Source organism: Carassius auratus, unplaced genomic scaffold, assembly GCF_003368295.1.
Source record: "Carassius auratus strain Wakin unplaced genomic scaffold, ASM336829v1 scaf_tig00215385, whole genome shotgun sequence".
NCBI classification, from domain to species: Eukaryota; Metazoa; Chordata; class Actinopteri; order Cypriniformes; family Cyprinidae; genus Carassius; species Carassius auratus.
Window position 1 is genome coordinate 41,689 of NW_020528058.1, and position 135,388 is coordinate 177,076.

A 135,388-nucleotide genomic window follows, 5' to 3' on the forward strand; every position below is an offset into this window, starting at 1 on the left:
TTCGGTCACTGGTAAATTTCCTGAGAACTTTCCAGTACACAGGAAGGATTTGCAATTGAGAAAACCTTAAAATGGCCTACTCCCTGATCAGTGCCCTGACTATTGAACTAGGAAGCTGATTGAGATGAACCCTAAGAGTTCATTACAGTGTAAAAATAAAAAAATAAAAATAAAAAACTTTACGAGTAGCGATTGGCTCTTTTACTTAGAAGGAGGGGCTTTGTTCATAAAGCGGCCATATTGAACGTTGCATTTTTCCCCATTTAAAACTATACGAGTGAGGAGTGTCTTGATTATTCTATAATCTTTAGTAATTCATACTGGCACATGAATTTAATTATTATATGTATACACTTCATTATACACTTAATTTGTTTGATTTATATTCCGCTTGAACTCATTTTTGGTAGATAGCAAATTAGAATTTTGGATCTTGTTAACCACCTCGATTCAAATTAAATTCAATGTAGAGAATTTTTAGGATGAACTGATTCTCTAGAATGATTCAGACTTTCCAACACCACTTGGACTGATGACTTACGATTAAATGGGTAACCAAACCAAAACTGAACTAATCAGCTGCATGTGAGCAAACTCAGCAACTTCAAAAGTGAATCAAACTGACACTCTTTGTCATCTCTAAACCTACAAGGAAATTTTGAGTTTGTTCAGACTCATGTAACAGGCCTGCTTTTACCATATATGGCTCTGATATAGCAGTAGGACACCTCATGTAATGAACTGAACTTCCTGGTCACATACATTAACACTGACATCATACAGTATATGCTATCTTCACAATACTACATGATTCATTGCCATCAGTCTCCTAAGAAATGCAGTTTTGCTTTGTCTTTTTGAACTTTTAAATAAATATTATTGAATTCATCTTTCTGCATTGGATTTCATTAAGTGGCGCCAGTATGAGCATCAAAGTTGTATACATGATTAAACCAACAGAAGGACAGAACATTTGGTAAATTAAGTAAACATTTCTCTGAATGTTTTGTACAGCATCCTTTTCTCAATCATGTTCCTGCTTAAATGGAGCAATTTGTTTGTCTGTGTGCAATCCGCTGATGCTGGAAAATAGAAAGTACATCAAGAACTCCCCCCCCCCCCCCGTCTCTTGCCATTTTTCTCTCAATGTTTAGAAATGACAAGCAAAGTGTGTCTTTAAGTGGCAAGCCATTATGAAACATTAGCATTATAATTAGCATAATGAATCTTGTTAGAGACACTTGGTGACTGGCATTTATCAGTTTTCAAATTGTGTCCACCTTTTTCAGTATGTATAAGACTGTGCACAGTAGAACAGAGGAAGCAAGATGGTCTGTCTCTGTCAGGACAATAGTTTGCCCTAAACTAAAAATGTAATCATTCACTCACACATACTCATTTACTCTTTATATTTTAACTCCAAACCTAAATGGCTTCACTTTTCTAAACACCTGTTTGCCACTATCACTGCATAGGAAAGGAATGGATTTGATGTGAAGTCATGAATATTTTGCTCCATAAATTGAAATCTTCCAAAAAAAATCTCAACTAAAGTACATTAAAATGACTGTGAGAGTGAGTTTGGGGAAGGACTATCTGTTTGTTCAACCAGTGGCAAAAGAGCTGAGTGTTCGGGATACCTGTTCGAAAACAGGGATTTTTACCTGTCATCTGTTTGCTGAGACTACTGACAGAAACTGCACACCGCAGCTTTAAAGAATGGCTGTGGATTTGATAGATGGTGTAACACCATTTTGTGCAGATGTGACTGCTACTCCATGGTTTATCTATAAAGGAGATCTGCATTTATATTAATTGTCGGTTTTGTCTAATCTGGCAGCATGTGCATTTCTTGTTTGAAGGGGCAGGTAACTCATAAACTATAGCAGTGAACATCCATCCATTGCCAGTAGGAATTACAGAGCACAATGATTTCTGTAAGAAATATGAGACTTTGTATTTGTTTTCCCTAAGGACATCATTGAGTTCCTATTACTGGTCATTGTAGCCAGTCTGGTAAAGATTGAATCTTTAATTTTTTTCTTCCAAAGAATTACACACAAACACTCCCACCCTAGTGCTGCTGTGTAATCAAAAGAGAACATTAAGCCGAGCAATCAACATTATTGCACAGTTAGGAGTATTCATAATTCTAAATAAATATACAAACAACTGCACTGCAGTTGGATTAAATTGTTAGCGTTACTGCAAGAACAGCATCAGTGAACAGAAGACATGAGATGTAATCTGCTACAATTACTGGTGTGTGTGGGCTGCTGCAGATGTCTGGTCAATGAATGTTGAGCATGAGGTGAAAGGAAGTACTGTAGCAAAAAGACAGGCAGATTTACATGCCAAGATAACTGTGAGGAAGAACATTAAAGTGAACTACCTTGATGCTAATGCCGTGTATAGCACCTGCAGCTCTTTTTTTAATAATCCCAACATTAGACACGAGTTAATTTTTAACCAGATCCTTTATCATTACATAATCATTTTAACAGATAGGCCAACACAGTGCAGCACTGATTGAGTTGCAAGTACATAATATAGGTTTGCTAAGAAGCTATCATCGAAGGATGAAGCAGCACACTAGACCAAGTCAACAACCTACGTGTGAGCACGGTAAAGTGCGTCTCATTTCAAAATCAAACATGGTTTATACTGTAGAAGGCAAAGTTTGGTAAAAAAAAAACAAAAAAAAAAACACTGCAGTCTGATTAAATACTTTTTTTATATTAATACTATAAATTAATATTAACTTTATATTTACTTACATATTTTCATTGGATATGTATAAATATGTTGTCCACACACTGTTGGTTCATTTTTCTAAATAAAGAATGATAAGACACTACATATTTTAAATGGGGGGGACTACATCTGAAGTGACATTAGATTTGGTTATAGACTGTTTAATGTGGATCAGGGGTGATTTTAATGTATTAACATTTGCTTAAATGAAGTGAGATTAATGTATCAAATATACAATAAAATAAAATAAAAATAAATATAAAGTGACAGGCGAAGAATATCGTTTTTTTTTTTTTTTTTTTTTTTAGTTTGAAATGAAAAAAAAAAAAAAAAAACAGTATGTTTTTAAGCTGAATCATTGAATCATTTAATTCCTTCAAAATGACTAAATCATTCATCAGTGAAGCAAGTGACTGATGACTAAACCCTGTGTGGAACTGTTTTCTTATTCCCACTCCCTCTGAATTTCTGGCCATTGCTAACTGCTCCTATGTGTGTTTCTCTCCTGCAGTTTCCATTCCAGTGTTGGGCAGTAACACATTACTTAGTAACGCGCTACTGTCATTTTTATTACTTTTTTAGTAACGGAGTAATCTAACGTGTTATAATTTTGAAAAAAAGTAATTAAAGTATAGTTTCAAGCCGAGGTCTCTATACGTTAGTGCCGCACTACATTTCTGACAGAATGCAGTGTTTTATAATCTAGAGATTGAAAAAAGGATGTAGCACATGCACTGTCAAGTCAAGTGCCAGTGCCTAACCTTCTCCAGTTAGACCCGACGCAAAAGTGCAGCGCGTGAGACAAGACTTGATAGGTGAGTGCGGAGATTCGTGTGTGTGCGGGATTCAGGAGAGTAAAATGATTCACGGGACTCCAGTAAAATAGAAATACATAAAATATCTAAAACAAATACATTTTTATTCATCTATTGCACAAAAGCAACATAAACTAATATAAAATATAAACGATTAGCAGGCACAAGTGTATGAAGTTCCTATTTAGGCTATAACATGTCTTTGCAGCGTTGAGCAATGCAGTGCGGAAATTTTCATGCTTATGTTTCCTCTTATTATAACACACGGATTGTAGACATTAAGAAATATTATTTATACATATATTTATTATGTTATAAAAGAGATCTGTGAGTTTGGGATGAACTGAGATGTCTTTTAGAGATTATAAATGCAGCACTCTTTGCTTGCATTTTGCCAAACCATGCACTTGCTTTAGATAAAAATAACAGTTTTCTGTGAATGTTGTTGCTTTAATAACAAATATTTTTGCTTTATGACTTCATGAATTTCATAGAAAAAAAAGGAATGTAACTAGTAATGCAACTAATTACTTTTGAAATAAAGTAATAAAGAACAGTATCGTGATTACTTTTAAAATGAGTAATCAGTAATTTGATTACTTTTTCAGAGTAACTTGCCCAACATATATATATATATATATATATATATATATATATATATATATATATATATATATATATATATATATATATATAGTTATATTTGGGATATGAATAGAATCATCACTACCTGCATCATTGAACTCGTGACACAAGACCCCCTAGATTAAATCAGCACAGCCAGCGAGGATCGAAAACAACTTTCTTTGAATTAATGCAACCATTTTGAAACTAGCGCAACTTTTTTGAAACCTTCGTTTGTTTGTGTCATATTTATGAGGATGTCATTGCAGTATGGGTGGCTCAACTGTAACGACATGTCTATAATCCTGTACAATCTAAAGTGGTACTAAACTACAGTGGAAATGCAAAACGTACCATGCCTAACCAAATCAAGCCTTTCCATGCAGTTGGAAATTGCCATTTTGGAAGACCTGCCAAGAGAGCATTGCAATAGTCCAGCCTGGACAGAACAAGAGCTTGAACAAGGAGTTATGCAGCATGTTCTGAAAGAAAGGGCCAGATCTTCTTGATGTTGAGTAAAGCAAATCTGCAGGATCAGACAGTTTTAGCAATGAGGTCTGATAAATTCAGCTGATCATCAATCATATCTCCAAGGCTTCTGGCTGTTTTTGAAGGAATTATGGTTGATGTGCCTTGATGGTGAAATTGTGATGAAACGGTGGGTTTGCTGGAATCACGAGCAGTTAGGTCTTGGCAAGGTTGAGTTGAAGGTGAGGGTCCATCAGCCAGCAAGAAATGTCGGTTAGACAGGCTGAGATGCGAGTAGCTACCGTTGAATCATCAGGATGGAATGAGAGGTAGAGTTGAATGTCATCAACATAGCAGTGGTATGAAAAGCCATGGAAACATGCTTGTTCTTAAAGCTATCTTGTTGTTATTGGAGCGTGCCTTTTGTTAAAGCTACAGTATGGTACATGTTTGGGAACATGTTTGTGGTTAAAGCTACAGTGTATTCGGATCATGATTGTTTCAAAGCTATCTGGTTGTTATTGGGAACATGCTTGCTCTTAAGGCTTTCTGGTTTCTGTTGGAAACATGCTTGTTCTAAAGGCTATCTGGTTCTTACTTGGAACATATTGTTGTTAAGGCTTAAGCAGGTTTTGGCAACATACTCATTTGGGTCAATGAATAAGGGCAACATACTTGTTGCTCAAGTTATTGAGGTTTTAGCTGTCAGTTTTATTTGGGGGTTATTGTCAAAAGTACCCCTCTACACACTCACAGAATCCCAGGAACTAGAGCCAAACAGATATTTTAGAAGCCTTAAAATCCAATTTATTCCTTATAATAATTCACACATTAAAAACTAAGGCAGATCTTGCCACAATGAATAAATACACAATTTTCTACAAATGAAATAAAATCTGTTCCCAAACAACAGCTATCCAGATTGCTCTTCAAGCTGGCCATTTAAATCAACCCACGCCGGGGGAGGAAAAGGGGGGGGCGTGGCGATCGCGAGACACAGGGGTTCCCTGGAGGCGTGGCCGAATGCAGGCACATTAGAGTGGGGAATCCCGGAAATGTCTTCACCACCGGCAACGTATCTTCTCCGACCCAAACAAGGAGTAATATGGCAAATCAATAAAAGACAGAACCGCAACAGAGCTCAAACTCTCATTCCTGGAAGAGTGCAGAAAAACTACTTTCCTGTCCAGGATGGGGATGATGCCTTCCACTCCTTTGAGCTGTCTAGCAGGCGGCCTGACTCCAGTGTGGCTTGGCAGCTTTCTGTCCTATTGAGAATGAGAAGTTGTCGTCATAGCACAAAGCCCCTCCCTTGATATCACGGTCTCCGCCATGTTGGAAGGATACTGGTGGCGAAACAGGATTGTTTACATGTGTTGTTAAGAGGAGGTTCTCGCAATTCTGCACTGTTTTACCATGCCTGGAAGTTACTGCTGCGTTAAAAACTGCTGCAGTACCTCACGCGATACATATGGAAAACATAGGAACAATGGAATACAGTTTTTTTTAGGTTACACCAAGCGCAAAACAGCGGTATTTGGAGCTTGGAACTCTCAAGTGGCACAGAGACCTGGACCATTTACCTCGATGCACACATATGGACATTGGGAATTATATATATTTTTGGTTTAAGTTACTACACAATACAGTAGTTTAAAAGCCACAAGTCTTTGGAAAGTTTCAAGGCTTTCTGCTGCGGCTGGGTCCATCTACAGCAGTTGAAGAAAACAGTGTTGTACTGGCCAAAGTAAGTTTATTCAAATGCGTTTTAGTGTATTGTAATTACATTGCATTTAGAATGCACTTTTTGACCAAAATGAAAAGTTATTAACTGTGACTGAACACTAGATTGTAACGAGATGTTCAATGTAAACGAACGTTTCCAACATGTTTTGATGTAGACTAAAGCTGTGTATGTTTAGTTATAATTTGATTTTAACCCAATGACACATACTGTACCAGGTTTTTTTTTTTTTTTTGTTGGGGGCTGCAAAGTGGACAAACCAGTTCTGGGTTAGCTAGGGTAGTTAAATGTGTGATTGCGAGATGTAAATGTCCGGGTTATATTAAAGCCATTAACAGGGTGAATGCAAAGTGACTTACATCCTAAACAATATAATTCCCAATGTCCATGTGTGCACTGAGGTAAACTGTTCAGGTCTCTGTGCCACTGCAGGGAGCTGCCTGAGAGCTTCTCCAAACACCGCTGTTTTGCACTTGGTGTGAGCTTGTTCCTGTAAGGTCCCCTTTCTTTCGCCTTATGTTTTTGCATTGCTTTACTTTCTTCCTTTTCTTTCGCGTATTCGTAGATCCGTATCGATCTGTTCCGCCAACAAAATAAACGCGCAAAAATGAAAGCGCTCTGAAATGTTTAGTCGCCTCTGTGAAGTTCTGAAGGCATTGCCCCTGGCAGCCGATAGCGTATCCTGCCATCAGGGCCGACCAGCTCAGACCCCTCCCAAATCAACCCAAATCGGCACGTGACTCCTCAATCTCAATAAAGAATCAGCAAAAAAAGTCCTCAGCAAAGCAACTATAGCGAGCGCTAGACCATCGGCATCAAGCAATGGATTACGAGAGGGAAAAAAATAACGTTTATGGGTCATTATACGAAAACGTGCCATTTTGTGTCCCTCAGGAAAAAAAAGCTCTGTAAATCTTAATAAAACATAAAAGAAATAGAATATTTTATATTTTAGTTTCCATAATGTCTCATAATATAAGAATAAATTATTTTCTGTTTCTTTGGTTTTTAAAGGATTTTAATCACATTTTTGTACAAAGCATCTTGAAGAAATGTTGAAAATGGCCTGTCCCTCAGTAAGATTTTTCTACTTCTACTTGCTATCGAGGCCAAAAAAGTCAAACTATCATAAAAAAACATATACTTGTATAAAGCCTTAAGTGTCAGTTCATTAGTCATAAATGGATTTTATTCTTAACGTGTCAAATAAAATAAAAAAACACACAATTTAGTCGGGTCCCTAGGTTCTCGTCAACCCTGTTACTTTTTATAAAAACACCTCTTTAAAGATAATGGACTGTTCCAAAAGTTGCATCAGTTCCAGGAAGTGACATTATCTGACTTTCATGAAGTTGATGGTAGAAGACAAGTAAGTGTTCTCTTCTTTTTAATGAATTTTCTTTGAGGTTATGTAATGTCTGAAAGACAGGGACACGCTCATTGTGTCAGCCCTGTTACCAGAAAAGCATATGTTAAAAAGTTTTTTGTACATATTTAAAAATGTACATATATGATAATATTTAAGCCTCTCATTAAGGCACGTAATGTAGTGTCATTACCTATACCTCATGGCTAGTAATGGCCGGCAATAACCTTTTTCGTCAACCCTGTTACCGTCAACCCTGTAACCATTCCAGGGTAAGAGGGTTGACCCAAGTACGCTTTTGTGTGTCTTACCCATGTTGTATACACAAGAAGGGTTAAATCAAGGGCAACTGGACTAGGTACGTCCATATTTGAAGCTATTGCCTCTCATCCAAGGGGTTTCTTCATTTCTAAATGACTGATGGGGAGTGCCAGGCATTTAACCTCTGTGGGGTTGTCACCCCTGAGCCAACCCTTCTTGGATAACTATGACCTGGATGACTGAGAATTTTAACAGACATACTTTTCTTACAAATAGTATACATAATATACATGTTTTTACAGTTTTTATCCCTAAAAATCATGTTTTTTTATTTATTCTACTGATAGATAGGCTAAAATATGTTGAGGTTACTGATCTATACTGATACACACAAGTGCATTGGGTTTTATAAATGTGCTTTATAAATCAAAAGTCATTATTTTTTTTATTATGAGAAGTCAATAAATTAACAAGCTTTTCAGTTTGCATTTGGGATACTCTCCATACATGCACTCCATCCAAATAGTTTGAAAAAGTTTTCTTGTCAAAAAATAAATCAAGCTTGTGTGACTTGTATGATTATTTGATGGCATGTGAACTACTTACATTTACAGTATGCTACACAATCATAAATAATCAGGGCTGGGGTGTAACGAAATACATGTAACAGCGTTACGTATGTAAAATACAAAATATGAGTAACTGTATTTCGTTAAAATTACATTTTAAATAAGGGGTAATCAGATTACAGTAACATCTGAAAACTATTTTAGATTACCAGTGATTACTTTTATTTTGATGTAATTTATTAATTTAATATTTAAGTTTGGGGATTTCAAACAATACCGCGACTGATTTTTTCCCGTTACAAGCACATAACGACACAAACATTCTCCTAGAAATCACACTATGCATTCAGTCAACAGATCCATACGAAGCATGCATAAAATAAAGGTTTATGAAGTCAAACAATAGCTTTATGTGGTTTACAGATGAACTTCTTTATTCATTCGAAATGTTCAGTATCATCTTTGGCTCGGTAATGCAAGTTCACGATCCAATTCGTGAACAGATGATTCTTATTCGTGAATCTTTTAAAATAATAATTTCCTTTATTTATTTATTTAATGAAACCAGTGTGGAAACCAATGCTTCACTAACGGGATAGATCTGGGTCAGGGTATATTCTGGCAAACCGTTTACCAATCAAGTTTCTCAATTGGCAAAGCAAACTGTGGTACACGCCACTACCAACACAGAATGGGTAAATCTGTGTTTTCTCAGTACAATATCATAGAAAGTATGAGGTTTGAGAATTAGAAGGCGGGGCAACAGTTAAAAAATTTTAAAGTTAAAGTTCATGCAAACAGATAAGTTTCGGTTTTTCATCATTTTTATGCTAAAATATCTCAATAGAGCTGTCTACATAATATGCTGATTAGTCATGTTGAATTAAAGGTTTATGAATGTCCAATTAAGACTCCATTACAACCATAATTGTAACTCAAACAAGCAGTATAATCAATACGGTAGCTGTTGTCAACCCTGTAACTGATGTGTCAACCCTGTTACTTGTATAATATTCTAATATAACTTAAAAAATGTAAATAAAAATGTAATCAATTAATTGTAAATGTTTAGTAAGAGAGGCTAATAATCCACTCAAAATTGAATTGAGGTGTTTAATTTTTGTTTCCATACACTTTTCTTAAAACAGAAGATGCTGGGAGAGTGTAATTTGGAAATGAACGTATTCATCCCCTTAAAAAAATAAAACTTTCAATATTCTCAATTCACAAACACTCTTAATGTAACAAGGGGGCGTATATCTTCCACAGTATATCAGATTTGTTCTATACATGTATTTAAAACCTTTTCAAAAAGTAATTAATATGTTGGTAACAGGGTTGACCAAAAACACACATTTAAATTAGTTAAATGAAAAAAATGAAAAAAATAAGATAGCCTGAGATGGCACGGCACATTTTCCTGAGAGGTAAGGATCTACTTAATCCAAAAAGGGGCTTAAAGATTTTCAAAACAGAAATTTGAAAATCAAACATTAAAAGTGGGAAATGGCACGTTTTCGTATAATGACCCTTATAGGAATACTTGCGTGCGTTGTTTACTCGTATATTCGATCGATCGTGCTGTTTGCCAGCCGAGGAGCACCCGCATAGGAAAGATAGATCAGCATCCGGACTCTTTCCTGCATCGTAAGTTTCCGTCACTTTTATAGAGCTATAAGTTTATGATTATAATGATCAGGAGGTGTGGCAGCTATTTAGTCAATGGGGATCACCTGTAGTAGTCCATTACACACCCACAGTAGGCTTCCAACAAAACAACGTTAACACAGGTGCTCATTATAAACACACATCACACGTGCTCAATATCTTTACACACTGACACTGCACACTACACTGCAATCAAATTAAAACACACCCATTACAAGGGAGCCATACTATCCCTCAACCCACTTTACATTTTCCCCATCTGACATTATCAGCATATGATATTATCCATGCTAGGCTGCATGGATGTGCAGGGAGTTCTTGCCCAGAACAGAACCATAATGCCAATCCAGACTTCATGTTAATTGTCCATAGCCTTTGGTCCTGACAGAAATCAAGTTTAGTGTAAGTTCTGGCAGGTCATGTTGTGTTTTCTGTGTATATAATTTAAGCTGCACATTTTCAATTTCATTTCATTTTTATGTTAATAAATTGTTCTAAACAGACAAATTTAACCATAATATAATTCAGTCATAATTCTGTGAGAGAGTCCAATAGGGATATGACAACCAGCACAACAGGGGCTTTGTAGTGTTTAAGAGTACATCAGTGCACTAAGGTATACAAATTAAGCATGACGTCTGCTCCAGCTGGTTCACATGTCAATAAGTCAGAGGCAGATTTTATTATGTTTTGCAGGATAATAAACAAGCAATGCTTAGTGCTATGAGCTTAAAAACAAACCCACAAAAAGAAAAAAAAAATGACCAAATCATTAGCTTAATTGATTTTTTTATTTTGTCATAGGGTCTCTCTGTGTTGCCTTGGGTACTAATCAATCCCGGGTCTCTGTTGCTGTTTATGGTCTAAAAATCTCCCGAGATCCATAAGAGGTTAAGATGAGTTTACCCTGCAGCCCACCTTTAAATATTTGATTTGAAGTCAGCTGGTCAACTTTCAAAGCTCAGCCCAGCCTTATTGAAATTCCACCTTTATGCACAGGTTTGAGAGAACAAAATAAGCCCTCAGTCAGCAACACCAAGAAAAGCTTTAAATGCTGTAAAAAATAATGAAAGTTGCTGTTTTCTTTAAAGTCTACTGTAACATTATTAACATTACATTTAGCTGACGCTTTTATTCAAAGCAACTTACAATTGCTATATATGTCAGAGGTCACACGCCTCTGGAGCAACTAGGGGTTAAGTGTTTTAACTGAAAAAACTGTGTCTCACAGTGGATTCGAACCTGGGTCTCTCACACCAAAGGCATGTGTCTTATCCACCCCACCCCACATCACATTATTATCTTCTATCTTTCTTAAGAAACAGTAACACACTGACATGGTGAGTAATGTATTAGTACAAAGTGTAAACTGCCTATCTATATAGATATCTATCTATGACCTCATAATGTTTAATCTAAATATCAACTCGATTTTCTCTCTGGTGAAGTATGCCTGACTTCTCTAATCATTTGGTCCACTTAAACCCCATCCCTCCATAATCAATTGCAAGCTCACATTCATTTTTGAGTGATACACCATTCCAGTCTGATGATGATGATTATTAGTATTATTCAATAATATGTTACACTCAGATGTTAATAACAATACAGTAAATATCAGTTACTACTCTGTTGTTTCATTGGGACTTTAAGTGCTTATTTGATATGTAAAGATGTCAAGTACTAAATAAACATCAGTGAAAAATATCCAGTCAAGGTTTAGTGACAAAACAGGAAAACCAAGAATATAAATGGGAAATGTTAACAAAGAAATAACTGACTCCTTTAATTTTCCAAAGAAACAAAATGAAAGACTATTAGTTGCTGGAAACATAAACTCATCTGCAAAATGGTTTAAATTTCATGAGAATATATGGCTTTAATATTATTGCGCAATATTTTGTATTTACTGGAAAATGGTGTGTGCTTGACAACTGCATTCATTCTGTAGCGACTGGGGCTGTTCCAGAGACAGCAGACCATACTGCGTGTCTTTAATCATCACATAGTTTCCTGCAGACTGAACACATGTTGGCTTTGATTCATGCATGAGGATTGCTCTAGTAAACATATGCATGGCATATACCACCAATTGTCTATTGTGGACAAAGTATGATATTATTATGCATTCTGAAATTTCGGCTGTATATATTCGGGGAAGTCGTGGCCTAATGGTTAGAGGGTTGGACTCCCAATCGAAGGGTTGTGGGTTCTAGTCTCGGGCCGGATGGAATTGTGGGTGGGGGGAGTGCATGAACAGCTCTCTCTCCACCTTCAATACCTCGACTTAGGTGCCCTTGAGCAAGGCATCTAACCCCCAACTGCTCCCCGGGCGCCGCAGCATAAATGGCTGCCCACTGCTCCGGGTGTGTGCTCACAGTGTGTGTGTGTGTTCACTGCTCTGTGTGTGTGCATTTCGGATGGGTTAAATACAGAGCACAAATTCTGAGTATGGGTCACCATACTTGGCTGAATGTCACTTCACTTTCACTTTCACTTTCACTTTTCACTAATGTTGTCCAAGACATACTTGTATAATTCCACTGTGACTAAGAAAGCCTGTTTGAAACAAGTAAGGCAAGGCAAGGCAAGTTTATTTATATAGCACATTTCATATACAATAGTAAGTCAAAGTGCTTTTCATAAAATAAAGTAAAATAATTATGAAGAAAAATAATAACAAAAATAAAAACAAGCAATTTTAAAACTTTGGAAATGATTTAAAAACTGATTTATTTAAAACTGACTTTAAAACAGTTAAAAATAGAAAATGATTTTATGTTAAATAAAATGAATACGTAAAATACATTGCAATCAGTTCGGACATCGCACAGTGCTCATTCAATAAAGGCACAGCTAAACAGATATGTTTTGAGTCTAGATTTAAATGTGACTAGTGTTTTGGCACATCTGATCTCTTCTGGAAGCTGATTGCAACTGCGGGCGGCCTTGTTTTGTGTGAACCCTTGGTATTTCTAACTATCTCAATCCTAATGATCTGAGCGGTCTGTTAGGCTTATATTCAGTGAGCATATCTGCAATATATTTTGGTCCTAGGTCATTGAGTGATTTATAAACGAGTAAAAGTACTTTAAAATCAATCCTAAATGTAACTGGAAGCCAGTGTAGGGACCTGAGGACTGGTGTGATATGCTCAGATTTTCTGGTTCTAGTCAGAATCCTGGCAGCAGTGTTCTGGATGAGCTGCAGCTCTCTAATGGTCTTCTTTGGAAGACCGGTGAGGAGCCCATTACAATAGTCCACCCTGCTGGTGATAAAGGCATGAACAAGTTTCTCCAAGTCTTGACTGGAAACAAAACATCTAATTCTTGCAATGTTTTTTAGATGATAGTATGCTGATTTAGTTACTGATTTGACATGACTACTGAAACTAAGGTCTGTCTCCAGAATCACACCAAGATTCCTGTTTTGATTTTTAGTTGTTTGACCCCTAGAGGTAAGGTATGCATTCACCTTGAAAACTTCTTTGTTTCCAAATGCAATAACTTCATTTTTTTCTTCCCTTGTTTAACTGAAGAAAGTTCTGGCACATCCAACTATTAATTTAATCAATGCATTTGCAGAGGGAGTCAATGGGGCTGTAATCATTTGGAGATAAGGCTAGGTAAATCTGGGTATCATCAGCATAGCTGTGATAGGCAATTTGGTTCTTTCTCATAATTTGACTTAGTGGGAGCATATACAGGCTAAACAAGAGTGGTGCAAGAATTGACCCTTGTGGGACTCCACATGTCATGGACGTCCACTTAGACTTATGCTCTCCTAGACTCACATAATAGCCTCTCCCTTCTAAGTATGACCTGAACCATTTGAGTACCATCCCAGAAAGCCCGACCCAGTTTTCCAGTCTCTCTAGTAGTATGTTATGATCGACAGTGTCAAACGCAGCACTGAGATCTAGCGATACCAGCACTGATATTTTGCCAGAGTCAGAATTTAAGCGAATATCATTTATTATCTTAATGAGTGCTGTCTCTGTGCTGTGATGCGGTCGGAAACCAGACTAAAAATTGTCCAGGTATACATTTGAGTTTAAGTTTTGTTCAGCCGATTAAAAACTAAATTTTCTATAATTTTGCCTATAAAAGGAAGATTAGATATTGGTCTATAATTGCTCGAAATGGTGTTATCAAGATTGATTTTTTTCAGGAGGGGCTTAACAACTGCAGTTTTCAGGGAGTTTAGAAATGTCCCAGAAAGAAGTGAGGCATTCACTTCTAAGAGATTGCATTTATGCATTTAGTTTACAGAAGCTTTTATCCAAAACAACTTACAGTACATTCAGGTTATCAATTTATACCTATCACATGTTCCCGGGGAATCAAACCCCCAGCCTTGCACTTGATAGCACAATACTCTACCAATTGAGCTACAGGAACACAAGAGATCTGCTTCTAAACAGTTAAGCACACTTTTGATAAAAGATGAGGGAAGTGTGTCAAGATAGCAAGTTGACGATTTTAGGTGCTGCACTATTTCTTCCAAAATGTTGCTATCAATTGCTTCAAAAGTAAACATAGTATCTTTTTGTTATTGTGGCCAAATCTGTCTGACCTCTGCATTGCTTGAGGATGTGCCAAAGGAAGCTAACTCCTTGCATTTGATGTCTGAGGGCATTACACTGGGAATCTGACTTGGGGGGTCTGTCAGTCTCTCAACAGTGGCAAAAAGAGTATGAGTGTTTAAGGTTTGTATAAGGTTTGAGAATAAATTATGTCTATCTGTGGCTAGTTTCACATTAAAAGCATGAAGGCTGTCTTAATAGATGCTATAGTGCAGTGATCCTCAAATCTGGCTCGCGAGATCCAGTTTCCTGCAGAGTTTGGCTCCGACTCTAATTAAACACACCTGCCTGTGATTTTCTAATGATCCTGAAGACACTGATTAGCAAACTCATGCGTGTTTGATTAGGGTTAGAGCTAAACTTTGCAGGAAAGTGGATCTCGCGAGCCAGATTTGAGGATCACTGCTATAGTGGATTTCAAGTTTCGTCTTCCACCACATCCGCCTCAGCTTTTCATAGTCTGAACTGCTGTTGATCATCCTCAAACTGATTTCTGTCTGTTTGTTTTCTTACTGACTATTATTGGAGCAAAATCACCAATAACATTCTTAACTTTTGAGTTAAAGGAATCAAGGAGAAAATCAACAGAGTCTGCAGAAATGCTTGGTGTTAAAGATATAGCCTCCATAAACAGCACACTAGTGTTCTCGTTGATGCATCTCCTTCTGACAGAGACAGATCTAGATTCAGTGGCAGCAGAGATCAATATATCAAAGAAAATACAGAAGTGATCAGATAGTGCTACGTCCATAATTAAAATAGATGAAATGTTTAGACCCCTACTGATGATTAAATCTTGAGTGTGTCCAACTTAGTGTGTGGGTCAATGCACATGCTGAATCAGGTCAAAAATGTTAAGAACCATTATCATTTATTTTGTGGTTTTGTTTTCTGCATTATCTATGTGAATATTAAAATCCCCTGCAATAGCAAAACAGTCAAACTCTGAGGAAAATCATTTATAACATTTCTGTGACCTCTTCAACAAAGGTTTTTGGAGGCCTATAAATAATGATAAACAGAATGAGTGGAGCACCTTTTAGCACAATCCCTAGATATTAAAAAGACAAGTACTGACCAAATTGCTTGCATTGATAGACATCTTTAAATAGAGCAGCTACACCTCCACCTCTCCTAACAGTCCTGCAGACACTCATGAAAGTAAAGTTAGGAAAGGTTTTGGTTCACCTACAGCAGATAGAGGGTTTGGGCCCTGCTGTTGTGGCAGCACAGGCCCTGCTCATTTTTTTTTTATATCTGCGGACTTGCAGAGAATGAATGGGAGAGTTTAGTCCCAGCATACACCAATTCCTCAATTTTCTGTGAGAGGCACAGAAGTGGAGATGCTGGAGAAAGGGATAATGTGTCCGGTGAGCAGGGCTGTTTCTCTGGTATTTCCGGTGACTGTGATATGTTGTCCTGGTTTCCCTTGCTGTTTTCCAGAAATTTGTACTTGGGTGCTGAGTCTTGTAGCTGCTTTGATACATCACACTCTGTCTGTGAGGAGCTCTGTGGGCAGGGCTCCATTGGGATATTGTCCATCAGCAGTGCTTGTTGTGGTTTCATGGTGTTATCGGTGTCCTTGTGGGATATGTCAACCACATGATGACTCGGACCAGGTGTGTTTGGGCTGAATGAATTGACTCACTCTGCTGAAGGATGTCGGAGGGAAAAGTAGATATTTTCCTTAAGCACTCTAGCACCAAGTTTGTTTGGGTGGAGGCCATCCGGTTTAAACAGTTGTCTATGGCCCCAGAAAAGATTAAAGTTGTTGATGAAATTCACTAATTTTATATTGCAAGATCTTTGTAGCCATGTGTTCCGCCCAAGCAAACGTGAAACATATTTGTTCCCCTTGCTAGGAGTGGTCCACCGATGAACGACTGAACTTTGAGTCTTCTAAGTGTTTCAAAGAGTTCACTGAAGTCCTTCTTTAGGAGTTCTGACTGCTCTTTCTGAATATCATTTTTCCCCACATGGATGATGATTCCATTTGCAGTCTTGTGCTTCATCAGAATATTCTGAAGTTCACATCAGAGACCGTTGCTTGAGGAAGGCAGCATGTTTTTGTAGTCCTGTAATAGAGTAAACCACTATCAGAGGACTAGGCTCTGAATGCCACTGTCTGCTCAACCTTGAGCGCCTGTTAGTAGCGGTGTTAGCTGCTGGCTGATCTGATCCATTTTTAATCACATTTGGGGATTCCTCACCTGCATTCATTAATGCTTCAAATCTGTTCTCAAGATGTATAGGGGGGTGGTAGAAAAACAGTATTCACAAGCCTTGTCATAGTCGAATCTGGGGTAGAGGATGCTACGGCAGCAATATGAGAAACTCGTGACAAACTGATGTCTCGTGTTCCTTTGGGTCCCTCTCCCTGTTTGTGCCATCAATTAGTGTGCCGATCAGTTTCGGCTTGTTCCTCTACACTTGGTATAAACTGTTGAGATTCAGAAGATTCATAGGAGTCACCGGCTGTATGCTGAGGGTCCATGATGACGGTCTGCTGAGTGTTCCGCCTGTTTTGGAAGTTTCAAGAATCACAATCCTTTGTAGAAGTTTGGAGCAGTTCATGCAACAAGTATATTCAACAGGAGGCATTTTCTCTCTCTTCTGTTTGAATGTAGGCAGTTGTTTTCCCGTCTCTGTAATGTAAGCTGCTGGCAGTGGGAGGCAAAGTGTTCTTTTTATAGTATTATTCCAGTCCCCAAAGAGTTTTTGGTTTTAGTTTTTGTGCCAAAAATCTGTTATTTGATCAATGTGCTGATCTGCTGAATTAAAAATCCTAGAAAAATCAGTGAAAAGTACAGAAATTAGAAGCAAAGCACAGAGCAGAGCAGTAAGCTAGAACGTCCGAACGGTAGCGAAGCCAGAAGCAAAGCAGTAGACTGTATAAATAAGTTTATGTCATTTATATACTGATTCACCTCTTGATTCTCTTCCCTTATGAAAAATTTGTATACTTAAAACTAGTATACTTAAAAACTAGTATACTTAATTCATTAATTCCATTCAAAAAGTGAAACTTGTATATTTATTCATTACACACAGACTGATATATTTCAAAGGTTTATTGACAGTTGACAGATGATATTCTAATTATATGACCAGCACCTGTATATATTTTGTTAAATGAATATCTGGACAAAACATCCAAAGAAAGAACAGGGCAGATGCAACAAAAACAAAAACATTTATTCTAGCTTCATGCATTCTTTTTATAAACACTTTAATGTGTTTCATAAAAAAATAAAGAAGTAAAATTTTTTAACAAAAAGCTGAAAAAAGACTATGAATAGGATTCAGAATGAAAATCAAAATGTAGATGGAGTCGATCAACACCCCAAAGATTGACTGTAATTATTACCTCTTCATTGGTCAACCTTTTACTCCACAACGTTACAGTTTTGAAGCTGTTTCATGTCAAACGATCATGTTACATGTGTTAGTATCTGATGTTTCTTTTTTCTTCTTCACTTGTTTTTTTTTTTGGGGGGGGGGGGGGGGGGATTCTGTGCAGAGGGTGTGTACTAGCGCCCTCTACCATATAATAATGAAAACAGATTCTAGGAGTATAGCTCAAATACATTGTTGGGCAATAGCAATCACTACAAGCAGCAAAGCTACTATTTTAGCTACATTTCTCAGTAGCGGGGTCGTAGCTTCGCTGCTTTCTGAATCAAATAGCTTTTCAGTAGCGGTGCTCTTTTTTTTTTTACCAAGTAGTGCAGTAGCTTCCACACAAGCTACATTTTCGCAAGCATTTTTTGAAGCTCAAACTCAAATCGGGAAATACAACTGCTAAGATTGCTGATCCTGGATCAGTAGTGACGCTACGGCGCCACTTAATCTTGTTCGTGTTTACGGTGGATAGCAACAATCATCTTTATGATGCATTACAGCTACCTTCTGCTCCGGATGGTACCACTCCTTGGCCAGTCACGCAAAAAAATTATTTGATAAAATGATGGCATAGGATGAGGTCGGAGAACAGTTAATCCCGAGGAGTGAGTCGACGTGGCTGTACCTCGACAAGTACATGACACTGACCGAGATAACAGAGAGAAAATATGTTTTCAGATGCTGCTTGTAAAAATTATCAGGGTCCAGCCTGGCCATTTTTTTTTTTTGTACTGTTTGGGGGTCTTGCATTTTGTTCTGCAAAGGCCTACAGTACATTAATCATGCCCATGCAACAGGTGCACACACTTACTTGTGCGCACATTGTTAATTACATGTATTTTGATTGTTTTTGTTGCCAAATTGATAAGGAACGCAAAAAAGTTTTGACTTAACTGAGATAGCATTGACTTGTAATAAAACGTGTTCAACATAAAAATTTAATTTTAAAAGTAGCTTAGATGTAGCAAGCTACTGTTGATGTAGCTTAGCTTGCTACATTTCCCGGGGGGTAGCTTCAGTGTAAGTCTGTTTTTCATGTCTCCCTTTGTTATATCTAATGTGACCACGCCCCTGCGCTGAACGCGCTATTCAGATTCAAACTGAAGCGCGCGGCTTGAATACACCCACACAGAAGAAAAAGCAGCGAGACTGTTCAAGTTTTTTTTTTTTTTACTGTTTGCTTCGCGGTGAGAGGAATAAGACATAATTCACCCCAAAAAGATGCTAACGCACAGTTTACCGTGGAGGTCTGTGCGGAACAACCAATCAAAACTGACTATGTTAGTTGACCAATCAGAACACAGTATGCTACCGAAAGGTGGGGTTTAAGGAAACTGAATCTTTTGAACAGCTTCGCGCGAACAGTTTGGGGATCTCTGAGAATTGAGGTAATTTTAAAATGATATTTTGACAAAATGCTATGTTTTTTAACCTTGGATGGATTTAAACCTAATGTACAGGACTTATTAACAGTGATAGGAAGCTTAGAATTTTCATCTTACTGGCTCTTTAACAAATCTGATAGTGAACCTATTCAAATAATTCAGACTCTTCAGACCCCACCGCAAGGCTGGATGAAATGTTAAGAAAAACAATTCTCATATAGAAAATAGTTATTTTGAATTACATTTATATTTCACAATACTCCTATTTGTCTCTATATTTTCAATCAAATAAATGCAGTCTTGGTAAACGTAAAAGTCAAAATATGAAGAAAACATTCCTGATGAATGGTAGCATATTATATAATTATTTAATGTTTTATTGGGTTAATAATCATATTAATTCCCACAGTATATCTAATATAAAGTATTATCATTTTATCTGTCAAGTACTGCCCTACATTGCCATGTTAATGCAAGCATTAACATTTTAGACACCCAATATCAGCTGTATAATCCACCTAAAATGTCACTCTTTGTTTGATAGTTCATAGTTTATTTAGTAGTTAGTTAGTTCGATAGTTTATTTGCAAAGATCCAGCGGTATGCTGCTGTACATATGTATATAGACAAGTGAGCTATAGATCGGTTGACTGGAATTAAATGGGAACTTAGTGAATCAGGGCCAAACTGATCATTTTCCAATCATGGCCTAGCATTAACCGTTAGGCATTCTGCTCACACACAAAAGTAACTGGAACAATTTGTGTCATCCATTTCAAATTACAGATGATGGTTTAATCAAAGGCAAAATTGGGCCCAGTGCTAATGCTCAGTTTCTATAGAGGGTTCTTCACGGCACAGTAATTCTCAATTTTTACTCAATAAGCTTGACAGGGGCACAATCAAACATTTCGTGTTATTCTGCCCTTGGAATGCCTGTGTTAATGATGAAAGAATAGTTGTAATTGAGGGCCAGCGATATACTAGACCATTTTGGTAATCTGACCTGATATGTTATGTGTAAACATGATAGCTAATCTTTATTTAGCTAAATCAGTATTTACCTGCTCTTACTAGCAGCACAAGGTCAGGTGGGAAGCTGTGAAACCTATAAGTCTGACCAAAACACACACAAAACAGAGCTCAAATGCCTTCAGATACTAATAATTACAAAAGGAAATCCAAAAGAACATTTAATGTTTGAAGAGTCTGCCAGTAAAGGTTGATTGTGAATTTAGCATATATTTTATTATTTATTAATTTATTTGTTTTTGTTTGTTTGTTTTTACTAGTGCAGTATGACCTTGTATGGGAGATAAAGTCACTTTCCAACACTTCCATACTAGAAAGGAAAAATAAGTAAATAATACTTGCTTACTAGAATGACTTATAACATTTTAACTTTATTGCTTTGGCAATTATCAGTAAAAAAAACATAGGTAAAAAAGATAACAGGGATGGACCTAAAATGGACCGGAACTAAACTGTTTTGTCTCATACAATTTAATGTTGCTACTGAAAAGAGATTCATTGATATCCATTAAATGTCTCTGTGATACAGCAAGATTCATCAATGGCACATCTTTGAATTATTCAAAATAGTGCACAAACAATTCCATCTCTTATAGCAACAGTAGAGCAATAGAGAACAGTAGAGAATTCTACTGGTTGAGCCAAAATAAATTATATTATTTTTATTGTTATTGATTATCAGATGTTAATACAAAATATAAAATAAAATAAATAAAATTACAATGCATAGCCATAATTGTTATTTGACCTATAGGGCAACAGACCTGTTGCATGAAGCTAGCTGACAAACTATTGCAATAACAAGCAAGCCTTATTCAAGTACTGAGGGAAACGTAGTTGATATTTTATACAATGATGTGGAGCAACAGGCCAATATTGCTGAATGCTCTATAAAGCATTACAAACTGCCCATGCTTCCTTCAACAGACATACCCATTTTCAAAGGAGATCCTCTCAAATGTAAACTGTTCATTCAGGCCTTCGAACATAGAGTTGAAGACCGTATGGTTAACTATAAGAGCCATTTGTACTTCATGGAACATTACATGACTGGAAAGCCGAGATGGTCTTTACTGCTGAACACAAGATGCAGGGGGTGTGATTGGATCCAGATCCAAGTCCTCCCACCTGACATATACCTAAACCCAGTTCACTCCACGCCCCTGATCACTAAACCCACACATCTCCACCCCTAAGAGGACATGTTTTAATATAAAAAATGATTGGATTCATCTCAAAGAAGAAAGTCATATACACCTTGGATGCCTTGAGGGTGAGTAAATTATGGGGTAATTTTCCTTCTAAAACATGTAATACAGCAAATCTTAATACATCATGTTGCATGATTTGTTTAAAGTGTCCTCACGTTGCATCTGAAAAGGTCAGCAGAAATAACTTTTCATCGCTAATGTTGCTGCATGTCTTTAGTAAATCCTGGCAGTAATTTTTTTATGGAAAAAGTGTGTCAAATCAGAGGGGAAAAAAAGCTAAATAAGACATCATGTAATCAATTAACCATAACCTATTGAAGACACCACAGTTAAGTAAAAGATATGATTCATCAATAATAATCAAGTCATAATAATGAAAAATGTTCTCATATTTATGACTTAGCATCTGATTAAATTAAGAAACCTTCTCTTCATAATGACTTGGCATGTCATAATAGTGAAAAACCTTGAAGAGATGCATAAGATGAAACTGATCCAATCTTTGGGCTGTAGCAGATGTTTGATGATGCTCTCCTGCTCATGTCTCTTTAGACGCTCCGCTCATATCTGCATTCAGAACAAAGCTTGGATTGGCAGGCACATCAAAAGCCATGCTGTAAAATCTTGAGAGTAGGGTTCAATGCTCCAGGGATTTTTCTTTAGCAGGTAATTTTGTTGCCTTTCAAAGAAACAGTACTCAGTGCTGACTTTTGTTGGATCTCATTCCAAACCAGCATTTGCTGTTTGGGGTAAGTCTGTCTTAAGGCACAGGGTGCTGATCCTATATCAGCCCACTAGTTTTCTACATCACCGCTCCTTTCCATAGCATATTTCCCTTTTGTGTTGGAGGACTAACAGCTTGATGAGAATTAATTCATGTGACAAATCTCCAAGCTTTCCCTAATGAAGGCAGCCCATCTTCCTGGAAGCGTTTCAATGTTTACGACAAGTTATATAATTCATCACATTCTCATTAGTTTATAATGGCATGCATGTGACCACTGTAGCGCAGCTGAATGATTTATGTGATCATAAGGGAAATTTAGCATTTGTCTGCAAATTTAACTCAGCAAAATAAACTTGTTTTCTTCTTGGAACATGGTATGCTCAACAAAGAGCCCGTCTCAGCTGACACATCAGTGACTTCAGAACAACACGCATCTTTTTTAGCATTTAATCATTGTTAAAAGCGCTATATAAATAAATAAAAGTTGAATAATTACTCTTGTTATAACCCCGGAGTGCACTGTACACCAGGTCAGGGCTTCTCAAAAGGCAGGCTAAACCTCAACAGTTGCTACTTTCAAGAAGGAAAACACTTCAGAGACTCAACCATGAAAACAATTCTGTAAATTTCCCTCTTAGTATTTGTTGCGTTCTAATACTTGAGAGTAGATCAGAATCACTGCACTGGATGACCTTTTCACATCTAAAAGAATATTATAAGAGTTCAAGTCAACATACCTTCAAAGCTGACCCAATTTTCTAAATACACATTCCTAATCATATAGTGCTCAATTCAGTTGAGGAATGAAAAAGAAACCGACTTTCATAATCCCTGTATTTTCATTGCAAAAAGTCGCATATATCTTATCAGAAAGTTGAAAAATGTTGCGTTTACTTCACTCAAGTAAAGCGCCATTATTTTCCTCCATGGGTACCTTTTGAAGTGACGTAATTATGCGATGTTAACATCATCTGCAAACACCGCTGTGAAACGCGCGAAGCAGTTTCCCGATTTGTTACATGACAGTGGGGGCAAATTATATTGCGGGAACTTGTGAAAACTGCAGTTTGATGAAAAAGAGGAAAAAAGTTGATTCCCCCAACACCCTTTTCTCACTAGGCTACTAACAGTGTAAGAGGCTACGCAGTTATAATTTCCAATTTCACAGTGGACTGTTCTAGTTTCATTCAGAAGTTAATGCAACTTTACAGTTGTAAGATTGCACTTTTTTGTTATAGAACAGTCCCAAAATCTTACAGTTGTAAGTATACTAGTAGTATGTAACATAATTTAAGTTGCAGTAAGAGATTGCACTTTCTGCATTGGAAGCACTTAATTTACCAGCGGTGGTGGACGAAGTACACAAATCACGTACTTTAGTAAAAGTACAGATACATATAATAAAATATTACTCCAGTAAGAGTAAAAGTACTCCTTTTTCAATTTTACTCAAGTGAAAGTACAAAGTATTCGATTTTTTATGTACTTAAGTAAAAAAGTACTGAAATTGTATATAGGCTACTTAATTTAATTTTATATTAGCACAGATTTTTATTAATCCTACTGCTCAAAATACCTGGGATTTTTTCCATAATAAACACTATATGGAGTCAAGATATATTTTTGTTGTTGTTATGGACTACGTTGATAATTACTGTAGTTACCATGTTCTGAACATCACATCCTTTCTTTTTCTCCCCAGATGTAATCTATATATATATATATATATATATATATATATATATATATATATATATATATATATATATATATATATATATATATAGGTGTTTGAATAAAAATATTTGGACATTATTTATAAAAAAATTATCTCAGGTTAGCACCAGCAAGATTGTTAGCTAGACAGTTAGCATCAGATAACAATATTTACTTATTTTCAGTACGGTTATGAATAAACATTCATGTCTGTCTACTCGTCTAGTTAATCCAAACAATATGTATAATGTTACTGTTAGTAAACAATATAAAAACAGACGTCACATAGGATATGGATGGTAGCATTTTAATAAAACTGTTAACATTACGGCATTTGACGTGCATGAGTTATTGAATTTAATCTGTGTTATTTAAAAGGTTTTTTATTTATTTTTTTACCTAAAATTGATGTGTCTGCATCGTCTGCACTCGAGCATTTCAGTGGGCTTAAATAGATCACTCTTTACAACGGATTTAGTTCCCAAACAACTGACAATTTTGACCTAAATATGATTTTCAGTTACAATAATTAATCCAAAATTTCGACATTAATAACTTACTTTTAGTAACATCAGACGCACGCGCACTCACAAGATCTGCCGGTTCTTACTTCTGGAGACTCGCACTAAACGGTTCATTTGAATCAGTGAGTGGTCGACTCCAGAACAGCTGCAATCGGATCATCCTAATTCGTAAACAAATCGTTTGTTGTGATTCGCGATCCGATTAAAGTCAGGCGGCAAGGAAGGCGACCGGAAGTTGAAGTCGGCTGCATGCTGCCATCTTGTAGCAGAACTTCACTTGCGTTAGCATTCCCATTGACTCCTATTCATTTTGGCGTCACTTTGAGAGCGAATAACTTTACATCTGAGGTGTTTAAAGACTCCGTTTGTCCATTATTTATTTCTAAAGATACACAACAATGTATAAAGGGCTCCATTGCCTTCTTTGTTACATTATGTCCCGTAGAAACAGTTTTTGTAAAAAATAGGCTAACGATTGTGTCATAACCACGTGACTCTCTGTCGCATAACCGTACAGACAGGAGGAGAAGCTCGCAGGCAATTAACTTAATATGGCGTACTGGTGTTACATTTTAAAATACTATACAAAATAATTAATCAGAATACTTACTCCTGCTCACTCACGCCAAAGAATTCCCCGCTCAAGCTCGCCGTCTCTGCAAGATTAACGATGGCAGTTTGCACGCACAGCTACTACAACATTTACATCTGTCAGACAGGTTGCTGACGTCGTCAAGCTTCGTTTGAGTCTGCGCGTCAGAAACGGTAGTGCTAAAAAACGCAAAAAATGGGCTTCAATTGTCTCAGTTGAGTTCCAATGGGGTCGCTGTGTCCATTTCTTTTACTGTCTATGATTCAAGTTTATTTTGAAAAGACTCATTCGTTCATGATATATCAGACACCGCTTTTGCGTGTCGGAGCACGTGATATATTATAGGGAGTAACGATATGTTTTCTGAAATGTAATGAAGTTAAAAGTACGATCTTATGCTTTGGAATGTAGTGAAGTAAAAGTAAAAGTTACTCAAAATAAATCTACTCCAGTAAAGTACAGATACTTAAAAAATTTACTTAAGTACAGTAACGAAGTAAAACAACTCTGTTACTGTCCACCACTGTTTACCAGAAGATGTCTGTTTTGTATAGCTACATCTGTAAAACAGGAAGCACAAATTTATATATTTTTTATATTTTATCTATTCATTTTTACAGAAGTTGTTGAATATTCTTTTTGTAAAGCTACAGAGTTTGAGCCAATTAAGGTCTGAAATAAAACAGAACAAGGACTTAACTATTCTGTGATTTAGTATGCTTGGTTATCATAGGAAGTTATCAAAAATTACTCTTTACATTAAAGGGGGGGGGGGGTGAAATGCTATTTCATGCATACTGAGTTTTTTACACTGTTAAAGAGTTGGATTCCCATGCTAAACATGGCCAAAGTTTCAAAAATTAAGTACGTTTGAAGGAGTATTTCTGTTCCAAAAATACTCCTTCCTGTTTGTCACAAGTTTCGGAAAGTTTTTTTTGAGTATGGCTCTGTGTGACGTTAGATGGAGCGGAATTTCCTTATATGGGTCCTACGGGCACGTCTGCCGGAAGAGTTCGCGCTCCCGTATAGCATAGCAGAGATGAGACATCCACTGACCAGAGCGAGAGCGTCGCGGAATGTCACAAAAGAAGTGTGTTTTTGGTTGCCAGGGCAAGACAACCCTGCACAGATTACCAAAAGAGAAACAGCATTAAGGGACCAGTGGATGGAGTTTATTTTTACAGAGCATCAACGGAGTTGTGCAAGTGTTTGTGTTTGTTCCCCTGCATTTCGAAGATGCTTGTTTTACAAACAAGGCCCAGTTTGACGCCGGATTTGCACATCGTTTATTTCTTAAGGATAATGCAGTCCCAACGAAAAAGGGTCACGATCGTGTGTTGGAACCGCAGGCGGTGAGTAAAACTGCTTCAAATATCTCTGTGTTGTTAACTTAGCTATCGTTGTGTAAGCACATCAAGTAAACAACATGCGATGTTGTCATCAAACTGCACTTTCCACATGTACAGCTTAAAAAAAAAAACAAAAAAAAAACCGCTAAGCAAATATATACAGTTTAAGTACATACCACATAGAGACGTCGTTGCTGAGGCTGCTCTTGTTAAATTTCCGCCTCTGGGTCTGATTCTGGATCATAAATATACGCTGAATCTGACTGTTAGCCAAGGTTTGTTTTGGTTGTTTTTTTTCCTCAGCTTCCAAACGCTCTCAACGCAAAAGCCTACTGGCACTCGTGATTCTTTAGCTCCACCCACACGTCACGCCTCCAGCCGGTCGTGTTTTTCCGGGAAAAATCGGTACAGACTATCTTTCTCTTATGAATATAATAAAACCAAAGACTTTTTGGAGTTAGGAAGGATGCAGTACTACTCTATAGGTACTCAAGATTAACAGGATAATCCCCCCCCCCCCTTTAAGGTAGTAGCCTATTGAGAAACAGGGTGTTGGGGGAATCACCTTTTTTTCTCTTTTTCATCAAACCACATTTTTTGCAGGTCCACGCAATTTCATCGCATAAAATTGCAAAAATATCATGCATATTGAATCGCATTTTTAAAGAAAACGTGCCGCAAAATCAAAGATTATTGTCCGCAACAATCACACAAAAATTCCGCGTTTTTCTGGAGGGACTGTCAAAATATAATAAATATAATATGAAACTGGTTTCCATACTGTACACTATAAAAATAAAGGTTCCGACTGGGGTTTTCACAGTGATGCCATAGAAGAATGGTTCCAATGGTACCTCTATCCATTGACGGTTAATCAGCATCCCTCCTCCACCCCATCTCCTCACTTCGAGTTCACTTTATAATTAGATGGGGAAGGGGGGGTACTCTAGGTTCGGGCCATTCCCGAGCTCGGAGCCCTTCCCCAGACAGCATGCCAAATACACATACCATACCTCAGCTAATTATATGTAAGCATGAACTTGTGAAAAAGTGTATGGCACTTAAATGGTTAGTTCACCAAAAAGGAAAATTATGTCATTAATGACCCTCATGTCGTTCCAAACCCGTGAGACCTCCTCATCTTCGGAACACAGTGTATTTTAGATTTAGTCCGAGAGTTTTCTTTCCCTCCATTGAAAACGTATGTACGGTATACTGCCCATCAGTGGCGTAGCCAGGGGAGGGGCCATGGGGGCACTGGCCCCTCCTGAAAACTGATTGGCCCCCCAGTGTGCCCCACATTTTTACACGTCTGTCACTCACAAATTCAAATTATAATCTTTCAGTTTAGTAAATAACTCATGATTGAGTCGCAATGCTTCTCAACAAGGACCAAGAATAGCGAGCTGCTGTTTTCCAACGAAAAAAGCACCTATTTTAAATAGCTTATGTTTTTCGATTAGCGAGTTGTTGCAGTGCAAGAAGTGTTTGGTACTAACGTTAACGTCTTTCGGTGTTAGACAGACCAGGTTCGATGACGATGTTATCTCCTAGAGCAAACCAAGATGCTAATCATTATATTTACTATGCTCCTCTGATGCTGAATGTAAAAGGGGTTTACTGCGTTACGATTTACTTATTTTTCGGCCGAACGCGCCGATATAGGCAACAACGCAATTTAAAGCAATGGTTTAAAAAAAACTATAATAGCAATTCTAATAAAGTCATTATTGAATCATGCAGTCGATTAGCGACTTTTTTCACTCAAGTGAGGTGACGAAACAAATCGTGTAATGTTTATCTAACGCTCCACACTTGAGACTTTTTTTTAAAAGTCTGTATGGGTGAGACACATGCAAAAACATCGTTTTTTTTTACTGGTCAATTTTGAGATTTGGGGCTGTTTGTCTTCAGTAACATGTCTTCTTTCAGACTTGTGGTGAAAAAAAGTCCAAAATACACATATAGGTCTTTATTTTTCTACACCTTTAGTCTATTTGCGTCTGTAGATTCCTAATAAAATCAGTTGGCGTTCTAAAATCACCATGGTGCTCCGCGATTGCTGTCTGCACCCTGGAAAGCTCTCTCTCTAGCTCTCTCTCCCTCCCTTCACAGAAGTTATTGACAAAACGTCATTTGATGACACCCAGAAACATTCTCAAAAAAAAATAATACATAATTATTTAATGCATGATTAAATAGCAAAATAAATAACTAATACTAAAATAACATTGGACTAATTAAGCTATTCTAAACTGTTTTATAGGATCCATATATTTTACATTTTACCTTTTTGAACAAGGAGCTTTCTAACAAAGTATGGATATATGATATTTTTAAATCAATATGCTCAAGATTAATTAGCCTTGACATAAGTAGATTTTGTTTATTCATCAATGCAAATTTACTGCATCTGCTGCTATGCCAATTGAATGGTATGTGGATAATAAACAAAAACATATTATGAAATTATATTAAATTTATATTAGTTATATTAATTAATTGTGTATTTATTTCTATGAATTATTAATGTTATTCTGCATTTATATAAATAAGGCTATTATATATATATATATATATATATATATATATATATATATATATATATATATATATATATATATATATATATATATATATATTATATAAGGCTATTATAAATAAATTATATTATTATTATTTGTGAGTTGTACACTATTCATACATTGGATTATTTTATTTATTACAGTTTTCTTTCACTTTTGTAAAGTAAAAAGTTAATACAAATTGTATTAGATTTTTATTTTATTTTATTTAGAGCAGTGAATAACTGCTATTAAAATATAATAGGGTATCACTGTTTACTGATTTTAAAGGTTACTGAACTCTTGAAATGATTTGGATATACATTTCAAACAACACAAGATTGGCCCCTCTGTATTAATCGTGGCCCCTCTTGTGCCCCCAAGTTGAAAAACTCCTAGAATCGCCCCTGCTGCCCATGTCCAGAAAGGTAATAAAAACATCATCAAAGTAGTCCATGTGACATCAGACAGTCAGTTAGAATTTGTTGAAACATCGAAAATACATTTTAGTCCAAAAATAGCAAAAACTAAAACTTTATTCAGCATTACCTTCTCTTCCGGGTCTGTTGTGAGCGCGTTCACTGCAGTTTAGGGATGTCCGGTTCGTGAATGAATCACTCAATGTAACCGGATCTTCTTGAATCAGTTGAACAAATCGAACTGAATAATTTGAAACTGTTCTCGTCTCCAATACGCATTAATCCACAAATGTCTTAAGCTGTTAACTTTTTTAATGTGGCTGACACTCCCTCTGAGTTCAAACAAACCAATATCCCGTAGTAATTAATTTACTCAAACAGTACACTGACTGAACTGCTGTGAAGAGAGAACTTCTTCACATCTATCTTAAACTGTGTTCCGAAGATGAACGGAGGTCTTACGGGTTTGGAAAGACATGAGGGTGAGCCATTAATGACATAATTTAGATTTTTGGGTGAACTATCCCTTTAAGGATTGCAGGGAAACTGGCATGTCAAAATAAAGTTCTGTTTTACATTGTTGTTGTTTTCCCCCTCCATCAATGCATCACATTACAGATATAACTGTGTTGCGAAAACAGTTTCATGTTGACTCCACCAACAAAGTCTGGTTTCTAATAAGTTCCCATCACCTTGTCCCAGTGCTAACATCTCTATTACAGAAACTGCTGAAATCAAAGGAAAGCATCTAAGAAGATGATTGGATTTCATCAGTCAAATGTTAGATTCATATTGCGCATCTCAGTTTTCCACAGCTTGAATGTCAATGAGCTCCTGTTTTGGTGAAAAGGTCATTTGTATGGCATGTATGAGGTGTCGGTTTCATCAGGGTTTGATGTTATTGTAAGCATTTGTCACATATAACTACTCCAGAATAGGCTGATAAGAGAATTTATGCATTATCAAGTCTTTCCCCATCCTCATTATGCAGCGCATGGCTTAATGTTTTTTTTTTTCTCTCTCTCTTCCCCAGAAGGGCTCTCTCAATAGAATTCATTATAACTTTAAAGAGTTTTCTTATTGCTTTAATGAAATTTCTCTTTGACTGACTGTTAATGTACTTTCTGTTTGGTCCTATGGGCAGAGGTAGTAGTTAATCTGTCCATTTTCTGCAGCAGAAGATGTCCCGCTGGCCCTGGTGTTCATGTATATTTTAAAGGTTAGAATTAATAAAGCTAGAATTAATAGGTTATCTTATTAAAACAACCTACTTTCAATTCTACAGTGGATTTTATACTAATCCTTCCTGAATTTAAGTTGAGCAGCAGTTATTTATTTATTTTGCAAATGCTTGAGAACTTTTAAGCACCAGCTATAAAATAGCAAAATGTGCATCTGGCCAGGTGTCCGATGTATTAAGATTGTTGAACAAACTACTTAAATTGTGTTACATATGTGTTCTGCACGGTATAACCAATAACCTGAAGGTCAAATGAAGAAATAAAATGTTTGTGAAGCTCCATTTTGTTCTATAAATGTCTGAAACTGGCTACTGGTTATATGAAAGCTGTTGGGTGTTAAATCATGCTGTCAAATATATGGAATCAAGGTTCGGAAGTGACATTAACAAATAGGATCAAAGACTCATTAGGATTATTGCCATGGCAACAGAGCTGGACATAATAGCTCGATTAATGACGTTGTTCATGAGCTAATTAATCAGATAAGTAGTAGAGCCCTTAGATAACTTACAAAGAATATGAAATTATGAGTGAAGACGTGTAAGCCTCTTCAGCATATGCTGTTTTTTTGGCAGAATCTTCATGTACTTATTGCACAAAGGCTTACAAAATATACATCTGTATGTTCTTAATAGTGGTGTTCTCTATGGCAAGCATCACTGCAAGTCTACTGTTGCTCAGAGGTTTAAAGATTTCATCAAACCCTTAACCCATATTATTTTTGAATGCATTATAGGCATTCATACATATACGCATTATATACTTCATATTGTGTTCATATAGGCTTCATATTGTGAAGAAACTCATCAGCGATGTCAGTTTCATCAGCATTCATGATAAAATATTGTGAACTCTCCCGAAGGTGACGGCAAAGATTTGAAGCTTTTCTGTTACAAAAGATCCACAGGAAACATTCGCAATCTTGCCCTGGCAAGGTAAGAATAGCTGTAGTTTAATAAGTATACAGCAATAAATTTCAATCCTGGTAATTTGATGAAGTTAATCTGTGTAATGCAGATAAATCAAATTAGGGGATTTTAACCTGAAATCTCTGGCTCCTTTGAGTAAATAACTGAAGTGCAAAATAAAAGCTGTAAAAGAGTACTTTCATGCAACAGAATTCAGTGGTTTTTGGTGATGTGTGTAATTAGGAAAATGTCATTCCATACGATTTTCTGAAGCATATAAACAAAAGCAGGGTCATTCTCTAGGATGAGTCTCTTTACTGGTACATTTCTAAGCATTCAGTCAAGAATAATAATATAATATTGATGCTAAATTAGTACTAAATTAGTATATATATATATATATATATATATATATATATATATATATATATATATATATATATATATATATATATATATATATCGTGACGGGAGGAGCACAGGACAGACACAGTGGGCGTGGCGTCAGGCCTCGGAGAGGCTTTTATTAAAGAGCCAGTAAGATGAAAATTCTAAGCTTCCTATCACTGTTTATAAGTCCTGTACATATTAGGTTTAAATCCATCCACGGTTAAAAAACATTGTCATTTTGTCAAAATATAATTTTAAAATTACCTCAATTCTCAGAGATCCCCAAACGGTTCGCGTGAAGCTGTTCAAAAGATTCTGTTTCCTTAAACCCCACCTTTCGGTAGTATACTGTGTTCTGATTGGTCAACTGACATAGTCAGGTTTGATTGCACAACTTCATGGTAAACAATGCGTTAGCATCTTTTTGGGGTGAATTATGTCTTATTCCTCTCATCGCGAAGCAAACAGTAAAATAAAAAACTTGAACAGTCTCGCTGCTTTTTCTTCTGTGTGTGCGTATTCAAGCCGCACGCTTCAGTTTGAATCTGAATAGAGCGTTCAGCGCGGGGGCGTGGTCACATTAGATATAATGAAGGTAGACGTGAGACATCGCGTTGTTTTCATACGGATTACTTAATCACAGAATATCTGTTTTCGGCAGCACTTGTTTAGTCTTAAAGTAGACATGTCAAGCTTTCTATAGATATCTCTCTCATGTATCTTCGTTGAGTATTCACGGAGTTGCACTTCATTTTAATGACGTGTTTGTAAATGAAGATCAGCGCAGACAGGCTGCAGACAGCACACATACTGATAAGACGCTCGGGAGAAAACAGACACATAACTTCATAATCATACTTCGCGTTGTGATTCGGAGATGCTCGTTGTTCTAAATAAAGTAGGAAATGAACCCTCTTTTATGGCCAAATGCTTTGAAAATCCCGCCTTGTACTCACTGAGATAAGAAAAGCAGTCATCAGTGAAATGTTGTGGACACAACAAAAGTGATTTGTTGTACTGCTCTGGTATTGTGGTAAAAATGAATTTTAGCCATTGGTTCTTCTGATCTTCATTCTTTGGCAGTGAAAATAAAACAAACTTGCCTTTACAATTAAAAACACACTGTCTCCTCGACATGATGCTATCACACCAACCACAGCGTCTGTGTGTGTGAGTGTGGCGGGGCAGGTCAGAGTTCCGTTTCTCCCAAGACGGTAGGCGGAGATTATTATGCAAAGTGTTCCTAGTGACGTACATAGAGATGGGCAAAAGATTTGAAATCTATAATGACTCGTTTCAGCGATTCAGAGTTGACTCCTTACTTTAGAAGCCAATAACTTTATAAATCGTGTACTTTTTGGTTTAATTACTTTGCACATTGTTTACAATGATGGACAGCTACATCATACACTGTAATACAGGTAATTTTTGATTTCCCATCTGTGTGGCTCTTTAACAGAAAATCAAATAACAAGGGATAAAGGTGGCCAAAGGGGAAAAGTGTCCAAAACAACAGGGAATCTGGTGTCCTCGTCGTGCTGCTCTCATTTGCCGCGGAGCTGGTAGGGGATGGACGGCCCGGCATCCTGGCCCGTCGGCTGTGTAAACGGGTGCGGTTCCCATTCGGATCTTGGGTCCGGCAGCTCACCTCTCTAGTGGCACGGGAGTCTCTCAACGCACCCTTCCTGGACCCACGAGGACACCAGTGTGCATGCACGGGGAAGAGACCTGTCTCCCAAGGAGAGACACACCCACCCTCTCACACACCCACTCCAGTCAGGAGCCAGTCATTATATATATATATATATATATATATATATATATATATATATATATATATATATATATATATATATATATATATATATATATATATATATATATAATCTGAAAGAGGAATGTCAGAAACGCATAAGATGCCCTCAGGCTGAGTGAATCATTGGCTAATTATACATTTTGGGTGAACTATCCCTTTAAAATATCAACCAAAATCTAAATATATAAAATCTACATTTATAATATATAAAAATCTAAATATATGAAATCTAAATATACACTAAAATGTTCTGTCCAAACTTTGCTATCTTTGGCAGCTTAGTTTCTATAATGTTCTGGGCCCTCACAATCGGATTGGATGGCAGATCCATGGAAGGTGTCTGCAAGGCTAATGGCTTTGTGAGTTGATGGTGAGTGTCAAAGTTGTCACCAGCACAGCTTTATTTCACCACATGTTCTTCATATCCTCCTCTATCTACCTGATGGAGCATACTAGTAAGCAGCAGGGCCGTACAGCTGTTTTCCTCCTTTGTAATCATATCGGCTCAGGAGATCTGCCAATGGGCCCTGGACAGCCATGTGAAGCAGTTGGATCCCATTAACCAAACCTGTTTCTCCTACATGTTTATGAGGATCTGTGGCCTTCTAAACCTTCGCCTCCGCTCATGCTTACTCAACATCTTCAGGAGTGGCAAGCAGATGCACTGAAACCAACAAATTGCTATTTCATTACACAATAACTGCACATTTTCCAGGTGAGTGCATCATCAAGACAGTTAATTACAGCTTATTGAAGATGTTTTAGTTTAATTTCCCCCACATCAACTCATCTGTACTGCGCTCTTCACTGGAATGACATAAATGATAATGTATTCAAAAATGATTTGACAAGTGCCTGATAGTTAAAATGAAATAAAAACCAAATATTTGAACTGTGCACAGAAACAAAAATAGAGTACATAAATAACATCAAAGTGATGACCTACACACATATATACACAAAAAAAAATTGTTATTTGATATATCTCAAGTACTAAATAACTAATACTATTTTAGTACTAAATAACGATCAAATCTAACTGATGTTAGTGCCATGATGTACGATGTATGTAACAATAAAAACATTGAAATTCTGCATCATTTACTCACCCTTATGTAAATCCAGTCCTGCATTGACTTATTATTTAGTCTAAACTGAAGCAACCAAACAAACAAGTATCACATCTACAAAACTGTATGAAGAAACACAAAAGTTTACTGTATGTCATATTTTATTCCATCACTACTATTATTCAAAATGATTACATTTGATATAAACGTTCTAATGTCAATGAACACCAGCCTCAGTTTGTGCCATATCACTCTTCTGGAATTGAGGTCAAGGCTCTTGAGTGTTTGATCACTTCCGGCTGGGTGATTCAGCTTCATTTGAGGTTCCTATCACAAGACGGTCATCCTGAAATTCTGCTGTAGACAGTCCCTGCTGTAGCTCTGGAATTCATTGGTCTGTCAGTGTCTGCAAGCTGTCCAGACCCTCAGGCAGGAAAACACCATTTACTCCCCTCACTATGCCTCACAGTTAGCCTGAGGTTTCAATGTCACAGCAGTGTTTTGGTTCTCCTAACATAACCTGAAAACTTGTTTTACCTAAAAGTAATTTCAGTAAGGATGTAGAATATTTACTTAATAATAACCAGGTACGTCATGTAGTTCTGTTGGAAAACTGAAAACTGCAAGCACTTCATTTGTATGGCTGCTATGTTGTTGTGCCTATAGTTTATTTATTTGTTCTGAGAGATTATTTTAATGTAGCCATGCTACGTTACATGTTTTGACTATAGCAAAAATTTCCAAACATCTTATAAGACAATTTTTTTTTTTTTTTTTTTACTAAACTATTTGCGATACCCTATTTAATGAAATTAACAACACATTTGAATGTTTGAAAGTTCTCTGGTGCCCGGTAATGGTCACATGCAGGTAAACTCTCTCTCTCTCTCTCTCTCTTGCTCTCATACACACACTGTACAGTAATATGTATATACACTGTACAGTATACAGTGTCACTTGAAAGTTTGGGAACCGCTTGCAGAATCTGTGAAAATGTGAGTAATTTGAACAAATTAAGAGAAATCATACTAAATGCATGCTATTTTTTATTTATTACTGTCCTGAGTAAGATATTTTACATAAAATATGTTTTACATTTAGTCCACAAGATATTTTGATATCCATCTTTTCACACTGAGGACAATTGAGGGACTCAAGCACAACTATTAAATAAGGTTAAAACATTCACTGATGCTCCAGAAGGAAACACGATGCATTAAGAGCCGAGGGATGAAGATTGTTTACAATTTCTGGCTCACGTGCAAAAAGGGCAATGTGAAAGTGAACCACACCAGACAAACACATCAACATTGTATTTGGTCCGGACCAAAGCAAGTGAATTAGCAGACTTTCTTGGTGTGAATACACCCTTAAATTGTGACATTCAGTGGAACTAAACAAACAGGGCTTACAGGCTTCTCTTTTGTCTCTGATATTGATGAATGTGAAGTGGCTGCAGGTTTGTGATGTCTCTCTGTCTCTCTGTTTGTCTGCCACATGCAGTTGTTTGGATGCTGTCCAGGGTGCTGAATCCATAAAGCTGAATGTCAGATAGAGGTCTCAGCTGCACAGTCCCAGCACCACTGGTGCAAAAAGAGAGACAGGGATGGAGGTTGGAGGACTCTCCATGAGCACTATAATGACATCCTGAGGTGCGAGGTACATCCTGCATGACATTTCAGTTTCTGATTTTGTGCCTGTTTATTTTTATACTTTCTACTTTTTAGCTGCTTCTTATGCTTTAGCATTTTCCCGCCTCTGGTTGAAACTTGTCATTCATTCATTCATTCATTCATTCATTCATTCTCTTTGATTTATTTATATTTTTATTAATTCCCGGTTTTATGTTTTTAAATGGAATGCATAAATGTATCAAATTAAAGATGATTGCTTTTAAAATACAGTCCTATTTTCCAGTGCACAAGACTATATTAATGTAATATAATGTTCATAATATACATTTTCTCAAAGAGTAATATATATATATATATATATATATATATATATATATATATATATATATATATATATATATATATATATATACATATATATATATATATATTCTATGTATGTATAATTAAATTACTAGATCATTAAATGATTTATTCGTTTGTAAATCATATTTCTGATATCATGAATGACATTATTCCGGTCTTAGAGTCTGATAGGGAAAGTGAAAACTGACTCATAGAATCATAATTTGGTTGTTATCTGACCTCTAGTGTATGTAAGCGGAGTTACAGTAGGATTAAAAAGAGCCTATAAAAAGGCAGGAAAGTACAGCTATTTAGTGCTGTTGCATTTGTGTTTTGGTTTTCTTTTTCTCTCTCAATTTTCTCATGATGTTAGAATCATCATTTGAACACAATTATTTTTTACAAAATATAACAAAAGGATTAAGGGGGTGTGGGGTGGAGTACTGCTTAAATTAATGTTTGATTTAATAAAGGCCTATACAGCTCTTCTCCCTGCTGCTTTTACAAAGATGATCAGTTTTGTTTTGTTTTGTTGTTGTTGTTTTAGAAATGGCAAAAACGTGAAGCAGTTTTTACATAAAATTAGCTAATATGTTGAAGCTTAAATGAATGTTTGTGTTAAATATGCTTTACAGTCATTTCTAAATCTTTTCCATTCTGTGACCATACCAAAAACAATAATTTGTTTCGCTTCCCAGCATCGGATCCCATTAGTCTCTTCCTGGGCATAGTGTTCCACTAGCATCAATCATACATGCACAGTGATGTAAGATGCCTACGTATTATATAATATACTGTATATTTCTATATTACATTTAAAAACCTGATTCCAAAAAAGTTGTCACACTGTACAAACTGTGAGTGAAAAAGGAATGGAATCGTTTACAAATCTCATAAACTCTATAGGTCAAAAAAGAATCATATCTAAACATGATCCAGAGGCGCAGGTGTTTTCTCTGGGCCAAGGCTCATTTAAAATGGACTGTGGAAAAGTGGAAAGCTGTTCTGTGGTCAGATGAATCAAAATTTGAAGTTATTTTTGGAAAACTGGGACGACCTGTCATCCGGACTAAAGAGGACAAGGACAACCCAAGTTGTTATCAGCGCTCAGTTCAGAAGCCTGCATCTCTGATGGTATGGGGTTGCATGAGTGTGTGTGGCATGGGCAGCTTACACATCTGGAGAGGCACCATCAATGCTGAGAGGTATATCCAGACGTCGTCTCTTTCAGGGAAGACCTTGCATTTTCCAACAAGACAATGCGAGACCACATACTGCATCCATTACAACACCATGGCTGTGTAGAAGAAGGATCCAGGTACTGAAATGGCCGGCCTGCAGTCCAGATCTTTCACCCATAGAAAACATTTGGTGCATCATAAAGAGGAAGATGCGACAAAGAAGAGCTAATACAGTTGAGCAACTAGAAGCCTGCATTAGACATGAATGGGACAACATTCCTATTCCTAAACTTGAGCAACTTGTCTCCTCAGTCCCCAGAGGTTTGCAGATTGTTATAAAAAGAAGAGGTGGTGCCACACATTGGTAAACATGGCATTGTCCCAACTTTTTTGAGATGTTTTGATGCCATGAAATTTAAAATCAGCTAATTTTTCCTTTAAAATGATACATTTTCTCAGTTTAAACATTTGATATGTATTCTATGTTGTATTCTTCCACATCATCATATGATTTCCACATCATTGTAATCTGTTTTTATTCACAATTAGTACAGTGTGCCAACTTTTTTGGAATTGGGTTTGTACAATATTCAAATTAGAAATGACCATTTTGCTTATAATTGAGATGGTGTCCCCATTTAGAATTGGTGCACCATGCAAACTTATGCAGATCTTCTGGACATCCTTTCTTACCATAGATTGCACAGCAAAGACCTCAACTTTAGATGAAAACCCTTCAGATCATCAAGATTAAAGGCCTCTTACCTATTTAAAGGCTGGAGCTGGACTGTTCTTACCAGAGGTTGAAGAGGTAAAAGACCTCCAGGTCATAAAAAGGGTCTAACATTAAAGTGTTGGAAAGTAGAATCAGAGACCCTTCATGCCTTTTTTGCACAGGAATCAGATACAGTGCACAGCATTAATGAGTACACCCACTCTAAAACTTCTAAAACACTTAAATTCAGCAATTACTCTTTACTTAGAAGACATGGTAGGGTTTTTGGAGATATAATGTTATAAGCTGTGAAAAGAGTGACAGATTAAGATGAAGCCTGCAGAAGTGACATCATGGTTGTTGTCACCACTGGAACTATCAAAGCACAATAAACTCATTTAACCTTTTCCATGGCCCATATTTACAAAATATAGACTTGGTAATGGTAATCCATACTCTGGTCTCCAGAGACCAAGTCAATCATTTTGATCCAAAATGCTAGAGAAGGGGTACAGTGAGAAGTGCTTGTTACACACAGTGACGTTCAGTGGTAGTAAAGCTTATATAAAGGGAAGAATGAGTACTGAAGGTGTGAGGAAGTTATGCTTCATCAATGCTTCCATGAATTCATATATCACCGTGTGATGTAATACAAAAACTTGAAGCAGAAGATGCTACCTTCTCCTCATTCCCTGAGTTGTTGGCCATTTTTTCAACATGCCGGTGATGATATGCATTCTTCCGATGTGAAAATCTTTCAGTGGACATTCTTGAGCACCTGTGGGGGATTCTGTAGAGACGAGCTGAGCACCACTCCCCATTAAAGACCAGGGCCTTTAAGGAGGTCATCCTTTAGGAGTTAAACAGGACAGATGTGAAAAATGTGTCATAAACTCGTACATTTTACAGGGTAAGAGCAATATACTTGAATACTAGAATATTATACATTTGCTGAATTAAATCTAGGGTGTACTCAGTTCTGCAATCCTTCATTTAAACAAAATTGGCAAATTTATTTTACATAAAATATTGGCATATATTTCTTTGTTTTTATTAAGTTTATGTTCAATAAATTTCAACTGTTCAAAGCTCACACACAAATACACACTGTTTGTCTGCTGTTGTTCACTTGGATTACAGTACCTGGAAACGGGGCATAACTAACCTTTGCTCTGTTGTTGTCGGCTCCTCCCATGTGTATTTGTCAGTATTTATCTTCATGGTTCTCGTCATTGTTCCCTGTGTCTTGACTGCATTCCTATGATAAGGTAAGGACAACAATCATTCACAATCATCTGTGAAACAATGGCACATTGGAAGAGTATGTGGATGCTTTTTTGGAACTCTATCACAAGTTATGCTGCATTGATGAGGCCCTGAAATACGTCTTCTGGAGTGGTATGGATGGAACTGTCTCAGCCAGATGCTGCTGATGAATTAGGGTCATCGGTCCCTGGTGGAATTTATTGTTTACACGCTGTTGATTTGTGGATTATTATACACCTTGGGTGTAAAATTATCCACACCTTCCAAAAAGATAGTCCAGACCTTCCTACTCCTTCAGATGCTCCTTTCTATTGTAATGCCCCTACAAGGGTCCAACAAGGCTGTAAAGACTGTAGCCTCTAACATCAGTTGCTAGTGTGCCTCTTGGAATCAGGGGAATGAGGTTTAGCTGCGATGCACTTACTAGCTAGCCTCTGTTACTCAACCGAAGTGCTGAATGTTCAAGAACAAATGCACATGAAAAAATAAAATCAAGCTGATAAGATCAAATTGATGCACTATCCATAAATGTGCATCCCCCTCAGTAGAAATCGCAGACCGGGGTCACCTGGATCGGATCAAACTGGCACTTTAGCTTCTGCGATTAAAGGAGCAGAGCCCCTCCCTCCATGTGCTTGCCACACACACACATTGTTTTTTTTTTTGTTCATTATGCTATGTGTTTTTAAAACATGCAATCAGCTGCTTATTTTTCACAAAATTAACCCTGACAGAGCATGTCAGGTTCAGGAGATTTGAAAATGTACAGCCCACGTAAAAGAGCTCATAGTAGCAATTCAATTTAAGTTTTTGCTAAATAACAGTGTAGTGACAAACATTATAAACTTATCTACCCAGCCCCCACCCCCCAAAAAAGAACATTGACACTAAATCTAAACTAAACTCTTTTTTTGTTGACAAGAGTCTGGTGTAGGGTTGTGACATAGGCTGTTCATTTTTCATATCACGTTAAGTGCTAAATCTTTTCAAACGGTAAACATATAATTGGACTTTATTGTTGTTCTTGATATTGCTTTAAGAAACTAAATTCAGATATTTAAATCAATCCAAAAATTAATTATGATTAATTATAATTTATGTTTTGTAGTGGACAGCAGATTACAATGCCCAGTTTATGGCGGGGTCCTTCTCTGACCACAATAGTGGACAAAAGCTTGCTACATTTTGATTGTATCTTGGTGGACTAACATCTCATTGGTCAAAATGCAGTTTCTGCCCTTCACCCACCTAGAGACTGATTCCTATGTTTTGGACTGTGACCACCATAAAAATTCCTTAGGACCTCCAAAGCAGCAGTTGGTGAAACAAAGAGATGACAGAGATCCATCCAAATCCATACATAACTGTGTTTCCAAACCTTAAAACTGATGCAAACTACAACACACTCTGTTTTATACTTATTCAGAGAAATGCTTATCATCCAAACATGTGTGTCGGTCTATATTAAGACATTTAATTTCAAGTTGTGATCATTTATGCTTAAGAGCATTGTTAAATGAAAAGCTGCATAGTCAAGCACAGATAGCTATGCACTGTATTTTACAGTTATAACAGCTTACATTAACTCTTCTTTGTCACAAGATGGAGCCATTGACTTACTTTAATTCAGTTCAGTGTCCCCTTTTTTTAGGATGGAAATGAAAACTGTGAAATGCTGTTTTGTCAGATACTGTCAACAGTTCTAGTAAAATACCTGGAAGCTTAAGGCCTTGATACATTACTTGGAACAGGTCAAAAACAGTCTGAAGTGGAAAAAAATATTGGTTTTTATCTTAGTTTTAGTGTAATTATTATTATTGATAACAGAAAATATGATGCATATTTTAAAAAGACATTGCAATAAAATATTCAAGGTCTTTTGAATGTCTTTTTTATTCATAGTAAGTAAACTTAAAGTTAACACTGACTGACAAAATGTTTTAGTTTATTCTTACGTGAAAATTTTGCTTTAATATTATAGTGTGGTCTTTATGATAAATAATCTTTTTACTTTGTAGAAATGTTTTTTGTCTTGGGGAAAATAATGTTTTTGATCAATATTAAGTCTATAAGGTTTGAAACAATCAATCAGTCAATCAATCAATCAATCAATCAATCAATTTGTCTTTAACAAATTTGAATATATTATTTTAATTGGTTCCTTATTATTATTATTATTATTATTATTATTATTATTATTATTATTGGTACTTAATAGGAAACATGATGCATATTTTAAAAAGACATTACAATAAACTATTCGACAAAATGATTGACAAAATGCTTCAGTTTAATCTTGTGTTAAAATCTTGCTTTCAGATTATATGTACGTCTTATGTCTAAAGAAAATACATTATATTGATTAAGTATGGTACGGTCTTTATAATAAATATTTTTTTTCTCAGGAGACAATTTTTGAGAAGCAGGAGAAGAAATCTCATTGTTGTCTAGGAGAAACAAATGAGATATTAAAAATATCTCCTTTGTGAGTTTTTTATATGTGCACTGCTTCTGTTTGCTAATGAGCATATCAATCATACTTTCCTCAACTAAGAATGCAGTTTTAGCTCTGCGTAATGAGTCTTTATTCCCTCGAATCTTAATTTGTTACTGTGTAAATGTGCTGCTGAGAGTGTGTTCAGTTCCGTTTTCCAAGAAATCCAGGAAGAGGTCCATATAAAAATCATTTAAAAGCACAGAATGTTCTGTCACCAAAATGAATTCTTTGTGATTTTGAGTTTTAGACATTCATTTAGGTTTTGTACAACATTAAATAGAGTCTTCCCTTGCACCAAAGAATTTCAGAGCATCCAGAGCCAGTGTCTTCAGTTGCCTAGCAACAACATCCCCAGTGAGGACCGGCCGTGTGATGCTGTCTGGGTTTGTGAAGGTAATTCAGGGGGCAATCAGATTTTAAAATAAGTCCATCGTGGGCGGGACCTGAACTTTACATAATTATTGCTGTGAGCTAAAACTGCCGATTCTGGTTGGATGCATGTCAAAGCCAATATTAATACGATGGCATTGGCCCTAGAAGAGAAGTTTAACCACTGACCTGATCTCTGCTCATGTAACTTAAGCATTTTCACAGAGGTTATCCTGACCTCACACAGTCAGCCCGTCAAGCTCTCTTTGCTTTCATTATATTCGTCGTTTTGGCCCTATGTTGCAGAAGTGCATCACGTGGATTTCATTTCCTCTAGAGGTTTCAGAAATTCTCTGAAGCCAATCATTTGTTTGCTCTTGGTGTTTTGCCATCTGTTTAAGCAAAGAGAATTGGGATGCACATACAAAGCAAAGCATGCCTTTAAACCAGAGGCATGATTTTTCATTAAAATGGTTTACCTTTATTAAAGGGCATATAATATAATAATTTTTCCCCCTTGTTTTTCCAGGTTTTCCTGCCTTTCTCCATGCTCTTTTAAAACAATTCCACACTGCCTTCAGCAAATCACCTACTCTTTCAAGCCTCTCCCCATCCCTGTGCTTATTAAACTTTCATGGCTGATTTTTTACTTTGATAGCATATGCATATTGTATGGGAGGTGGGTGGAAGCAGGTTACACCATGCGACTTGACCGGCCGCGCTGCTTTATTGCTCGGTTGACTTGAAGCTTTGCATTTTGTCACTATTGCTTCATGTCAGTATTATAACATGACGTGCACGTTTGGTTGTTGTGCTTTTCAGGGTTTCACATTGATTTCTAAAAGTCCTAGTGCTAACGTTATGATTAACCAAAGATATAGAGCAAACATTTTTAAGCCACTCGACAGTGGTGAGTTAATATTATTTAAAAAAATATATATTCTCCATATTTCATTCTATTTTCAATAACTGTCATCTTTCCTTGATTAAATAAATCCATAAATGCATATGGTACACAAGTTATTGAAGCAGATTGGGGGAATTTATGACTGCAAATGTTCAGTGCTATTATAAGCTCAATCAATTTCTTGCTGTAAAACTTGAGGTTGTGGTAGATATTACATCACTATGAGGTGGCAGAAAGATTTTGCTAAGTGGAACATGATCCTGATACTATCCTATCAGTAAAAATGTGTTGCCATCCTTGTATTTGGATGCATATGAAGAGATTTAGCTGGCAAGTCTGCTGCAAAGACTGAAAAGAGATGTGGGAAGAGTGTGATGTCGCGTCCAGGCGCCATCAAGCCAATCACAAGCAGGCAGCAGCCACTATGTGCAGGCACTCCTGCAGATGTTCCCTGATGCATTTGCACCATTCTCCCTTTCCCTTCTAAAATCACTTTGTCACATAGTAATGCATCATTTCACATACTGAATTTTTTAAATCTAGGCTGAGAAATTCTTTCTGAGCAAGCAATATCCATTAGGGGGAAAATTATTCATGTGATTCCTATGCATTATTGATCAGTTGATGAAGAAAAAGATGTCCTCCTCATTTTGTCATTATTGTTGTCATCTAAAGCCGCACCACAAAGGACTGGATCTTCAATTGTCAGAAAGTTTTCCAGCAGCTCTGAGAGATAGGTGAGAAACGGCTGCAGATTAGATAGCGATTGGTCTTCAGGTGGGCTTGAAGCAGAAAGGATGTGATATTGCAGGTCTTCTTGTCCATTATTCTGTGCTACATGTGCAAGATTGCCTTCTCATGCAGACTATGATTTCTGCATTTACATAGCATCATGTCATTATCACAGTATCATGTGAGAGCAAAGAGCAAGTAGTTACATGAGAGCTTCTAGAATGAATGTGATAAACATCAAAACAGAGCAGGTGTTTCATGGGTTAAAAAAAATGATTATAAAACATATCCTGTATGATTGGTCAGTGTATCTTTCCAGCAATGCTATTCAATATAGAGACAGATTTTATGCAAAACATGTTCATATACTTGCACTGTAAGAAAAAAAAAAGGGAAATGTTACTAGTAATTTTCCACCACAACATTATCTGTTAAGTTTATGGATTTTCTTTATCGCTAAAGCACAACACAATGTAAAGTGTAATTCAAAATAAGGCTAAAATAACTGTGAAAAAAAAAATCTAAATGGAAACTGAATATTAACAAAGAACACTGTGCCCTATTTTTACACACTTTTCTTAAGAGTATTATATCAACACACAACATTTAAGGTTCAGTCACATTAGCAACATATTGCAGGGAAAAAGGTCAGTTTTCTTTTGTTAGAGATGTCTGAAGCACAGCTCACAAAGATGTCATTTTCTACTGGTCAACAGGGCAAATCCATGTGAGCATCTTGAAAATGTGCTAAATCTGCATGGGGAACTTTTCAACTACACCCAAAACTCTCAATTGCACAGATTCCTTTGGATTTCCAGCACACACAGAATTTTGCAAACAATAGTGAATGTGAACACAACTTTATGTGGGGTCTACAGTATATCTTCAAGTGAAAGGATGACATTTAAAGACCTTTTGAATGGCCTGATGAGTGCCGTTTTCTGTCCTGTCCGGGAAATTAGGATGAGAAATATCAAAGGACTATGTAACTGCAATTCTATGCTATTGCTGGCTGGCAGTATGTGGTATTAGAAGGAGGCTTTTATATATCATTTTTGAGAGCATTATAATAAATAAAGTATAGTACAAAATAATAATAATTATAATAATAACAATAATAATTGGCATATTTTACTGTATGAGGAATATACACTTTAATGTGTATAACTGTACTGTATGTGTGTGCCTTGTAGGAGTAGCATAGCATATAGATCAAAGCTAATAAACAAGGATTGAAACCCACCAAACTCTCATGAGTGTCTTGTTGGGAATTGCTATTTGTACTCACTTCACCCTCCAGCCCGTCTGTTAACAGGAGCAGAAAAGTAAGAATACTCTACATAACTTTTGACTTATTCACCATTTCCCACTTTCTCCCTATTCCCATCACAAATCAGTTTGAAGAGTCATTTGAAGGCAGGGAAAGTGATCTGATTCAAAACCATGTTTTGTCATGCTAGTTGAAAGTCTCTTCAAATCCCGACAGCAATCACTAAGTTAGGTCATCTAAATGTATTTATTTTTATATTGTCTGTGGAAGGTGTTGGACCATAAAATGTCCAATCATATCCCTTGGTCCGAGGGCTACAACAGAATGTCCTACCTAGTAGAGATTTTCTCCCATTTAGAAACAAAAGCATCAGTGAGGTCAGGTGCTAACACCGGGCGATGGGACTCAGAATTATCAATCCAAATGTGTTCAGTGGGATTCTGGTTTGGGTTTTGTGCAGATCACTCAGGTTGTTCCACACCAGACCAGCATCTAACACTTTACGTACCTACATTCTTAAAAATAAAGGTTTGCATATGGTTTGACCCTATGACCCTTTAACATCCATGGATCAGTGTAAAAATAATAATAATAATAATAATAAAGGATGTTTGTGATGATAGTGTATATAATTATCAAAATAAAAAGCTTAAAAAGTGCATCATGTTGGGTTGAATATGAGATCAAAAATACTGCTAAGCACAATAATAAGCTTCTACAACAGTCAGACTGCTCAAATTGAAATGCAACCTACTGAAGCAGCGCTAGTTGTGTCCGCAAAAATGGCAGTGTTGTGTTAACGGTTCCTGCCTCTCTCGTTTCGTTGCTCTGTGACAAAAGGAGCAGATGGAGGCTTTGCAGGTGGGAGAGTCTGGAACTTCTGTTCCTCTGGACGCTGGAGAAATAAAGCTGTGAGTCTATCTGAATATCGCCCTTGCTGTGAGCTCTGGTACGGATGCTGATAAATGTATACACGCAGACTCTTGCACTACTGAGTTTGGACTCACTGGAATCATGTTCTGGAAATCTTGTCTTCTCATTATAAAGGTCAAAATAAGATTAGCATTGAATAATGGCTTAAATTTCAGTCTGGTTTTCTTTGGAACAGCAACTCAAAAACAAAAAAAACAAAAAACAAATACTAAACGGTACAAAGGTTATCACTGGGTTTGTGCCCTTTCAAAGGGTACTAATATGAACAGCTCAGGTACCAATATGTACCTTTAAGGTAGCGAGGTTGTTTTTTGCTTTAATTATATAATAAATAAAAAGAAAACAGATAGAATTGAAAAAGAATAGAGCAATCTTTTTTAAGAAGACAAGCGGTTGCACTTTATTTTACAGTACGTGTACTAACATGTAATTATAGTGTACTTACAGTGTATTTATCTAAGAAGGTTCTGGTAACACAAGGTAACTACAATGGGTTAGGGTTAGATTTAGGGGTAGATTCAGGGTTAGTACCTATTTATTACATAGTTATTGTAATTACTATAATAAGTACATAGTATGTACATGAGGAACAGGACTGTAAAATAAAGTGCTACCAGACAAGCAGTTAGTAAATTAATAGAATGCAAGTTTTTTAAGAATAGAATTAGAATAGAGCACATAAGTCTGAAGTAATGAATTTAGGAAAATGGGTGCAGAGCCAGTAGTGGTTTTGTAGGCAAATATTAATGATTTGAATTTTATGCGAGCAGCTATTGGTGGACAGTGCAAATTGATAAACAGGTGTGACGTGCATTCTTTTTGGCTGCTGCGTTCTTGATTAATTGTATAGGATTGATAGAACTGGCTGGAAGACCTGCCAAGAGAGCATTGCAATAGTCCATGATGAAACCATGGGTTCGATGGAACAACAAGCAGTTCTGGCTTGGCAAGGTGAGTTGAAAGTGATGGTGCTTCATCCAGCAAGAAATATATTTCAGACAAGCTGAGATGTGAGCAGCTATTGTCGGATCATCAGGATGGAATGAGAGGTAGAGTTGAGTGTCATGAACATAGCAGTGATATGAGAAGCCATGTTACTGAATGACAGAACCTATTGATGCCATGTAGACAGAGAAGTGGTCCAAGAACTGAGCCCTGAGGCACACCAGTAGTTAGATGTCACGACTTGGACACCTCACCACTTCAAGTTTACTTGAAGGACCTATCTGATAGGTTAGACTCAAACCACTGAAGTGCGGTTCATGAGATGCCCTTTGCCAATAGAGTTGAACTGAGGATCTGGTGGTTAACCGTGTCAAAAGGAGTGGACAGACCAGCAAGATATGTACTGAAGATTTGGATTCCGCTCTTGCCAGTTTTAGGGATTCAACAACTGAGAGCAAGGCAGTCTCACTGAATGTCCACTTTTGAAGTCAGACTGGTTTCTGCCAAGGAGGTTGTTCTGTGTGAGAAAGGCAGAGACTTGGTTGAACACAGCTCATTCAAGTGTTTTTGCAATAAAAGGAAGAAGGGAAAACGGTCTGTAGTTCTCTATAAGAGATGGGTTAAGGGTGAATTTCTTAACTAGAAGGATTATATGAGCTTGTCTAAATGTTGTGGAAAACTTTGCACTTATGGTTTTAATTTTAAAGTCGGCAGCTGTTAGAGTTGATGAAAGAGGGGAAGGAGGAGGACAAAGGAGGGAGGGAAATGTTTTAAAGAGCATGCGAGAATTCAAGCAATTGTTAATTTTTTTATGATAGCATGTCCTTTTAGCAGTGGAGGCATAAGTGAATATGAATTATATAATATGAAACCTTCAGGGTTCAATAAGGTACAAAGATATACCTTTTGAAAGGTCACCATACCATTGACAGCTTTTGTACCATTTTTCTTTTCTTCAAGGGCAGAATGAGTACAGATGATGAATTATTTATTTATTTACTTATTTATTTATGTGTTTTTCTTTTGGTGATTGCATCATTATGATAATTGTCTGTTTTGTGTGTTTACCCATTTCCTGTGTATTTTTATCTCACCTTCGTCTGTTACTTTCTGACTGTCAAAATGTCTCTCCCAATATAATTAATAATTCATTCAGTGGCTTCTTTGATGTGCTTCTAGAAGCTGTGTTTTCTCCTAACCCCTCGATAGCTCCTGACAGTCCATGGTTCACCTTGCACAAACCTCTATGCTCTCTATAACAATGACCTCCTCAAAACACATTTATGATGGGTTATTTATATCAGTGTCCTGATATAGCAGAAAAGACAAAATCTCAATGGAATCATACATTTAATGTACAATACGTCTGATTCACAGTTATATTAAGTAACAACTAACCTAAAGGAATAGTACGCTTAACTTTATAATAACTTTCATTTATAAATCATAAACAAACATTAGTTAATATGTTTTCACAAAGCTAGAAATTTTAGATAATGTTCTTGTTAATGTTTACTAATGAACTTGCTAAACATTACTTATTGATTAACATTTGATCATTAAGTGTCAGTTGAAATGCTTACAAATGTCAGTAAACTTTCAGTTCATATGATCTTCATTTGTTGGTCTTTGTTTGTTGTGTAGACCTCAATGTACACATCTTAACAAATAGACTATTAATTAATTGTTCATATTTTTGCAGTAACCAGTATCTAAAGTGGAACTATTCATCATTTGCAAATGTTTATAAATTATTACTAACCATTTGGTATCTTTATGGGCATTGGAACGATGTTTGTGTAAAGCGTGGCTGGTTAAACATATTAATTAATAAAGCTAAATGCTTGCCAAATATATAAAATAGCATAATATATTGTAATTTTGGTGCATTTTTTTTTTATTATTATTGACTCAGCACTCTAGTGTACTACTCTTCTGTATATCATTGGACAGGATATTCCTTGAATCATAAATAAACAGGGGAAAACATAATTTTTAAAAGAAAATATTTGTTAATTTATAAAACAATATAATATAAACAGAACCGTGTTCCCTTATCATAATCAATTAGACCCTTTAACCAACATAACCACACAACCAAACCTGTCCCTAACCTTAACCTATCACAACCTCAGTAGCAGCAAATGTGTTGTGCATTAAAAAAAAAAAAAACTTTTACTCATTTTATAACATCTGTTAAAATCAATTGTAGATTTTTAAAAATCTAGCATAGAATTGACAGTTTAATGACATTTGCAAGCATTTTAACTTACGTGAAATAATGATTTGTTTGAACATTATCTAATGTTTAATAAGTTTATTAGCAAACATTGACAAGCACATTATCTCACATTTCTAACTCTTTGAATATATATTAATTAATGATCCATCAAGAATTATATAATGTTTGTTAATTAACTCAAGTTACTATAAATTGTTACCAATGAAATATATTGCACCCTATTCAGTGACATTGGCAAGTTGCGTTCTGGGAATCCATCTGTTGGCACCACAGGACATTCAAACTTCCACATATCTAAATGTGACCTTGTTTGTATACAAGACCTTCACACCAAGGGGGTCGCAAATGCCTGCGGTTCATCTCAATTCATATTCATCTTAACGGTGGATGCTCAGCTGGTTCAGGACCCCCCAGAAGTGTGCAGCGTCTTCACATCTTTTCTTAATTTTTGAGCCAATCATCTGAGTCATAAATGCTACAGTATGTGACTCTGTGAATCACTCTGGAGCTGCAGGTTACACATGATAAGACTAACATGGCATCACAAAAACAAATACGGTCTCAACACTCCACTAGTATTTTGATATAATAAATGCAGCCTTGGTGAGCAACAGAGACTTTTTTTCAAAATCATTTAAAAAAATCTTTCCAACTCCAAATGTCTGAATGGTGGTCTATGCTGAAATATTAGTAAAACATATTTATGGGAGCATTATTCCTATAATGAAAGCAGTTTTCATGTTTCTAAGTTTCAGAGCTAATCAAACCCTATATCTTATTTTGTTTTCCCTCCCGGGCGATTGGAAGTTATTATACTGCCTATAATATTCTTGTTTCAGCAAAAGGAAGTTTTGCTTTCCTTTTTATGCTGCGTAGGGAAAAATATTTCCCATAAGCATAGCTGTTCTTAATAGTTTGTGTGAACCCTCAACCAATCAAATGGTACCATTAAGTTATTTAAGAGAGAATGGATGAGGCCCAACACAACATGAGAAGAAGATATTATAATATAATGTAAACTGCTTTGTGCAATTTTTTTTTTTTTTTTTTTTTTTTTATCAGTGCATACAAACATTAACAGCTTCACTTTTCTCTTACATTTATTTACAGTTGTGCATGTGGCAGAGGATTTTCTTCAAAGTAAATTACAGTGCATTCTACACATTTTATGTGTGTTTCCTCAGAATCAAATCCTTGACATTGACATTGCTAGTGTCATGCCCCAACAGTTGATCTGCAGGAACAAAATTTTCCATTTAAGCACAGCCCAGGTCACTTTGTAGTCCTCTAAACGTCCCATTGTGCGGCTGTGACTTTGCATGCCTGGCTCTGTATATTAACCTTCAAAACAACAGAAAATTCTCAATTCTCTGGATGAAAGCAACCTTCTGCTCTCTGCAGAAGTTTACGTTGCTTGCTTCTGAGGATTAAGTTATTATACTGCTCTTTGGTAAGGTATTCGATACTAAGTAAACACCAATGATTGAATATCAAGTATATGAATGCAAACTAGAACTGAACTAAGCTGGATGGTGGCACTATCATCTTCTGTAGAGCCACTTCACAGCTGAATCACATCTTTCAACATCGACACTGGTATTGAACTAAACTGAATCAACATTGAACTGATTCAAGCTTAATAATGACATTATTGCCTTTCGTAAAACTTACAGTTGAATTCAACTTGTTTCAAATTGATGAAGTTCTCACTGTTATTGATCTGAACTGAACAAAAAAACTGTCTTTAGCTAAATAAACTAGAGACCAGTTAAATGCCATATTATATTTAAAGGGGTCCTATAATGCTTAATACAATACATTTTTTAATCTTTAGTTAGTGTTTAATATTGCTGTTTGAGCTTACAAAAATGATTTGTGCAAAGTCAACTCCAAAGGGAGACATTTTGACAGAAAACACTTTTCAAGGACTACAACAAATGTCTTGTTCAGATTACAGTGGCCACAGTTTGTACAGCTGCTCAAGATGAAGAAGAGCTGCTTTAGTAGCATGTTGTCGCCATGTCACAGTTATAGTAAGGGGCATTGAATCCATTTGTTCAACTAAAAAAACTGTTAAATTTTATTAAACAACCAGACAGACTATATGCACTGTACCTCTAGCCCTTACAACCTTGTTTTCATTCCTGTCAAAAACTAACTATGGCACTAGCCTGACTAAGGCCTATCATCTTTTAGAGCTGCTTTACAGTGGAATCTGAACTGTCTTGTTGTTGAATTTCCATAATTGTCATTGCTATTTCACTCTCTGAAGCTCTCTATGAGCTGTTTTAGAAATAATGGTGACTTTATAGACATTCATTACATGTATACTGATCCACAGTTACTTTACACCCTCCCAATTGCCTGTAAAACAATCACAATTCACAAGGATTGAAAACCTGCTGAAATTAGATTCTGGTGGACAGTGCAGAAGTCCATTTCCAGGCAGTCCCAGTCTACTGGATCCACCTGCAAAGCCCTGCTCACTGACATTGGCAGGTTGCATTCTGGGAATCCATCTGGTGGCACCACAGACAGGAGGAAACCTGCTAATTAGCTCTCTCTGTAAAGGGGTTGGGTCGGAGCAAATTCCCAGCTGTCATTAAACATACTCAGAAAGGGGGAGAAGGATGAAAAACACTAGGGATCCAATGCTCTAATTCCTGTTTTTAGAAGAAGGTATCCGATTGTGTTGTGCTACACGGGCTTCATACAAAGAACCTCTGTGAGAAGCACCGCAGAGTAAAATACTGGTTCATTGGGATGTGTGTTCTGTAATGAATTGCTTTATTGTTGCTTTGTGTGGCTTTTGAAAGAGGAAAATCCCTCTGTGTCACCTTTGGCACACCTTCATTTCAAACCCCCGCAGAGCATCATAGAGACAGAAGGCACAAAATCGCATGAGGTACTAAAGTAAAGCGCAAATGACAAAACAAAATATGCATAAATATACATAATAGCTCTCCGATGACTGACTTGCGGTTAGGCAACGGCAACAAATGCACTGTAAGTGGCTTCAGTCATTTTGGAGGGAAATATAAAGGCCAGAAAAGCTCAATTTTGGCGATTAAAGCTCGCACACTGAGAATTCTCAATCTCCTTTCCCTCGAGCAAGTGTGTTCACACACATGGCCTGCGCAAGCATTCTCATTCAATGATTAAATTACTGTTTTATCCAGGAAGCTATAGCAGCCATTCAGATCCAAATGACTTTAATCTCTGCGCTCTGGTTGCCCAGTCACCGAGTCGACAACGACTGCTTGAAATTTTAACTCTGATCACCTGGCTGCATCCCACAAATCAGAATTTGCCTTCGTTCGTGAATAAACTCAGCAATGAGAATTCTGGGATGTTCCCACCAGATTTGTAAACTATACGTTTGTACCCTAAAAAAAACAAGCGAGGGTAGTTGACACATGAGGAAGTTATCATAAGGTCTATATATTACAGTTGTTGTTATTTTTTTTTATTTTTTTTTTTTTCTACAATCGCTGGGACACATTTCTCAGTTCTTAGGCCACTTTTTCAAAACTCTTTACACAGCGAGCACAACATCAGTCTATGTAGGCTAAGCTCTGAATCATTTATCTTTGTTTTGGCACATAATGCATTCATTGAGTACATCTGTCAAATTGCATGAATTATTTTGCCACTTTGACACAAACTTCACCAAAACTTTCTGTACTGTGAAAAGCACATGTCTACATACTGTTTTCAAAACTGTTAAACATACAGTAAGTTCAAAATCTAGTGCAGTACAAAAATGAATAAAATATAAATTTTCAATATTTCTACAGTAATAACAGAAAAACATTCTGAATGTAAAAAAATCTAATACTATCAGATAAGTTGCATGTAGCTGAACATCTTCGCAAGTGTTAAAGTAGTCTTTCACTTTCATTACCATCTATTCAAAAATGGAACACTTAGGAATAATTTTGGATGGATCATGTAATATATGCAGTGAATTATAAACAGTAGAGTATCATTCTTATGCTACCTGTTATTAGAGTTTTTTTAGGTTGTTGTGTTATGTGTGATAAGGTCTGTTCATTTGGAAAAAAACCTTTGCTAGTGTAAGAATTCCTTCATTTGAAACAGTAATTAAATAATTTTGTATTTTTTGTGGATTTTAATCTGAAATTAACTACTGTTGATTCAAGTGTCAAGTTGAAAGATGGTTACTGTTAGATAACCGTGTGAAGAGTTTTGAAAAAGTGACTTTAGTATTGACAAATGTGTCCTGGTGATTGTAAAAAACTGTAATATGAAGTCTTTTGTTCAAACTTTTGTGTGTGTGTAACAAATTTCATGCAAAAAGCACTATATATATCTATATATCGATATATATATATATATATATATATATATATATATATATATATATATATATATATATATAGTTTTTAATTAAAATAAACAAATAAAGTCATGTTGCTGTTTCTGCTGTCCAAAACAAAGATTTTTGACACACATAAGTAAAAAATATGAAATACATAGCTAGATAGAGCGGTTTGAGTTATCAGCAGACTGTTATTGTGACAACATGCCCCACAAGGTAATGGTCTATATATAAATTATCTTTAAAATTAAAATCTACCCAGAGAAAAATATTTCCTGAAGTACAACGTGTTACATTTAGCCCCTGGCTCCCCTATAAATCACACATCATTTAGTCAAAATGAGATTGCTTCAGTGTTTGGGTTATTTTGCTATTCTGCTCTTTATATGGCTTTATTGGTTTTATGTTGTGGAAATGCAATGCAAATAATTCAACAACAAAAAGCTCTCTATAGATGTCCTGGAAAGCAGGGTTACTCACACCCCCTCTATCCTGCATGCAGCAAGTGTGTATGCTTCTCGGTTTCCTAGTAACCCGCGCCGGGTGCCGGCGTTCCCGAACACTCAAGCGTCACCGCGCAGCGCGCACTCGTGAAGCTCGTATGGGGAGCTCACGAACACGCAGGACCGGAGCACCAGGATCATACGCGCATTAAAAACAGGAGAATGTGACTGGAGTGTAAAGGATGAAGGATGCGTTCGCTGGAAAAGGTCACACGAATTGCATGAAGAAATCTTAACACGACTGCCACGGATTACCACAGACACACACGCATCACGGCTTTTTTAGGGAACAGGAATACCAGGAATGGAGGATTTGATATTTTACCAAAGCAGGTGAGTTGTTTATAAAGATAATGCTTGTTTATGAGGAGAAGTTATTAGTCACCATATTAGTCACGAACATACTGGATAAAGCGGTGCGCACGCTTTGTCTTATCCCAGCATCTCTTATGTCAGGATTAGCTCTTAACAATTGGGTGAACTTCAGTGTTCCCTGCGTCTGTGGCGAGGAGATGTGCAGTTCCGTAGATGAAGAATGGGTGAAGCGGTCTTGTTGAAGTGAATTAGGCAGGCTGCGATGCCGGCAAAAGTAACAGGAGATCAAGATGAGGATCTCTTGCACTTGTTACTCCCCATCTGCACTGCAAGCGAGCGACGCGACAAAACTAGAACGCCCCCGGTAAATGCTCGTAGAAGAGCCAGCGTTAGAGCTTTCCATAGCGTCGCGTCGCGTCCGGTCGCTCGTAGCCTATTAAATAATAATAATAATAATAATAATAATAATAATAATAATAATAATAAGTGGTAGACTTGGTACCGACGTCAGGATTCCAGCCGCAACCTCTAAAGACGCGTCGCGCGCTGCACAGTTTCGTTGGTTTTAGTAGTTTTGTCGCGTCGCTACCAGATGGCGTGTCATTTTAAACGCATGTTGCGTTCATGTTATGGTGGATTCCATTACCAGCTGATGACTGGGTTTATATTCTCACGGAAGATGTCTATTGTAAATCCATTTTCAACATGTTGCAGTTATTTTCACAATTATTATTATTATTATTATCATACATACGTCAATTTAAATTGACACAATACATGTTGAAATCATGGGTTTTATATGTGTTACATATAAATACATGTTCTTAAAACATGTTTCATAAAATATGAATAAATGTGTAGCCTAATATATAAAAAAATAAATGTATATCTGGAGTCTGTAACTGATAACCATTTCCTTTATTTAAAAAAAAAAAATGTTTTTATTGAATTACAAAAAAAATTAATTGCCCTGCTGTATGACAAGTCTTTTATTTTTATTTTTATTACAAGTATGCCATATCGTCTCAACTAATATGATCTCATAAAAACTGCATGCATGAAAATTATAGAAGAATTTGAAAAATGTTGGTTGAAATAGTTCTAAATTGAAACTGTTTCCCCTTTAATTAGTCACATACATTCAACAGATAATCTTAATCTTAATTGGTTGTTTCACATGAACAAAATACTGCAACTTTCAGTGTTAAACTGCCGGTGGCCGCTCATATTTTCATTTAAAGTTTAAAGATTGGCTTTGCAGTTTTAATTTCAAGGACGAGGCTGTCAAACTGTAGTTTAAAAGACTTGGGAGACGATTTGCACTGAATTGCAAAGCATAGAGAGAGAGAAAGAAATAGAAAGAGAAAGAGAAAGAGAGATATGCCTTGGAGTTGTCATGGTGATTTGGTGAATAAGCAATTGTCCGTAAAAGCAACATATTAAAAGGGATTGCTGTTGCCATTCCCTATCAGTGAAGAGCATATTTCAGCGCTCACTTCTAGAAGGGTTAGAGTTGGGTTAGGGTCAGGCTTATTTCTTTGTGAGAAAATACACTGCACTTTAAGTGATTGTGATTGGTCCTAGTAGATGGTATCTCCAAAGAAAGCCTAATTCCGGAGCCCTGCCATTCACGATACTTTATCTTGTGTTTTACGAGGGAACCTATTTATGTGCTCTGGCATTTAGTGTCTTGAAGGATTATGCATGGTCCTGCTTTTGAATTTCCTCTCTTTACCAATGTCTTTATTTCTATTTTGGCCACGTACACTGGTATTTTTGAAGTAGCCGCTGATTTAAATCCATTCTGAATGACATATCTGAGTTCTGAGCTCTTTGCATCTTTGCGATGTCTGCCTTTAAGTTAACGAAACATGTCGTAAGAAACAGGCCTGTCTTTTTCAAATGGACTAGATAAATCCAGAACAACTGTGGCGATTTATTATGCACTTGCTGCTCTAGTGTATTTTCATGACAGTGTTATTTATTGTTAAGTATTATTATTCAAAATTTACAGTACAAGAACAGCCTGCACTATTAATCTTAAACACACACACACACACACACACACATTTTATTTATTTATTTATATTTACTTATTTATTTATTTATTTATTTATTTATTTTTTTTTTTTTTCAGGGAATGTCTAGAAATCTGTTATTTTTCTGAGCCTGCTGGCAAATTGTTTCTTCTTTTTTTTTTCTCTCTTTTTTTTTATGGAATTAAGGGTAAGAAAATAAATATAAATTATATTTATATGAATTAAATATAAATAGAAAATTTGATAAATATAACATTCTTCATAACATTATTATTATTATTATTATTATTATTATTATTATTATTATTATTATTATTATTATTTGCTGTGATTTTGTCAAGTAGGGCATGTTCCTGGGTCTATATATGAATACTGTCAAAACATCCAGGAAAATTACTAATTTGGCAAATTCACTCTCAGCCATCTTTCCCCCGGTTTGATGTAAAATGATCAAAGGGATTTAGTATCATGGTCAATATATCTTGAACATGTTATGCTGCAAAACTCATTGCTAGCTGCTGGGTTTTCCTGTTTTCATTGTTACTACAATTTTCTATACACTGAATGACAGGAAAAAACTTTGATGTCATGCTTGAAAACAGAACCGGAAAGTCAAGTCAAGACAAGAAAAGTCTCATAACATCAATTCTGTCGCTGTAATCTTTCACTGTTAGATCAAATCAGGTGATCTGTTCTCCGAATCACCTTTATTGACCTCCATGGTTGAAAAACACTGGACTATTGCCATCACTCAGATGAAGGTCACTCAGAAGACTGCAATCTTCATCTGCCCCTGTGTTTCAGCTTAAAGTGTTTGAATGTAAAGTCCTGCAGAACCTGCTAGAGAACTGAACGCAAATGAGGACTGATGTGGTTTTCTGTCAATCTGAACGGAATGAATGTCTTGGATTTTTTTTTTTTTCTCTCTCAGGGATGAGTAAACACTCATGCATCTATTTTGTTTTGCATTCCAGACATATTTCAAAGTGTTACATTTAATATCTTTATGAGTATATTAAATTTCACTCAGAAATCCCAAGAAAAACTAAAGAAAAAAAAAAAAAAAAAAAAAAAAAAAAAAATATATATATATATATATTAATTGTAATTTTATTTTCATGACAATTAAACAAATGTATCCTCTAAATTACTAAAATGTGTTTGATATTTAACGTATTCATTTGTTGCATTCTCGTCAATGATGTACCCAAACTATACTGTATACTGTAATAAAGTACAATTAATTTTATTTAATCATCATAGCAGTGCAACAAATCATTTTTACGGAGCATTAAAGCAAAGAAGAGTATAACTGCATACTCAGAAGTTTATTATAAACTAATTTGTGGAATGCTAACATGACAAATAATTACATTTTAAATAATTTTACATTAAATTGATCAGTTATATGAATTTAATTTATGCCTGAAATACCGTATGTAAAAAATTTAAATAAAAAAAAATGTATATTCAATTTAATGAAAAAAGACACCAGGCAGATGTCACCGATTGACCCTTTTTAAACAGAGACCACAGAGGTTCAGACTGTGCAGAATAGTGATACACAATATGCTGACCATTTCTCTAGCAAAACTTATTTCAGTCAAGTTTAGTCAAGTGTGACGACGTATCTACGATCCTATCCAAATACAGTCCCTATATACTTTTAAACTATTTTAAAATGGATAAGTTTCTCTTTTTAACTCCAGCACAGCAATGATACATACACACATCAGTGCAGATAGCAGAAAAAGATAATAGGCTTGATTTTACAGATCATTTCAACTTCCATTTTCCTTTTGCTTTTATTCAGAGCTGAATTTAATAGCAGTCTGCAGGAAGTGAGCTGCCATTGCTCTTTGAAAAGACTGCTGGTGTGCACTAGGTACAACACAGTGTTTGTCTTTGTGCTTTAACTGGCATGTGAATGCGTTTTTATAAAGCACACACACATGCGCACGCTTAATAGCCATTTCAAAGATTTAATGCTGAGCAGCATCTCGAACGCATGTCTTTCAAAATGTCTCCTTGTGTCCTCTACAAATCCGTTGAGGTTTTCTGTCAACCAGACAGCTCGGCCCAGGCTTACTTCAGTGAAAAAGGTTTTTAAGAGCAGCTTTAGGCATTTGTCATGAAACTGTGAAGGAATTCAAATCTTTTCTAATAAACCAGTAACTAGGGGTGTGTGAGAACAGATTTGTTTAAGGACAGCACAGACGTTGGAGTTCTTTGGATAAATGAACAGAGATAAGGCATTGAGAGGCTGTTCCCAGAGGCTATCATTGAATCCTCAGGGCAGCCTTTTAAGGAGCTTAGTAAAAGCTGCTAGCAGGAAGACCATGTAGAATAGTGCAACTGGGCCACATCTGAACGCCTCCATCAAACCTATATGTGGGTCATGGCCATTAGGGATTTAATAGCAGTTCTTTTCTTCATCATTTGGTTAGTTTTATTAGGTTATAATGGGTTGCACACTGTAACAAAATCTCTGTTAAATTTACAGTTCAAACCTGGCTGATTTGGTTGCCAGAAATATTCAGTGTGAACAAAAGTACAGTACATGAAAACGGTTCAGGCATTATGTAATGGCAGTTTGGTATATTAGCCATATCCATTAGCTGATAAAAATGCTAATATGCAATCCTACTTGACATAGTAAAATTTGCTTTGCATTTAAACTTTACAGTTTTTTACCACCATTATCCATGGCTAATAATCATAAGATTATAGTGTTACGCATAGCTTTGCCTACACAGATACTAAACACAAATGACACTACAGTAATGCAATAATAAAAATGAAGTAAAAAATTTAACAGAAAACATTTAACAAATTAAAATATGTGGTCATACTTTAGTTTGGGGAACGGTTATAGCTAACGACTAGCTATTAACTATGAATTTTGCCTCATTAAACTCCTAATTTACTGCTGATTAATAGTAAGGTAGGAAGGTAGTTGTTAAATTTTGGGATTTGAAACATAGTCATGCAGAATAAGACATTAACACATGGGCGTACAATATGCAGGGTACACAGGGGACATGTCCACCCAAGTTGAATAAACTGTAAATTCATCTCCCGCACTTTTTTTTTTCTTTTCAGGCAATAGTGTTCACCTATATGATTTTAAGGGCCGGTGTGCATGAATCTAGATTTAAATGTAAAGAGGAAAGATAGTCTGTGCATGACCTGACATTTATTTGTATCCAAAATGAGGGGATGTGAACATTATGGAGCACTTAACACTCTTATGCAATGTGTGTTTCATTCATACTGGAACCTTGAGGGCGCTCTCATGTAGAACATCCTAAAAAAACGTATAGAAGTAATAAAAAAGTCATGACATGTCAGGAAATCCCAAATATTGACATAATCATGATGAAACTTTAATACAATCAACAGATGATTACGACAATATATGGTGTAATTTTCAAGTCACCTCTAGGTAATAAATAATGTACATGAATAATGCAGTGCTAATTGATATATCATCTATTATAAAATATATGTTCTGCCTTATTCTGTGATGAAAATGGGAAGAGAAAGGTTTTTGCAGTATCTAAACCAATCATAAAATTGTCATAAGGGCAATATAGGTTACTGTCCAGCAGTGTAATAAAGTAAAAGAGATGAGAGAAATAAATAAATAAATACATTTGACATGTCTGTCCACTTCATATATAGACCTCTACAATAATATGTATTTTGTAAGTACTAATAAATAGCCAATATGCTAGTTATATGCACACTAATAAGCAGCTAGTCAACAGTGACGTTTGTCGCAAAATTGCTACCAAACATGCAAATATGAGGCAATTGCACAGAGACTTCTGGGAACATCTTTTTACTGAAATATGAAATTATACCAATAATGTTTGAAATTCCACCAGTATAAATCTATAATTACATTTATGAGTAAATCATTATATTTAATAAATTAACTTGTTATTTTATGAACCAGAATAATTTAAACTCTGCCAGTCAACATAAAGCAGCTTACAAGAGGAAAATAAAGCACATTAAAAACTGTTCAAATCGTGAACTGAAAGGGAGCCAATTCTTCACATTTGAAATGTGCCTACAGTATGCTGGGAAGAAATAATACAAGTGATATAAATTTGATTCTGAAGTCAATGTCACTTGATTGCGTGTGTGACATAAATTTCAGTAATGGGTTTTCACCCTAGGAAAACAGTTTTAAAGGCCCCAGTGTTTCATGTCTGCAGCTGGGATCATGCTGTGTTTTCACATCCTCTTTTCTGTTCAGAGTTTTAAAGCAAGGTCAAGTTGTACATACAGCCCATTACTGAGGAATTAACATAGAAAAGCCACCAAGCCATGTAAACAAGAGCTGAAGGTAGAAGGTCAGGCTGTCCTGAAGCCAGCGGACCTGTGAAGTAGAAAACTGGGTGATAAATGAGCACGTTATGTCGTGCGTATGTTAGCGGATTGAGACGCTAGCTCATGGAGAGTGAATGGCTGCAGTAATGCTGCGGATTATTGAAGTCTCTCCAGCTTTGGTCAGCCAGACCATTTGCTCCAGGGTTAGAGAGTGCAGATAGATGCATGCTGCTTGGTTTGCAGTGGGCAGCAGGGTTACCCAACACATCAATCCTGCACTCCATCACATACAGAGACTGTTTACTGAACACTTCCTCAGCTGTGATAGAAGTGGGAGGGTGAGACCTTTGAAGTAAATATGTGTTAAAATTACCAATGAGTCCATCTGCATTCAGCGGGTTTATGTGACGTATTTGCAGCATTAGGTGGATTGATATTTCTCTGAAGCACTCTGTAGGTGGATTGATATTTCCTAAGTCCAATAAGTGCTAATGCTATTATTACTATTTTACTACTGTAAAATATGATTGTAATTTTAACACTAAAAATGTATGCCAGTTCCCGCCTCCTTCTTCCTGTGATTATGAAGTTTTTACATTGTTACAAATATATATAAAGAAGCTATTTTGAAGAATAATTAATTAATGCATTGACAGTATGCATTGACTTCCATAGTATGGAAATAATACCATGGAAGTCAATGGCTACCGTCAAAATTGAAAAAAGGAAAAAGTGGAGGGTGGGTAAATGATGACAGCATTTTAATTTCTGGATGATCTTATGTTGGTAAGGTTTTTTTTTTCTTTTTTTTTTTTTTTTTTTTTGCTTTATTTTAGTTTCATGAGTTGTACTATGATAGTGTTTTGTATTTTTGTGTATTACTCTGTGTGCGTCGTCTATGTACTGTAAGTATGTATTTATTCATATTTAGTATATGACTTGTGAAAGGGCTAACTCAGGTGACCTTTGATTCATTATGACCTCCTCATTACCACCTGTTTGTTTGTTGTTAGTGTATTATAAAGGTACAAAGCAGTGTAATACTTCAGTAGGTGTATATTACAGTAACATTATTTTAGTTAGTAATAATGGATTGTTATTGTTTTATTTTTTTGTACCTACATTTCCAACACAGCGGTGCGATAACAATCACTGAGATCAACATACTAACTTTTTTTGTTGTTGTTTGTCTGCTTGTATTTTCCGAAATTATAAAAATGTAGTATTATGTATAACGTTCTGACCTTTAGAAGGACCTGTAGACTTCAGTGAATCAAGCGTACACCCCATCTAATCTCCATTCATTTGACGGTATTAATATTTAATAAATATATGGTGTCCCTCCAAGATTCTCGGAGATGAGCATGCAGAACCTCAACAGGATGATAATTTGCTTCACTTCCACATGCAAGATTAATACTTTTTGATAATTACACTGACCCTAATTTTGTGCCAGCATGACATTAATTTAGAGCACATATATTTTACCCTAAATGTCAAGTGTCTCAAGTGCTCCTAAAATTCTTAAGTTGGTGGTTTTGAAATGTCGATACAAAGAGGTATACATTTACTGATTTTTCATAAAGCCAGATTTTTCTAAAGCAAGATGTGAGATTCAGTGTGACAATTTCCGTAAGAAATTTTGCGACCATCTTATGTAGGAATTAATTCAGCCCATGAAGTTGAACTTGATAGTTTGTGGTTGGTAGCACTGATATGTCTTCTACCGAAGTCTAGCCTATTTTTAACTAAGGCCAGGTTGACAATGCCTTTTTAAAGACAGTCCTTGTCCTTTATGAAGCTTACAGCCCATCTGTGCACAGATGCTTCCTAAAACCACCTTGCTTATCAGAGTAGCTTGTTCCCCTGTGACGACATGACCATGACGCATTCCAGAATATTAATAAGACATTAATCTGTCACAAGCAAGAGCATGTAAATGAATGTGCGAAATGTGTTCTTGGTTTTCCTGATTAGATGGAATGATCTTTAGAGAGACGAGCTGCCCAGAATATGCCCTACATTTGGCACAGTCTGAAAATGGGATTGTGCCCCAAATTTCCCTAGGAAAATGTTTTAATATGAAATCAAAAAAAGAGAGAACGTATGCCAAAAATGAATAATCAATTATCAAACAACAAGACACACAACAAGATGCTACAACTGTTGTTTATATTTAGTTCTTAATAAACCTTAATAAGTTTGCATTGTCTTGCATGAAGATAGTTGCACGGGGTGAATCAGGATAGAATTGTAATTTTGGTGTGAACTATTCCTTTAATGTGTTCTTGGGTGTATTATAAATCTGTCTAATGAGCCATGGGTTCTTTAATTAGGTTACTTGCGTTGCTGCATATTGAATCTTTAATTTCGCCACATAGAAGCTTACCTCAGAATTGAGGTCATTTCAAAAATAGACGGCTGGTTTTAGTCCCTAAAAAGTCTACATGGATGAATTAGCCGTTGTGGGTCAGTGTCACAGCGGTCTGGGTGAAGGAGACAAGGAAATAGAGTCATAATGGGAAATTCCCAAGCCTCTGTGCTTGGCAGAGACAGCGCTCCGTGTCTGAGGAATGTTAGATTATGTTTGAATTGTCATCCAAAGAGCAGGCAGACCAGCTGATTTGTGTATCCGGCAATTTCTTTGCCAGAATCAAGCTAAATTGATCATTCTATCAGCACTTGCTTTGAAACATGTCATTTGCAAAAACAGAAATCAGGTGTTGTATTCTAGTCTGAAACGGCCGACGACCAAACCACGGATGTTGTTGTGTCATTTGCAGCGTGTGGCTATTATGTGTACGGCTTACCTTGCATAGGCCATCTCAAGTATGCGTAGGTGCACATGAGAGATGGAGTGTGAATTGGGGATTGAAGAGGCTACAAAGCAGAAAAGTGAAATGGAGGATGGGGAAAGAGGCTTTGAAGATCATTGCTAAGATGTAATGAGCCTCTTCATGTGCAAACAGTGGCAGGATCTGCTTGTATCTGTATATTTCCACATTCAGTGTGGCGAATGAATACAACTATGTGAAGTGCCGCATAATAATTCTTGTTTTAATTAAGGTAGTTTCATTTGAGAGCATGAGTCACATTTAAGCCAAGTTGGCAAATATAACCACACATTATTTTTCTTCTTCATCTTCTTCTTCTTCTTCTTTAGCTGACATGAAGCAGCATTCAAAGGGTTCCCAAAACATCTACAGAAAATCAGTTTATAGATATTGCCATCATAGAGAGTAATGAAATTGTTTGGTACTAAGCATAATTATAATATTTGTATTCAGTACAGAATGTTCCATGATATTTTTTAATTGTATCAATTACTGTGCCATGAAATTTTTCTTTAAAATAACCTGCACTGACCAGGAAGAGATATGAAGCAGTAAATACGAGTATTTTGTGTGGATTATTTAAAATGTTTTATGTTAAAGTGTACTATATGTAAATCAACAGTCATTTTAAGCATTATGAAGTTGCACCATTGCCCAGGAGCTAGAATGCTTTATTTGTTCATCATTTATCTGCACAGTGAGAATGACTGTAGGAAATGTAAGTATATTAGAATAAAATGAGACACTTGTTTTCATAAGTCGTGAAGAAATGAAGGCACTTCGGTCATCGTTTGCTCGCCCTCATGTTGTTCCAAACCTGTTTGACTTCTTTCTTCAGTGAAAGTAAAAAGCAGAATGTTGTTATAGACAGAATGTCAAGACTGACAGCTGCAGTCACCATTCACTTTTCTGTGCATTGAAAAGAGATGCAATGAAAATAAATGGTGACAGGAGCTGTCAGTCCTTAACATTCTGTCGAATATCTCCTGTTGTGTTACATGGAGGAAAGCGAGGTGAGTAAATGATGACAGAATGTTTATTTTGGGTGCGCTGTCTCTTTAAGGACGCTGTATTTTCACCCTATATTCCCTTCAGTGAACAGCACTCTAATCCCAGTTTTACTGGACATGTTTTCCTCGGTACAATCAGCAGATGCTCTTGATTTGCAGGGTAACTGACAAGCACAAGGTTCATCTTGTGTTCTCTCATTATACATGCTTTTTGCAAGGCGCACTCAAGATTTCTGTTTGTAGATATTTTCCGTATGTTTGAAACTGAACAGAGAGTAAACATGGTACTGCATCAATTAGCCAAAATGTTGTGATTTATACACAATATGATCAATATTGCAACAATAATTATTATAATAAAAAAAAACGAAATAAAAGCAAAAGAAAAAATTATAATTTCATGTTTGTTTGTTTTTTTATGTTACAACTGTAAAATTACAGTATTAAAATCTATGGTTGTCTTTATTTCTTTATTTTCAAACATGAAACCATCAAACATTAATTTCTATGAAAACACCCATGGATCATGAGCTAATCCTTATATACAAGTCTGCAGATGAATATATCTCAGAAGAACCATGTTCAGTATTATCCAGACAGTAAGCTACTATTATTTTAATAGTCATTGAATGGGAAATGTTACCTGTTTTCATATATTTAAATAAAAGGGTGATTCTTTTAATAAGTACCGTTTTCTTTACTCGTCTAATTTTTGCAATCAAGTAAAGGCCATTACTTACTTTGAGTAGTAATTGATTTATTTGTTCAAATCTATTGCATTATTAAAACTGATCTAGAAAATCTGATCGAGCACATTAAACTCTGTAAAAATGTAAAGTTGGTCGTAGTGCCGTTCACTTAATTAATGCCTCATCTGCGTTGATCTAGGTGCACATTTAATACTGAATTAGAAGCACGTTAACTGCATGACTTCATTGGCACTGACACAACTATAGGTTAAAGAGATTAAAATACGGGTACGTGAATCAAGAGGTTAAAGTATCAGTTTTGATGTTAATATTTATTCATTATACTGTTGAGCTTGACAGTATTTTTCTCTCTTGTTATTTCATAGAGTGCTCCAAAGTAGACTGAGAAAGCCAGAGTCTCAGGTCAGCTGTGAAAAAGTGAAAATGCATGTGCCCTGTGTTTATCAGTATCCTTATGTCCATTGGGTAAAAATAAAAGCTAAATAAAAGTACAAATTAATTTGTCTGATTCTCTAAGGTTTCTATAGGTATCACGATATATCAGTGCATTGTGATTTTTTTTGGACACAATAACCGTTGTGTGAAAAATCAGCCCTAGTATATATGTGTGTGTGTGTGTGTGTGTGTGTGTGTGTGTGTGTGTGTGTGTGTACTCTCTGAAATACATATGGTAAGTATTTCAGAGTGAATTATAAATACTCTGTATATAATTAAATCACAATTTTGTAATCGCACTAAGCAGTGCAACCTTATGGCACTGTATGCTATGTTGCATTTTAGAGAAATAAAATAATTCCTGCTACAATATGCATACTTCCTAAAGACAATACGCAATAAATAATAATAATAAAAGTACATCAAAAGAGTATGATGATACAATCCTTAGTATTCATAATGCTGCAGGCGATTAAAACAATATGTACTGCTGAGATTCTGAATAGGCTGAAACATAAAAAAAACAAAAACAAAAAAACACATAATATCTGGAAAAGCGCATTTGTTGGAAATGCACCTATGATGCCTAATAATGTTGTCAAATTTAGACAGCTCAGTAATTTTTGGTTAGAGCTAGTATTCAGTGCTGTAGGTCGTAGAACAACTGCTTAAAACCACTTCCTAAAAAAACTTACAGTGCCAGAGATGATGCGCTCAGTTTATAGAGCAGACCACGAAAATTTCATTTCAAATCTGCTTTGAATACATCCCCATTTCCTCTAATAGAATACTTGGATAATCTGCTCATAGACTTTAATGTTGTCAGACGTATCTGGCATCATCCTTTCTTTGACCCTTGTGTGACCCAGTATCCAAACCACATATGGCCTGACAAATGCTTTTCATTTCGTGGAGATGCTTTTACCTTGAACAGGAAGAGTCTGAATAGATGAAAACATGCAAATACTCGGGTGCAGTTTCTTTAAAGCCAAGAACAACCGAAACATTTGCACGATGGGGTAATTCTGCAGGAATCTCTCTTATTTCGACACAAGGACATTGTGCCCTACAGTGACGATTGGTACTCTTGTGCAAATACTTAAAGATGCCTGTGAAATTGTTCAAAGTGCATTTATTCTAAGCATGCAATATGTGATTCAACCCATTCTACAAGGGCAGTCAGAGCTTTTGTTGGCAACAGTTTATTGAAATAGGAAGTAGAAAGCACATAATGTGTGTGTTACCACAAAAGATGTAGAAACATGTGACATGGCTCCCGAGGGAATGGCATTCTTTGTCTGTTTGTGGCCCACTTTCTTCCCAACGATGTCCAGTGGTTTATTAAAGTGAATGAATGGAGATGACAGCTTTCCAGAGCATCTACAAACAAATCACCAATCCATGGTTCAACAGATGTTCGAGATGCATTGAACAATTCTGATCTAAACTTCTACATTTCTTTCAAAATGTCAAGAGGCCAAAAAGGCACTATATACAAAGATTTGCCTAGCTAGAGTATTCACTTTTGAACTTTCAACCCAGTCTAAACGTATCTTCACAAGCTTCTCGAATGAGGAAAAGATACGTTGTAATGGTTTCACCTTTAACTCAGCAAATATAAGAGAAAGCCACCAACGATCAGTCACAAATTTCCTAAATCCTACGCTGATGCTGAACGTTAAGACAAACAGTGGTACAATAAAACAGAGCCATCATTTTAATCTGGCAAGCTCACACAACCTTCCTCTCAGATTTACAGCGTCTGATGCCCAGCAGCACCAAATCTTCCGAGCAGGGTTGCCACATCTATTGGTTATATATAGTTAGTGGGAAGAGAGGCAAATGTGCATGGATTACATAAACATATCACCCATCTGGGATATTTGTTTTCTCACCTATCATCAAATTACAATGTGTTGCTATGAAATATGGATTCAGGAGGGCATAAAGCATTCAAACCCCATGAGCATTTTCTCACATCTGATTTAAATATGCATGTTTGCATTGCTCTAATGCAGCTTCAGTGATGCATAGTTCACAAGCAGGGAACAAACGGTAGCTAAAAGGGATCTTTTCATATTGGATTTACAGCTGGATATCAGTCTGTGCTCTATCTGCATCTCTTTGCACTGTTTGGAGAGCAACAGGATAGATCAGTATTGCATGTGTCTTACTGTCCAGAGGTATAGAGATCTTCAAGACAAACACATTTGTAGAAGACTAAAATTTGTCATTTGCTTTGTTTCAGACATAGTTTGTTGCCGTTCTGTTGCCGTTCATACATCCTAACCCTCATCTAACCTCACAGTGACCCACTTGTAATGCTCCACATAAGCAGCAACTCACATGCAGCACACCGTGAGGGAGACTTGTCTTATTCCCTTTGAGTTAATGTAGCATGTTGCTAAGCTGACAGCACAATGCACCCGTTCTCAAAATTATTATAGGTAAAATAGCTTGTAAACAACACAGAACATTTTTTTTTTTTTTTTTTGCAATTGAGACTTTTAGGTTTTCAGTGGAATTTAAGTAGACCTAATGGAAATTCTCTCCCATAATCTGCCATTTTGGATTTATTTTCAGCCCGAGTTTGTTGCAAGATATAATGGGATTGATATAAAAGGATACTGTACGAGGCCTTCGAATTTAGCCCAAATGAAGTATTTTAGGCTACCCAGGCTCATTGGAGATACTTTTCTGCCAAACACACACTCACTCATACAAAAATACCTTAAAAATAGCACATATAGATACTGTACAAATCGTTGCAGTTTTCAGTGGAACTCTTGAGACAGTACATCTCAGACAACTTTTATTCAGTTTCACACAAAGTATGATTTACAGGGCAAGAGTTAAAAAGCCAAAGCCTTTTTTTTCTCTTTTTTTTTTTGCAAAATTCATTGCACAATATTATGTTAATTTTTAAGATGCTGCAAGATTTTAAAACTGATACTTTTTGAACGTTATTGTCACATACCCAACTTCATATGTATGGGTTTTCTATTGCAGTAGGAAGCAGCATAATTAAGTTGACTTTTGGAGCAGACTTGCATTACACAGAATTTCCACAACAGGGAGCAAACTGTCTTGAAGTTTTTTGTTCTCATTAATAACAGCTGTGGTTTCTGTGAGATTAGGTTTTTAATAAGTTGAAATAATTTATTTATTAGACGAGGTACAGTGAACATGGAGGCATATTGTCTTGATTAATATCTTAATATCTTTGCTCATTTTCTTGGTATTTCACACAGTGGAGGCAATGTGACCTTTTTTGTAAGTCTTTTGTGTTTGACCTCCTTTTTAAGTGCCTTTCCCCTTCATTGCCAGATACTTACAGTACATGTTTATTTTTGTTATCTTTTTTAGAATATTTCTATCTGCATCAGAGCCATGTCCTATAATCTGGCTCATGTAACTTCCTGATCCTGTTTCCATTCATCATTTTTAGCCGTCAAAAAGGCCAAAGATATGTTTTCATCTGTATCCAACTTACACAAGCTCTCAGCTATATGCATTGCTTCTTTTAAAGACTGAAGGCAAACTTTCATTTCAGATAAATGTGATTAAGGAAGAAAACTGCACTGAACAAGAACCACAGAGAAGATATCATTTCAGACAGAGATGAACATCCTCACTAACGTGAAATATTGTGTTTACATTTGGCAGCTGCTTTTGCCCACAGCAACTCTAAGTGCATTCAGAGTTTACATTTAGTCAGTTTTTTGTGTTCCTGGGAATTGAACCACTGACCTAATATTGCTAGTGCAATGCTGTAGCAACTAAAGGAATACTAATAATGAAAATGGTGTCATAATTTGCTTACTCTCGTCATTCCAAACTTGTATAGCATCCACTGTGGAAATATATGTGATTTTTTCCCCCCCTTTAACCAATGTCAACTACCAGAAAAACAGTATAGATAAGAACAGAATAGATAAGAACGGATTTATTCTCATAGAGTGGCAATGTGCTTGAACCATGAAATCTCTTTGCCAAAATGATGAAACCAATCCATTGCATGAAAAAATATAATCAAAATGTTCTCCTCTTGGTTACTTTTTAATTCTTTTTCACTTGCTGACTGGAGCATTTCAATAAAGCAGGTGTATATATTCAGCAAAGCCATAATTAAAGACTCATAAATTACCATTTTACAGAATAATTTTGCTTCTTGGGAAACGTTTGTAGTCCGTAGTATTTATTTAAATTAGTATGCTAAATTCATATTTTCAGTGATCGCTCACACCGCTGATAAAGAAACTATTCCAAAGTAATTAAATGGGGAGGCTTGAATGCTCTGGGTCATGATAGCAATATTGGCCATCTTTAACTCCACCTGTTTTATTAGTAATATAGCAAATAGGATTATTTCTCAGCTAGCGATCATCTCACTTTGCTTGAATACCATGAGAATTTAATCATATATCATTGTGGCGACTGTCAGCTTTGTTATTTGCTGTGCTCTCGTACCCTTGGGGATAGTAAAAGTCCCATCTGTGAACCTGTCTTCCTAAAGCAGAGGCATCAGTTTTGACGTATCACCTGCAATGCAGGTCTTTTTTTACATGTCTGATTCTTAGCTGTGTCTGCGAAGACAAGCAATGATATTACTGCCTCTTATATTTAGGATTAATAATATGAAAAAACCACTAACCTGTAAATGTTACCAGGTTGACCAGCATGAATGATGCCTCAAATTTGTGCTTTTACTCTTCTGTGTGATTGTGCTTTCACACAAGTAAAACATTTAATAAATTAAATAAAAGCATACATGCATGCATGCATACATAACACAATAAAATAAACGAAATACATTCAGAACATCCTAACATTTACATGTCAATTAGGCAAATTTTCCCCAAAAAACTATAATTACCATAATGCACTTTTTTCTTGATGGTGATTCTCATCAATTCAGCTGTACAGTACAGTATTTTAAATTAACTTGGAAAAGGAATCTTATTATTTCTTGTGCTTTCAGCTTTGTTATTTCTATTGTGTTCTTCTAGGTACCTCTTACACTGCAGTGACAATAATTATATTCTGTTTGTATAATGCAAGTCTGATCGGATGATGCAGTTGTTTGTTTGGGGAGCAGTGCTTACTGTCCACTGTGAGTATAGTGTATGTCATTGAACTAGTTAGATGTGCAGCATTGTGCGTGTGTGTGTGTGTGTGTGTGTGTGTGTGTGTGTGTGTGTGTGTGTGTGTGTATAATGACCAGCAGAAGACGGTCATGAGTGCTGTGGTGTACACTCAGGAGTCAGGAGTCAGCAGTAATGATAGTGCAGTCTCCTGCCCATAGAGATGGTCCTAAAGTGCTTTCAGAAAACATACAGCACAACAATCATAACTTATATTAAGCTGTTATGCTGTGTTCAGTCTGTAGGATATATCCACTGGATGTCAAATAGGCATCAGATCTCACCAAAGGTTCGTAGAGTACTGTTTGTATGTGTATGTTTTATTTTCATCAGAATTTAAAGCTGATGCATCAAATGTTACTAATGTATTACATTCTCCATGTTTTAGTTATTAATTATCATGAAAATAATTTCAAAAAGCCAAAAATCATAATGTTTTAGTTAGGTTTTATGACTTTAACCCAGTATCCAATTAGATTTTTTTTTTCAAGACCTTATTTCCATGGCTCATAACTTTTCCTCAAAAGAAGGAAAGAGAAATGTAGTAATGTAACAGTGCAGTGACAGATGATGCCTAATTTATAATGGCTTTGGCAGTGCTGTGTGTTTGGGTTGCAGTGCATAAATCAAACACTAGTTCTCTGGACACATTTGGCTATAGCCAATCATGACTGGAATTAGAGGGGCGATACATCTGTTTGCCTTTTCAAGTAACACCAATGTTCTTTGCCCTTCACTGAGACCCTAATGTTCGCTCACTGAATTTGATTTCCAATAACTGGCATGGGTGAGTTTTGAACTGGTCTATTATTTAGTTTACTGTGAAATTGAACGTTGGTTAGAGCCAGGACAGCAGTTGTACATGAAAAATAAAAATAAATGGATTTAGACCTTAGCAAGTGCTATGAAAAAGTTCTAAAAATGCTGCATGCTGTCTTGACATAAATCTTCCTGAGCTAACAGGCCAATCAAAGTATGCTTCAAAGGAGTTTACTTAACATTCACGTAAAGCCACAAATGAAATCAATTTCATGGTGAAATGTCATTGGCCACATCTATGGCCATTCGCACTTGTGGTAAAATGCTTTATCACTCACACTACTCACAACACAGTCTTTGGCCTGAAGCAATATTTTTAATTAAAGACATTTAGTCAATAAATAACAGTACTCAGACATCTATACAAGCAATCCCAGTCTGGCATAAAAAAGCAGCTAATGCTGAATTAAAAGTTACAGTAATTAGAAATGTTAGGTTTGAATTATGGCTGGCTTATAAGTGATGTTGCATCGATATCCCGATGTAATTTATGTTGATTGATGATAATTAGCTCTGGACATTTTTACTCAATATGGATTTTTATTTATTTGACAAAAAATAAAAATGCAATTTTTTGTTGTACATTAATTGTTATTTTCCATTGCATTTTAAAGGATTGATTAAATAGTTATAGTTTTATTTATTCATTTTTTATGATACATTTGTATTAAATCATAAATCATAAGAATTCTCAGAATTCCCAGAATTCTCAGGGACTAACAAACTAGGGCTGCACGATATATATATATATATATATATATATATATATATATATATATATATATATATATATATATCAACATAAAATATGGCAATGTGGCTTAATGCGATGTGCAGACTGCAACGTAATTCAATATTTATGAAGCGCAGTGTTGGAGTGTGTTTCATGAATGATACAGTGTTTTGACATCTGAGAACAAGAGCTTGGTTCATTTACTGTATAAACTTAACTCCAACAAGGACAATCTTAGTATAGATTAGGGAACAAATACTGTATTCACGGTTAACTATGAGTTTTCCCTCAATAAACTCCTAATTTGCTGCTTATTTATTCTAAGGTACAGTAGTAGTTGTTATAGTTCTGTAGGTTTGTATTGGGTAGGATTAAGGTACGTATCTGGAATATGGTCATGCATTAACATATTGATTATAAGTACTATTCATATATAACAGCCAATATGCTAGTAGTTTGCATGCTAAAAAGCAACAAGTTAACAGTTAGTAGTGTTCCCAAACCTTCTGTAATAGTGTTGCCAAAATCTCCCCTGCATCTTGATTTCATCCATATTTTTGAATAATTAAGCACTATTCAAATGTGATACCTTTTTTGCTTTTGAGTAGATGTTTGAGTTTTAATTGAGTACCAGCTTGGCAGTACCCACACTCTTACTAAAGTGTCATTTCCCTGTACTTTTTACACCCCTGCTGTGTACATAAAAATAGAGGAACTCACTGAATCCATCACATGGCGGATTCTTGAGTACTCTGCTGATTTTTCCGTCAAGCGCTGGAGCAGTCAAAATGACCCAAATGCACATCCCTGGCACACTGGCTGTGTCTTAGTTTTGGAGTTGGTGCCGTCTCCACTTGTGGTGTGATGGCTGCTCCTGTCGTATGAAGGCGTAATCAGTGCTGTTCCTCGACAGCCAAGCACAGGATGGAGTTTGAATGAAGACAAGGGAATTCTTGCAAATCCCCTGCTGGCACACTTGTCTCCACATTAACCAGCTCAGCCCAGCGTATTGCCTGCCAGCCCATTAGATTCACTCATATTCTCCCGGATATTTCAGATTAACCTTTTTGAGAGCTTTTGGGACAACCAAAAATCCAGCATCAGAATCGGTGGCCACAAGCAGTGAGCAGCCAACGCATGCGATATCTCTGCTTGAGGTGTTTGTTCATCTGGAATGAATTATATTGGCTTTAACAGCAGTTTTTATGTTATGCTAGATTTTGCAATACTCGTCGTTTCATTCAGCTTCTTTTCTTGCAGGTGTTAGATATTGTTAGCATTCAAGTTCTGTTTAATGGCAATAAAAAACATGACAAGGACATTTTTTTCCCTGCAAAATTGATTGTCAAACCTTGTCAACAAACAAGGTGCAAATAACATCTGAATATGAATTGTGTTGTTTACAGCAAGATCTGTGATGAAGACTGCAAAACTGAATGAAATAATCAAAATGAAATCAGACAGATTCAGGGATACTCACCCTAGGCGTTTTGAACTGCACTTGAGTTCATTTGACCCCCAAAGCCCAGTTTGTTTGACTAGTTTGAGCGCTCTGTCCCTGGCCCGATTGGAAGAGGTGGGCTAGGGCACGGTTCGATTGGGCTCGGACACGGTACGCATGCAGTGTGAGCACTAACTGTGCCGGAACATGGAACAGATACTATTTTGTGTGTGATACTGTCAATATTGTGACCGCAGGTGTCTATTACAGACAATCAATGGTTAAAAGCCCAAAGAAATGTTCATTCTACTTCTGTTTGTATTAGACATGGTATTTTGCAGTTCAAGGTGCTTCACGGATTGCATTTATCCAAATTAAAGTTGTCAAAGATGTTTCATTCCTTAGCCCTTCTTGTGATAGATGTTCATAAGGGCCAGTCTCTCTTGGAAATATGTTTTGGAATTGTCCTCACATTGTGACCTATTGGAACTAGGGCCAGGACTCGATTGAAAAAATTAATCTAATGAATTAGAGGCTTTGTAATTAATTAATCGAAATTAATTGCATTTTAATCGCATATAAATATTTGACCTGAGAACAGTGAGAAGTAATTTTTTTTCACATGGATTTATAGTATACCATTGAATAATGACTGAATACATAAGCTTAAGCAACAAAATATTGTCTAGCAGACCAGTGCAAATTTTGCCATGAAGTGTAGCAATAGCATATTTAGAAACAATTTAGAAATAGTACATTTCAGAAATTCAGAAAGCTTATAGGTGCTGGAACCTTCTGTAAAGTGTTTTTTTTTTAAGTAAAACACAATACTGTCAATTACATTCAGAACATTGGAAACACTGACTATTAGAAAACATCTCTCTGTTGCTTCAGAGGCCACACCATACTAAGTCCAACTCTCAATAACCTTGGCCAAAACAATAAAGAGTTCAACATAAACTGTTGCACCAACAAAATAATACATAGTTCAACATAAAGTGTAAAGTCCATGCTAGCTGCTATATGTTTTGCGTTGAGGTGATACTTGAGGTTCGATGTGCTGCGGTAATATGCGAAGTGCAAATGCTAGTTGGTGCTCCAGTATAATCAGTCTGCCGAAACTCATCCAGTGAGAAACGTTCCGCAGTGCAAAAATAAATTATTAAAAATGCGGGATTTTTTTTTGTAATTAATACATCTTAGTTAACGCGTTATTTTTTGGGTAATTAATTAATCTCAATTAACGCGTTAAAGTCCCGGCCCTAATTGTAACACTATATTTCAAACCCTTTCCAAGATTTTGAAAAAAACTGCTTAAGCCAGAACCAATTTCGGCTCTTTTTGGTGTGAAACCTGTCAATGTACAACTTTCGTAAACCCAAAACGGCATGGTTTGTTTTGTGACCTTGTTAGCACGGAGATTGATTCTCTTGTGTTGGAAACAAAAAATGCCCCCTGCTCACTCAGCTTTAATGAAAGACATAATGGGTCATTTGAAATTGGAGAAAATTAAAAACTTGTTAAGGGGGACGTCTGAAATATTCTATTCAATGTGGCAAACTTTCATAGACTACTTTGGTGAGATTGTTTAATTGATTGGCTTAGCATGGAAATAGAAATGATGCCCTCTGATGTATGTTGTTTGTTATTGTGTCTTTTTCTTTCTGTATTTGATATGTAAAAAACCTCAATAAAGATAATTATAAAAAATAGATATATATATTGCGACCGCAGACATATTATAATACTACAACTACACTACACTTTAGTTTTTACCCTTAAAAAAAAAAACTAAACTAATAAAATAATACTAAAAAAAAAAGAAAAAAAAAATACATACAACAGGAATTAAAACAAGACCACTGCAGGCCCTCATGACTGTAAAAAAAAAAAAAAAAAAAAAATATATATATATATATATATATATATATATATATATATATATATATATATATATATATATATATATATACATATACATACATACATATATATAATTTATTTATTTTTAATTCATTAAACACATTTTTTAAATGAAAATGAATCTTTCTTAAATTTGAATCTTTTTAAATTGAATCTTTTCTTGAAATGGTTGGTTTATTAAAAACATTTTAAACCAACATGAACACAAAGAGAACATTAGCAAAGAATGTCCAAGTTTTAAGCTAGATTTTAGGAGATTTTTTTTTTCTTCTTGTATCTGTTACTGACCCATTTGTGTATCAAACTTGTTTTAAGCATTAAAGTAAAAGGCTCTTGTTTTTAGGTTTATAATCATAAATTCAGTCAGGTATGTCTAAGCTTTTGACTGATGGTGTATTTGCAGCGTGGTTTGTCAATCGCCTTGAGCGTGTTTCTGTAATTATTGGTCTCAGCATTAAATGACAAAATGGATCACCTCGGTGCTTTGGTGTACTCAAGTCTGTTGTTAGCTCATTGGCCATAACATTAATTATATTTACATCAACTCCTAGCAGCCCTCACCCCCATTCTGCATCTGTTGTCAAGGCAGTATCTTGTCTCTCAGAACCCTTTCCATTTCACGTTGAACAATGTCGCTTTAATTACTATAATTAGTTTTGTTGTGTTTTAACTCTTGACATACCTAATTTTACTCATTATACAGTAACAATTTTGTGGTTAGATCTTTTATATTACATGCCACCGTAAATGCATCTCATCAAAGCTTTGCCCACATAAACACTGAATAAATAAGAGACAGGGAATATTCCACCGCTGAATTAGCACAAGATGCACTGCTGTTGAACTGCAAGTATATCCTCCTCCGGTGTCGGTGAGCAGACCGCACTAACAGTGTGCTTCAGCCTCAGCATTGGGTATTTCTCCCGCAACATGTTAATGTTGTCATGGTAGGTCGGCCGCAAATGTCAAGGCACATCTTGCTATTAATAGAGCTCTAGTTTTACAGTCAACATCTGGGTCACAGTGTTTTGTTTTGTTTTTGTTTTTTACCTAACAGCAGTTAATTCACGTGTACCCTTCAAAATCCAGTTTATGTTTTTGACAACACACTTTACGCTATGCAAATTTGAATAGATAGACTCTAATAACCGCTTCTGAATTAACGCTGATTCCTGCTGCTAGCAGAAACAAGGCTCATGTGTCAGAGGAATAACAGTGCCAGTCCAATCAGAGTCTCCATACTAAGATGGAAATACACACATAGCAAACAAACAATTTAATATACAATGGGCTCAAAATCAACTATCACTCCAAGTATAGACGCCACTGCTTGTCACAGACTTGTAGGCTGTAAAAAAAATGGTGTAGCTGTTGTTAATTACCCCAGATGAACCAACTGTAATGGTACTGCATGCTTAATTCAGAAAACAGGCAAAACATTGTGCATCCCAGTCTTCGTCTTCAAAGGGGCCACATGCATGATACAAAGCAAAAAAAAAAAAAAAATATATATATATATATAAATATTTATAAATATGCCAGGTAAAGTTGACCTACTGATGAACTGAGAAATTAGATTCAGTTGCTGTTTAGCATTTTCCCTGAGGAAATATTTGTTAAATCCTTGCCAGTTTATATAATGGGGACACCATTAATTAGCAGAGCCACACAGTTTATGTTGTTAAGTGTTGCAGCTCTTACTGTGAATGAAGCCTTAAATAGGAATTTTGGCCATGCTGTTATGCCTCCATAGTCCTTTAATATTCTTTTAAGCATGCTTAATTACAGCTGAGAAACAGTGTGCTCTGACATCTAATGAATATTCACTTTTCTGCCTGTTTGTGTTTGAATATTATAGAATAGTAGGTGATGATCATCATAGTGAAACACTATGTTTCACATCGCACCACCTCAGCGAAAGCTAAAATTTGCTTTTCTCTGCCTGTTGTTGTACTGTAATTTAATTTGCACAAAAAGCTTAAAAATAAGCAAAAAAAAAGGCATTTACCCTTAAAGCATATAACTGTCAACCCTCCCGTTGTTCCTGGAATTCTCCCATATTTTTTTTCCATTCTATCCCACTATCATCCTGTTAAAATATTTACCTGTATTTCTCCCGTGTATTTTATGTTTGCTACATTCGCTTCTGGTAAAACTCCTGTAATTTGTATGGGCCAAATCACATTATATAAATAATCACAACAACAAACTCCAAGGTTGTCCAGTTGCCAGATCTTGACGCATACAAATTTCGACCCATTTGTCCCCTCAACTTGGCAATCTACAGCCCAGTGATGCAACTGAGATGTGCGTAGTAGTACCGTGGGAAGGAAACAATGATCACTGGTAGAAATGGGTGTAGAAGACTCAGGTGGTGCATCTAAATGTATATTTACATCTTTAGCAAATTTAAGCTCAAAAGGCAAATTTATATAAATAATTACAATTAATTATGATTAATTACAATTATTTATATTAGCTGCCAGTAGTAAATGTAGCAGAATTAATTTGTCATCAACTAATCTCTTCGTCCAGCAAACATTATAATTTCATATAAACCCTAAGAAAGGATATTTTCGTGGCCACAGAAAATACTTTCATACAGTATTAATGCATTTGAGCCAGTAGCAAAATTGGAATCGTAAAGGGAAATTGATTTGTAAGGAAGAATCAGAAAGAGTTTTATTAACTAAATACTTACGCAAACTAGTCTAACAAACAAACAAACAAACAAACAGTCACTCATATAGTGGAAAGGGCAAATGAGCTTTGATGGATGAAACCATCAGGAAAACCTGAGAATGAAGCTATGAAAAGAGTCAGTTAACCACCTGAGTAAAACCATCAGTGCTGTTTATAACAGGGTGTATAGCTTATACTAAACCGCTGTTTCATTTAGTTAAATGTACGATACTTGCTTTTCCTTGACCTGGAACAAGCATCTGGATTCAAAGTTTTGATGGTTTGGAGGTTCGGTGGTGTAGGAGTCGCGATCACGTTCTTCCGGTTTTGAAGAGTGCTGAATTCCAAAGATGTCCTGACTCGTTGGTGATTGGAAGTTTTTTTCCCAGTGGAAAGTGAAAAAGAGCTAAGAGAGGTGTCAGCTGAGATCCTAAGATCTTTGGTGAATGGAAAGTCAAGGCACGAGGACTGGCACAGACTTAGCAGGTCGCAAGCATTCTAGCTCACATACTCTTACACTCTCGTTTAGATAATCAGAAGCCGAATTCATAGATACTAAACATGGTTTATAATGGTTTAAAATTACATATAGGTAAGATTACATAAACGAGTGGTTCTATCATAAGTATGCATAAAACAGTCAAATTCAACAGACAATATACAAGAACAGCAATAATGTACACAATAACCTAAAGGATATGTATGTTGATTCAAAGAGAGGTTTTCACATTATGTGTCCTTGAGTTAAGAGTTGCTTTGCCACATTCCTAGGAGCCATGAACTAGCTTTATTAGTGTGCCTTTGGTTGCTATGGAACCAGAGAACTGTTCTGCCTTTTTTGAGGTGATAGTTGCATTTCTGGGAAAGGGTCCAAAGGCTCTGGTTAGATGAGGGGGCGTTACATATAATTTGTTAAATAGAACAAATAGTTGTGTGTCTGATTGGTCCAAAAGCTATACATGTATAATGAGATATAGCTTACTCTTCAAAAGGCTATTGATTAATTGATTAAATATGAGTGAAATATAAGTTTCAAGGTGCCACGCTGCTTTGTTTTCTCCGGTTACAGGGGAAACCGCTATATTCCTGGCAAAAAGCGCCACCTGCTAGCAGAAAATTAATTAGAATTTTTCAATAAGCCCTTCTGCTGTTTCTTTAGACCAAAGCCAAAAACGAACCTTCTTTTTAAGCAGAAAACGCACAGTTGTAATCGTGAACTGGTGGATCGACAATAAGATAATGAATTACACAACTCTAGATATAATCTATACTGTTATATATTTATGTTACTAGACTAATATAATTGTTTGATAACAATTGTTTAAATTAATATAAAAATTAAATAATATAACACATTTAATTTCAATACACTTGGTACAGTATACATAAGGCAAATGATAGAGTGAAATATCATTTACTTAGACGTGTTTGGTTTAAACAGCTCGTTGACAACTTTGTACAGACAGCAGATGGTTTATTTTAAATGGCATCCTGGATCATATCGGAGGATTATACATGTGTTTGGAGCATTTTATTTTGTAAACGAGGCACAATGTAATGGAGAGTTCACAAAGAAACTTTTGTTGAGAGATGATCTGACTGCAGCTGCATTGCAATCCGTAAGTAAATTATTTCACAATGCTTTTGTCTCTATATGTTTTATATGGATATATATTCCCTGGAGACAACTTATGACGTCACTACTGGTGTGACCAAAGTGTAAAAGGGCACCGTTAGAACACGTCATCCACTTCATTTGAAGTTTGCATCCGAGGCATGGCAAGAAAAGAGGAATCTTTTCAGTGTGCCATTCCCTTCTCAGGAACTGTCTCAGGTTATGAATTTAACCATAGTTCCCTGAGTAGGGAATGAGACACTGCGTCCCCTTGGGTAACACCTCGTCATGACCCGTGTCTGAAGCATACTTTGAAAAACACCAACGCGTTGGCCGGCGACAGCCTCTGACGTCACTACCGGTGTGATTATAAATAAGCGCCCAGAGAGCACATAATTTATCTCATAATTGTATTTCTTTGTTTATCATGGCATCCACTAGCAAGGCATTAAAACAGTGTGTACATCCATGTCAGCGTTATTTGACACCTGATGACACACACAGTCTTTGCGTCTCTTGTTTGGGCGAAGAGCATGCGCACAATGTCCTTGAGGGGGCGATCTGCATGCATTGTGAGCGTTTTCCTATGAAAAAGCTCCGCTCTCGTTTGTCTCTCTTTTTGAGGAAAGAGGGACAGCCATCTGTTTCCCGCGGTTCAGGACCCACCACTGCACAGGCACGGAGGAGAATGAACTCGTGGGAACCACAGGGGAGGTGTTCCGACCCCTAGAGGATGCAGTTTGAAGTTCCCTTGAAAGGCAACCATGGTTACATGCATAACCTCAGATTTTCCTTTCTGAGGGAACTCAAACTATGTCCTCTAGCGGTCCTCGAACTACGTCCCCTTCCAAACCATGGGAGTTGCCCCTCACTCAATGCCTCGGCAGCTGTAAGGGATATCCCCTTTGGCCAAAGGCCTGAGCTACGTGTCCAAAATATCTTACCTGTTACAGGCTAATTAAAGAAAACATGGTCCATGGGTAGAGCCTCATTCTCTCAGGGCGGGTTCAAATATAATCTAATTGCTGAGCAATGCCAGCTCAAACATGAAAATAGTACATGACTCTAAGCCATTCATGTACATGATTTGGGCTCCTCAGAGCAAGTACTCAAAAATAGGTCTTCAGAATTTAGATTTCAAGAGCGAGTTACTACTACTCAACAATAGGACAACTCAAGCTCAGTACATGTACAGAATGGTCACAGGGAGCTTAGATTTCAAGGAGCACTTCACGGCGAGATATGAATTAGCTCACCTCATGAGCACCCTAGCCAGGGTGGCATCTCAAGGCAAAAAATACCCTGCAAGGTCATCAGGGAGCAGGATATGCAATAATATCACTCGGAAGTCAGAGGAGTACTGTCGTGCTTAACCTTGAAGCTATGACCTAACAACCTGAGGTTGTAGCGCTATTCTGGGACCTTGATGAACAAGGAGGCTCCTATAGAAACCTAACGACTCAGAGTCAAGTTTTTCCAGTGATAAAATATATAATTATCGAGTCAATAGTTACAGTGTTGATCCTTGTTCTTCATTACCTTTGCAATTCACTCTGGCATGCTGGATATTAGCTTCTGGGACAATATATATCTGGGACTGATGGCGATCCATTCTTGCCTTATTAGTTCTCAGAATTGATCAAAATTAGTGGGCTACTGCTTGTTCACAAGCGTTATGAGGACTGACCACAGGTTCTCTATGGGATTGAGATCTGGGCACTTGCCTGGCCACGGATCCAAAATTTCAATATAACAATCTTTGAGTCGCTTCTTTATGACTCTTGCATTGTGACATGGTGCTCCATCATGCTAGAAAATGCACGGATCATCACTAAATTGCTCATGGATCATAGGAACAAGTCGCACTTGTAGGACATTTTGATACCATTATTTTATTCATAGCAGTGTTTTTGGGTAGAATTATGAGAAAGCCCACTCCTTTGGTTGAAAAGCAACCCCACACATGTATGGTCACAAGATTTCACACAATAATTCACTGTTGGCACATCACAGGACTCATGGTAGCATTCACCTTTTCTTCTCTGAAAAATCTATTTTCCAAATGTCCCAAACAGTCGAAAGGGAGCTTCATCAGAGAAAATAGCTTTGAAGTGAAGTTCAGCCAAGTATGGTGACCCATACTCAGAATTCGTGCTCTGCATTTAACCCATCCAAAGTGCACACACACAGCAGTGAACACATACAAACCAAGAACATACATCCGGAGCAGTGGGCAGCCCCGGGGAGCAGTTGGTGGTGCGGTGCCTTGCTCAAGGGCATCTAAGTCATGGGGCCCTATTTAAACGATCTGAAACGCAAGTGTCAAAGCGCGAAGCGCAAGTAACTTTGTGGGCGGGTCTCGGCGCTGTTGCTATTTTCCCGGCGGGATAAATGGCTCTTGCGCCCGGCGCAAATCTAAAATGGGTTGGTCTGAAGTAGCTTCATTATTCATAGGTGTGGTTTGGGCGTAACGTGAAATAAACCAATCAGAGCGTCTTCCAACATTCCCTTTAAAAGCAGGTGCGCAAGTTCCATTATGGATTGCTATTATTATGGCGTATTTACCAGGCGCACGCCAGGAGCGGTTCACAGCCAAGGAGACTGATGTTCTTGTAAGAGCAGTGAAAGACAGAGAAGTTGTGTTGTATGGGGATGGGAGAAACCCACCCAAAATAGCGTCGGTTAAACAGGCGTGGGAGGAAATAGCCACAGTTGTTTCATCGATTTTTTTTTCCTGGTTCTTGACGGACAAACCAATTTGTCAGATGTCCTTATATACATATATGTCTTGCCACTATCGGGCAAACAGGTCTGATCCTTAATTACTACAATTAGCCTGAATAATTTGTAAGCTAGATTTATGCCTAGATTTTATGCCTAGATTTATGGCACACCACAATGATTTCCGTCATCTCATGTGTTAATATTTTTTTAGTGTAACAATTTATGATTTGCAAAAATAACTGTTGCATCTGTGTAGATTACATGAGCAAAGTGTATGCGCGTTGTGCACGCTATACATTATGGTCAAGCATGCGCCCTTAAAATAGCATAATGAACAACGCGCAACGCGCCACTGACTTTAGACCAGGTTTTTTCTGGTCAGTGGCGCAATTGTTTAATGGAACAGCAAAATAGCACCAGGGATTGTTTGCGCCGGAACACGCCTCCTTTTTTGCGCTGAACCGCCCAGGGAGCGCAAGTTCATTCACTAGTTTAGCGACGTGCTTCTGTGGAGGAAAAAGCGCGCTTTGCGCAGGTGCAAAATAGGAATGACACATGCGTCGGTGTACAAAGTCAATTGCGCTGGGTGCAAGATAGGGCCCATAGTATTGCCAGCCCATTGGCTTCTTTGCTGCCCTTCTTAGGTCGTTGTCTAAAAGTCTTGACCCCACTGTGTGTGCAAATGTGCTAAAACCAACCTGCTGCCATTCCTGAGCAAGCTCTGCACTGGTGGTGAAACAATTCCATAGCTGACTCCTCAGGAGGAGACGGTCCTGGTGCTTGCTTGACACTCTGGGATGTCCTGAAGACTCCTTCACTTCAGCCCAACCTCCCCTTGAAGTTCTTGATGATCCAGTAAATGGTTCTTTCAGGTGTAATATTATTTTTAGCAATTTCCTTGCATGTGAGCCCTTTTGCAAATGCACGCTCATTTGGAGGTACCCATTGCTAACAAGATGACAGTTATTCACAATGATTGGAAGCACTTCCTCCCCTTCTTTTATAACAATCAATCTGCTCTTACTATCTAATTATTATGACAGTGATCTTACCTGACTAGTACTCATTCACACTTTCACATGTGCTGCTGATATGATTAGTGAAATAAAGTTAGCTGTCATTTTGTGTCAGGAAAAAAAACCTGTTTGGCCAATGGAGCTTTTAGCAGTTTTTTTTAAATGCATGCGATCACTATACACAATAATTTAGAAACAATGTGAATGACCACCACAACAGATTAAGTTTCAGATTTTGCAAAACACAAAGTGTACATTACTCAGCTTAAAATAGAGGCATGAGAAGATCAAGGAGGCTACGCAGGCCCACAACTTAGGCTAAGGAGAGCTTAGTTGGGGAGGTCTACTAGACCACAAAGCCTAAGAGGTCATCAGAGTAAAGGGAGAAAGGTACCAGATAGGACCCTCATCTCCTGACTTTCAACAGGGGAGGCCCATGGGGAGCCCTACTACTCAGTATTAAAAGTCAGTGGTTCAAGTGGTAGGCTAGTCAGCATACACACAAGAAATGCAAGAAACTAGTGATAACAGTATACTTAGGAAATGATAAGTATCTGACTCACCCACCGTAGCTCCGACGGCTCTCAAGGCTTGCAGAGATCTTCTGGAGAGATAGTTGAAGGTAACCACACCTGGTGTTACCTAAATCCAGAATATCATTATGCAGTTTTTTTTTTTTTTTTTTTTTTTTTCAAATAGTCCTATGGCAGACCAATTTTTAAAAGTAAATGTAATCAAAAAAGCCCACTCTGTTTAATACCTCTGAACTGTTGCATTCATCAGAAACACTTTCAGTGCTCAGGACAGATTTGCTTTCAGTGCGGCAAGAGTCTCGCCGTTCTGAATGCTTGACTGTATTTACATAGTGAAGGATTATGGAGGGCCGACAGAATTGCCCCTGCGGTCTCTGAAAGGGTCCCTGGAGAAATGTTGAGCGATTAGCTACTTTAAATATCCTGCTGAGGGACATTCATTTGGTATTAGGTCCACTGTGGGTCATTAAGATGATGAGCTCAGAGGGTCAGTTTTATTTAACAAAGGTTAACCCTTCCAATCCTTTTTTTGAGAATGAAAACGAACGCAACATATGTGAAGAAAATTGTTCTATTCGTTATGGAAGTATAATGTGTGGACGTGGAGAGAAATGTCTTTTGGGAAGTTATGAGAAGTATGGAGTCCTGCCTGTGGTGCTGGAAAGGTCTGTGTGTGGAGTTTATTCCAGAACTGTGTGTCTGTATTCTTCTGTTCGGATGATAGAGTGCCTACACTTCACAGGAAGTTGATTCCCTCTCAGACTGCAGCGATGGAGGCTTATGGTAGTAGTGATAAGACACAATAAGAAGCGAGTACACCTCTTCACACCCGCTTAAAGTGCTCGATCAGCAGAAACCAAGCATGTGAGCTGTTAGGAAGGAGAGAAAATTAAAGCAGGCTTCGCTGTCAGAGTCACAAATGTGAAAATTCAAACTGATTTTTGAAGGCGTGATTTTTAGTGGTTCTCGCTAATGCAGACGTGAATGACATGTCAATGTTTAGCAGCTTTTTAAAGAGAGGTGTGCTATTTTTTGGAAAACAGAATACCATATACATTTTTATTGAAACTCGGAGATGGGATCTTTTTATTGGGCCATATAGCAGCCATCCAAGCAACTGCATAGCAACATGATGAAATCCACTCTGAACACCTTAGCAACTGCATATCAATGCCCTGGCAACCACCCAAAACATATCATGCATACATGTCATAATGCAAAGTTTTTTCCATACCTACCTATTTGTATTTTTTATCCCTTATTGTGTTTTTTTGTTCTGTTGCTGTCATTATGTTGCACTGCGGAGCTTCTGTCACGAAAACAAATTTCTCGTATGTGTGAACATACCTGGCAATAAAGCTCCTTCTGATTCTGATTCTGATTTCTGTGGCAATAGTGCATTCACTGGTTCTAGCACTGGAATTAAAAATAAGCAACAGAATCCATGAAGTGTTTCCAGAAACATTTCCAAATGTAATCATTGAATATAGTTTTGCTTTGATCAACTTGTCCAAGCATTCATTCTTTCTGTTGTGCCAGAGTTTATTATTTTCAGTGTGTTCTCCATGAAGCACTCTGCTTCCACAATTGCTTGCATTCAGTTACATGACAGACTGAGCATGTATTCATAAAATGAAGTAAATGTGCATGAATGCATAATCCTGGAAACATACAAGCTGTGTCATGTTTGTTAAATCAGAATGTGTGTTAGCTCCAAACAACTATTGAATTTGCAGCATTTCACAGACAATAAGACAAACAGCCTTTGTAGTTTTAAAGTAGTTCAGCTCTTCTGCGTCAGGTTGTGATATGTTAAGCAGTTTACCAAATTCAAAACTCCCATCAGTCAGACAAGCTGAGAGACTCTCCTAAAGGCACATTATTATTTACTGTTAACACTTTCTATGCAGTAAATTTGTAAAGGTTTCTGTGTTCCTGTCAGAATTCTCAGCTCTCTGTGTTTTTTTTTGTTTTTTTGTTTTGTTTTTATGCAACACACCAGCCCTAGTTCTAGACTGTCTACAATGGGGAGGCCACTGATAAATGGATGGGCACAATGTAGTTTGTGTGTGTGTGTGTGTGAGACGAGGGAACGCAAGCTATGAAACTGGGTTATTAAAGTAGTTCAATAAATGTATATACTTCTATAACAACAGTTATAGAAAGCAAAGTATAGAGTATAAAGTAAAATTATGTTCTGCAATACAAACATTTTTTTTTCTTTTAATTCCAATTATTACATGAATTAAATAACATGAATCAGCTATATATAAACAAAATCTCAACTTCTCATCGAAAATCATCTGCTATATATACACTATTAACATCCCTTCACATTCTAATGTTGCCATAATAACAAATCAGTCACACACTTCCTTGCTCCAGCTAACCTAACTAACCAATTAACTAAATAAAGAAAGTATTGTGGTGCTATTCATTAATTTAGTTAGTTAGTTAGATACTACATACTGTAATACCATACTATTTTCAAAGGTACGGTAGACTAGCATGTAAATGTCATGGTACATGACTATAGCCTGACTACGTCAGACATCCTACTTCCGCTCAATTTCATTTCGATTCTGTACTCAGTCTGATACAGCGTCAGAGCTTTCTGTTTGCCACCGGTCTGGAAACAGCCGGGCCAATCAACGAACAGAGGGCGGGCTGAGAGCCGTGACGTAGATGCTAAGCGCCAAGTTTTACATTGTAGGTTAGAGAAATCGAAAACCGAAACGACCGCCGAAATGGGAAACGAGACACGGGATGCAGTTCGCTCTGTTATGGAGAACATTCAACTCTTTTTCAAACTCAAGCCAGAACAAGAAGAGTGTTTAACAACAGGTTTACAGTGGAAGTTCAATCATAGATTTGAGTTCGATGCATGATGTCTGTGCTTCGATGCGGCTGTACAGGCGCATAACATACGTCTAACTAAACGTATCTGATTGGCTTACGGGTAACCAATGATTTTAATCTTCAGACAAGCGCCCCCTAGCGAGAGAAAAAACACTTCTCTATTATGCCATTGCATCTGTCTACGAAGCAAAGTGAAGTAGCAGAGTCTGGTATTACCAAGGGGCAAGGAACTCGACCGGAAGTTGAAGTCGGGTGGGGGCTGCCATCTTTTAGCAGAACTTCACTTGCGTTAGCATTCCCATTGACTCCCATTCATTTTGGCGTCACTTTGACAGCAAATAACTTTACATCTGAGGCGTTTAAAGACTCCGTTTGTCCATTATTTATTTCTAAAGATACACGATAATGTATAAAGGGCTCCATTACCTTTTATGTTACATTATGGCCTGTATAAACAGTTTTTGTAAAAAATAGGCTAATGATTACGTCATAACCACTCGGCTCTCTGTCGCATTACCGTACAGACAGGAGGAGAAGCTCGCAGGCAATTAACTTAATATGGCGTACTGGCGTTACATTTTAAAATACTATACAAAATAATTAATCAGAATACTTACTCCTGCTCACTCACGACAAAGAACTCCCCGCTCAAGCTCGCCGTCTCTGCAAGATTAACGATGGCAGTTTTCACGCACAGCCACTTAGAAGATTTACATCTGTCAGACAGGTTGCTGACGTCGTCAAGCTTCGTTTGAGTCTGCGCGGCAGAAACGGAAGTGCTAAAAAACGCTAAAACTGGGCTTCATTTGTCTCAATTGAGTTCCAATGGGGTCGCTGTGTCCATTTCTTTTACTGTCTATGGGTATTACCAGGCTAACATGACTATGGTAAGCCATAAAATAAAGCACTATGGTATTCTGAATTCTGAATTTTTCAAATTTGCTTTACCCACTAAACTGTCATTATTCATGACACTATTGATGTCATTAAGCTTTCCTGTTGTGCTCAAAGTGATATTAATCCTAAATTTGACAAAATCTCTAATTGCTTATTCAATTTAAATGTAGTCCTGAGGGGTTTCACTTTCAGCTCATTTGACACCCACAATTATTATTACCTTTATTTAACCAGAATAAAACTCAGAGAGCGTCCTGGCCAAGAGAGGCAGCAGCACAATTAACAAGGTTGCAGACATAAAAACATATAACATCAACATATAACAATTTATACTAGTAATATACAAATAATTATACAAATAATTATAAAGTCATAAGAAATCAGAATTTCACATATTATCGCAAGCGATAAACAACAGCAAGGATCGTCCGTCATAACTGAGTCAGTCATTACATCTACAGCCAGTTTGTGTAGCTTCCATATATTTAAAAGTAATTTAAAATCAGCCAATGAAACTGGCTCCTAAAGATTCAGGACATTTTGAAGCTGATTCCAAGTGCAGGGGGCCGCATACTTGAACGCCCCTTTTCCAATTTCGATCTGGACTTGAGGGACAGATAATAATAATAAGTCCTCAGAACAAAGAAATATATCTTCCTGTATTTTTCTTTTCAATGTAAGATTGGAGGTATGGGGGAAGCAGACCAAGAATTGCCTTGTAGATAAAAATGTACCAATGATTAAGTCTACGGGTGGACAATGCAGACCAACCAACCCGATCATACAAAGAACAGTGATGAGTAAGTGCTCTAAAGTTTGTGATAAACCTAAGAGCTCCATGATAAACAGTATCCAACAGTTTCAAGCTTGTGATGGAAGCATTCATGTATATAACATCGCCATAGTCCAGCACTGACAAGAAAGTGACAGCAACAAGCCTTCTTTTGGCCTCAAAGGAAAAACATGACTTGTTTCTAAAATAAAAATCCAATTTCAGCTTTATTTTTTTTTACCAACTGTTGAATGTGAGGTTTAAAAGAGAGTGAATCATCAATTAGGATACCAAGATACTTGAATTGAGATACAGACTCAATCTCGAAGCCCTGAGAAGTAGTGATGGGTAGAAGGTTCCGTGACTTTGATTTTGCATTTGAGAACAACATAAGTTTTGTTTTGTCGTCATTCAAAACAAGTTTTAAATCGAACAAGGTACGTGGTATCAAAAGCAAGTTGAAGCTGAAAAAGTATGTAGTATGTAAACATGTAAGACTCTACCATTCGATGAAGTGAATATATAATATAATATAATATAATATAATATAATATAATATAATATAATATAATATAATATAATATAATATAATATAATATAATATAATATAATATAATTATTTATTTTTTGACCTGTTTACTATACAATATCCTGCTTATTTCACTGATGCTTATAGTCTCACATAATAAAATATTAATGAATTGTATGGTATAGTATGTGAGAAGAAAGCGTGACATGGCATGCAAGACATGAAACTAGCACAGCTAGCAATCAGTCATGAGCGAGTGAGCTACTCATTAGTGCTCAAATCTTTAACTGCAGAACGCCTCATGTCACCAACAAGAATCAAATATTCCATAGAGCTGTGTAAAGTCATAATCAGCTGGTAAACTTCCCTCACTTAACCCGTTTCCAGAAACAAAAGCAGTCACCAAATTTTGAATGAATTTGTAACATGTGGCTTTTAAATCAAGGGTTTCTAATGTAAATAAAATGGCCAGGTGTTGTCATACTCTGGTGGCCAGTAAGATGAACAAATCACAGCTGTGTGTCATCAGAGCTGATAAACACATCTGGATAACCCATCAAGTTCATATCTTAACTAGCGACATCTAAATGTGGATTCAGTCTTAAGGCAGCCAAGTGGATGATGCCTGTCTAGCTTCCCACTGAGACTCTGACAATGAGTAATAGGACTTGACAAATCAAAAAAGCTTATCCGCCATCAGACGTGTGCCACTTGGACACTGTAGTATTATATTTATTTGTTATTTTACATTATAGATGTGATAGACTTGTAGTTGAGCATATATGCTAGGCTCAGACAGGCATGAGAGCATGTGTAATACAGAAACTCAGTCCTGTGTGTTCAGTGTGTCTGCATGTTGGCTTTATTATCCGGAGCAAGGCCAACCACATGAGCCAATCAATATTATCTGTTTTTCTGTAATTCTGTATTTTTCCCATGGTGAAAAGGTATAGATCACCTAAAATTGAAATCCTGTCATCATGTACTCACCCTCATGCCATTTTCAGGTTTGACTTTCTACTTTGGAGCACTAAAGATGATGTTATCAGAATGTTCAAGCAGATTTTTGCAGTGAAAGTGAATAGGGATGGACATGCTTCAAAGCTCCAAAAATGTCAGAAAAGCATCTGTTACATTGGATACAAGTAATGCATACCACTCATGAGCTATATTTTAAATCAGAAGTATAAATGTTATTAGAGAACTGTTGCAGTGAGAAAGATTTTCTGTGAAACAATAACTTCCTCATCAGAAGGCTTGTACACAAATCACGAGCTACTGTTATAGTACTTTTATAGAGCTTTTTTTGTCATTTTTGGGGTTTGACATTGCTTGCCCCCTTTGCTTCCACTGCGTGTGAATAAACTGCAGGAATATTCTGCCTAAAATATCTTTGTGTGAGCCACTGAAGACAGAAAAAAATAATAAACAGATGACAGATTTTTCCTTTATTGGTGACCAATTCATTTAGAGCCCGGGGAGCCCCAGAGGACCAAAGGAGAGTACTAGGCGGTCTGTAAAAAAATTCTACATGTAAAACATTTATTATAATAATAATAATTTTAGGAACAAGATTTGATGAAAATATATAGAGGATAGATTACCAAACACGAGTCTGCGTCATTTGATGTGACTTTTAAAGAATAGCCCTTGTGCACTGTTATGCAATAGTTTACAGTTTTTGGAGAAACGTAACTTTGCGGAAGCAAATTAAATTGAATTGCAGAGGTTAACCTGTCCTCATTCAGTAAATGTAGCACAGGTGCAGAGCTGTTAGCATTGGCAGTATGTTCACTTCAGAGGCAATGGAATGAGTTTATTTACAATATATGATGCACACCTTTGATTTCTATTTAATGAATATTTTGCTTCCCATGCGAGTGTTTCATTAGTTGTTAGATGACAGGGATTTCTGTCATTTAACCTTATCCTGCACAGTGACATGTAGTAACAAGACTTGCTAATCACTGTGAACCTCTCTGTGTTGTAAATAAAGTGTGAATTGGGGCACAGTTGCCAGGATAAAGACGTTCAGTGTCACCACACCACGTCATTCCTGTCTTGTGAGTGACATTGCTCAACTTGACACTAGCTGTGTTGCATTGCTGGCACTCATGTCTCCTTAAATCACTAGCTTGAACTGAAATGAGTAACTTCTGATCGATTTGCCTCTGCAAATCGCTTTTGGTATAAATGCACCATTATTCTGTCTGTTGGCATTATCTTTTTATATTCTCTGCACATTTCATACCACACATTCAGGCATATTATTATGCAGTCTTCATTGTCCTGTGGGGCTACACAACACACCATCAGGTTCATCTGTTAAACCATCTTGTGCACCTTCATGTGTGATTTTATGTTGAGTTATATTTCTGGAGCCTCAGGACAGATGCTTTTGAACCAGGAGCAAGGTTTTGCTCCATAAGGCTTTGTCCTTTGCAACCCTTTCCATTTCATTTTCAGGCAGAGATGTAGGTGGGCTTATTGTGCCATCATGTTTATGTCTAGTAATTACTCTATTACTTGAAATACATAATGTGTAGGCTAAATTTAATACAGTGTGTGTAGGGGTGTTCTGTTTTTACCCACTTCCAATGCGACAATGTTCGCAAAATGTGATATTACATAAAATATTTATCTGTAGTTTTAGTTTCAGGAAAATGTTAACAACGTCTTTGCATGTTCTGTGCTGTGTTACTCCCCAAAATGTGTTAAGATGGTGACCATATATTATGCAGCATTTTATGTGCCGACTGCTGACAATGAGTCCCAATGCACAGTCCCATAACAGTCATAATTCCCGCGTCACGGATGGAGATTCACAAGTCTCGACAATGACATGTGCAATAAAGTGTAATGCAGAGAAATAGTAATCAAATTTACAACAGAAACATCTGGCTATCGATGACTATTATTGATCTTTCTTCAATAGCCTGTATCACATTACACTTCGGGATGTATTCTAATTGAAGCAACTTACAATAAAATACAAATCATGTTAACCTGCATTTTAAAGAAATTTATCATCATTTTTGGCTAGCCATGGAGGTCTAATATATATATATGTGGAAACAGTAATGCATCTCGGCGGACCACTTGTGATCAGATCAACACAATCGCATGTTAATATCAGCTAGAACCAAGGTCTCAGGTGTTGCACGCTGCCCGGTTTCACCACATCAATGACAATGAAGTTGTATGTTTTAGACAAGTGGGAACTTTAGTGTGGAGAAAAGGGGTTGGTAGTCGACCAGGAACAGCAAAGCTGATAATAGCAGCAAAAAATATCAATTCTATTTAATTCTCAAATCAATTGTTAAAATCACTTCTCACTTGAGTAGTAACTGAAATGGGCAAGTCATGAGTTGGAGAAAACAGTGTTTAAAGTGTGCCAAGATTGGGTCGGACATTTCCTTTCCTTCAATGGGCATCTCTTCTCTCTGGAGATCAGCTGTACCATTCACAGGCACCAACCAATTACAGGCAACAGTAAGGTTGTGCGGATGATGAGGTGGAGGATGAAGAACTTCCTGCCAGGCTTTGTGCAAATCTGCTCAAGTCTGGCTAGGAGTTGTGGAGTGATAAGTGCACCTCCAGGAAGATTCATATCGCCTGTTGTCTGGTGGATACTGCTCCACTAGATACATTATAAATCATTTACAGAGTCATTTTGGAATGCAATATCCGATACTAAACTCCGGCTTTTCTCCATGTTATTATTCTAAGCCCTCCAAGAGATGGAGGTCTGAGGGTCTTAAGCTTTAAAATTGAAAATTGATCAGTAGCTGAGCAGGGAAGAGTTTCTCTGTACTGAGGATGACCCTCCTCATCATTAGCATTTACAGTGTTAGCACAGGTGCCCGTGAGGCACTTACAAATACCAGCTTTTCATAGATGAGGACAGGGGACCTGTGTCTGAAAAATATTTTATTTAACACATTTCTGTCAAATTTGGACAGAGATGTTGTAATTTTTGCTTGATAAAAAACCCTCCTACAGTATGTTTTATTTACTGATTAAGTGGCTCTCAACTGGTTTTGCTTGAGGGCCTAGATTTTATATTTGATGAACAAACATGGTACCAAAATAAGTTATTGTACAAAATAATCTTTATAGTTTACATGTTTGGTTGGCACAAACAAGATTTTCTATTGCTGGAAGTGAAATCACATTTAATGTAGTCTGTGTTGTATTTCTCTATACCTTGCATTGATTTGTTTGTGGAATCTGAAGATGAGGGAATGTCACAGTCTGGCTGCATCCAAAAGCTTAGCGAGCCGACTTGTTATCAGGCAGAGACTATAGCTACAGGGAGCAGCTGTGCATGAAGGTTCCTCACAAAAATGCTTTTGGACAGACTTCTGAGGCAACATGATTCAATGATCTAAAACAAAACAGAGAGAGTTCTGATGATAAGTAAGCTAATATATAATTACTACATTGCTAATTTCTGCCTAGCAAAGAAATCTAAATTTGAGTGTTCAAAAATTAGACGGAAGTAGAAAGTGTTTGCGTCCGAACAGAAGAATACTGCCTCTTGCTAATTTTAAGTGACCGCTGAACCAAAATACTGCTGAGTTTAATTGGCACACATGCTTTGACATCAGTGGGAAGCAGACTGTTACTATTTAGCTATCCTAGCTATGCAGGATTAAATAGTTAGTTTCATTTTATTAGTAACATTGAGTAATTTACACTTTATAATTAACATTCTTATCAAATTATCATGATCCAGAAGCTGAGAACCAGAGTTGCCAAGTACACATATTTTTCACAGTTTTTGGCTGTTTTTATTTTATTTATTTATTTATTTTTTGTTAAAAGGGTTGCATTTTTTGGGCTTATTTTAAAAACATTTTAAAAACACGTTTCTTTACCTGTATGGTCGCTGTTTTTCCAATATATTGTTATGGATGCATTAAGAGCACTGTCATTTACATTTAAATTTAATTATTTAGCAGACGCTTTTATCCAAAATGACTTACAAATGAGGAGAACAATAGAAGCAATCAGACGGATAAGAGAGCAAGTGCTGTGACAAGTCTCATTTAGTCTAGCACAGTACACATAGCTATTTTGAATAGAATAGAATAGAATAGAATAGAATAGAATAGAATAGAATAGAATAGAATAGAATATGTAAGTGCTAGTATTAGTTTGTCAGGTGCTGGCAAAAAATATTTTTTCGAAAATGGCCAAAGACTCAGCTGTTCAAATTGAGACAGGGAGGTCATTCCCCCAGCTGGGAACACTCCAGGAAAAGGTCTGTGATAGTGATTTTGTGCCTCTTTGGGATGGCACCACAAGGTATCGTTCACTTTCAGAACGCAAGCTTCTGTGGGGCACATAAGTTTGAACTAGTGAGTTTAGGTATATTGGTGCAGCGCCAGGCAAACAACGTTTTATTTTATTTTATGGGTGCCATTCTATACACATACAGAAAAGCCAAAAGAATTATACATGGTCCCATTCAAAATATTTTGTTTTTCTCCTGCAGGAGATTGGATCTGAAGATACCACTGCACAGTGAATGAGGATTTCTCCAGAGGGGACCAGAGAGCGTGTATGTGTTTTTCTTCAGTTTGAGTGTCTGAAGGCAGGAGACACTTGCTGGAGGAGTTTCTCGGCATACATCGGCATCGAGCAGCAGCGGCCATTTTCACAGACCATGTGGTTAGCGGTGTGCAAAAACCGTCTCGTTTTGCACCAGCAGGACTGCTGCAGTGGCAGGGCTCACAATGTGTCTCTGTGGATATGGATTTTTTGTTGGTGTGTGACGCTCGTCAGGGGACAGAGCTACCACCCAACCGTGAATACGCAGTATGGGAAATTACGAGGTGCACGGGTTCCTCTGCCCAGCGAGATCCTGGGACCAGTGGACCAGTACCTTGGCGTGCCATACGCCGCCCCACCTGTGGGGGAGAAACGCTTCCTTCCTCCTGAGCCACCCTTGTCTTGGTCGGGGATCAAAAACGCCACTCATTTCGCGCCAGTGTGCCCGCAAAACATTCACAACGCCGTTCCGGAGATCATGATGCCAATCTGGTTCACCTTTAACTTGGATATAGTTGCCACTTACATACAAGATCAAAACGAGGATTGTTTGTATCTAAACATCTATGTTCCAACGGAGGATGGTGAGTGTGTCGGGTATAAAAAAGAAAAAATAGCATCTCGCTATTACATTCTGTCACTTCCTGTGTTGTGTTTGAAGCATGAGTTGTTGTCCGGCGCATGCCGTGTCTGTGTTCACCATTTTCACTCCTCATCTTGACTTGATCTGCCATTAAGTCTGTCCATCAACTCAACATCAACTTCCCTTCCATGCCACTGTTACGGGTTCCTCTTTTGTGTTGTTCAAGAGAGCAAACCAAAAAGAAAGAAAGAAAGAAAGCTAGAAGAAAGTAATCTTTTTTTAATGTAAGAGCTCAGATTCTAATCTGACATGAAGTTTGGATGTAATGATCTTGGTGCACCTCCCTCTCCTCACTGTCTTGACTGTTCTGGGGATTAGCGATCTGAGATTAGCTTGCTTGATGCCAAAATGAGCCTTTTGTAGAGTTGCAAAAATGTTCTGGAACACAAGAGGCCTGTGGCATCAGTCCTATCCATGTAAGACCCTTTACTGTCCCACTTTCTTCTGTTAACGTTCAAAGCCTGTCTTGAGGAATTTAAGATCTTTAAACAAATTCTGTGATCAAGTTGAACATTTGCATTCGCAAATAACACCCCAGCACAAAGAGTCTTTCTTACAAACTCTTACAGATTTGAAAGCATAAAGTGCTAGCTCTGTTCCAAAACCTAGTGAGTTGCCTTCTAAAGACGCGAACATGCTAGAGTATGCTGAGTATGCTACCGGTGATAGCTTTAGTAGGATAACCAAGTACTGTTTGTGTAACCATCGCTGCCAGTTGCCAGAGGCTAGGTTAGGTCATTTTATTATTATTGTTTTGTACCCAAACAAAACAAAACGTTTAAAATATAATGTTTACAGCATCTCCCAAAAAGCAGGGGGGAATAAAAAATGGCTGACATTTCTAAAAATGATTGACACAACCCCTGTTCCTTACTGAAATGCAGCCTCACAAGTGACTGATTTGGAACGTTAGCACACAAATAATGCATGGGATACTTGGCAATTGATTTCAATTGAGTTTAACATTTTGAAGTTGCTAAGCTAATGACACAGTACTCTATTAAGTAAAATAATGCCTAGTAGACACAAATATTGGAATATTGGAGTAAAATGCTGTCCAGGTAGGGCACTATGTTTTGGAACAGACCTAATTGTCTGATCAAAAGCTACCTAACCTATTTGGATTTGAAATCCATCTTACAGTGAGTCATAAAACCAAAATGGACTTAAAGGTTGTAGAGCACACTTACAGCAATTCTCTGCATCTGTTCTGAAAAAACATTTAGTGTATAGTGCAACATATCCGTGCATTTCTCATGCAAAACATGGAGTGATGCAGCGGTGCATTGGAGTTGCAATGAGGAAGAGTTTATTTTGTGCTTTAAAGGGTCTTATATAGCAGTGCATGTGAAACTAGGCTTCTTGTGTTCCAGGGTGCAGCAAATCAATTCCACCTTTTTGGGAATATTTTCTTCCCAAAAGACAAAATACCCCAGCTAACGTTCTGGTCAGGTACTCTTTGTTGTTCTTGTGGGGAGGGGGAGTGACGTTGTTGCATGTTCTCCTCAAACCTTTCTTCCAGAGCCTTATGTTATTTTGTAGTCTTTTATTCATTTTACAGTCAAAAGAATATCCAAGGAATGTGCCAGAAAACCCAACAAGAAAATATGTAGAAAAGGAGGTATGTAAGCAAGCCAACATTGGAGCGATATACAGAGAAGAGAGCGACTGGTACGTCCTCTCATGTACCAATGGGATATCTCCATCAACTACAGTGTTTTGTGCACAGAGCAACTCTGAAAATGTCTGCATATTTCTTTCAACATCGTTTATGTTAATATTTTTTATTTATTTATTAATTTATTTCAAATTGCTATACAGTGTGTATGTAGACAATGTCCAGTTATACTGGTTTATATAAGAGTCATTCTCATGAAACGGTAGCATTTGTGTTTGTATTTATTTATTTATTTACTTGCTTATTGATATATTTTGTCAGTTGATTTGAAAATATTCATATGTGTGTGTGCGTGTGTGTGTGTGTGTGTGTGTGAATTTTACTGGATTTACAATCTATTAATATTTGTATTATTAATATTAGTATTAGTATTATACAACAAGCACAATAAAATGTATATGTTATGTTGTTGAATGAACATGCAAATTGGATGATATTTAATGTATTTGTAAAAATGCTACATTAAGAGCTACAAGAGTTAATTACTTATGACTTATTACTGTTAATGATATCTGTGGTAAGTCATTGGTACACACACTGCACACAATGATACCATTTTCTGACAATGACCTATATATACATTATATACCCAATGCAGAATTCTTGTTTTAATTGACTGTACATTCAGTTTATTAAGCATCATGTCACTGGTGTCATAACACAAGCATCATACAGTAAGATGTGAGTCACTGTTGTCATACAGCTTGATAGAGTATGTATCAGAACATGTAATCTCTTATGACACGACGAGTGATCGTGAGTGTTCTTGCAGTCACATTATGGAGTTTATCATTACAGGAATCTCTGCACCAATGTCAAAATCTGCATTGTTTTAAAAAGCAAAAGCCATAGTTACAACTAATGTAACATGTTTAGAAATGCATATATACAAGTAGAAGAAACCTTTAAGAAATTCCAGTTAGGATTCCATCAAATCTTTCTTTGAACACTACATAAAAGAGTGTTTTGCTTTTTTTATTTAATCTTTTTTTTGGTTAGATGCAGGTTTTTGTAGGAATAGTGTTTACTGAGTAAAGCTTGCACTCAGTAAACAGTATTAATGACCTGACTCAGCTGAATTGGCAATCCATTCTTATTGGAATTTGTTGACTTGCATTGAATTCCATTAAATAATGTTTTAAACTTAAGCTATATAAGCAGCATCTGTGTGACTTAATAATTTAGACTCACTATAAGGAATAGGATGTCATTAATAGTAGAAAAACACTTAAACATAATTATTATATACAATAATATGGGCTATTTGTCTAAACCACCCTTTAGTGGTGAGACCTACTAGCTCTAGGATGATGAACTTCTGCTGTTATTTCTGTAAACAGCACTTTATAAGTATTGTATAAAAGTTGGATATAGGTATGCACAAACAGGCATGGTAAGTCATTTTATCAAATTAAAAACATGTTCAAAACAAATATAAAATATATAAACCGTTTAAGGTGCACTCATAATAATTTTTTGGTTATGTTGCACTGCTCAATAAGCCTTTTCCATTGCAAAAATTAACCGATGTATAAATGAACTAGATATATAGAGTAAGCCATTACTTATTTATTCCTCAAGCCTTTCATTTTTTTTATTTTTAATCTTTGAACAGTTACAAAGGTAAAGCATGTGGTATTCACATATGAAACAAAAATACATGGGAATATACTGGAAAATATAATGCAATATATTAAATAAACTAGTGCTTATATTTTTAATAAACTGCAGTATACTGTATGCATGGACAATGTATGGCTCTCTCTCTCTCTCTCTCTCTCTCTCTCTCTCTCTCTCTCTCTCTCTCTCTCTCTCTCTCTATATATATATATATATATATATATATATATATATATATATATATATATATATATATACACTGTATATATATACTGTATATATAGCAATGCTAAAACTGTCCTACATTTTTGCATGCATACTCACACACAAACATATATATATATATATATATATATATATATATATATATATATATATATATATATATATATATATATATATATATATATATATATGTGTATTACTGAATGTAAAATTATTATATTTAAGTAAACATACTATTACATATTTTTCAATATATGAAAATTGTCAATTCCTTATGTATTATTCACTATATTGTAATATATTAAAACAATATAATATTCTTTACATTTTCAATAGCATTAAATAATTTAATATATTGATTCTTAATAAGGAAATATATTTTCTTTTTGTAAGGGTTCAGCTGGTCATGTGATCTCAACATGGCTGTCCTCAAGATATACACTGGAGCTTTTATCTTAATCTTAAACAAAATGTTTTTTTTTGTTTTTTTTCTCCATGGGTGTGAAAGCTTACAAAAACAGTGAAATAGCATGCAATATCTGTCACATTTGTAGAAAGGGTGTCTGAAAAATAATGGCATTGTGTTGCGCAGGAGATTACGACAGCATGTTCCCTGGAAATCTTCTCAAATCAGAAAACTGAGAAAGGCAGCACGAAACACAAAATACCGTCACAGTCTCCCGTGATCATGTTATGAGAAAAGTAAATAACTGCTAAGCATCAAAACCAATGTCTTTACACTGTAGCAGCTGCTGCTGAACTATTAACAACGGCGTTCAGGGAAAAACTACAGTTTGGAACGAATTTGCAGTGAGTTTGCACTGTCGGTTAAATGATCTATGTGGTGTGAGGGATCTTAGGGAAGTCTAAGGGGAAGAACCCTTCCTAGAGGAGTAGTCTGTCTGTGTATGGGACAAGAACATTAATAGATGCTTAATATACTTAGATTTGCTGATTCTACAAATATAATTGCCGATGGCTTAAAATCAAATTAAAGTAATCCGTTCAAATGCAATTTTTGTTTTTCGGTAAAACGATCAGCTGCATTAAATAGTGTTAATATGAAAATTTATATTCCAATACTTAAGCCTCTAGACATGTATAATTGTAGTCCACTGTTTGCATTTTCACAGGACTATGTCTTGATTATCTAAATGGCACGTAATATATTAACATAACAGCGACTGAAGTTCAGAACTTGGAAAACACAAACATAAAACATTTGCATTAGAAAGCACAACTTGAACTGCAATCTTTTTGATCACACCAGTGCAGCAAATGTGCAGCAACATGAAATCTTATGTAAATTCCAGCAAATTTGCATAACATAAAATCATCAGTAAGAGTTGCCAGGCAACAGTATGCTTGTGCTCTAAGAGCCTGTTGATGGTCTATCCACTCAGTCAAGCTGTTTCAATCCAATTTGCTCTAGGGATTTACAAAAGAAAAATTTATCAAGACATTATGTTAGGTAGAAAAGCTGAAAATGTGACAGAATTGAGGGACTTTCAGGTTGAATGACACACACACACCTATGAAAGGTGTTACAGTGAGTGAACACATTAAGGGTGATGTAGTCGTTCTTTTACAAGAACATTAGCTTGCACAAATACTTCAGTCTATTACCAGCAGGCTGATTTAGCAAGAGCTTTTGAGGGAACAGTAAATAACAAAATCTTTATTCATCATTTGCTTTAAAATCTTATTTTCTTATCCCACAAAACTGATCCACTGACCTATCTTAAAATTGCCTTTTCACATATATATACTGACCACTTTTTTAGGTACACCTGTAAAGTGAAAGTGAAAGTGAAGTGACATTCAGCCAAGTATGGTGACCCATACTCAGAATTTGTGCTCTGCATTTAACCCATCCGAAATGCACACACACAGAGCAGTGAACACACACACACACACACAGTGAGCACACACCCGGAGCAGTGGGCAGCCATTTATGCTGCGGCGCCCGGGGAGCAGTTGGGGGTTCGATGCCTTGCTCAAGGGCACCTAAGTCATGGTATTGAAGGTGGAGAGAGAACTGTTCATGCACTCCCCCCACCCACAATTCCGTCCGGCCAAAGACTAGAACTCACAACCTTTCGATTGGGAGTCCAACCCTCTAACCATTAGGCCACGACTTCCCCAATGTTACAATTGCTTGGTAACACAAACTGCTAATCAGCCAATCACATGGCAGCAACTCAATGCATTTAGGCATCTAGATGTAGTAAAGACAACTTGCCGAAGTGACTTTGAACGTGGAATGGTTTTTGGTGCACTGTCTAGTGTTGACAGAGAATGGTCCAAAAAAGGAAAATATCCAGTGAGCAGCAGTTGTGTGGATGAAAATGCCTTGTTGATGTAAGAGGTCAGAGGAGAATGGGCAGACTAGTTAGAGATGATAGAAAGGCAACAGTAACTCAAATAACCACTCATTACAACCTAGGTAAGCAGAATACCATCTCTGAATGCACACCATGTCGAACTCCGAAGCAGATGGGCTACAGCAGCAGAAGACCACACCGGGTGCTGCTCCTGTCAGCTAAGAACAGGAAACGGAGGCTACAATACACACAGACTCATCAATATTGGACAATAGAAGATTGGAAAAACCTTGCCTGGTCTGATGAGTCTTGATTTCTGCTGCGACATTCAGATGGTGGGGTCAGAATTTGGTATTAAGATAATGAAAGCATGGATCCATCCTGCCTTGTCTCAATGGTTCAGGCTGATGGTGGTGGTGTAATGGTGTGGGGGATATTTTCTTGGCACAATTTGGGCTCCTTAGTACCAACTGAGCATTGTTTAAACTAGGGGTGCTCCGATCACGATCGGCCGATCGTTAATGAGCATCTCGTCAGTAAAGCCGGTTATCTAATCAGCGGTTAATTCCATCAGGTGCGTGATTTCACATAGAGCAGCTGTTACTACCACAGCCTACCTGAGTATCATTGCTGACCATGTCCATCCCTTTATGACTACAGTGTATCCATCTTCTGATGTCTACTTCCAGCAGGATAATGCACCATGTCACAAAGCTCAAATCATCTCAGACTGGTTTCTTGAACATGACAATGAGTTCACTTTACTTAAATGGCCTCCACAGTCACCAGATCTCAATCCAGCAGAGCAGCTTTGGGATGTGGTGGAACGGGAGATTCGCATCATGGATATGTTGCCGACAAATCTGCGGCAACTGTGTGATGCTATCATGTCAATATGGACTGAAATCTCTAAGGAATGTTTCCAACACCTTGTTAAATCTATGCCACAAAGAATTAAGGCAGTTCTGAAGGCAAGGGGAAAGGATTATTAGGAACACCATACTAATACTGTGTTTTACCCCCTTTTGCCAAAATAACTGCCTTACTTCTACGTGGCATTGATTTAACAAGGTGCTGAAAGCATTCTTTAGAAATGTTGGCCCATATTGATATGATAGCATCTTGTAGTTGATGGAGATTTGTGGGATGCACATCCAGGGCACGAAGTTCCCGTTCCACCACATCCCAAAAAATGCTCTATTGGGTTGAGATCTGGTGACTGTGGGGGCCATTTAAGTAAGGTGAACTGATTGTCATGTTCAAGAAACCAATTTGAAATGATTCGAGCTTTGTGACATGGTGCATTATCCTTCTGGAAGTAGCCATCGGAGGATGGGGACATGGTGGTCATAAAGGGATGGACATGGTCAGAAACATTGCTCAGGTAGGTCGTGGCATTTAAACGATCCCAATTGGAACTAACGGGCCTAAAGTGTGCCAAGAAAACATCCCCCACACAGTGGTACATACAGTGGTAGCTAGACATGATGGATCCATTTTCTCATTTTGTTTACAAATTCTGATTCTACCATCTGAATGTCTCAACAGAAATCGAGACTCATCAGACCAGGCAACATTTTTCCAGTCTTCAACTGTCCAATTTTGGTGAGCTTGTGCAAATTGTAGCCTCTTTTTCCTATTTGTTGTGGAGATGAGTGGTACCCGGTGGGGTCTTCTGCTGTTGGTGCCGATCCGCCTCAAGGTTGTGCGTGTTGTGGCTTCACAACAATGCTCTGCTGAATACCTCGGTTATAACGAGTGGTTATTTCAGTCAACGTTGCTCTTCTATCAGCTTGAATCAGTCGGCCCATTCTCCTCTGACCTCTAGCATCACCAAGGCATTTTCGCCCACTGTACTGACACATACTGGATGTTTTTCCCTTTTCACAACATTCTTTGTAAACCCTAGAAATGGTTATGCGTGAACTAAGCAGATTGTGAAATACTGGCCCGTCTGGCACAAAATTGCTTAAATCACCTTTCTTTCCCATTCTTTGGAGTTCAGGAGACTGTCTTTAACTGCCATGTGATTGGTTGATTAGATAATTGCATCAATGAGAAATTGAACAGGTGTTCCTAATAATCCTTTAGGTGAGCGTGTATCTATCTATCTATCTATCTATCTATCTATATATATATATATATATATATATATATATATATATATATATATATATATATATATAGATATATATATGCACAAGCTCTAAAGATCATTTATAGGCCACAATAAAATACTGTGAATGGTCTATGAATGATCTTTAGAGCTTGTGCAGTCAGAGATAAATTTGTATGTTTCAAAAAATACATTAAAATCAATTTACTTCCATAATACAGTATATGTATTTCCAAGTGATTCACCATGTTCAGTGAGTTGAGGGGCTGGACTTTTTTGGGGGAAATACTGTGCACTGGCCATTTGCAGAAAGACCAGGTCCAATTTGATTTACCTTAAATAAGTGGTTCTGCTGTTTTTAAATTATATTGTCATGAAAATATGTCACAGGGCTGTTCTAAAAGGGAGGGAGAGAGGGTTGTCAATAAAAAAATGCAAATATCCGGATAATTGGGAACAACAAACAAATAGGTTTATGAACTTCCAAAAGGAGACTGTACATCCATTCAGATGGATTAGTCAGAACCCATATTGACATTTTCCTTTGTCTTTGAAGTGTTAAAAGCTGTTAATGCATACAGAATAATCCGTAAAGTTGCAAAAATTAAGGTCAAACCCAAAGATATCTTCTTTATAAAAGTAAATGCTCATCCATGCCCTCCTAAAATTACTTGTTCAGACACGCCCCTACATGTCTACATCACTGTGTGGAAGATTTGCATAACGCCACCCAAATATATATTCAATGAGTGAAGGTGTTACTTTTATTCTCACTGTTCTCACTGTTGTATTGTTGCCGCCGCCACCATGAAGTGGAGATGCTGTGTGTTTTGTTGTGAAAGCCAAACTACTTTGTTTTGCCTTCCAAAAATATTTGAGTGTGTGCAGCTTATTTTACAGAGGAAAGTTTCCTGAACCTGGTAAGAGGCGTAATATTTCTGTCACACGCTTGAGGAATTCAGCCAATCATAATTCACTAGATAGCTGGCCAGTCAGAGCACACCACACTTTTCAGAACGATGAGCTTTGTAAAAATCGATGTGTTTCAGAAAGGCGGTGCATAGAGGAGCAATAATAATGTACATTATGTGTAAAATAATCAGTTTTTTTTTTTTTTTACTTAAACTGTGTAAACACATGGGATTACACCAAATACACAAAATAATGTTCTTTTTAGCAACGTCATATGACCTCTTTAAATTAAAACTTGGAAAATGTATAATTTTAATTCTAAGTTTAACCAAGAAAACTTATTTTTACAGTTTTACAATAAACATTTTGGTGTTGTGTGTATCATGACTTGATGTCCAATGTAAAACTGGAAATTAAATACATTACAATGAACAACATTTTTATTGTTAATTTCAGTATTAATGAATTAACACAAGGGTCTTCAGTCTTTTTCAGATCAAGGACTGCTGTAAAGCAAGTCACAAAATTTCTCTAATTAAGTTCCATGACTGATCCGGGTGTCTACTGGGGGGGGATTATAATAATCATTTTAATATAAAATGTCTGTGTAAATTGGCCTATATTCGACTTATAATTATAGGCCTTATAAGGCCTATAATTACATTCATATATAATAAATATAGACCCACATCATTTATACTTGTAAATAAAGTTATTATTATTTATTTACAGGATTGTATATTTGTACATTAAATATTTTATGTGGGAGAGACAACATTAAGCTTTAGCTTCTTAATTGTAGCTTTGGCTGAGCTCAGTAATTGTTGGACCTCCTGCAGCAGGAACCACTGCAGACTCCCTAGGGTCACAGGCTCCCTGTTGAAGACCCCTGCATGAACTAAGGCTAATTTATAAAAACTTGGAAGTGTTAAAATGTATTAGCATATGTAGAAATTAACATTAACCAAGATTAATGGCTGTAAAAGTTTTCATTTTTAGCTAATGTCAGCTATTGCAGTAACTAATATTAATGTATAAAAGACCTCTGTAAAACACTATTACAAGAACAATTTACACATATTTTCCATTTTCTGTTTCATACATGCTGAATACTGAACACACACACACATAAACATATATTTTAAAAACATGATACTAGGAGGCGCTTGAATTCTGTAGGCTAAACTTCAATGCAATCTTCAATGCATTTAGTTTTTATCTGTTTATATATTCAGTTTAAGAATTCCCTGAGATGAATCACGCTGTTAATAGAATGTTTAATGCTTAAAGGGTGTTTTTTAAAGATTGCATTAATACAATTCCCCAAGTACAGGGTCAATTATGTTTATTTGCTTCTATTAACATAATATTCCAACACTGGCTACACATTTCCTATGAAATGTGGATGCATGATGAAATCTTTCGGGGAGCTATTTCCGTCATGTTTCAAATGGGCTCTGACAGATTACTTATTAGGAGAGAATTCTCACTGTATGTTTGGCTTTGGTGTAGTTTAGTGGTTTGAGAGAAGGGAACTTGGTGGGATCAAACCAGAGATTGTATTTTCAAGGCATTCAGTGAGTAGCGTGGTTTTTTTTCCCATGAGAAAGACGATTCACTATGAATCATATTCTAGCAGTCTGCCAACGTGATGGAAACTGTTAAGTGCTGGAATCTGAACTAGGCTCTGCCTGAGCGATGACGGATAATAAAATAGCATGAAAATCGCTTTTGGATAGTTCAACTTTTCCAGGGTTTGAAATGTGTGCGTATATAGCCGCAGGCGAAGTTGCATGGCAAATAGCGATGGTATAAATGGAGAAAGGGGTGGGCGGAAGTTAAGGAAGAAAGGCACAAGGGAAGCGGATGTCCCCTTCGCTTGATATGGAACGGCTCTCTTAAATGTGTGGCAGCCCATAGGCCTGGGGTGAGTGGAGTCATGCCAGTGGCACTTCATTCAGTCTGACTTGAAATGCAAGACACAGCTTATCCAGGAAGTTTTTGTTGGGATCCCACACTGCTCACTGGCCCAGTATATCTGCCCGTTCACAGCTCAGTGTCTCCCAAAAGCTTTTTGTTGTTAGTCCTTCTATAAAGGGCTGGTTATTCTTCCAAGGTCGAGCTGTAGCTGTTTTCGTGATCTATATGTCGCTGATTTGTTTCATCTTAAGAGGCACGCCAAAAACAGAATGTAAACAGAATGTACGTCTTCGACAGAAACAGCCGAGGATTTCAATAAAATATTTCAGCGATCTTTTTTTTTTTTTTTTTTTTACGCATTCTTTGCAGTCATTCTTAGTTATTGGCACAGCGGTTAACACCAAGGACAGCTCATAATGTGCTCCTCTATTTATCCAGCACTTGTAATAAAAACAAAAGCCTGTGATATAAATGTCCTCTGGGCTACTAAAGCCCTGGTGTAAATTTTTGGCTGTCCTTTCTCTAGGATTATAGTCTCCTTAACCTTTAAAGTCGACATCAAGTTAAAATTGGTCCTATTTACTTTCTTAATACATGTGCCTGGTTTGATTTTTTATGCAATTTATTATTGTACAACAGTCTTCTGAAATAAATTTCCTTTGTACAGACATCACCTAGGCCACATGAATGGGGAAACCATTTAACCAATTGTTCAATTGCTATTTATTCTTTCTAAATAGATGAGTTTATGGGAGTAATAGCGTTTATGGGAGTAATAGCAAATAAGAACCCTTCATCACTCTCAAGGTATCTGATATCGCTGCATATCTACATTTGGACTACTTAGGTGCTGCTTTTTGGAATACATTATTGCAATTACTTGGTTATATTTAGGATTAGCTGCTCAAATCTGACTATGGTATATGTATATGTCCTTTAAAAATCTAAAACTATACTATAATAAAAAATAGATGAGTCCCAAACACTGCTTTAGCTCGCAAACCATATTTAAAAAAAGTTTTCATCATGCAAAAATATTTCATAAATATTTAACATTTCTATTCTAACTGTAAATACATAATAGTGCCTATATTTTAGATTCTACATCCATATTGTTTGTTTCAGCATCTAGCCAAATGTACAAAAATATATATGTTTTTATAAATGTAAATGTTATGTAAGACCAGGCTGGTTTTATATTGTTGACAAATGGTTAGGTTTAGGGGTCATGAATACAGATGGCAGCAAACAGGTTTTGCAGTCACAGGCCAGCTGAGCAACTGCCACTGAGATGAATAGTTTTCTACAGGTATTGTTCATTTTAATTAATTAATTTGGCCTGGTCTTTTCTGCTACAAGACGTCAGTTTTCACCAGCCTGTAAATTCCCGATTGATAAAATAAGTTTCCACTCTGCATTTTAATCACGGTGCACTTGGAAATAGCTCACATTACAGGAGTAAGATGGGCTCTCAGTCAATCTTTCACCTAGGATTGATACCGAAATCTGTATATGTCACATTGAAATCCATTTCCAGAAGTAACAAAAGATAAAATTCTATGACGAATGCTGTGGAATGAGAGAGAGAGAATCCTAAACAGAGAAGGCGAGTAAGACCACAGGAGGATTTGAGACAGACAGTAAAGTGAATACCATCTCAGACTGTTAGAAGTCAACATTTCGCCAGTAGGTCTCTTGCCACACTGTGACCTTTCCGATATGTAAATCTGGGCTCAATCCATTGTGCCTTTGACCCTCTTCTCCTGCTTTTCAGAATGGGATGCACTTTACATTCACTGACACATAGGTCACACAGGATGTATTAGCTCACTGTAAAAACAAAAGTGTATGGAGACAGTGACAGGATGTCGTTCTCTGCGGCTCATATTATGTAAAGTGCTATAGTGCTGAATAGAGCTGGGAATTTTATTTAGAACAGGTTCAATTATAAACCAGTTGTTTTCATGGAATTCATTTGCGTCAACGGTTCTTTAACAGTCATGTTTTAATGTTCATACAGATGAAACACTGTAATGAAAGGGTGGTGCTATGACAAGCAATACAGTGTTTTACCTGAAAAGAGAATGCAATGAAATGTCAAAGTGAATAGAGTACTGAAATTTTGGTTCCACTTTTGCTTAAGGAACAATTCTCACTGTTAACTAGTTGCTTATTGGTATGCATATGACTAGTTTATTGGATGTTGATGAGTACTTACAAAGCATATATTAATGCCTGATTATGCATGACCATATTTTAAATCCCTTAATCTGACCACATACCTAACCTTAACAACTACCTACTATTTATAAGCAGCTAATTAGCAGTTTATTGAGGCAATAGTCAAAGTAAATAGTTTGTTAATAGAAGAGAGAATTGGGACCATCAAATAAAGTGGAAACAAAATCAGTTTGGATTAGTGTAGTGACTAAACAATTTTAATAAAAAATATCAAAATATAATTCCAAAACAATATTCAAAGACAGTGTTTTTGGAATCATTCCTATTAAATCCCAGCTATCCAGATAATTCCCATTCCTTGTGCTAAATTAAAGAAATCAAATGAATGCAGCATTTGACCTTCAAATGTTAAATATTAGTTGCCTGTGCATAATAAATGACTTAAAATACAGCCTTAATTCATTAAATTCATCATTCATTGATAAATGGTTGATAAATCCAAGGGTCTTGCACTTGATTTGTAGTATTTCAAAATTAGATTTTCACTGATGTGTTTAACATCTGCCATGCAGAAACCTTGGGACTGTGAATACTCTCAATGAAAAATAATAGAGTTTACTGGAACTGCAACACAATGCCATTAAATCCAGATGCACTATAAAGGACATTTGAAATGACAGTGCTTTCTCGCCTCGGGGATCACAGCTGCCACCTCGCTCAAACAGTGCTTTACTTCAAAATAACAGTGTGATGCAACATACCTACTACAATGCACATATGAAACAGGTTGTACCACAAAAGTTTTGCATTTCTTAAAAGAGAAAAAAACTTTCATTTATGAATTGCATTTAAGAGTTTTGTGGAAATCTCTTTAAAAGATTGACCTCACTACTCTGATCACTAATCTGATCATTTCCCAAGAGATGTAAGACATAATTAATCACTGGTTAATAATGATTTTGCCAAGTAGGGAAAGTTCCTGGAACAGCAGTTCAATTGACCCAACCGATTTTAGGGTTAGATTTAGGGTTAGGGTTGTGATAATGGCCATGGTGGTTTGACACAAATGCAGTTCCAGGACAAACAAATCATGTTGAACAAAGAATGTGCTAATTCTCCAACTGCACAAACACTGTTGATGACATTGGTGATGTGATAGTAGAGGAACTGTAGCTTTAATTTGTAATGAATACTAATGTTGAAATTATTGCACTTTGAACAGCAGAGTCACATATATATGCAGACATTTTAAAACAGGAAGACTGATAATGAATATTTGTCTATCATTATAAATTGTAGCTTGTCTTGTTAATGTTTTTTATTTATCTATAGTGTGTTAAGCTCTTGACCCTCTGAAAAGTATGTTATTTATTTTAATGCAACTCTGCAGCACTCATTGTATTTAAGTACTACTTTGTAAAAAAAAAAAAAAAAAAAAAAACTATGTATGACGTGTAATATGAGGAACAGAATTAATAAGAGGGTTGAACTCAACTGATAATTTATTTCAATATTCTGCTATTATGTATATAAAATGAGCTGTCATTGTTTAAGCCATTTAATCTAATGTCAGCCAAATTCTAACCTCTTATTAGGTTGTGTTCTAATCGATGCACATTATGTGAACTTGTTTCTGTATACATCAACAATCATGTTATACATATAAATGATGTGTGTTATTGACCAGTTTCATGTAAGTTCAAATACTGTCTAATATTAATCATGTATAGCTTTTTTTTTTCATTTCCTGTCTTGATGATCATACTATTTTGAATTCTCCTGTGTTTCTCTGTATTTTTCCTGCTTTACTAACAGGAACCCATTCCAAAAAACAGGGCGAGGATTTATCTGATAACGACGGTGATGAAGATGAAGGTATTCACTTTGGTGACAAAAGACATTTGCATGTCTTGGATATTTTTTTTCCTCTGTACTTTGACTGCAGCCCTCCCTTGTGCACCTTCCCTCATGGTCCTTTGTATGGATGTGGTGGATGACTGTGCTTCAATACTATCATGTCAGGGAGATTTTTAAGAATGAGAGTGAATTGCGTAGGTGCAGCGTGGCTTCTGATGTTTTTTTATATGGTATATCTTAGGCTATAATTGTATTATGGGTAACTCGTGGCCTAATGGTTAGAGAGTTTGACTCGTAAGGCTGTGGGTTCGAATCTTGGGCCGGCAATACCACGATTGAGGTGCCCTTTAGCAAGACACCGAACCCTCAACTGCTCCCCTGGTGCTACAGTATAAATGGCTGCCCACTGCTCTGGGTGTGTGTTCATGGTGTGTGTGTGCACTTTGGATGGGTTAAATGCAGAGCATGGATTCTGAGTATAAGTGACCATAATTGGCTGTTTGTCACTTTCCCTTTTTTTTCACTTAATTTGTGCAGTGGTTCTCAATTGGTTTGGCTTCACAACCCAACATAGTACCAACATTATTTATCATATAAAAGTATTTTAAAAAAAGTGCTTAAAATCATATGAAATATATTTATATGACCATGAACAACTTAGGCCCAACAATATGCTATTGTGTATTTGGTTTCTTTACATTTTATTGCTTAAATTGAATAGAGACAGTAATATTGGTGGATTGATGGATACTATAATATATATATATATATTAGATGCACAGGATCAGTCTCTCTTTCATCTCGTAGTTCCGTGGCAGATGGTGTCAAAGATGAAATTATTTGAACCCTGAGCATTGTGTTACAGTGCTTGATCTGCATGCAACATAACACAGACTGTATAGCTGATGCATGATGCCTCATTCCACTGAGTCTCATTTAGTTTTGTAATAGCTGTATAGAATTGGATCCTAGGCAATAATACAGTGCTAATGACATGTTGATTATGTGGTAATTAAAATCTATTTGTTGTGATTTGGCTCCTGTATATATTTTACTTGCATGCAAGACTAGCACTCTCTGTGTTCAGCAACATGGAGACACATATGAGCAAGCATGGGATATCACATTACAGTTTTTAAAACAGGCAAATGGATTTAGATGATGAGAGAGGCTGACAAGTTGTGGTAAGAAGATTAGCAACAGAGCAGGAAAAAGCATGCGCACAAGAGAAGTTGCCAATCAGCAAGAGCATTGTTCACTTTCAGCATTTATCTTGGGATATTCTGGGCCCAGGGTGGATATATGGTGAGATTAGAATAGGGAAAGTATTCTTCCCCAGTTAGTGCGAAAAGCTTAAAGCACAAAATCTCGAATCAAATTATTGTTGTTCCTTTATGCTCCTAAACTGACAGTAGATTTTATAGGTGAGGGACATGTTCAATGCTGGGGTTATGGTCAAGCTGTACACCACTACTGAGCCTTTGTTGGTTTAGACCAAGTGCTGATCTCAGTTCTTGCCTGGTTGGCCACATTAATCATGTTCAGGTGCCGCATCAAAGCTGGCACTTTGCATTTGCCATTCTACTGTTGTACATTAAGGTGTCTAAGGCTGAAATGGGAACCATAGCTACTCAAGTTTGAATCAGTCAAGGATATTAACAGCAATGTTAATCGACATGCTTTCTTCAATACCAACAGAGGCAGAGGCCTTGTAATGCACACATCTTATCCCTCCACATGTAGGGAAGCTTCCCTTGGGAGGATTTGGACTTTCAATCCAAAGCTGTTGCAATTGGCTGGTTCAGACAATCCAATTTCTGACTTGTGCAAATGTGGTGGCTCTCCATGAAAACTCTAGCAGGCTCCAGCAGTCAAGCAGCATGTCTTTACAGAAGCTTTTCCTCTTGGTCTGGAGGTTGGATTTATGGACACAGCAGTCCCAGTGGGACATGGATTCAGCTCTGGATTGAGATGTAGTCCACCGAGATATCCATGTTCTAGCCCAAGGCATGTTTTTGCATGAGGTACCAATTACCCTGCATCAATGGCCTGCGTGTTTTTCCTTGACTCTGAATGGCCCAGGGGTATGACGTCAACAGTGACAATAGAGAGCATGGCTTGTGAAGCATGCCAGAACATTAAAAGAAAAAAAAAGAATACAAAGCAGGCAAAGGTGGCAAATGAGTTGGCCTAGATCAGGAGGTTGTGGTTGGTAAATAGTTGAGCCTCACTTCCTTGTTAAAGCATTTCGGGTAACTCCACTGAAGTTATCAAATGTAAGAGTGCGACAAATTAGTTTTGACACTCAAACAGTGCTGGAATGATATTCCACTTCGGCCAAATATATATAAGCATGCCCCGTTTGTCTAACAAGGCATACAAGTCAAAGCAACAATACTCAGATACAGAAACAAGAATTGATGTGCCACTACATATTTACAATAGATAGCAATAGTGAGCATGGCACATTGTTCACCTTACAACCTCTACTCTTTGCTGACTACATATCATTGTGAATCTAGGCCATTCTTACTTGGCAAACAATTCTAGACGACATCACCACACACTTAACCCTTTGCCAGATCAACCAGGAGCCTTTAGGCACAAATTATTGCAACTATGTGAATACATCCCAGTCGTTCCATCTCTTTCTGCTCACTCTGACTGAATCAAAGTTTATCTACTTCTAGAAAGGAATGCATGCAAGTAAGTTGATATGTCAGTATTATGACATCTATGTGTAATTTAATGTGCATTAATTTGGGATGCACCAGTCCTAATCTGGTTTACTTTATGGGATGAATACAATGTGACTTGGGATTCAGCCCAGACATCTGTCTTTACTTCTGAAATAGTTTGGGCTCATATGACATAATGTAACTAGCAAGCTGTTGGCATCATTTCTCAGCTGGTGGTCCTTATTTCAGTCATCAGATTTGGCACAAACAGATTGCAGTGCCTATCATTCTGTAGAGCATCACTGGCAATTAAGTCAACCTCAGGTGCTATTACACATAGTTTTAACATCTACCGGTACAGTTTGCACTGAGGTATACTGTTATGGTACTGGTACATTAAGTAGGTGTATATTTAGGCACAGGGAACTGATTCTTTATGTAGAGCATGGCATATAAGTGATATATTGCGTTTGGCTCACAGGAAAACTTACCTTGTCTCATGTGTCTGTTTTCTCCCCCATTGCTGACAAATAGATGCACATAGCTAATGTTTGGCTCGCTTATCCATGTGCCCTAATTGGACAAAAAAACCTTCCCTCCTCCAGACCAGGCCAGCTCCACCTGCTAAGGTGTTAGGATGGATTTCACTCAGTGTCCAGTCTAGAATGGAGTTCAGTGCCTACCATCACACAAGATGAATTAAATAAGCAATTGGCCAAATTGGATGTATGCCTGTTAAAAATGTTGTGCCAATAGTTGAAGGAACAGACTGGGAACATTTTTGGTATAAAGGTTGCTTTGTGGGCTAGTAATTTGAACAAACTCCTAAGCTTAATATTAGACTTTGGTGTGTTACCTGTCCCAGATTTTATGTTACAAACATTACTTACGATGTTTTAATGGAAGACAATACATTGGGTTGAATGCTGAAAACATACTTAAGGTCTGTTCACACCAAAACGAGCAACCCAGGCTCATTGGAAATACATGGTTTTGGCAATCTTTCTGTAACACCAATATTCCGTACCCTACTGCGAATTTCACAGCAGTTTTAAAGTGGGCAGTGGTAAACTCTCTTCATGTTTTCATTTAATCAGTTCAAGCACATACTGCTGCATTTTTATTATGTTGATTAAGGTACATATTGTGGTGGTTTAAACTGGGCAATGTCACTAAAAATGTAATTCTCTATTGTGTTAAAAAGTAGCATACCTCATACACCAAACCCATACCTTAACCTACCTGATAGTGTTAACAAATGCAAAAGTGATTAAAAAAAAACATTTGCTGATGCAGCTAAAAGGTATTGGCTTTTGAAATCTCATAGCATGTTAAAATTTGTTTTCATAGCATAGTAGTAGTTTTGCAGAATTGTAGGCAAAGACATGTATTTCCAATGACTCTGGCTAGCAACAGGATGTTGGGTGCAAATATTCAGTGCAGTAAATATTTTTATTTAATTGAATGGTTGTTAATGCCTCTCTTTACAGACTGACACAAATATTAGCATACGTTCAATGCTATAGAGGATTTTTTTGAGAGGTGTTATATAATCTCATCACACTGCAAATAAAGCTGGCGAAAAACTGCCCAGATTTTTTGCTGAACATGTGCTGCTGAGAGAAGGCCTTCACACTGAAAGAGGGTCCTGAACTCTATCTGCTAAATAAACCAGAACATCATTAAAAGCTCACCTGCGCTATTTAAGCAACCACCCAGACATCCTAGCAGTGTGGTGATTGGTTTTGAATGGGCAAACTGCACTCACTTTAAAAAAAAAAATCTATAATTCCTTGGCTCAGTCTCAGGAAATTGTTGCAAATTCTTGAGAGTATGGTAATTTACCATAATTATAAGCTCTTTGCAGGTGTGTGTGTGATAGTGCTTTTGGTTAGTAGCGTGTGAGGTGTCTGATGTGGAATCTGCATGGTGGTGCAGTATGTTTCAGAACTGTCTTCACCCTTTTCTGTCTCTCTTTTGGTCTCTCCCTCATCATAAATCTGGGCTTCAAAGAGCACATCAAATCACCTGTTTCTGTGTTAGTACCATTACATTTAATGCACAAACACTGCAGCCCAGTCTCAAGAACTCACCTTCTTCAAAGGTCACTCATCCCATCTGGATTGAGGTTGAGCAATTGAAATTAAAGTCTACAAATTGCCAAATTAAAATCTTTTGCATTTCACGCCAATATATGTTATTAAAACTTTTATTTAAAACACTGCTGTAACATCACACCCTGCACCCCAATATGCCTTCTCTCTTACTGCACTGTTTGCAAAAAGCATTATGTGAAATTAGTAGCATGTCCATAAAACAGTACCCAAGAAATATCCATATGCCATTCTACTTCGCAAATGTGCAACCAATTTACTATACAATGAGGCTATAGAATTCTATTAATGTGTACTTAATAGAGCATAATTTATTAATGGTCACAAAGTTCTTCATCAAACCACTCTTAATGGTACGTGATTTTGGCCACAACAAACTTGCAAAATTCCTAACACCCCAGAAGCCACTTCAACTGCATAGCAATGTTCTAACAGTTTTGTTGTTGAAGACAGATTGAGGTAGACAGTGTATGAAGGCTCCGTGTGTATATTATGCATTTTCCTGCAGAGTCCGAGTCATGCTGGATTCAGAAATATTCAGTCTGACCTGAAAATGTCTTCAACATTTATGTAATCGGTGATTAGTGTCTAAAAGTCAAAACCTCAGCTGGGGAGCTCATACAATGCTCACAATAAGAATGTTTGACATATTCCATGTTTTACAGCATCAGTGCTAGTCTAGACCACTTATCAGTGCTCACGCTGTCCAGTTCCTCTAGAGTGACAGGCCGTTGAGAGGTGGCCCGTTGAGAATTTTGAGAGGTTCACAGATAGCCTGACGCATCCTCCTCCTGAGCTTTCAAGACACGCTGAGCGCTGCCGCCCAGGTCTGACATCCACCATATTTTAACACCCTAACCACAACTCTGATGGAGATGCAGAAGACTTTGTGAAGAAGGTCGTTCTACCCATGTCTTCACCTTCTTTAGTTCACTTGGAGATGATTGATGGAGGTTACATAAAGGAAAAGATGCATGCCGCCCGCTGCTTTTGAAGATGAGTTTGTGTGAGTGTGTGTAATGAATAAGTCACGTTTACATGTCAAATAACATAATTGTACTGTACATTCATGAAGCTGACATTTCAGTTAATTTCTATTGTTTCACCCTTTCTGTACGTCCTTTTTATTTAAATGATATGTTTGTGAAATGCAATTGTCTTTATCATGTCTTTTAATCAAAATTTCTCTTCTTTTTCCTCAGGACATGAATTCTGAATATTATGTGCTCAAGATGTCTTTAATGGGAAACCGATTTTGACATTAAACATGAATATTTGGTAGAGAAGAGATCAGTTAGCAGAGTATTGTGTTTTGTTTTTGTTTTTTTGTCACATCATTCTGACATGATGTGAATCAACAAAAGAGGTTACTGATAACACTGACATGACTAATATGTGTATCTATGTTTTTTTCTAATTGATCTTTTTCATTGATCTCATCCTGTGCATCCCTAGTGCAGGAAGTTGTGTGCATTTTTCTCTCTCTCACCTTCTGTTTCCACTCCATACATTGTCTTTCTTCCGTACGATAAGTGTCAACAGAGAATTGTCATTACAAAGCAGTGCCTTATCATACTTCTCTCAGATACCAGATAACCGTAAATGTTTCAGCTGCCAAATGGAAAAATTCTATACAAATCAGTTCTCGCTTGTTCCATCAGATCAAGAGCGTAACATACAAATGTGTTTTTGCAATGTAGACATTAAGCGCAGACAGCGGCACAGTGGTTGCAAATAACATGTTTTTTTTTGTTGTTTTTTTTGCAAGAAAAAGCCAGCCGACCGCTTACATGCAAATGGGCACATCTTTGATAGGAGGGCTTGAATGCAAACAGGGGCAAATGCACTGGAGTGGTGTTTGCAATTAGCCATTCTCAAAGATTCTGAGTTTTGATCTGCCGTATCCATGGCAACCCTCAATACAATACAGCATTTTGAGTATTAGCCCAGCAGTGCTCGCTTCTCAAGGATTCTGTCTCTTTCATCTCAGTAGAGAGACAATTTTTTCTGTTTAATATTATGTCATTAACAGAAAATAACAAACTTATGATGGTTGTTTGCGTAATGTCCATATAAAAACATTAAGCGAAATAAGGAAGTATGTTCTTCTAAACCTCTATTACAGTCTTTCTTCTGGGAAGCACAAAAGGAGATCTTGGATAGAATGTCCAAGCTTCTGTTTTCCTTATTATGAAAGTGAATGGCGGTGTGCTGTCAGGCTCCAAAAATGAGTTTATATGAGGTATCGGACAATAGCTTTGTTTGAGGAACATACTGACGTTCAAGTAATTCTTAAGATTTTTTAAAATGGGTTATATGTAAGGATTATCATGTGTTAATCACTTTGTTTTATTGTATTTATTTATTTATTTATTTATTTTTGCCAATGTGTGAATAGCTTGTAATGAAATGTAAAAAACGTTGTCTATGAAAGCCTGTAGGCAAATTTTCATGTGAAGGACTTGGATTTTTCCTGGGAAAATCAAATGTTCATGATGTTTACGCATGCTCCCGAGAACCTCTCTTCCAAAATAAATGCTTTTACAGTGTTCAGGTTAATGTCAAAAGAGCTATTGTGTACTGTAGTGGCAATGTGTCATGCACAGTGTCATTTTTCTTACCTCATCTGTCAACATGATGCCAGACCGGTGAAGTGCAGAGCTGGTGCAAACATATCCACATCAAGCAACATCACTATCATTAGATGCTTTCCTAACTGCTGCTTTCTCATGTTGTCATTTTTGCTGTGCAACACATATTTACAAATTCATCTAAATGTCGCTCTCATCAGCGTGGGTGGCATCAGGATATCCATCAACTGTCTATTGCAGCAAGTATTTCCAACTTTTTTTTTTACTTCTAAAGAAAGAACAAAAAAGAACTTCACTGAATATATTAGGCACTGAATCACATCTGGCTTTTTGTCTGTTACATGCATGAGTGCGTGCATGAACAAATATGTTGCAATTCACTTAACTGCCATCGGTGCTGCTAATAACAAGGGTTTCTGAATTATACTAGATATATGATTACACTGTATGATAACCAAATGCATTTGGCAGAAATAATGTCAAACCTGCTTTGACCTTTTGCTTCATTTTTTAACTAAAGTACTTTAGTGAATAATAGCATACATTTGGGATTGACTTCAGGACGTGGAATATTTGAATGGACTGCTTTTATGTTTTTTTTTTTTTTTTTTTTTTTTTTGGAGCTTGGCAATATAAAGCACCATTCACTTTTGCCTATGACGAATTTGCATTTCAGGTAAGAAAAACTATAGGGGTCAGAACAATATGAAAGCCAATAATTTTTTTGGCTGAACTATCCCTTCTTCGTGCTCCCCTGTTAGATAAGAATTTTGGCGCAGCAATTGCTGCTCATTTTAAACCCTTCTGTGGCTGTATGCCTGGGCAGTGAAGTCTAACAAGGCCATTAAATTTGAGATGATCTCATCATTTAGCCCACTAAAGCATGTTAGAGCCGCCTGCGATAGCCAGTTAGGTTCTGACCTTCCTTATGGCTTCATCTGTTCATATCTGTTTTGCGCATACTGTTCATTACGAGAGACAAATGACTCGGCTGATATGAGATTCATCTCAAACTGGAATTGAGCTGGTGGCTGGTATCTGGGAGGACTGTGAGATGCATTGCTGTGTTGAATCTTGCTCTGATGGGGCAGTGGGGGAGTGAGAGTTTAATGGTGGCCACTCTTGCAGACATACGAGATACCGGAGCCAAGCCTGTGATGGTGTACATTCATGGAGGATCATACATGGAGGGAACCGGAAACATGATTGACGGAAGCGTGCTGGCCAGTTACGGGAATGTCATCGTTATCACGCTCAACTTTCGAGTCGGCGTCCTAGGTAAGCACTTTTCTTTGTTATTCAACCTTATCCAAGAGCAGCCATACTGGAAAAAATGCATTTAATAAGACATCAGAGAATGACTACTGCAAGGATGTGTTTGCTAATTTCTGGGTGCCTGTGGTTCTGTTTTCATTTTTAAGACTATTTGCATCTGCTTGAATGATAAGTTGAATGTGTTTTGCTGAATCAATAAATGTAAACCATTGAGGGAAGAATGCAGAAACATTTTATGAGAAACTGAATTAATGAGCACTGCATGGTATAAACTCTTGCCAGTGTTCAGTGTTTTTTTTTATTGGCCAGCACTGTGTTATTACTTGTTAAAAGCTGTCCAAAAATATTCAGTCATCCAGTTATGCATTAATTTGAAACATAAGCACAAAAAATACAATTGTAGAGTGTGTTTTTAAAGCCCTTAAATTAATATTGAAACCAAGTATATCCCATATACCAAAAGAAAAGTGTTTGTTTCACTACGGAGCTTTAATTAAGTGCTTATTTAGCAGTGCTGTATTCTTTATGCATATATTAAAGCGACAACATTTCTAAAAGTACCTTGAAGTGATATGTCTTGATCAAGAGTTTATGTGTGACTCCTCGCTGGGTTCAAACCTTGCCTTTTGGTGGCAAGCCCACAGGTAGAGATTCTGCTATAATGTTTCCTGCTGTAGATATATCTGAACATCTGTAGAGTGGAATATGTCTTAAACAAGTGAAAATGAGAGGGAGACACTTTTAGGTCAATTTTAGGCACCATCCAAAGCAGAGTCTAGTAGCTGAATTCATGAGAGTAGAATATGAGTCTGTACAGGTTTCCTGCTGACATTTTGGAATACTTACTTATCTTTAATAATCAACATAAATAAATTGTAAAATTTCCTTTGGAGATAATTTATTGATCCCTCAAAATAGCTTGAGTATAATTCTACACCCTTACCTCATTTAGTATACGCAGAACTATGAATATGCAAATTGGTTTGAATACCTTATCAAACATCAATGGTGTGTTGCTAATCTTACACAAACCTTCATCTCGTTCACCATGCTAATGATATGAAAAGCCACAGACTCAGTTAACAGGATTGGTTAGATGTTTGTGACAGTCATTATATTCCATCAGATTGATATAAAATTACTTAAGCCATCAAATTTAATACCACCCACCCTAGTGCGAAATATAACAATAACTTCCAGCAGTTACATCCTGATTATTATTACTATTTATTATTTATTTGTTTTTAAACAGGTCATATTTGGCATATATTTTACAAAATGTGTTTTGCTAATGATACGGTCTCTACAGAAATTATGGCAGCGCTGTGAACTTTGCATTTTCCTTTTATTAAAACTCAGGACACCTTTCATTTGCATAGTGATAGCTGCTGCAGATATAATTGAAATTCAGAGCAGACTGAACATTTCCAAGGAAGGAAAATAAATAAATAATAGCATATTAACAGAGAGAGAGAGAGATTCATTTTAATTATGCAGCTTAAAGGTACAAGGAGAGAATGATACAGTATGTAAGAGATTCCTCATTTACCTTGTGGCTATCCTGACTTGATGTGTGCTCAATGAACATGGCTGTATGTAGGTTACAGGGATTTGATGTAAAATCCATGCATTTATGCACAAATGTGCCTTATTTGAGAAGCCCGTAAAATAACCCTCTAGAATGAAAACAGCACTCTAGATGTGAACGAATCCAGCCTGGAACTTTGAAACACAATAACAGAGATCGCCGCACTGTAGAGTCTTTATTACCGGAGCCTGTTTAACAAGTCTCGCCAGAGTTTTATCATCTCACTGCAGCGTTTCCACCTGTCCTGTGGATGTGATAATTATTGCTTCTAAGTGTGGACTCTGTCTCTCCAGGGACCCTATTTGGAGACTTTTGTATGTGAACTCCACACCATGTAGATGGCTGAGAACTCATTACTGGTTTAATATTTAATTACAAATGCCAGATCACAGTGAGTCTTTCCTGCTGTTGGCGTCCTGCGGACAGGGCGTCTGGCTGTTTGTGACTGATGGGATATGTGAATATTGTGGCACTTAGATTTGATCAGACACCGAGTTTGGCCAGGGACAATTTGTTTATTGAAATGCTGTCTTGTTTAGCATTGATTGGTGTGCGTGCGCTCGTGTGGATTAGGCCGGGCTCGCCGGGACCCTTTAATGGCGTGTAATGACTCCTAGTCAGGGGGAGTATCTAGTATCACTGCTCTTTACAAATACAATTACTCACTGGCTCTCCAGAGCATGTCAAATTCCATTTCCTGTGGGGAAGACTTAATTACTGTTTCCAGATGCATTAAATATTAACAATAGCCACCTCTCTTTTAAAAATCCATGGACCTTTGCCCTTTATCGTGGTAAGCTGGTGGAGCAGGTGCCAAATGCGATTTAGAAAAGATTTGAAATAATACCAGAGCTATGAAAAATGTGGATTACATCAACATCACTTGGATTTCTGCTTGGTTGAGAAAACAGATATGATATAATTTACATATTATGTTAATTAATTTACTTTTGCAGTCTATAGATATGATTTTAAAGCAGTACATGGCTGTTTTTAGTTTCACAGAGCTCATTGCTCAAGGCATCATACTGTAAATGTTTGATTGCATTCCATTACGTTCATGTTTCTTTCTGGCTCAAATTCACTTTAGTCAAGTGACATTTCTATGAACATCATCAGTATTGCTTGGCATGTAAGACAAAACTACTCCATTTGCAGCAAAACGTATGCATTTGTTCCCTGTTACGGGAGTCTAATTAAGAAGATTGTGTATGTGGCGCAAGAAAAATGATTTTCATGCATGGATCTTCTGTGACTGACTGGCACAGCTGTAATGCAACTCAAATTCAGAAATTAACCATTCAGTCTTCTGCTCTTTGTTTGTGTGATGATATTAGGAATTGGTGCATAGATTTTCCATGTGACTGAAAACTGTGTTTTTCTGCAAATTGTTTTTGTGAAACCTTCTTCGCATTCAGAGTAAAATGTTACATGTTCTGCTGTGATGTGACATTATTTTTCAAAGGACTTCCTCAAAGGCTCTTCCAAAATCACCTGGCAAATATATGTTTAATCTAGGTCAAAAGCTTGAGATGCATATGTAAAGAGGGAAATGCTACAGCAAAAGTGGCTAATTCTTTTTTTAGTAAACGGTGCAATTTGTGCCTGAATGTGTCAGGATTTTTTTAAATCATTTTATTTTAAATTCTTATTGCTAAACTCTGAAAGTTTCTTTCCCCATCTCAGGCACAAATTATGAGGGCATTTTAAATATTAGATTAGTAGGAAGAGAATTTCATCTCATCTTATTTATAGTCAGTAACTAAATAAATAAAAAAGTAAAAAAAAGAAGTAAAAAAAAAAAAACCTTCTAAATGAATGAATGATTGCAAGCAAATAAATAAATAAATGTTGTGTGGAAGCAGTGATACACTTTTTTTCAGGATTCTTTGATGAAAAGAAAGTTCAAAAGAGCAGCTTTTCTTTGAAAAATACATTTGTTGTAACTAAGCAAAAGTCTTCACTGTCACTATTGATCAATTTAATGCACTCCTGCTGAATAAAAGTACAGTACTAATATCTTTCAAAAATAAATCTTACAGAGCACAAATATACATCGCTCTGACTCTGTCTCTGACAGAAAGTGTTGTGCATTCAAAAAAATATTTCAAGCAAAGCGATAAGATTACAACTGTGGAAAATGTTTTATTCATGTGTGCTGAAAAGCAAGAGTGATGGGGGAGAACTTCAGAATCCATTTTTCAGCGAAACAATTGAAGGCCATGTGCTCAGAGAGACAGGCACCCAATTAAATTATAAAAAATAAAAAAAACATGGAAAGAAATTACAGTTGTTCTAATCAAATGAGAATGGGGGACATACTCTGAAATCAATTTATAGGGAAAAAATTAAAAATGAAATGCCCAAAGGCTGAAATAAATCAAAGATGAAATTCTGCAAATGTTTGGCCTCTTAATGCATCAGTTGCCCAGTAGCAAATGTTCAAGTTCTCTCACACAGTCTGCGGTCTGAAAACTTTTACCAAGTGCATCAAATGTCTTTTGACAAGTTTTTGAATGCAGACAACAGAATCATCAAGATTGTTTGGAACTTTGTGAGCCAACGTTCCCAGGAGTCTCTGGTTTTCCTCAGGCGTTTCTGATTTACCTCCAGGGCCTGCCACTTCCAGTGCTCATGCCTCTTGGCCTTTGTGGGTGAACCAAATTACACAGAAACCTCAGTAGAAACCACAGTCTTTTTATCCAAACCTGACCTCTGGGTTTGAGGAATTGATCTTCAGTATGATGGCTGCTGTCAAAGTGTCATTTGAATGCTGTGACATTTTCCTGGCCTAGTTTTCCACAATTGAGAGATTTGTCAACAGTTCAAGTGAGACAGACCGTGTCACAAAAAAAAAAAAAAAAACTCTTTCAATCAAACAAGCCACCAATTTCACTAAAGTTATTTTGTACTTGTTTTCACAAAAGACTGTGTTTAATATACTTCGCATTGCATCCATCTTCAGTGTCAAACTGATTTGCATAGTGCACAAATCAAATATGTATAGTTTATAGAAGTAGGTATTTACCAGATGCTTTTATTCAGAACAATTTATAGGCGGAAGTTCCTCAAGTGCTACCTCAGGTGTCTTGCTCAAAGGCAAAATGCTAGTTCATGAACAACTAGAACTTTTTGTATCTGTTCAGATTTGATGCTTTTACATGCACCCAATTAATATGTTAGTGATAGTATTTAACAGCTGTCATGTAAACACCTTAATCGAACTGAATGAAATTGCAATAGGATTAAAAAGCGACCTGAAGTAATCAAATAAGTCAGAAAAAAACTTTACTCAGATTAAAAAATACCTTGCAAGGCGTAGTGATGTACAGTATATGTTGACCAGATTACTTTTATAGTAAGATCTCGGTCTATGTTTTACAAACTGGTCTGGTCAGTGGAGGATATATATATATATATATATGTGTGTGTGTGTGTGTGTGTGGGTGTGTTTATGCTACCTCTTGGGGACATGGATGTGTTTTTTTACCTTCCATGTGGGGACACGATGACCAACTGGGGACAAAATCTGTGTCCCCATAAGGATGCCCATTGGAACTGATAGGAAATAGCATGCTAATATAGCCTGTGCAAATTTCTTAGCTCCTTACTTGTGACCCCAGAAGGTGGTTTTACCAGTGTTGGAGTGTGAGGGTGTGTGTTCGGATTTGCCCCCTGAGCCGGGTCTTGGTACTGCAGTGTGCATATTTAATAAATCTCCGCCTCATATTTACATGTATGGCGGGAAACTAAGAAGACGTGTTTCCCCCTATGGCTCGGTCCTGGTACAGCATTGTGCATAATAAATAAATGCCAGATATTACATATCAATAAATGCTACATATCTTGGACACAAGGAAGTTATCTCAAGTTAACTGCTCAGCTTTTGATGGATATCAATCATGTATTCTAGTAAATTAATAAAGTATGATGAATATAGACTATCGTACGCTTCGACTATAAAAATTAATATAATTTTCAGACACTTTGTATGTTATAGCCTAGTAGGATGTTTAGATCTTGTTCTACAAGCAGCCATAAAATATCAAATTGTTTTACCAAAACGTTGAAAAACAAACACCTGCTAAACATAGTCAATTACTAGTCATGAAATCAGAAACCAATGTTGTAATTCATGTTATGTTAGTATCATGTTAGTAGATCGCGTTGCTGATAGCTTAGGCTAGCTAACAAGATAGCACACGTGATTACAGTAGGTACAGCCTGTCCACGCAACGCAGTAACCCCACCCATTTGTATAGCGCCCAATACAAAGTAATGATAAAGCTATGAAACAACGTATATTATGTAATTATTGTTATCCTACCTTAGACATGTTGTCGGCGAAGATAATGTCCAAACTATCGTTTGATGTCAACAGGGACGGACTGACAATCTGTGCGTTCTGGAAAAGTCCAGAACGGCCGTCCGTTTAAACTTACGGAAAAAAGGCACAGTATAAACATATAAACTACCGGTATTTATTTACTTCAGATCACCGTTCGCGGGGCCGGTATACGTCACCATGGTAACCGCGGCGCGACTCAAGTTATTTTGCCTAGAATTATGGGTAGTGTAGTATTTCTCCAGAAGATCGCAAATAACAAGGTTGATTTTTATACTTTGTGGCTTTTATGGGAGCAGAAACTTTCGTTTCTCAGCCTCGTAGCTCATGGTCAATCTAACTTGGATGGTTTAGGGGTCTCCAAACTTTTTTATCTACTTTTTAAAAATGAAAGTGGCCGAGAGCTATATGCAAAAATTAAATCTATAAAAAAAAAATAACTAACATAAATAATGTCTCATAACTCTCATATTAACAACTATGCCAACTGTTTTAGACCTAAACGAGTTATTGTAAGCCTATATGTCACCTTTAATTGACATATAAAAAAATTATTATACTGTAAAAACACATAATTATTGTTGATTTTATAGTACATCATAACTAATTTCATGATTATAGTGACCAAAATGAGCATTGTTATCACATAATCCTGTTCAAAAAGTACTAATACTACACAATAAAATCAATTCACCAAGTTTTATGTCGAAAATCAGCAAATAACAAATAAACTTACCATCAATATGCACTTTTTGTTTGCATAAACATTAAAATAGTAACATTAAAAATGATGGCAAAATTTGAAAGGAGTGTTTTGCAACATGTTATCTACTAACATGTACAAGTTCAAATAAAGTTTTGACAAATAGTTTTTATAAAAAGATTAACCTTGCATATTTCAGTCTTTAAATCATTTTTATAAAAAGGATGATTCAAAAAAGAAAAAATACTGACATTTACAATACACATTATCTTATCTTTTATTATTAAGAGTAAAATTCGGTCTGATTTTCCCGTGGCGTCGGTCGTTGCCATGTACCATACACTCTCCACAATGACGAAGAAGTATTAATAGCCTAGCTAATGGATTTCCACTACCGATAAACGCTTGCTGTAGTTTGGTTGCACCCCCATCCTTCATATTGACTCGTTGCATCTGGAAAAAATGAGTGGGTCGCTTCAGTTATTTGAAATAATGAACTTCAGCGCGCAAAATACGCTATATGTGAACGGCCCTTGGCGAGCTACCTCCAATCAGGCCACGAGCAACGTGTTGGAGGCCACTTTAGACATTATGTCTGAAAATAAATATCCTAGGGAGAAAATGAATTGGATTTTCCTGTTCTGTTGGGGGCCCCCTTGGAGGATCCACTGAGAAGCAGCTCAATTTAGCGCAGAATTCTCTATTTCTCTTAAAAACCCACAGATGACTATGTGATTTAAGCTTGTTAAAAGCCAGATGAAATATCACTGGTATTCTCAACATACTAACGTAATAAACAGGCGAAACATTGTTCCAAGAACAAACCAGTGAGAAGACATTTCACTCCACAACTTATGAATTAACTGAAGTAAAACAAACATTTTTTTTGGCAGAAATATACCTGTATAAATTCATATTAAAAATGCTATTATATTAATATAGTCATGTAGGCCTATGTAATGCAGTAGGGTAATGTTTTTTAAGAAGTTATGGCAGTTTATTTATTTATATTTATACTAAATGTTTGGGCTACTGTTTTTGATAACACATACAATAGGTTTATAGAAAATCAACAAAAAAATCAATAAATATTTTCATAATTTTTCAGGAATTGTTGATTTTTTTTTTAAACACTTGTAAGTCTGAACCAGAATATCAAGATATTTTATTATTTTGCATATGATGGTGTGAAGTAAAAAAGCACCACCATGTTATATGTATAATAAATATTTGAGTATGACAAACACAAATCCCTTTTATTTTATCCCTTGAGGTAGCCCTCGCACACAAAAGGGTTGGTTGGAGGATGGAGACCCCTGGTATATAACTATGTTTTATAATTATATGTTTGTGTAATTTAGGGTTTCTGCCTGCAGTGACGTTTCATTATTTGCATTTTATGGCATTGTACATTTTTGTTTTTATTTGAAGGCTGAAGCTTCATTAATACATACAACCCCAATTATCATCATTGGTTTGATATGTTACTTGCTGTGAATACTTTGTCTGATGGGCTACAGTATTGTGGCATAGTATCAGGACATCCTGGCTAGTGTCTGTTGCACAGGGGCGAATGACCGGATGATGGGCCTATTTGGGAGATACTCCAGGGCTGTTTTTTAGCCCCAGTCCGTCAAATCTATTTACTCTGCAGCATAACTCCACTGACAGCGAGATTTAACTTGGTAAAAGGTGATGATCCAGTTTCACACAGTAGATGGATATAGTAGGTAAACACAGTAGTGCAAATTAATTATGAAATCTGCACTTATCTAAAAACATTTGATTTCAGTAAATTTACAATTACAATGTCGACTTCTTCAGGTTATCAGGTTAACGCACAGTACACAATCTCTGAAGGCAGAAACTCTCCTTGAGACTGTCACTAACTGACTTCACAAACTCTAACCAAAAATAGTTACACAAAACATATAATTGTAATGAATACACATTTAAAATAATGTTTATGATTAGATTACATTTAGGTGTGCATATTAATCACATGGATTTCTTTCATTGGCTTTACTTTTTTTTGTTTATTAAGTCATATACACTGGGGAGAAAAAGTACTTGATAACCTGCAAAATTGCCAGTGTTTCCCACAAAGTATAGGAGTCTGTATTTTTAATCATAGGTACTCTTAAACTCTGAGTGACGGAAACTAAAACAAAAATCCAGAAAAAAAAAGAAAAAAAAAATCACATTGTATGATTTCAAAATCATCATTTTGCAGTTTATTGCATGATATAAGTATTTGATACACCAGAAAAGCCAAACTTAATTTTTGGTGCAGAAACCTTTGTTTGCAATTACAGACATCATACATTTCCTGACGTTCTTGACCAGGTTTCACACTGCAGCAAGGATCTTCAGCTCCCTCCAAACATGCTCTGTTGGGTTCAGGTCTGGAGACAGAGCTTGAGATGCTTCTTACGGAGCCACTCCTCAGTTGCCCTGGCTGTGTGTTTCAGGTCATGCTGAAAGACCCAGTAACAACCCATCTTCATTGCTCTTATTGAGGGAAGAAGGTTGTTGGCCAAGATTTCACGATACACGGCCCCATCCATCCTCCCCCATACAGTGCAGTCGTCCTGTCCCTTTTGCAGAAAAGCATCCATAAAGAATGATTACCAACCATGAAGCATGGAGGTGGAAAGAATTTCCACAGCAAGAATTTCCACCTCCATGCTTCATGGTTTGGATGGTGTTCTTGAGGTTGCACTCATCCTTCTTCTTCCTCCAAACACAGCAAGTAGAGTTTAGACCAAAAAGCTCTATTTTCATCTCATCAGACCACATGACCTTCTCCCATGAATGAGTATGTGGACAAGTGTCTTTTATACAGGTAAGGAGTTCAAACCGGTGCAGTTAATAAAAAGTGGAGAAAAGGAGGGCTTCCTGTGAGAGCTGGAATTCTTACTGGTTGGTAGGTGATCAAATGCTTATTGTCATAAACAATAAACTGCAAAAATATATATTTTTAAAATATACAATGTGATTTTCTGGATTGTTATTTAAGATTATGTCATTAGAGTAGAAGAGTATACCTAAGATAAAAATGACAGGCTCTTACGTGGTTTGTAAGTGGGAACCTGCACAATCCCCAGTGTATCAAATGCTTTTCCTCCTCACTGTAGATAAATGAGGGGAACACTTATTTTAAAAGTGCCATGTTGACACTGTTTTGGAGTTGCAACACTGAGTTCAAATGACTGCAAACAATCCCATATGATACTTCATCTGGTGCCCACTCTAAAGCAAAACTATATTCTTTCCAGTTATTAATTTAAAATAACTTTCATATTATCTGTAATCGAATGTGTTCCATCCTACAATTCCTCCTTTAAAACCCTTGCCTCACACTTGAATTGCCAGGCAGGAGTTTATTTTACTAACGTGATTGTTTCTTTAACCAACGTGACAAAATATTTTGTCTTTTTTATTTATAATACAGAGCTTAACTGTAGAGACCTACATTTCGGTTGGATAAAGGAGGGTACATAAATTAACCAATATCAAAAGCGTATGTTGGTTGATTGTTGTGGGTTTTTCCATCTTCACACACACACACACTCGAGACCGGTGTATGTCCTGGTTAAGACTATCCGGGTCCCCACATGGTCAACCCCTCCCCCACACCTATACCCGCGCGCGCGTCTGGACCTAATGATTGCATCTCGTCACTCACTCACTGGAGGAGCAGGTGAAAACGCAGCAGAAATCAACGTGTTCGTCTCCAAGGTAAGCTAAACACTTTTATTTCAAATGTAATTCGTATGTTAACATCATAACAAATGCCACTACCATATATTATGGAGAAGGTTAATAACAAAGCAGGCCTTTGCAGTTTTCTGTCGAGTCGGGCTAAAGTCAGTATCATGTTAGATAACGTTAGTTTGCTAACGCGCCTATACATGTGCAATGTAAATGGAAACTATTTAGCTAACTACCACTACCAAGCGACTTTTTAGATAGGCACGATTGAAACTTAATGCATGCCATAAATCCTATTATTTTTTTTTGTTGCGTGTTGTATAATTTAATCACAAATGTGATTGATCGATAAATGTATGTTTTATATGATATGCACACTACAGTAGTTAGCTTGTATGTTAGAATGGACTACTATGACAAATAGCAAGTTAAATAGAGCAGGGCCGGCCCGCGGCATAGGCGGTATAGGCAAATGCTAAGGGCGCCAGAATGAGTGAACGAGTGATTTTTTTTTTTTTTTACATATTTTTTTTTTTTTATAATGGGCTACTATTTAAAAACCATTAATTCTAAATAATACCAAATAAAGCAAAAAAAAAAAAAAAAGTCCGGCTTTTCAATCTTCCCCCGCCCATCGAGTGCTTGAAGTGCGTCAGAAACAGAGCGCGCGCGCACGATCAGTTGGTAATTTGTTGTGTAGCGTGCCCGACGTCGCATCGAATGTAGACAGCACTGCTTTTGTTAACACACAGCTCGTAGAAACGGGCCTGGCAGCTCGCGCCAGTTCTAGACACGGTGAAAGTTTCCTGATTGTGACGGAAGGCCGAATTTACATGACACATTATAAATGAGCATAGTCTGCGATAGATACAGTGCCAAAGAGAAGAGGATAAAGACAGAGGTAAAGAGATGTAGTGAAAGAACGATTTATTGCATAGGAGTAAGATACTATAATTTCATGGCAGTTATTTTTACCTTAAACTTAATGTTAGCAGTTGTTCTGAGTTCTGAGTCCCCAGACTGTGATTTTGTACAATCATGTCAGTTTTAAGACGCATTTTTTATTATCACTTTTTTATTCATGTTTTACTCTGCAGTTGTGCAGTTTTGGGGGGATACAGTACAGGCCAAAAGTTTTGAAACATTACTATTTTTAATGTTTTTGAAAGAAGTTTCTTCGGCTCATCAAGCCTGCATTTATTTGATCAAAAATACAGAAAAAATTTAATATTGTGATATATTATTACAATTTAAAATATTTTTTTTTCAATTTATTATACTTTAAATTATCATTTATATATCACATGATCCTTTAGAAATCATTCTGAGTGTTGGAAACAGTTCTGCTGTAATGTGTATGTGTGTGTGTGTATATATATATATATATATATATATATATATATATATATGCTAAATCATGAACACAATGACAGGGTGAAATGGGCTGTGATGCATGGGCGGCAGGTAAAATCTTGCCTAGGGCAGCAAATTGGTCAGGGCCGGCCCTGAAATAGAGTATAGGATCTGTTGTCACTACAGCGTGGTTCGGTTGTATGGCGGGAGAAAAGCTGCCATCAGGGGTAGGTACATTAATTATCTGTAGTAAAACTAATTAGACCATTTTTAAATAACTGAATGTTCATTTAAATTATTTAAACATTATAATGGACCTACTGTATAGGTGTTTTATGTCGTAGAACAACTTAAAACATCTTTAAATGCTTGAAATCATTGATTTTCACTGGTAGTTTAAGAAAACGCTTGACTGCAATGTAGGCAACACAATCCCAATTATACCATATAAAGACTATTATTGTGTTATATCTGACAGGCTAAGAACTACTTTGTCATACAATTGGCTAATCAACAAACTTATGTCTCTTGCTACTTAGGTTTTCACTCATGGAGAGAAGACGACGACGACTTGGACCAATCCAGGATGCGGAGTACCATATCCAAGCGGGGATTGATAAACCATGTCTCCAGCAGCGTTTTATCAATCATTTTAAAGGTAAATGTTAAACTCCTTAATATGATTTAGCTGGAATCAGTGAAATGCCTTCAGTGATCAAGTCTCTTGCTCAAGAGCACACTGCACAATGGTGGTTGCTAGTACACAGGGATATTAGAACTGACAATTCAACAGCTTTTAGACATTTGATAAACCATTTTTTTTCCTTCAGCCCAGCCTGATTGCCGTAATCTAAGGGTTTGACAGGGATTATTCCTTGTAAAATTATAGAGCACAAAAATGCCTTATTTTTTTGGCTCTAAATTGTTAAAATTTAAATAATTGGTAGAATTACGGACACTTATTGTTATGTTTAAAGCAAAAAATAGAGTATTGCCCACAGACCTTCAACAATTGTTTGTCCTTATAGCAGACCTGCCAACATGTACGCATTTTTCGTACTCTGCATGCATTTTGACCCATAAGTACGCTTGTACGATTCGCTGCTCTCTAGGTACGCATTTTGTTGCTTCTCGCATTTCGCCGATTTCAGTTTCTATGCAATCTATGACGCTGATTCTGCCGCTGATCCACAGCGTGTAAGTGGAGTGAAAAGCTTTCGGCCAATCAGAGCGCTGCATGTTAACCCACCGCCCACCTGCCCCTCCTATCCACAAGCTTAGTTTGCAGTTAGAAAAGTGGTGGAATGGCTTGAAATCTAGAAGTTTTAGACAGGCCAGGTGCTGATTAACGTAAGATAAAGGTAACAGTTAGGCTATGTTTAGCCTAATTGAATTTATGAACATTAAAAGTGACCTTGACATGACATCATAACAAGCAGTCCAGCTGTGACGAGCTCAGTTCAGTTCACGCTTCCATTTAGGCTAACATGTAAGGGTGGCCCTGCCAATAACGCACCTAAAAGCTGTCACAAAGAACCGGCAAAAGTAATGATTATGGATATTTAAATAATATAATTATTAATAAACAAGTGTTTTCTGTATCAATGTCGTGTCGACTGCAAAGATAAAGTTGACGATGCAGTCTCGCGATCTTCGCAGTAGTGAACGCGCCAGAGAAATGCACATTTCATACGGATTAACGTTACATAAGCAGAGAGCAGTCTGTTTCCTTTCGTTTTGAATTCTGTTCAACCCTCGAGTCATTTTCTCCCGATAACCTTGAAAAGAACTTAAATTACGCTTTCAGTTTTGATCGTACAGATAAGAGCAAAATCGAATCTGTAAAGGGTCTACTTTTATTTGTATACAGACATAATAACAAAAACTTTGTGCCCATAAAATAAAGATAACAAACAAGGTGTGTTGTCTGCAGCCTTTGTGTGCGCTGATCTTACAAACACGTCATTAAAATGAACTGTAACTCAATGAAGAGACATGAGAGAGAGGTCTATAGAAAGCTTGACATGGCTACTTTTAAACTAAACAAGTACCGCCGAAAAAAATATTCTGTGATAAAGTAATCTGTATGAAAACAACGGGATGTCTTGTCCGTTTTTCACATCTCCCTTCATTACCTTCTAATTCGACCACGCTCCCGCGCTGAACGCTCTATTCAGATTCTAATGTTAAATAAAGTTTTTATTTTACTGTTTGCTTCGCGATGAGAGGAATAAGATATAAGTCACCCCAAAATGTGATGTGGTTGAGTATTTGAGATTTGGATTTCCTCAGAAAAAAAGAATGAAGCACTTTATTCAGCAGAGATCATAAACATGAGTAAGTCTCTTACTATTTATTTATATACTTGTACTAATTTTCATATAACGTATAAACATTTTTACTAGCTAGACTTTTCCAAACTATAAATCCTGACTAAATGTATAATCAATGAAACATTATGAAGTTTCAATAACAATATTGCAATATTATACCATTTAAAAGCTTGATGTAAATAATATAAATTGAACAAATAAATGTAACTGTAACAAATGTAACAAACAATGCTGTTTTTTAAATTAATTCCCCCGAAAAAACCTGAAAAAAAAAATTCTCAGCTCTTTTCAACATTAATAATAATCTATTAATATGAGACCAGAGATGTTTAGTTCTCTGGTGACAAGAAAAGTCATGATTGCCTCCAAAGGCAGCATTTGTTACAAAGAGACTTTCAGTGGTGCACTACTAAAAAAAAGCCAAATCTGCAACCTTTAACAGGTTAAACAATGCAAAAGTTTAAACACTTTGCATGGAAATTTATAAAAAAAAAATTGTTGTTTGTTTTTAGCAAACTGATTTTGATATTGATAACTGCTGGTTTTGCACATTTATTTAATGTTTGATGTATTTATTTAGAAAGAATGTCCTCAGTTTACTTTTATTTCTGACAAGATTTTCAGGTGGAAGAAGTTTCCATGGGCTATGCCTCCAGTACAAAATGTCCGGAGTGATTGCAGAAATTGTATAACATTTATGGTTTACTTGTATATGTTATGGAGTAACTAATAAATCTTAATTGGTGAAAGGATATTATGTGTATAATATGTATTATAGTGTTAGGTATCTCATAGGTTTCTCACAGATGTGTGTGCAATGGTGGAGCATACATTGGCGGTGGGCTGTAAGGTTCGTGCGCGTGTGTGGTGGGGGGGGGGTAGTACTCGTAAATTTCTTCAAGTTTGGCAGGTATGTTATAGAAAATGAAGGAAGAAGAAAGGGACATTTTAGGTATCAAACTGTAAGGACAACAGCAAAACAAATGTGTACTTCAGTGGTGGGAGTGAAAGTTTGGAATTCTCTACAAAATTAACTAAAGCAATGCAAAAATATATTAATATTTAAAGAGAAAACAATGGATTTGTATGAACACTTATAGAAATTGATGATGATGGTTGTGATGATGTTTTGCTTTTGCTTTGGAATCTGTTTTAGGTTGATGTTTTGGTTTCTAGTTTGTTTCATTTGTTATCGTCATGCATTGACGTT

General features: G+C 36.7%; 1 protein-coding gene across 2 annotated transcripts; it reads left to right on the forward strand.

Moving 5' to 3' along the window:
- The first annotated feature begins 55,122 nt into the window (after positions 1 to 55,122).
- On the forward strand, positions 55,123 to 120,672 carry LOC113094446 (neuroligin-3-like). Of its 2 annotated transcripts, XM_026260074.1 has the most exons (5): positions 55,123 to 55,414; positions 95,953 to 96,592; positions 98,213 to 98,272; positions 111,443 to 111,502; positions 119,996 to 120,672. In XM_026260074.1, exons 2-5 carry the CDS (start codon positions 95,986 to 95,988, stop codon positions 120,208 to 120,210), a joined length of 942 nt encoding a protein of 313 aa, XP_026115859.1. In that variant the 5' UTR covers positions 55,123 to 55,414; positions 95,953 to 95,985; the 3' UTR covers positions 120,211 to 120,672. The 2 variants fall into 2 exon arrangements, with proteins under 2 accessions (XP_026115859.1, XP_026115860.1); XM_026260075.1 differs by lacking the exons at positions 98,213 to 98,272; positions 111,443 to 111,502 and having other exon boundaries at positions 119,996 to 120,667.
- Positions 120,673 to 135,388: the final 14,716 nt, after the last annotated feature.

Coding starts and splice junctions, on each gene's coding strand:
- LOC113094446 (XM_026260074.1), top strand. CDS start 95,986: ATGAGGATTTCTCCAGAGGGGACCAGAGAGCGTGTATGTGTTTTTCTT. Junction 96,593..98,212: donor CTATGTTCCAACGGAGGATG/GTGAGTGTGTCG, acceptor TTCATTTTACAG/TCAAAAGAATATCCAAGGAA. Junction 98,273..111,442: donor GAAAATATGTAGAAAAGGAG/GTATGTAAGCAA, acceptor CTTTACTAACAG/GAACCCATTCCAAAAAACAG.